The sequence below is a fragment of the Sinohyriopsis cumingii genome, unplaced genomic scaffold, assembly GCF_028554795.1.
Source record: "Sinohyriopsis cumingii isolate HCF-2022 unplaced genomic scaffold, ASM2855479v2 utg001176l, whole genome shotgun sequence".
Taxonomy (NCBI): domain Eukaryota; kingdom Metazoa; phylum Mollusca; class Bivalvia; order Unionida; family Unionidae; genus Sinohyriopsis; species Sinohyriopsis cumingii.
Genome location: NW_028315968.1, coordinates 2,035,012 through 2,156,907, shown reverse-complemented (window position 1 = coordinate 2,156,907; position 121,896 = coordinate 2,035,012). Strand labels below are relative to the sequence as shown.

General features: G+C 36.4%; 1 protein-coding gene across 1 annotated transcript; it reads right to left on the bottom strand.

Moving 5' to 3' along the window:
• Positions 1 to 7,555: 7,555 nt before the first annotated feature.
• LOC149772766 (solute carrier family 2, facilitated glucose transporter member 1-like) lies at positions 7,556 to 68,778 on the bottom strand. Its single transcript, XM_089947336.1, has 12 exons — positions 68,680 to 68,778; positions 58,767 to 58,865; positions 53,861 to 54,021; positions 45,821 to 45,945; positions 37,736 to 37,906; positions 33,801 to 33,908; positions 32,549 to 32,637; positions 22,188 to 22,286; positions 19,953 to 20,165; positions 11,987 to 12,062; positions 9,308 to 9,435; positions 7,556 to 8,430 (listed from the first exon to the last, which is right to left on the bottom strand). Exons 1-12 carry the CDS (start codon positions 68,698 to 68,700, stop codon positions 8,254 to 8,256), a joined length of 1,467 nt encoding a protein of 488 aa, XP_089803462.1. The 5' UTR covers positions 68,701 to 68,778; the 3' UTR covers positions 7,556 to 8,253.
• Positions 68,779 to 121,896: the final 53,118 nt, after the last annotated feature.

Here is a 121,896-nt window from a genome sequence, read left to right as displayed (position 1 = left end):
CATGAGATATATTTTAAGTTCAAAATTTAAAAAAGAAAGAATGCTTATAGAAATTTTTTTCTTATTTTGCCTTCGAGGACAATTATGGAGAAAATATTCAAAAGATGTACATTTAAACAAATTTTGTGGAACATTATGCGTACATTAAAAAGCTCCCTCTATGATAAAACTTACTCCCACCAAATTCTCACAATTTGCCATTAAAATTAATGAAAAGTCAGTGTCCACAATTACTGATAGCATTACCTCTCTTGATTAAGTCATGGTTTGCTGTTATGTGTAAGAGTGTTCTAGAACAACTAGAATAAATTATAGAAGTGTACAGACTGCATGGTCTTTTCAAGAACAAAATTATGGATCTCATGCAGCATACTTTTATTTTTTAAAATTAAAAATAGAAACATCACTATTGTTTTCCTTTTTAAAATTTCTAAATGAAGAAAGAAGTAGAAAATAGGGATCAATTATACTGTGAAGCATGGAAGTATTAGGAAGAGATATCAAATTAAATCCTCATATTAAATATAATTAAGTAATCACTAATCCTTCCAAATGTTGAAGAAAGCAGCTACACATCAATTAGGCAATCTCTATAGGAAAATGAGAGAACAAGCAAGTGAAAGAGAAAGAGAGAAAACCTTGAGAGAAAAAAACAACAGATGCCTTTTGACGAGTACATACATTTGAAGTTGCAAACATATATCTTCACTAAACCTTTCCATTATAGCTTTATGATTGAGAAATAAGAACTGCAAATATCCAACAGAACCTGGTTAGATATGCAAGGATATAGGGGTTACATTTAAAGAGGGATTGGTACCCAATGTACCATTTCAAAGATTTGCAATTGATTTTGAAGTGTTATGTCAATAATTCTGACTAAAATTAGGGATCTGAAATTTTGTCATGTTTAATATAAAAGTCAGACAATATACAGAGATCAAATTTGCGGATTTGAATCAACAGCATTTGCATGTTTCTTTCCAATTATTGTTATCATTTATTTTATTTTCTATTGATGAACATATTGACCACAGGTGCAGAATTATTATTTTCAATTTCTTTAAACTCCACAGGAACAAATTTCATGTCATAATCTATCAGAAATTGCCTACACCATAATCTCTGTCACCAAGTTCTTTGTTTTAGTGAATACTTTATGTCATACATAGCAAGGGCAGATAAAACCTGCACCAACTTTTGCAAGAGATGTACTTTAAAATGCAGTTGTTTGGAACCAAAGCAAGAGACATTAAATAATAACAATGAATACTGGGTTTTACGATATGGAAGGTTAAAAAATAAATTTCAAAGCATAAACATACAGTTTAACATGGTATCTAATTTACCATGAAAAGATAAAAAGTGATACATAATTCACCAGGAAAACAAACGGTACTAATACATAATTCACCATGAAATCATAAGGTACTAATACATAATTCACCATGAAATCATAAGGTACTAATATATAATTCACCATGCAAACAATAAAAACAACAACAATAACTAAATAAGACTAAAACATCATCAACAGCATAGATATAATTCATAGGACAGAAAAGAAAAGAATGAAAAAAGTCTGAATGAGTACATGTATTGATCATGATGTATTAGAAAGTGATGACAGAACAAATTCCTTGAAAGATAAGTGACTATGTGATAGGATTAACAGTTAATATTAAAGGTAATGGACTCAAAATTATCATTTTTATGTAAAAAGGGTAGACAAAAATTTCTTTATAAAGGAAACAAGAGTACCGTAAATGACACATTATATGCCTGCCACATGTTTTATTTACATCTCTATATATATCACTAATGTATCTCCACTGAAACCATATTTTTTTGTTCAGAGTGACTTGACCTTTGCCCTTTTGACCCTGAAACTAATAGGCCTCATCCTTACTCTAAGCACAAGCCACCTGCAATGTTTTGGGCCCATCTGTGATGCAGAACAATTGTCATTGTGCAGAAACCATTTTTATTCTTTCATTCAGTGACCTTTACGCACCTACCATGAACCCCCAAATCAAAGGCCTTCTTCCTTACCTGAAGTGAAAGCCATCCACCAGTTTGGTAACTGGAGATGATAAAAAACACGAGTTACTGTGCAGAAACCATTTTTCTTCTTTCATTCACAATGACATTGCCCGAAACCTTTGAAGCCAAAAATCAATTGGATTCTTCCTAACCCCAAGTGCAAAATGGAGAGCTCAAGTTATTGTAAAAACAGTTTTCTTTCTTTCAGTCACAGTGTCTTTGACCTTGAGCTTTTGAGTCCAAAATCAATAGCGTTCTTCCTTATACCAAGAGCAAGCCATCCACAAAGCTTGGTAACTGTAGATGGTGGACAACTAAAGATACTGGAGCCCTCAGGGTTGCTGAGTAGTCTAAAGTGCTTGCCTTTACCAATCACTGCCATCTTGACTCTGTCCATGTGGGTTCAAGTCTTAGGATCAACCTATATGGGTATGTAAGAATGCTTGCCAGTAGCTTCCCATGAGTTGGTGGATTTTACAAGGGTACTCCCATGTTCTTCCTCCATCAGTTATACTATCAGTCATGTGTAGCCTATCTTGCACTGTTAAACCCAAAACAACAACAACTAAACAGACATCAAACTGGTTGCAGATGGATCTACAACATCAAATTATAATATGCTGATGAAAAATTATCTATGAAAAGGGAATATCCCAATGCATTTATGAACAATGCCAATTACTGCATTCAACTGCAAACTGTACAGATTCAGATGTGCTGTCACATAATGTGCTGACAGATTTGGATCTAAGCAGTCTAAAAAGTAAATCAGGAGAACAAACAACAAAGACCCTAATCTGCCAGCACATTATGTGATGCCACATCTGCATCTACACTGTCGGCAGTTGAATTCAACTTATAAGTGAGATAACACAGTAAGCAAATCCAATAATGTCCAATGCCTGATCATGAATAAAAGCAATTATGTAAACCCAACTGATAAAAAGAAAAGAACCTTATTTAATTGCTCAGTTCTTGGAAGGTTGATGAATTTTTTTCAATAATTTTCATAAAGCTCATCCAAAACTAGCACTAAAAGTAAGTAAATAAACTTCTTTAATGATCCACTACAAACCAGAGTGTAATCAAAGACTGCATACCTCACCTCTACTTTCACTAGTCTCCTGTAGCCATTGCAAACATTTTCATGCAGAAAATACATTCTGTTTAGAGTGATCTTGGCTCCTTTTATAATGATTTTATTGCAATCTATCAAGTTTGCATTTAAGATTTTATTCATCTCAAAATTTGGAAATTGAACTTTTAATTGTCACTACATAGTCAGTATAGTGCTTGCAAGGTGTGAAACCACCTACCTACCCATATACTTACCTATCTACCCATATACTTACCTACCTACATACCTGCTGTGATAGGGCATAACAGACATCAAACAAAAACCCATTTCTAACATATAAAAGTAGATATAATAAGCTGATTAAAACGAAACAGATTAGTATTATTTTGCATCAAAGAAATTTCAATTACTAAAATCATCATTATCCACCCCAATAATCCAGATCTGACTAGGTGAAATATAAATGTTGAGTAACAGAGAGCAGTACACAATTCATGAATCAATAATTACCTGGACTAAGCACTACAAGTGAGGCCTCCAAGGAAAAGCATGCAGCATTAAGTCCAAACACCTAATTCTGATACTCATTCACATGTAAATACACAACTAACATGCTGAGGGTAACCTATCACAATGTATAGTCATTAAATATGGAAAGTACACATTGAAAAATATTTACTCCTACTTCCAACCAAACTGGTCAGAAAATGCCTTCTGAGTAGGTTAGGTTGCATATATGTCTAGCATAGATGAATCAATGTGATCATAAACTCTAATGCTTAAGCATGAATGTAGGTCACAGTGACATGGTTGCAAGAATGTAGTAATATCAGAAATGCATCTACTTAGCAAGTCTCATGACTGGAACACAAACAAAAACTGAAGTTTTAACACAAAGCCTGAAGAAAGTCAGTGGGCCTGAAATATAAATCACAGAAACCACTTTTGCCAACAAATACATAGAGCTATCAACATGCATCCAGTCACCAAGTTTCATGATTATAGGTAGGATAATATAGATAAAACATGCCTAAAACTTGTGTTGTCATGAGCTAAAAGCAAAACCTTTACCAAAGCCATTAAAAATGAAATATAGGTCACAATAAGCCACTTTTGTTGTAAGAGTGACAGAGATGCATATCATCATCAATTTTTTAATTCCAGAATGAACAATGCCTGAGAAATGAACATCAAACACAAACTTTTCAACCTAAGTCAGTAAAGCATACTTAATACTTAAGGATATTTAATTGCTATTGAAATGAGGGTGTGGTGCTCATCAAGATGCAACCTCAAGTTTTATGGTTCTACATACAATAGTATACACACAGCATGTCAAAGACCACTGTGGTCATGAACTAAATGCAAAAACTTAAACTAAACCAGTAAAATGAGAACTATAAGTCACAGTGACCTTTACGGTATGGATCTAGTACTAAGAGAGATGTTAAAAAAAATCACCAAATTTTTTTTATTTAAGCATGAACAGTAAAATCGTCAAACTGCAAATAATTAGTAACATGCGAAATATAGGTCAGTGACCTACCTTTAAGATGAGGGTGCAGCCTCTCTTCATATTTGATGTTTCCAGGTATAACATTTTTATACAGGAGATATAACACCATGTGGTTATGAGATAAATGTAAAAACATAACATAAGCCAGTAAAATGTAAAATGTTTGTCACAAAAAACTGTTGTTGTAAGTGTGAAGTACTAAAGCAATGCATACAATTACCTAGTTTGATAATTTTGGCATGAACAGTGTTGAAGATTCAATACTGGGCAGTGAAGCATGAAATATGGGTCACAGTGAACCTATTTTTGATATGAGAGTTTAGTATCAACATTCATCCCGTTACCAAATTTATGAATCATGGAATAACAATATTATGTTACAACAGAGTCAGTCAAACAAGAAATATAGGTCACTGTGACACTTTTGTGACAAAAGTGTAGTACTCATCTAGATGAACTCCCTCAAAAAGTTTCATGCATCTAGGCATGAATAGATAAAGCATCCGCCTCAGATGCGGGAGGTCGCAGGTTTAAACCCCAGCTGAGTCATGCCAAAGACTTATAAAAATGGTACTAACAGCTGCCTTACTAGGTGCTCAGCATTAAGAGGTTAGTGTTAGGAATGGTCGGCTTCATGTCAGGATAAAGTGACTGGGAAGGACATGATGCTACATGTCTGAGGCACGATGTCCCAGTGTTAGACATCACTATAAACTGCCACAATGCAGACACTGTATCAATATGACTGAAACATTGTTAAAGCTATGTTAAAAATCCAAACCACATATACACCAGACCTGCCAACCTTTACGTGTCTGTTTCAGTAAGGCAGCTGACCAGTTTTCAGTAAGGTGTAACAAAATATCAATAACGGCTAATGTAAAGCTGGAAAATGTAATTAAAAGTTTGACAAATCAACGATAAACATTATGTTCAACTGAAAAGTTTGTAAAGTACACACAGACTTTATTTACCACTAGTACCGTTGCATAATCTCTATGCAGCTCAATGGCTTGTTGCTATCTCTCTACTTGACATAATTCTTGGAATTTTTTTTCCATTTCACATGACGGCGGCAATCATATCTCCTGCCATAAGACATACTCAAAATGGCATGTGATGTCCAATAAACCTAATTGTGTCCTTTCCAGATTTTATGCACAAGAATCTGAATACTCCTTTTTATTCTGATGTGTTGATTATTAACACTTTTCTAGAAGCTTATTTTCCCTTTTGTCTTAAACATGCATTGCTTTCTGAACGCCATTTTTAAAAATTCTATAATCAACAGTTTGATCATGCAGATGCTTATCATGAACAAATAGGTGCAGATTAACGTTTCTTGAGTGCTGCTGTAAAGTCAGTCTGGTTACCTGACTAATTTCACTAATTCTAAAATGAAACCCAGATCCAAAAAAAATACGGATGAACCTATTATCCGGATTTTTCCATAGTTTTTGCTAGTATGCTGTAAGTTCGTATTTTAAGGGTATTTTTCCTAAGACTTACAGCAAAATCATAAGAGTTGGCAGGTCTGACACACACACACTTGACCAAAGCCATAAAATGTGAAATGTAGGTCACAGTACCCTTATTTTGTGAAAAAGGTATGGTATTAATAGAGTGCATTCATTCTTCTATTTTTATGATTCTTGCATGATCAGAACTTGAGGAATATGCTTGAAACACAAAATTTAACAAAAATTAGTACAGCATAATATATAGGTTATAGTGAACTACATTTGTGAGGATGCTGCAGTACTAATCATGATGCATCACTTCACCAAGTTTCAAAAATTTAGGTTTAAAAGTATACATATATAGGGTGCAAAAATCTTAGTGATCATGAGCTAAATGCAAAAGTTAACCTAATCCAGAAAATTTTGAAATGTAGGTCACAGTGACCTTCCTTTAAGGATAGGGTACCAAAAGAGACCTATAATCATTTAGTTAGCTGCTTTTATTATGAACAGAGCTTGTAAAATAACCTGCATGTACAAAATTTAACCAAAATCTGTGAAAGTAAAGCATGAAATTTGGGTCACAATGACCTAAATTTGCAAATACATCACCACACATAACAAGTTACATGAATCAAGGCATAACAGCCCCCTCATCCCTTTCCCATAGGGGCAGGTTCTACAAGGCCCAACCCAAACTGCTGCCTAGGACCTAGGAATAAAGAATTGTTGAAATTTGCTGAAGGTGTACTTAATTATCTTAATTTACCTGTGCATATGCAGACATTGATAATAGGGGTAATGCAAAAGCTTATATCAACTTTAAAGAAGTGACCTAAAAACTTAAATGTTTTTAAATATATTAAACAACTATGAAAGTTTCAACTTTAAAATGTAAGGTGTTATAATATTACAACTGTATGACTGTTCTTTTTATGCTATCATGACAAGATATTTCAAAACTATGAGAGACATCATATAACAGATGTTAATAAAACAACAATAATTATGATCAAATTCAATTTTCTTATCTTTTGATTCAGTCAGACAAGATTAACATTACTGAGTTATCATTTTTAACAGCAATATATATATTTGTACACATGTGGAGACTCAACATTTCCAAGAAACAAAGCCAAGATAAATGTATAGTTAATCAGTCATAGGAAAAACAAAAACAATCTTTTCAAAATCTATTTGGCACCAATATATACTTGCTTATAAGTAAAGTCCAACTAAAAATTGCACTAACTTAGCTCTGCCATTACATAATCCGTGCAGTCTGTTAGGAGTAATTAGTATAGCAAACAACACAGACCCTGATCTGCCTGTGCATCATGTGATGGCAGATCAGGGTCTATGATGTTTGCAGTTAAACTTGACTTATAAGTTAGATAAATGCAATAATAATAATAACAATAATAATATTCCATTATTTAAAAGGGAGTAACACAAAAAAAATTGAAGATGCATATTTTCTTAACTGGCTAATCATGGTCTGAAAGCCATCAACATGTTTAGTTTTACTTTCAATAATTCCTATTTTAGTTCTGCTTTCAATATTTACCATTTTACTGGGGCAGTACAAATCCACTGAAATCTTAATGTCATATGATAGTTTTAACTAGATTCTAGCAAGAATGTGACCAAAGGCAACTATTATAATCTACAAATAGCACACTGTGAATACAAAGGCAAACCATATATATGACAAATAACTGTGGCCCTAAAACTGAGCCTTGAGGTACAATGGTAGTAATAGGTAAGAACTCAGATGTTGTGGTCTGACTATAAACTTGCTGATACCCAATACTAAGATAAGATTCAAACCACTGAATTAAAAATGTGATAAGGAAGCAAGAACTGCTGTAACATGAACATTGAGATGGAAAAAAGAATGCTGCATGAATCAATCCAGTCAAATTGGGTTATTAGGAAGTTAAAGCCCTTGAGACAGAACAGTCAAGAATGTTTTCTAAGGTGGACAGAAGTTAGAGCAATATGATTTTTACAGGATGCTTTTCAACAGTCTCCAAAAAAAGCTAAAGATATTTTTAAAATATATGTCTGAGCTCTTTTATGACCAACACTTGATATGTGTGTGTATGTTCTATTTTGTTCTGAACTTTAAAGTGAGCCTAACAATTTAAATAAAGTTATCTATCACTTTTGTCTGCTAAGATTGGATGATATGCCACAGATGTGTTCTTGAATGATGCAGTGATTTCCTCTATAGTCATGCCTTTCGTCTCTGGAACCCTCAGTAATGTGTACAGCCAGAACATGGCCAGCAGCACCACGAATGGGATGAAGGAATACTGGCCTACTGTGCTCTGCATACATAAAAAACACAACAAAAAAAACAATTTAAATGGAGAACTGTTTGCAGTTTTTACTTAATTGTTATAATGGTAATCACTAATATTAACAAGGATTTGTTATAAAGCTGGCATCTGGCAGTTCAAACATTACAAGGATGTGTAATAAAGCTGGCATCTGGCAGTTCAAACATTACATGGATGTGTAATAAAGCTGGCATCTGGCAGTTCAAACATTACAAGGATTTGTTATAAAGCTGGCATCTGGCAGTTCAAACATTACAAGAATAGCCATCAATAGACTTTTGATGAGGTATAGGATATTACTACTGTTAAGTCATTTAATTTCTTAGGTACTGAATTTCACTGGTTCTGCAATAAAAAAAACCAAAAGGAAGATACAAAAAAATAACTCTTGTGTCAGTTTCCAATTAATGAATATTCCTTTAAAAGGGATTATCAGTTTTCACAGTTAAATTAGTCTTTAAATCTGTGGTTCTTAGCCAGCAAGAAGTCCACAAATCTTGGTAAAACACAAATGAAAATTCACTACAAGTCTCTGCCATGAAGAAGTGCCTTCCTTTTGCTTTGATTGAAAACTATTAGCAAAGGCGCAGTCATACTGCAGAAAAAAAGCATAAATTTTGATTGGTTATATGTAGGTGAATGTAACAAAATATATCCCTAGTCTGAATGTGTATATGCAATGCTGTTAACCGCTATCTGATGTACACGTTTGGCAAAGGGAGGTAACTCCTATTAATGTTTTGCAATCAGTGGTCATACAATTTGTCTGCATTTGCAATAACCAAGACAGTTAACCCTTCCACAAATGACAAGTGTTTGCATTATGGCATCTTTGAAATGACATTAACTTTGAATAAATTATTACCTGCAGAATAGGGAAAACCAATCCTACAATGAAGTTGGCAAACCAGTTTACAAGAACTGCAATGCTGACAGCTGCTGACCTGGGACCCTGTGCAAACAACTCTGCCACAAAGAACCAGGGAATCGAACCTATAAATAATGAATGATGTTCAAAATAATTTTACTGTATACTGGTATCTTTTCATCTCAATTGGAAATTCTCTTTCAGAGATGCTACTCAGATTATACTTGGGGGGGGGGGATCACTCAAGTAAGAAGAAAAATTGGGGGGGGGATCACTATTGTTCATTATTTACCCAGTCTCAAATATTTTTCTCTTTTTCTTCCTGTTCCATTCTCTACTAAAGTCAAAGTCCTCACAAGATTCCCCCTTCGAGTTGTACAAGCATATGAACAGTGTGCTGAGAACCCTGTTTCACAGTCTGCTTTCTGAAGGGGTATATGCATATCTAGTTAAGCCAGCTTAAACATGCTGGGAAACTGTTTATTTATGGTTGCTTTGTAGAATTTTCCACAGTTGTAAGGCATTGTCTCATGGATATCTCGACTCCAAAATGCACATGATCTTGGTACACAGCAGGCCATAAGAGCTGGCACCCAACAATTCAAATTCCATTTTCCAGTGTAAAAGTGTTATTTTCCCCACAATTTCTGTAAATATTAAACAACATACACCGATCTTGGTGCTGTGTTGTGACCAATGTAATGTAAAAGTCAAGATATCTCAAACTTTGCAGCACATTTTGGTTTCTTTGCCGATACATCAAACCCAACATATGTTTATTAATTATTGTCTTTCATTTGGCATGAAATTGTTGATCTTGTACTTTCTTAATTCTGCCAATAAATGTGCACATCTGTATTAGCTTGATGTTGAAGACAATCACTAGTTTTTAAGCCCAGCCACTGACCATAATCTCACCCTCCTGAAATGGACCAAAATTTGTGCATCTACAAATGAGGAAAGGGTTTCAATGGCAGAACCCAGAACACAATTTATCTGTTATAAACATTTAGCTGGACTTACAAGCATCTTTTTGTAAAAACCTATATCAGCATACTTTATAATGGACTCAGGTATTTTGATAAAATAAGTATCCTTACTGTTAAATTTTTGCTATGATTCTTATTTATTCAGTTTATCTATACAGTTAAGTAAATTTTATACAGTGCAGAATGTATTTTTTATGCATGATTTTGAACAAATTTGTGGGAGTTATTGCATCACTGCTCTCCAAATGTGCAAATTTGTACAATTTTCCACCATTTGCATAAAAGAGCACCTGGCAGCATGACTGAAGTTACAGAAAGGAATTTACAGCAGTAACAAATAAGAATATTATTCAAATTTTCCCTTTTCTTCAGGGAAATTTTTGGCATAGTTTGAAGCCATTACAATCACTGTAAAATAGAGGCCGGCATGACAAAATTCTTAATACAAGGAAGCCATTAAAATCAATGTACAATAGAGGCCTGCATGACAAAATTCTGAATACTCGGAAGCCATTAAAATCAATGTACAAGAGGCTTAAATGAACAATTTCTTAAACAGCTGAAAGTTCCTGTTTTACTCAACCAAAATTTACACCATATTTGATACACTACATGCTTATGCCTTAACAAGTGCAAACACACCTGATATTCTGGTCAAAACCTACATACAATAGGATCATGTGTCTTTCTTGCCCCTATCATGCCTAATGGACAGACAGCAGCTGATGATATCGCATAATGTGCTGGCCGGATGTATGTTGTTTGTTCCTAACAAACTGCATAGACCCACAACTGCTGGTGCATTATGCAAGAGCAGATCTGGGGCTGTGCAGTTTACTGTTGGATCCAACTTACACATGGCTGCATGCATACACTGCCAACAGAACACACTGAATTTTTCAGAAACCACCAAATGTGCATGCCTTGTGTTTTGCCCACTTATGGGTTGATTCATAAGTTAATTCTGTCTACAAAATAATCCAACTGCAAACAAGCAAGACCCTGATCAGTTTTGACCTAAGGCACTGGCAGCTCATGGTCTTTATTGTTTACTGTACTAATTACTCATTTACAAACTGCACAGACCCAGATCTGCAAGCACATTGTGCAATGGTATATCAGGGTCAAGGCATTTTTGAAGTTGGATTCAGCTTATCTGTGAGTATACACAGTATTTCAAACCTAAAAATAATTTATAGAGACCATAAGAGTTGTTTTTCAAGGATTTTTCTTTAAGTTTTCAAGGCTTTTTCAATGAGTTTTCATGTAGTATATTCTTCTTAATGATAAATAAATTTCCCCCATGTGTTACTTTACCACTGCATAAATTGGTACTGATGCAGAAGAAAAAGCATGAAACTAATTAGATTGCCATTGCAGCAATTGATGCTATTTCATCTGGTAACAACCAAAGTCACTGAGTCACTTGATCCACCCAATTTTACTCAGCTGTAACATTTTATAGTCTCCTAGTCAAATTCAAGGAGTTTCTGCAAAAATCTAAAGAGTTTTTCAAAAAATTCAATTATTTTGCAAAACTATAAAAACTACAAAACAATAAAGCTTTTTAAAGATTCATGGAGCTTTCATGGCAACCCCTAAATTTTAAGGATTTTCAATGTTGCATGAATCAAGCTAAAGAGAGTCATGAATAATAAATAGAAAGGAAAGAATACAATAAATTTACCTGGTCCAGCAGCAAAAAATATGACGTAAACTATGACAGCTATAACACAGATGTACTTGAGCCAGGATATATGATTCTGAAAAGAATATATGACAATTTATGTTATAAATACAAAGAAGAAACAAAACCTTCATTCTGTCAATCTTTTTAATACATGATTGATAAAATAAGAGTCTGTTTTTTTATTAATAGATTAGACTAAATTGTTATTAGCCAAAACTTGATCTGTTCAAAGCAGCTACCATTTCTTGGTCCACATCAGTTATCCTAATTTATTACTGTATGCTTTTGCTTGTATATATCAATTATCTAACTTAAGTGAAAACTGATGTTTCTTTCATTCTCAACAACTAAAATATGACTGAAAATCATTAATGGGGCTATTTATCAGGTCTATTTTCATCACATTCATCAATGTATCTAGTCATGTCTGTCAGTTTACCTTTCTTTGTACTGTTCTCTCTATCTACATATCAATTACCTGTGTATAAAGACTCTGTCTTTAAAGATTACTCTCAGACTGGCCCAAGACTGTCTGGAAAGAATACTTTCAGACTGGTTCTTGACTGTCCATAAAGATTACTTACTGACTGGTCCCATGACTATCTATAATGCATTGAAAGACAACCCCTTCTGCCAAAAAATGATGGTCTCTCATAACAGATCATAACACTATATAATCCATAAATCTGTGCATTTAGACTAAGGTCTCCCAAGACAGGTGGTCTCACATAACAGTGGTCTTTCAAGACAGGTTTTTCTATATATATATATATATATATATATATATATATATATATATATATATATATATATATATATATATATACACACACACACACACACACACACACACACACACACACACACACACACACACACACACATCGTGGGACAAAATAAAAAGTATACATATTTTTACCTAGTTGGCAATATTATTTTCATCGATTACATTCAGATGCATACAGGGTAATAATCACCGTTAGTGATAAATTCAAAATGTTTCGCTGCAGCAAACAGATTGTCCAGTCAGGATATTTCAAGGGTTATGATGGTGTACCATATATACTAGCTCACAAGTCATGTCCAACTGCAAACTGCATCATGTGCGGGTGGACCTGAGCCTCTGCAGTCTGCATGGAGTAATCAGTAAAGCAAATAACACAGACCCTGTTCTGCTGGCACACTATGGAATTGCAGATCAGGCTCTATGTTGTCTGAAGTTGGACTTCATTTACATGCATGTAAATGCTGCAGTAAGTAATAACAGTAATAACAGTGGTGACTGTAGTACAGTGGAACCCTGCTATAACGTGCCCCAATTTAATGCGAATTCGGATATAACGCGGTCATGGTGTGGCTCCCGAAATTTCGTATATTCGCACATGAAAGAAAAAAAATTTCTTCAAAGTACATGAAATAGTGTATAAATAAAATAGTATCATTATGGAGAGGAGATCGCGTATGGATTCCAATTTAATATGATTGTAGCGTGGTTCCTGAAATAGGGTGTAAAACATTTATTAACATTTTGGGGGAAGAGTTTGCATATAAATTTTAATATAATACGATCATGGCATAACTTCTGAAATTTAACAATATCACCAGGTTCTTAAAGTGTTATGCCAAAAATAAACATTATCGGAAATGTTACTTATTACTGATCCAGTAAAGAAATGTTTGCTGGGCTTGGTGGTGTTATTAGACACAATCAGTTGACCAGTAAATAATGTCCACTTTATTAGCTGGAAATTGAAAGGGTATAAAATTGTACATGCGTTCAGCTTTAAAAAAAAATATATAAAAGTAACTTGTGACGTTTGCAGGCCTACTGCACTTAGTTCTCGGGTTTTACATGTGCATGGGGTTGGCTTATGAACTCATTATTAATTTCCTATTTTTTATAAAAATATTTTACCGTGATGGAAAAGCAAGTTCACAAACGCAATTTGTTCTCTGCACTTTGCACAAAAAAAATTGATTATCATTTTGGGGAAGAGATCGTGTATGAAATTGAATACAATACGATATATAATATGATTGTGGCATGGTTCCTGAAATTCTAAATACACGTATGTGTATTTTTCTCGTACCCGGAAAAATACTTTTTTTAAAGTAAGAGAAATAGTGTGTAAAACGTTTACTATCATTTTGTGGAAGAATTCGCTTATGAATTTGAATATAATACAATCGTGGCTTGGCTTCTGAAATGTAACAATTTCACCAGGTTTTTGAAGTCTTATGCCAAAATAAACATTATCGGAAATGTTACTTATTACTGGTCCATGAGTAAAGCCAGTAAGTCGTCTTTGTGATTGTCTTCAATTAATTCTGTATAGAATCATTGCTCAAACAATAGCCAACATGTGTTTCTTCTTTAACTGCTTATACAACCAATCAGCAGATAAAGCGGTGGTTGATAAAAGATTCTCTCAATTTCATAAACATCAATAAACAAATGCAACCAACATGTTTTCTGGGCTTGGCGGTGTTATTAGATGCAATTAGTTGACCAGTAAATAATTTCCACTTTATTAGCTTGAAATTGAAAGGGTATGAAATTGTACATGTGTTCAGCTTTACATTTTTCTTTAAAAAGTGACTCATGACCAATGCAGGCCTACTACACTTAGTTCTTGGGTTTTACATGGGTATGGTGTTTGTTTATGAACTCGTTATTAATTTCCAATTTTTTATAAAAATATTTTATCGTTATGGAACGCAAACCGGTCTCTGCACTTTGCGCTATGATTAGTAGTTTTCATACGTTTCTTTCGATAGTCACAAAATCTGAAGTAAAAGTTACATGTACGCTGAAAGCATGTGTTGATTTGTAATTATTCTGTTGTAGTCGTTCAAACGAATAGGCGTACAAGTGTTAATTATTGGAAATTTGCAACGAATAAATGTACACGGATACGCATATGAGAAAATTTTGGCAGTATGAAATTTGTACAGACACCGTTCATATATCCTGTAACGTAATGAACCGTACACGTGCTTCGTCTTTCTTAACCTAATTTTGCTGTTAATTTTTTCCATTGAATTCAGACACTTAATGATGTGTGACAAAATTATTGAATAGTTTAAATATGTATGCAATTTCTGCAATGGAATTACATACTTTACGGATTAATTTCAAGCCCCGATGGTACGATATCAGACGGCAAGTAAACGGTGTTGATACTATGTTTATGCAATATATTAGACGTTGAATTCAGATACAATGATTAGGGGGGAAAATATTGAATATTATAAATCTGTATGCAATTTTTCAGTAGAATTACATGCATTATAGATGAATGGAATGCCACGACGGCACAAAAGTAAACGGTGTTGATACCCTATTCATCATATACCGTAGACATGAATACATGTATATGTGCCAATGAGTTGTTCTCTCAAAAAAGTAAAATACTGCAAAACCCAGCATTAACGTGACCCTGATATTAACGCGATCCAATTTTGTGGACCCCAATTATCGCATTATAGCGGGGTTCCACTGTAACTGGTAACAAGATCTTTGGCAGGAGTAACTTATTACATTGTCAGCCATATCAGGATCAGTAGAACTGGTAACAGCTATTACTGCTGTTGTTATTATGGTACCGAATATACTGAGTCACAATAAAATAATTACTTTTATTCCAGTCCCAAAAGGTATGGGGAAACATTTTTCACCTAGGTCATATGTCCCAAGACTTAGGAAATGAAAGAAATTTGTGTTGAATTTATGCCCCCACTACTGCACGCTACAATAAAATAGATAAACAAAATGCTTATTTGATAAAAAAATGAAAGAAGATAACGTCGTATTGTTATCATCTACAGCCGTGTTTTTCATCATGAGCATTAAGAAATAAAATATATCCACGAACTCTGCATGTGTAGTGTGAACATAGAGAAACAAATTGTGTTTGGTTGTACTCAAAGGTCTGAATGACATCTGACTGAAAACTGGATCCAACAAAATCGCAAATGAGAGGAAACTATTCAAATGATTGCTTGAAAGCATCTGTCATTCCTGTATGACATGGTATTAGGTGGAAAACTGTCACAGAATTAGGCAAAGAAATAACTTGGTTTTGCCTTAGAACTATTTGACTATTTCTCATTGTACATGCGTACAATGTTATCTAGGGTGAATACATGTTTTTCCAGGTAAGCGACTGTATTAACATGTACCTAACCAGAAATTACTTGTGACGAAGGAACATTAATAACATGATATGCATGGGTATTTTACCCTGACTTTTTCTCACTCTCCTATGGATTTAAGTAAGATCGATTTCTAAACGACACTGGTCATTTTGGATCACGTCAAGGAGTGTATGCTCTCCATTGTTCTCAAGCCATAGGGGTAAGTGTTAAATTTACATTTTCATTTGATATGCGAAGCTTATTCAGTTTGTAATGTCTTATCGCAAAATAATTCATTTATTACAACACAGATTTGAACTTTGAATTACAAGTCACTATTAGAGGTTAGAGTATTATCATATATCTAGAGATTGTACAGAAACTATTATTATGACCAATTTGGTTTTATTGTAGGTGATTGTGTCTGTCGCTGTGATTGTGACTGTCACTGTAATTATGACTGTGAATATGACTAGAGCTGTCTGAAGCTGTCAGAACTATCTAAAGTTGTTTAGAGTTATCTGGAGTTTCCAGAGTATTTAAGACTGCGTGCTGTTGATACGTATGTATGCATGTCTATGCCACAGACGTAGATGTAGCAAACTAAAAAGGGTGCTGTATGCTGTCTGTACATGTGTATACGTATGACTGTACATGTGGTGGATCCATAAAGGGTGCAAGCAGCCGATAAGAGTGTGGGCCAACCCAAGGAATCGTGCGACTGTACAAGGGGTCTAGAAGCATACATTTGGTTCAATTGTTGTTCCAATTGCATTTTTATGTTCATAAGATTATTTTGATTCTTAGTTGTGTTCATAAGATTATTTTGAATCTTAGTTGTGTTCATAAGATTATTTTGCTTCTAGGTTGTGTTCATAAGATTATTTTGAATCTTAATAGAGTTCATATTCGAGATTATGTCAATCTCTCTTGTAGTGTAAAATACTGTTTGAAGCGTATCTGCAGTCCATGGGGTTTCTTGGATCTGTACTTAAGATTGATTTACTATTTATGGTTTATTTTCAATGTGTGAATGTTGTGTAGAGTGATTTGAGTCAGTCGTATGTTGACAGCGTGAGAGAATCATTGTATTTTTACATCATATATTTTTCTTTATTAATTCATTAATTAAATTTCCATCCTTCTCACATTGTGTTTGCCTTATTCATTTAGTCCAAAAACCCACTTGGTTGCTATTCTGCGACTATGGTGTCAGAAGTGGAAAGAGAAAAAGATACGCATGATACTTCCCAATACCCCACACTACGGCCAAACATTCTTGCTCAATAATGGAATAGTTTTTCTCCTCGACTAAGCTACGGATAACTTATTGTTATCTTGCTCTTGCAGTAAAACTGCTCCCAACCCAGTTTCAGAGGCATCTGTTCTTAAAATAAAGGGCTTGCTAACATCTGGCAATTTTAATATAAGTGCACTGATTAGTTTCTCTTTCAGCACGCAAATAGCTCTATCTTGTGGCAGTCCCCACTCAACTTTATTGGGTTGCCCCTTCTTTGTCAGATCAGATAGTGGGCTAGCAATGGCTGCAAAGTTTGGTATAAACTTTCTATAAAACCCTACTAGACCTAGAAATGAACGAACTTGCGTTTTGTTACCCATCTTAGGTGCGTTCCTAATCACTTAGGTGCATTCCTAATCGCTTCCACTTGCTTGGGGTGAGGTTTCAACTGACCCGAACCACTGACCCTATGACCAAAACAATCTAAATCTGTATAGCCAATACTGCATTTAGTAGGTCTCACTGTGAGGTTCACTATGCGAAGTCTATCGAAGAGTTCCCCCAAAAAGGACATGTGCTCACTCCAAGTATTCGTGTACACAAATATGTCATCTACAAAGCTATCAATGCTTGCTAAACCTCTTAGCAACTTGTGCATCAAACGACAACAGGTGGCACTGGAACCTACTAACCCGAATGGCATTACCTTGAATTGATATAATCCTTTGTGGGTCACAAATGCCGTCAATGTACGGGACTCTTGAACAATGGGAACCTGCCAATATCCCTTGGACAGACCTAATCTGGAAATCCATCGGTTGCCTGACAACTTCACAAATAGACCCTCCATATCTGGCATTGGTTCTGCATCGAACACCATGATTTTATTTAACTGTCGAAAGTTCATACAGAATCGGTTCGTCCCATCTTTTTTTCTGACTAGGACTACGGGAGAAGAATATGGCAAGTTGGAGGGTTCCATCACCCCCAGATCTAACATTTTACTCACCTCTTCGTCCACAGCTTCTCGTGCGTTGTATGGTACCGGATAACCTTTGATTCTAATGGGGTCAGATGTATTCAGTTTAATGTTGAGATCTACCAAGGTTGTACAACCTGGTCTGTAGTTGAATACATCCGAGTATTTAACCAAAAGCACATTAATTTGTTGACGCTGGTCTTTGGTCAACTCTGCACTCACATCGACTTGATCTACCCCTTCCCTTGCAACACCCAAGGGACACTCAAGGGAAACCTTGTGTTCTGATTCTCCCATGTCGTTGTCGATGACTGCCGTACAAACGACATTCAAGACCCATTTTTCTACATTGTCGCTCTGTCTCTTGATGTACAACTTAAGCATGTTAGCATGGAATATCTTTAAATTACCGTCTATGTCAATTTTATAGTCCATGTCATTCTTGACCTCTTTAACTTCGTAGGGACCTTTCCACTGGACTAGTAACTTATTTGTGCTAGTAGGAAGAAGCAATAGAACCTGATCTCCTACAAGAAATTTCCTATTTTGTGCTCTGCAGTTATAGTACTTGGCATATCTGCGTCCCGATTTCATTAATTAATTAATTCTAGTGTAACTTGATCTCATTGAACGATGGACTATCAATAAGATGGGGATTAAAAGTGTGAGAATCAGCATGACTGGTGCAGGTTTTTTTTCTTTCTGACTTTAGTCCTTGCAGTTTTTACTTCAGGAGATGTGTTGCCTCCAATGGTCGTTTTTCACAGCATGAGAAATTTAAAAAAATATTCATGCAACAAAAGAATGGATTGTACATGTGAAGGAGAATGGTTGGGTTTATGAGATGAGTGGATTAAAGAGGTTTACTTCAAATACACAGTTTTGTATTTATTTAAATAAAATTTCAGTTGGAGTGTATTTTCCGACATGTCATTTACGAATGATTTAAAAGGTGTCCCACAACTTATGACTCAAACAAAACAATGTGCCCCAGAGTGAAAAAAAAAATCACTTTAAGAATTAATTTATGCTGTCCCAACATATATAGTGTCCCAACATATACAGTAAATATGGTAGTTTTGTTTTTGGTAGTGATATTGTCAAGGGTGGGGCTGAGACTAATGACAGCAGCTTTCTTGGTAACAGCAGAGTGCTGGCTGCCTTTCATGACACTGTATGTGCCCTAAAGCCTCTTCTGAGGGTACCATCTCTTTGAGATACAGCATTGTTATGCACTTCACTCATACAGTCAAGATAATATTGCAGAACAACTGAAATACAGATGTGATGCCCTGCTGATACCCAAAATACACATGTAGAATACTACAATATGCAAAACACACATGTAGAATATTACAATATGCAATCAAAAACCAAAACAACCCCACCTCTGGAGATTTAAAACAGGGCATCTCCAAAGATGGACTGGGTGCATCCCAAATAGAGCAGGGTATCATGATGAAAGGAAATATTGTAGTACCTTCCTAAAAGTAAGAATGGTAGTAACAGAAGTAGAAGCAGTAGTGTTGTTTAGTTGGTGATGTGTTAGTATAAGTCAGTAGACACACTAGCAATAATCGCAGCAGAGGTAGCAGTGATTACATTACCTGGAAGATCAACCCAATAACTAGGATATAGCCAGCAATAAACATTCCACCCAGTCCAATCAGATGTAGAGATCTTCGTCCTGCTCTGTCCATAATTAGGGCAGAGACAAACGTCATGAGCACATTCACACCCCCCGTTATCACCGTAGCATCCTTGGCAAGAATCCCTGATAAACCAGCACTCTCAAATATACTGGTAGAATAATATATCACCTAGATTGAAAAAAAGTGAAGATATTTATACAAACTAATTTAAGAATCTCAACAAATGTAGGTTTCAAAAACACACGTCTTGTATGCAATTGACAATAAGCAAAATCTTAGAAAGGCCATAAGTCTATTAACATTTTTGTCATTAGTTTTTAAGAAATGAAATCAACAAATAATTCCAACTTTATTCAATAATTATTTTTCTCACCACAGCATTAAAATGCTGGGACTGGTATAGAGTATATCTGTAGCAAAAAAACCCATAACTTTCTCGTGATATTCCAATTATTATTATTATATTGTGAAGAAAAATTGAGAAATGGAAGAATTTGTTTATTCTTGGATACAATGGTTAGAACCAGTCAAGATCATTGTGCAATGAATTCAAGAGAACTTTATCTTGGATCTAATCTTTTCAAAATATGGTGCATATATAACAATTTTACATATCTATATTATTTATATTTTTACATGTTTAAATTATTTAAATTTTTACATATCCATATTATTCAAATTTTGACATATCTATATTAAAATTTTGACATATCTGTAATATTCAAATTTTGACATATCTATATTCAATTTTTTACATATATATATTATTAAAATTTTGAAATATCTGTATTATTCAAATTTTTACATATCTATATTATTCTAATTTTTACATGTCTATATTATTCAAACATTGCAGAATAAATAGTGCTAATATTATTGTCTTGTGACCTAAATATTTTAATCACTTTGCATAAGTTGCCTCTAGCAATTATACTGTTTTATAGTTGTCATGTTGTATTTTAATGAAACAGTATAGGTTGACTTCAGTTTTGGCATTGGTTGGAAACAAGTTTGTTCAAGCTGATGCAAAAGTGCAAATACTTAATTTTAGTTATTTTTTTTCTCATTCAATTATTAAATGAAAATAAAAACAACTATGAACCTGTGCAGCTTAACTGTGCATTATACACCTACCAGAATTATAAACAGCATTACTATACCTTTTCAGTTAAAACCCCATTTCATTCAGTAAATCCATAATCTTTTGAATCCAAAATCAATATGTGCCTTTATTGCTCTAAAATGCAAGACATCCACAAAATATGGACAAGGTAAAAAGAATACAACTCAAGTTATTTTGCAAAAACCATTTTTCTTCTTTCAGTCCTTGACCTTTGACCTATTGACACCCTACACAGACACATCAAAGGTACCTTTATTGTCTCAGATGCAGTCTATTCACATCACATGATCATAGTTTGTGGTCTGGAACTTGAATAATTTTGTGGAAAACTTTTTACTTCATGGAGTCCCTCTGATGTTAACCTTTGGCCTGTTAATCCCCAATTTAACTGGCATCTTACTTGTCACAAATGCAGACCATTAATAATGTTTAGTTAAGGTATTACATATAAAATTGTTTTTCCCTGTTTGCCGTTTCTTGCAACCTTCATCGATAACCATTTTGACCCCAACATGAATAGGTGATTCCTTATCTCAAATGCAAGTCATCCACAAACTTTTTGTTCAAAGAAAGTAAATAATAATTATATATCACATGGAAACCATTTTTCTTCTTAGTGACTGTGACCTTGACTTCTTCCAAGAAACCAAAATCAATTGGTGTATTTCTTTTTTTCATATGCAAGCCATTTATAATGCTTGGTTAAAGTATCTGGTATACAAATCAACCTAACAGAAACAGCTTTCCTTCTCCCAGTCCATGTTGCCTGGACTTTTGACCTTTTTGCAAGCTACCTACAAAGTTTTTTAACAGCAGATGATGGAAGGCTCCAATCATTCGGTAATTGCAGATAATGGAAGACTCCAAATATTTGGTAATAGCAGATGGTCAAAGAATCAAATATTTGGTAATAACAGATGATTGAAGACTCACATTATTGTGGAAGAAACAAAAATGGGAACCGATGTACAGACAATATCACAGCATGATTTGTTCTGCCCAAATGGGTGTGAGTGGGTTATATAAAAACAGTGATGCTTAAATAGTCCCCATTATACAATACTTACAGCATTAATTCCAGAAAACTGTTGAGAAAGCTGCATCACGATACTGATGATCAGAGGGGTCCTTAGTAATGGACTCTTTAGTAAATCTCCAAAGGTAAACTGCAAAATGAAATTAGTACATACTACAGATAGGTATATAGTAATGGTTAATTAGTACATACTACAGATAGGTACATAGCAATGGTTAATTAGTACATACTACAAATAGGCATATAGTAATGGTTAATTAGTACATACATACTACAGATAGGTACATAGTAATGGTTAATTAGTACATACTACATATAGGTATATAGTAATGGTTAATTAGTACATACTACAGATAGGTGCATAGTAATGGTTAAATAGTACATACTACAAATAGGCATATAGTAATGGTTAATTAGTACATACATACTACATATAGGTATATAGTAATGGTTAATTAGTACATACTACAGATAGGTATATAGTAATGGTTAATTAGTACATACTACAGATAGGTACATAGCAATGGTTAATTAGTACATACTACAAATAGGCATATAGTAATGGTTAATTAGTACATACATACTACAGATAGGTACATAGTAATGGTTAATTAGTACATACTACAGATAGGTATATAGTAATGGTTAATTAGTACATACTACAGATAGGTATATAGTAATGGTTAATTAGTACATACTACAGATAGGTACATAGCAATGGTTAATTAGTACATACTACAAATAGGTGTGGTCTAAGGTTGACATTGCCCAGGGTGGGAGTGGGAGACAAGCGCCCCAATCCTCCAAAATGCCCCATACGGCCTGCGTCTCTTACTACCTCTGTCAACTAAAATCCAGCTCCTGGCCTTCGCGAGTGGCTTAGATTTGAAGCCCGGCAGACCATGTTTTCTACTAACAGGAGAAGGGGTGAAGGCGGCCCACTGGCGCCTTAAAACCAGTTGCTTCGGGTAGATGGGACTCGTAAACCTTGGATGGTAGCTCATCTAGGAGAAGGAAAACTCCGATTCCAAACCTCTGCTGCCTTGTGGCTATACCCACTCATGGGAAAGGCTAAGGGAGTAAACCCCGACAGTAAATCCGGAGATGGAGTCCCTAAGGCGGTATGACATTGACTTCAACGTCATTCCGGCAACTCCTGTGACGCCGTTGGTGCCAAGATGTATCGGCATTCGTCGTTCCCTTGGGCACACCAGCTGCGTGGAGAGGGGGGATCTGCTGCATGGGCAACAGCTGATTCTCCATACCACCCTGCCCAGGCTTCATAGCTCCACTGGAGAGGACACTCCAGCGTCGTCGTACGGTGTCGGCACAACACGAGAAGTAGCAGTTTACCGGTTCTAAGTCAAAGCTCGATTGGCGTAGAGCTTGGCGCCAGGGGTTACTTCTGACGGTGGGAGAGATCATCAGGTCTCACTGGACAGCTACCGCCCGCCTCAAGCTGGGCAGCCCCCAGTCAGTAAGGTGCTGCCCGCCATGGCCTGCCTGCTTCACTGGGTGCGTGGAGCTTAGAGAACCATCTCGACAAGTGGGCCACAAAACTCTGCACCAGGAAAGACTAAAAGAAGAAATAAAAAGACTCCAACTCTTCGTTTTGCAACCTGGAACATCAGGACCATGTGTCCTGGATTGACCACTGACCTACGGCAGATCGACGATGCACGGAAGACTGCCGTCATTGACAGAGAACTCTCCCGACTGAACATCGACATTGCCTGCCTCCAGGAGACCCGACTGGCTGACAGCGGCACCATCAGGGAAGCCAATTACACATTCTTTTGGCAGGGGAAGCCCTTGGATGAACCTAGGCAGCATGGTGTAGGCTTTGCCGTCAAGAACACGCTAATCGCCTTCATTGAACCTCCATCATCAGGTACTGAGAGAATCCTTGCCCTCCGGCTGTCAACATCCTTAGGCCCGGTCAACATCTTCAGTGTGTACACCCCAACCCTCTACTCCACCTACGAGGAGAAAGACAAGTTTTATGAGGCTCTGGATCAGGCAATATCCAGTATCCCCAACAATGAAAGCCTTTACTTACTAGGAGACTTCAATGCTAGAGTGGGAGCTGACCATGAGGCCTGGTCCACCTGTCTCGGCTTTTACGGAAGGGGCAAGATCAACGAGAATGGTCAGCGACTGCTGGAGATGTGCTGCTCTCACAGCCTATGTGTGACAAACACTTTCTTCAAATGCAAGGAGATCCACCAGGTGTCGTGGAGACACCCACGTTCACGCCACTGGCACCAGCTAGACCTCGTCATCACCAGGCGTGCAGAACTGGCCAGTGTCCTCCTTACCCACATCTACCACAGTGCCGATTGTGACACGGACCATTCCCTCGTGGCCAGCAAGGTGCAAATATTACCCAAGAAGCTGCACCACGCCAAGAAGAAGGGTCACCCATGTATCAACACCTACTGTGCAAGCAACCCCGAGAAAACACAGCAGTTCATCAGCAAACTGAAGGAAGCCCTCACCAAAGTGACACCTGATGACACCATTGATTCCAAGTGGTCCCATATCCGTGACTCTGTGTACAATTCAGCCATCACAGCTTACGGGAAGAGGGAGCGAAAGAATGTCGACTGGTATGAGGCAAACTGGGAGGAGATGGAGCCCGTGACTGAGGCAAAGAGGAAAGCCCTTCTGGCATACAAGGCTGCACCTAGCCCCAGAACACTACAAGCCCTCAGGATTGCAAGGAATAACGCCCAGAAGACCGCCCGCCGCTGTGCCAACACCTACTGGCTGAACCTTTGCAACAGTATACAGACAGCTGCTGACACCGGGGATACAAGAGGAATATATGAGGGTTTCAAAAAAGCGACAGGCCCCCCCAGCTACAAGACCGCCCCCCTCAAGTCCAAGACGGGCGAAGTCATCACAGACCAGGGGAAACAACTGCAGCGATGGGTTGAGCACTATCTTGAGCTATATGCAACCCAAAACAATGTCACTGGAACTGCCCTGGACGCCATTCCAGACCTGCCTGTCATGGAGGAGCTAGACACACAGCCCACCCTGGAAGAGCTAGGAAAAGCCATCGATTGCCTTGCCTGTGGGAAGGCTCCTGGAAGCGACGGCATTCTGCCTGAAGTCCTCAAGAGCGGAAAACCAGCACTGCTCCAGCCCCTACACACTCTCCTCTGCCTTTGCTGGGAACAGGGATACATCCCACAGGACATGCGTGATGCCAACATCGTCACTTTGTACAAAAACAAAGGAGACCGTAGCGACTGCAACAACTATCGGGGCATCTCCCTCCTCAGCATCGTCGGAAAGGCCTTCGCCCGTGTTGCCTTGGCACGCTTGCAGATCCTAGCCTCCTGCGTCTACCCAGAATCCCAGTGTGGATTTCGAGCCGGCAGGTCAACTGTAGACATGATCTTCTCACTACGTCAGCTGCAGGAGAAGTGTCGCGAGCAGCGGATGCCCCTCTACATTGCCTTCATAGACCTGACAAAGGCGTTTGACATGGTTAGTCGGAGTGGACTCTTCAGACTCCTGCAGAAGATCGGCTGCCCCCCACGTCTGCTTGCTGTCTTTATGTCGTTCCACGAGAACATGCACAGCACAGTGTGCTTCAATGGCGCAACATCTGAAGCATTCCCAGTCGTTAGCGGAGTCAAACAAGGCTGTGTCCTTGCACCGACGCTCTTTGCCATCTTCTTCTCCATGCTTCTCCAGTACGCATTCAAGGACTGCAGCGAGGGAGTGTACATCCATACCAGGGCTGACGGCAAGCTGTTCAACATCGCCCGTCTCCGTGCTAAGACTAAAGTCACAGAGGTACTCATCCGTGAATTGCTCTTTGCCGACGATGCAGCCTTGACATCACACACGGAAGATGGACTTCAGCAGCTGGTATGCTGCCTCTCCCATGCATGTAAGGAATTTGGACTGACCATCAGTTTGAAGAAAACAAATGTCATGGCACAGGACACAGACTCCCCTCCCTCTGTCTCCATCGATGGGTACAATTTGGAAGTTGTCGAGAACTTCACATACCTCGGGTCTAACATCTCCAGCTCACTCTCCATTGATTCTGAGGTGGGCGGCAGGATTGCCAAGGCAGCAGCAGTGATGGCCAGACTTAACCAGAGGGTCTGGAACAACCCCAACCTCACAGAGAAGACCAAACTGCGTGTCTACCAAGCGTGCGTGCTCAGCTCACTTCTCTACAGCAGCGAAACATGGACCACCTATGCAAGACACGAGAGGAAACTCAACAGCTTCCACCTGAGATGTCTGCGGCGCATTCTGCACATCCAGTGGCAGGACAAAGTACCCAACACAGAGGTTCTAGAACGCGCCAACATAAACAGCATGTTCTCCATACTCAGCGAGAGGCGCCTTCGCTGGCTCGGCCATGTCAAGAGAATGGACCCAGGTCGCATTCCCAAGGACCTGTTATATGGGGAGTTAGCAGAAGGTGCACGACCAACTGGACGACCACATCTGCGCTACAAAGATGGTTGCAAGAAGGATATGAAGACAGCAAACATCAACGTCAACGACTGGGAGAGCTGTGCAAACAACCGTTCCAGCTGGCGTCTAGCTGTCAGGCAGGGAGTTCAAAACGCAGAGGAAAAGAGAAGAATAAAGCAAGCTGAAAAGAGAGCTAAAAAGAAGGATAAGCAAAAATGTACTTTGGAGCTATGCCATCGTCTCTCGTAGATGGACGGATGCCAAGATAAGATAACTACAAATAGGCATATAGTAATGGTTAATTAGTACATACTACAGATAGGTTTATAGTAATGGTCAATCAAGCAGATTATCTTAAGACAGCTCTTAATAGTGTTATTGCTGATTCTAAACAAAACAAGATTCTTGTTTTCAAAAATTATGGTTGAGAAACAGCAATGTGGAAATAGAGTTGTTCTATTAGCAAAACACTGATGCTGTGAGTTCACTGCAAGTAATAGTGAAATTTCTGCTCATCTTTATAAACCAACCCTTGAGTGCCAATTCGGGAATTTTGAACTTTAGAACTTGTTTCTACATAACTCTGAAACAAGATGGCCGGATTAGCTTAACCGGCTTGAAGCAGCTGTTCCGTTTTTTAGTGCCGTTTTCATGATATTTGTGCTTGTTGCCTGTTTTCATCTTTGTTATTGTGTTCATTATGTATTGGCTGTTAAATTCGTATGTGTTTCTTCATCTCCTTGTTCTGGAAACGAGAATAATTAGACTTTTTCTCAGCTGTCTTGCTCCACTGTTTTTTAACAAACCGCCATCACATGATACTCACCAGTGAACCTGTTTATGCTATGATGGACCCTCATTAATTGCTTTAAGTGTTCACTCCTTGGCTCTCCACACTACATTCTGCTCTAGACTAAACAAACCGGGACTACACTCAACATTACCTAAATGTAAACAGAAGCGAAAAAAGAAATGTTGTTTCAAAGCCGGCTGGCGTAGAACAGGAAGAATTCCAGTTATCTCCCTTATTTCAGCACAACCATTAAAAAAAATTTGACATTTAATTTAGATAACCTAATTCAAATCCCAATTAATTTGTCAACCTTTGTGTCAACTATCCAAGAAATACCTCTGCGCATGACATATTTTTTGTGACAGAAACATGGCTAAAAACATCAGGAGATGAGCCCAAGTGTGCGGATCTAACACCCACTGCTTACTCCATCAAGTCATTCCCCCGTAATTCTCGCGGAGGTGGAATTGCTGTCATCACAAAGAATTCCATGATAAAACATCTTAACTATACCACAACATTCAATTTCGACCACACATCGTTTGAACTAATCCAAACCACACTCACACTAGAGCAAAAGTCAGTCCATTTTTTCTGCCTATACCGCCCTCCTCCTAGTAGAAAAAACAAGCTGGCTGACTCTCTCTTTTTGGAGCAGTTTCCGAATCTCCTGGACGATGAAAATTCAATAGGTGGCAACCTGATTATTGTTGGAGATTTCAACTTTCACTCTGACTGTCCCGGACACTCAAATACATCAAAACTCATAGATTCTATTAATGTTTTCAACCTCAAAGAGTCAGTTAACCAACCCACCCATAAACATGGTCACATTTTAGACTGGATTCTTCATAGACCTGATGATAACATTCTATGGTCCTCCCTGTTATCCCATGACCTTGCATCAGATCACCTCTGCATTATATGCCATCTTGATGTATCAGTCCCTAACCCTCCACCTTTATCTGCTACTAAGAGAAACCTCTGTATGATAAATAGAACCAAACTAATGCACGACATCCAAGCTAACCTAACAACTTGCTTACCTCCTACCGCAGAACAACTCGATAACTGTCTGCGTTCATTACTTGACAAACATGCTCCAGCTACCAAGTGCAGAAGATCAATTCAAAAGTGTTCTCCATGGTATAGCAGTGTTAGGGACCAGCTTCGCACTGCTAAAAGAGACCACCGTAAAGCTGAGAGGCCCTGGCTTTCTACCAAACTCACTATTCATAAGCAAATCTATGAAGTCGCTAAGAAGAATGTCACAGATATAGTCCATGCAGCGAAATCAGCCCACTACACTACTAAGATGATGGAAAGTTCCAACTGCAAAGAGCACTTCGAGATTACTAACAAGCTAATGTCAAGGAACAAATCAACACCACTTCCAACTACCTTCTCTCCAGTCGACCTTCCGGACATGTTTGTAAATTTCTTCCGTGACAAAGTACAAACCATTAAAGATGAGCTTGACACCACAATTTCAATTGACTCGCTGTCACCATACAGTTGGGATACAGAATTTGAGCGGCAACCATTAGCAGTATTTGAACCTGTCTCTATGGATTTCGTACATACAATCGTGATGAAGAGTGCACCAAAGTCATGTTAACTTGATCAAATTCCAACATCACTGCTGCTTGAGTGCTTAGATCCAGTTTTGCCTTCAATAACTGATGTTATTAATACCTCTCTCTCATCTGGAGAATTCCCATCATTTTTCAAAACTGCCATTGTAAAGCCTCTGCTGAAGAAACCAACACTAGACCATAACGAGTTAAAGAACTACCGCCCAGTTTCTTATCTCCCATTCATTTCAAAAATCTTAGAAAAGGTTGTTCTATCCCAGCTTGTATCTCATCTAAATTCAAATAGTCTTTTCAGCAATGTACAATCTGCATATCGCCCTTGCCACAGTACTGAAACTACTCTTCTAAACGTTGTTAATGACGTTCTCTCTGCATTGGATAGCGGAAAGATTACAGTCCTCACCCTCCTTGATTTGTCTGCAGCATTTGACACAATAGACCATGATATATTACTTCACCGTCTCCAGCATGTACCGGTATTTGGCATTCATGATACAGCCTTACTGTGGTTCAAGTCCTACTTGGTCAACAGGACACAAATTGTACCTGCAAATGGAATACACTCCAGTCCAGTTGATCTATGTTGTGGTGTTCCACAGGGGTCTGTTCTTGGACCAGTTCTCTTCATTCTGTACACTCAGTCACTCTCAAGTGTCATGGATCATCATCCAGTGTCTCACCAATTGTACGCTGATGACACCCAAATATACAAATCTAGCCACCCAACTGAAGTTGATGCTACCATCCAAGGTGTAGAGAGGTGCATTTCTGATGTGAAATCATGGATGACATGTAACAAGCTGCAGATTAATGATGATAAAATTGAGGCCATTCTGATCACAACAAAAAGACTTTCTCATTCACATCCTTTACCTCAAACAATAACTATCAGCAACGCCAACATTAAATTCACACAATCAGTACGAAACCTAGGTGTTACTCTGGACAGTAGTCTCACATTGCACCAACATGTCATGAACATATGCAAGGCTGCATATCTTCAGCTGAGACGCATCAGCTCAATTCGCAAATATCTTTCAGTTGATGCCACTAAAACACTTGTGTGTTCATTAGTACTTTCAAGACTGGACTATTGTAACTCAATTCTGTCTGGTTCATCTCAATATCTACTCCAGAAACTTCAAAACACAGCTGCTCGGATCATACTTAGAGTACCACGATCAGAGCACACCTCCCCGCTGCTCTGTACCCTACACTGGCTATCCATTCGATCCAGAATCAAACACAAAATTTGTTCTCTGTGCTACATTTCACTGCCGGACTCTAGTCCAACATACCTATCTGACCTCACCCATGTGTAAACACCAGCAAGATACTTACGATCCTCTTCTGACAATCGTATATTCATTATTCCCTCTATGAAAACAAAGTCATATGGACAGCGTTCTTTTGCATACCAGGGCCCAGCAACGTGGAATGAATTGCCCACTGAACTTAGACACAAAAACACAGTGATCACATTCAAGAGGGCTCTCAAAACTCACTTATTTCGACTGCAAGAACAAACTTAAAGACCTAATAATGTTTCCTACCTGAAATATTCTCAGCATGTTTTTTTATTTTTTTTAATGTTTTTCTAATTTCATGTTGTTTGTTTCTGTAATAATATTATTATGTTTCTTATCTTATATGTGTTGTCTAATGTTGTAAAGCGCTTAGAGCTTCTAAAGATTAGGCGCTATAGAAAGTCCTCATTATTATTATTATTATTATTATTATTACAACTCTCCGTGAACCAAGCATGTCTTTCACTTGGTTAAATTGCTGTCATTGATTATATCTGTGAATAAACCACTGGTTAATGTTAAATATCTTAATTAAGTTACTTACATAATAATAATTATTTAACAGTGCTTCATTGATTACACGAAATGAAGAGACTTGACATATGACCATGGGCATAGGCTGTTACAAGCCTATCAACTTTTATTGTTGTATCTATTTACTTGAATTAATAGAACAAATGTACTTATCGTAAAAATAAAAAGGGGGCCCTGAGTGGCCATGTGGTCTAAAGCGCTGCCCGTTATGGATCACTGCCATCTCACCTCTGTCTGCGTAGGTTCGAGTCTCGGATTCAGCCAATGTGGGTATGTGAGAAAGCTTGCCAGTAGCTTCTCGAGGGTCGGTGGTTCTTTCCGGGGATATCCTGGGTTCTTCCTCCATTATTAATACTGGCCGCCATGTATAGCCTATCTTGTGCTGAAAAATTGCATTTAAACCCTACAACAACAACAACAAACTTATCGTAAAAATAAAAAGCAGGTCTACTTTCAACTGAAAGAAACAATTCAACAAACACGTCTGCAAATCAGATATCAAAACAATGTTGACACATATAATAATTTCTCACAGAAATGCTCACAGGCATTCCTCAGTTGATTTACACTCGTAACATTTGAACACAAGTGAGCACATTGCATTTATCAAGACTTCACCTGCACATTCATGGCTAGCACATTTTCTTTCATCCACTTATCCAGGAGAAGTGGTTTCAGAAAATTCACTTGTCCCATCTACCTTTCACTCATCCCAAAATTTAAATCGCTTTTCAAGATATGATGATATGAATGCATAGAAAGAACAACAAAAAATAATGTACAACAATTGTTTCTTAAAAGAATTTAATGTTTCAGAAACATTTACATTTTGTTACATCAGATATTTTCAGCTTTAAATTGTTCAGGAATCGTATATGAATTATACATCAGTGCTTCCATCAGCAATAATAGGTAGGAATTAACTGCAATTCAGACATTGTCAGGGATTTTCTGCCCAAGCTGACTAGTGTCATGCATATACCATGCTGCATGGGCTTTGTGAGGTTCAGAACTGTCAAGAGATTTGGCTGGTGCAATCCTGAATCTGTCAGTAAGTGCAAAACATATTTCCTTCCGAATCAATGAATTCAAGCCAGAGATAATTTCAACTCAATGCAGCTAAAAATTTCTCTATCATAGTGGGGTCATATTTGATATTTTTTGCTGTCAGAGTCAAGCTTTTATCTCCGTAGACAAAGAATTACTTTCCTTTACTTTTATTTTAAACATGAGGAGGACTCTAATTTCGCCTGAAAACAAAATATTGAGGGCACAGCTTAAGTAAATTCAGATGGAAAGGGGCTATTTGTTTATAAACAGACATTTCATGTCTGCATACTTTATTTACTTGCTAATAAGTTGAGTCAAACTCCAGAATACACAGGCTTAGATCTGCCATTCCATGAGGTGTCAGTAGATCTGGGTCTATTTAGTTTGTGTGAAGTAATTAGAAGAACATACAATGCAGACCCTAATCTGCTGATGCAATATGTGAAAGTAGATCTGGGTCTATTTAGTCTGCAGATGGATGTTACTTATAAGTAAGTATATACTGTCCATAGCCTTGATGCTTGGAGCCTATCAACACATGTCCAATGACAATTTATATAATTTGTAATTTGTAATTATATTTCTCTTAAGCCAGGTATCTGAAATATCTGACACAATATCTTCACTATTTTTATGATATAAAATTTGACTGACAGCAACCTACCTTTTTTATTCGACTCTGAGCTTCTTTCTCTGAAATCATCTCCTCAATTTCATCACTGACATCAACGGTCTTTCTCAACCACTGCAAAGCTAAATTATAGACCTTGTAGTATTAGCCAAGAAACAATTGTAATAACGTATGTCTTCTGATTTTAAAGACATTCCAACAGCTTCTTAAATCTCTTTGGGAATAAGGATGCAATGTAAGCAAGTCTTTACTTTGTGAATTGTTTGTCTAGATGTACATACGCTAGTATTACTGTATGATCATCTCTACGTGGATCAAGTCTCAGATTCAGCCTATGTGGGTATGTGAGAAAGCTTGCCAGTAGCTTCTTGTGGGTCAGTGGTTCTTTCCGAGGGTTTTCCCGGGTTCTTCCTCCACCATTAATACTGGCCACCCTGTATAGCCTATCATGGTGCTGAAAAATGGCGTTAAACCCTACAACAACAACAACAACCTGAGATAAATATTGAAAATATGGAGGAACCGGAATACACGCATGATCACAAGTTTTGCATGCATCACAATATTCCATGATTTGTCATGATGTGTCACAGATTCTTAAGACTGGGCTAAAGAACTATTATACAATATGTGTTTAATATAAATAAACAATGTATGCAATATGTTGGAACAATGTGTTCAATATGTTGGAACAATGTGTGTAATATATTGGATCAATGTGTGTAATATATTGGTGGTTGTTGTTGTTGTTGTTGTGGGGTTTAACGCCATTTTTCAGCACACGATAGGCCATATATGGCGGCCAGTATTAATGGTGGAGGAAGAACCCGGGAAAACCCCGGAAAGAACCACCGACCCACGAGAAGCTACTGGCATGCTTTCTCACATATCTACATTGGCTGAATCTGAGACTCGAACCGGCGCAGACAGAGGTGAGATGGCAGTGATCCGTAACAGCGAACGCTTTAGACCACTCGGCCACTCTGGGCCCCTGTAATATATTGGAACAATGTGTGGAATATGTTAGAACAATGTGTGGAATATGTTGGAACAATGTGTTCAAAACCTTGGAAAAAAGTGTGCAATATGTTGGAAAATATCTTTAACCCACATGTTGTCTAAAATATACAACAATGCGGTTGAGTGACCATGCAATTCTAGCTATCGAGACTGCTATTCATTAAAATTATATTTGCAACAATGTAGAAAAGGTAGGTGGAATTGGATATTTATCATTATAGTTTTACACAGATGAGGATGAAATAAATAACTGTTTTATCTATACCTTTATCTGCCTCATCTTCCAGGTCTTTAGTTATTAGCAGATATCTGGGACTCTCTGGACAAAAGCTCAGAGTACATAGTTGAAATACTACTGGTATCACAGAAAAACCTGCAAGACAACAACTTCAATTACACAGCTGAAATATCACTAGTATAACAGAAAAACCTGAAATATATGTCATAAGTATATAGTAAAATGGGGACAATTAAGTGAAAAAAGAAACTCGCATAGAGGGATCTTTAAGTGTTTTGGTAGCAAAGAACAGCATGCATGCAGGCATGTTTAAATGCCAAAGAAAGACAAAGTCTCAGCTATAAACTTCACTCATCTGGTCCTTTCTTTAAATATTAAGTAATTAGCCTGAAAATTTAGGTCTGATTCAGTCCACTTGCTATATTTGCAATCATTACTCATCCATCTTTATGTAATATACAGTTAAATCTCTGGACAGGAGTAAATGTGAAGACTTTAGAAATAAATGGATCAGAATACCTTTCAGTAATATGCATATATAAAAAGTAATACAATGCAGCCTTCATTAGTTTAAAAAGGTTCATTCGAATGTAGCATCTTGGCCCTTTTTTTTTCAGAGTTATGGCTGTGCACAAAAACGATAACAATGAGTTATCAATGCCAATTCCAGATGGCATCATAAGAACTATGTCTTACTTTTATTTTTCTGTAAAAGGTGAGCCAAACATTAGGAATTAAAAACAATCATCAAACGAAAGTTTTAATCAATGCATGCATCTTCGAAACAAGATTTCAAAGCAAGGCATAGTAATGGTAGGCAATTTTCCTTGCATAATTGTAGCTCAGATTTACCAGCATTCAGTTTCTACCCAATGATGAAAATGAGTCTACTGTCAAACAAAGGACATGACATTTGTACAACAGTACAATGATGGTCAATATGCAAACATTCTGATATGACCATAATATATATACATTAAAAGCTGTAAGAGTTATAGTCACAAAATTCCATCATACACTGATTAAGGTGAAAGTAAAAAACACACAAAAAACCAGGGCTTGCAATTAGTTGTTCTCTGCTACCCCAAGGCTAGTAAATTTTCTTTTCAAGGCTAGTAAATTTTCTTTCCAAGGCTAGTAAATTTCCTTTCCAAGCCTAGTAAATTTCCTTTCCAAGGCTAGTAAATTTCCTTTCCAAGGTTAGTAAATTTCCTTTCCAAGGCTAGTAAATTTTCTTTCCAAGGCTAGTAAATTTCCTTTCCAAGGCTAGTAAATTTTCTTTCCAAGGCTAGTAAATTTTCTTTCCAAGCCTAGTAAATTTCCTTTCCAAGCCTAGTAAATTTCCTTTCCAAGGCTAGTAAATTTCCTTTCCAAGGCTAGTAAATTTTCTTTCCAAGGCTAGTAAATTTTCTTTCCAAGACTAGTAAATTTTCTTTCCAAGGCTAGTAAATTTTCTTTCCAAGACTAGTAAATTTCCTTTCCAAGGCTAGTAAATTTCCTTTAGGCAGTTTTCATAATTTCAATAGTCAGATGAAGGAACAATGAAGATTAAGAAGGACTAATAAATTTCTCAATTTACTAGTCCTTCTGATTACATAGAAATTTATCTTAAGTTCATCATGTGAATAACTAAGAAAATCTAGAGGCACAACATCTAACAAGTTTCACAGTCATCCTAAAATCTCCAAGACAAAATGTGTTTACTTGATCTAATTTTACAATGAATTACAATGAATTTATTTCCAGGATTAAAAGACAATAATGTTCAACAGTTCTAACAAAAACTACAGGAGCAAAGTGATTTGTTAATTCTTGCATTTTCAGGTGATAACCATTACTTTCATGGCCATCCATCAAAAACTGTCATGCTGATCAGCTTGCCATACACTGCATTAAGCTATAGGGCAAAATGGATGCTACAGGAAAAAAGGGATTTGTTGAAATAATTACATATTTATGTGATGACAGATACTTGCTATCTTGCATGGCTATCCATCACAAATGGAAGGAAAAGTTGTGCTAACAAAATTATTGTCATACTAATTTGAATTTTTGTAAATGTAAGAAACATTTTTTTCTACTCAGCTAGAATTGAAATGAAATTTTAAATTCAATTTTGTTTTATGGTTTTTCTCCAAGGTGTTATACATTTTTGAGGTTAAAGTCACAAAGCAGTTACAAGATTATCTTGAGCTCTTTAGTAACCCAACCATAATCTATCAATGTTTTTAATCCTCTCAAAATTACTTCTGTTCACACAGTAAAAGTCTCATCAACAAATATCAAACAATAAAACAAGATGCCCCTGCTGACAAGATCAAAAGGTAAAATTAGCAACTATATTTAACATCATTAATTTGCATAATTTATATGTACGTACACTTTCTCGACCATTAGGCTAACCTAATGAAAAACAATATGCAAAAAGGTATTTTTAATTTGCAATGTCAGGGTAGAGGCTTTCATCATTGATTCAAAGTTTTATTTTTTTAAATTAGGTTTCGGGGGGGGGGGGGGGCGCTTTTTAAGTCTCTAAATGAAAATGTTAGGTTTTTAGGTCCAATTCTAACATTGTTTCCAGTAAAATGTTTTTTCAATAATACTTATACAATCAAAATACCTTAGAACCACTACTACCTCACAAAGCCAGCCATCCCAGAACAAAACTTCTTTGCTAAAAGGCTAAAGGTTATATGCCCACCAAAGTGGCAGAGTGATCTCCCTTTGAAACTAGGATTGGTGCCAAATCCAGGGACTTCTGCTACTACTGGAGTGGAAGGCATGTTCACTATATGGATGTAACTGCAAGGGGGCTAAGAGGGTGTATTTGCATCACGAGCATTATTAAAGAAACAGTTTACTAGAGAAAAGTGGTTTCTTCTTCAAATACATTGTCGGATCAAGAAAGTCCCGTTAAACAAAAATCACAGTAAGCACATTGTTGTTCCTTTAAAATTTCTTGTGTCCAAAGGAGTGCACATATGAACAAATAATGAGTCCCAGCCATTTTTTGTGCATGCTGGATGCGGTATGCAGGGGTAGATTAATCACTGGGTACTAATAGCAGTACTAAAGTATGGGTACTAATAACAGTACTAATGTATGGGTACTAATAACTACAAAAGTATGGGTACTAATATCAGTACATGTACTAAAGTATGGGTACTTATATCAGTACTAAAGTATGGGTACTAATATCAGCTCTAAAGTATGGGTTCTAATATCAGTACATGTACTAAAGTATGGGTACTAATAACAGCACAAAAGTATGGGTACTAATAACAGTACTAATGTATGGGTACTAATAACAGTACAAAAGTAGGGGTAATAATATCAGTACAAAAGTATGGGTACTAATATCAGACCAGCACCATTTGTAATTCCTACAGGAATGGTGATAAATAAACAATACACTTAAATTTGGGTCAGAAAATCTCTCTGTGCATTAAATTTAGATATTTTACTTATTTCAGGAAGTAGAATATAAAATCCGTTGCAATAGCAACATAGACAATTGATAAAAAATTAAGTATACAAGAATACAAGACTGAAGTCATACAGGTTGGAGAAACATTAGGGTCCCTATGCATTTTTCCCCGTTTTAAGAAAACAGATCATGTGAACATGGTGTATCATTTTAATCAATACCTTTTGATTCCGTCTTGCTTAATCCAAAAGGGGTATACAGTATATTAATTCCAGTACTTTTCTATGAACAGAATATATTAATCCTTAGAATGAAGATGTACATTGTTAACTCTAATGATGGAGGGGGGGGGGAGGTACCCATGAAATGAATTTGTCAAAAAGTTGTAGATGGGCTTGTTATCAGAGAAAGGTTATTTCTATAGTAAATATGTTTTAAAAACAACACGTAGAGGTGGGTGTGAAATAGGGGTATATGCTGTATCACAAAGAATGGAATTATTATTGGTTAAATATGGTACAGGTGAATGACCTACCCACATCAAATTGCCACAAACTAGGTGATCCCAGCACTGCATCCAATCCCAAAACTTGTGATGTCAATACTCCAAAGCAGACGGCAAGCTGATTAAATGTTCCACACATTCCCCGGAGAGAGACGGGTGCAATTTCTGAGAGATACAGGGGGGCGATTCCAGTGCCAATCCCTACAACATCAAAAATACAATTGCAGTAAGTATTCAGAGATTATGTGTGGGATGAATTCATGACCTGTTAATATGAAGAAACTTTTTTAAATGAGTTGAAAATTTTAGTTCAAGTTGGAGGTTTATTCAACAAGCAATTAATATGTACTACTTAAGGCCCCTTTATTTATACTACTATTTATATTATTGGATATGCAATCCCAAGTGCTATTTTCTTAACATATTGCATATTATTATTTGTAGCTTCAAACAATTAAAATGTTTAACTTACAATAAATATATCACCGTGTAACAATTTATTTTGTTCCTGGGCAGTAAGTGTTATTTTCTAATTGCTTATGCCTCAAAAGTATAGAAAATGTCTATTATTCCCCAAAGATTTGCTTTTGTGACCAAGACAGTGATATTTTTAAATTTACTTATTTTTCAGAACATTCCAGATAGATTCAGTGCTGAGTAAACTTGGAGTAACTTCAAGAACTTTTCAATAATATAAATAGTAGTATAAATAAAAGGGGCCTTAAGCCCATCAGTTTTCAGTTTAGTACAAGCTGCCTAAGTGGATACATATCTGCATTTTTCTGAGATGGCATCAAGAGGCTGCAAGCATCCGGCAGATGCATTTTGCTATGTCTGTGGCCAATTTATCAAGGCATATTTTGGCATGCCGGTTGGGGATCAAGACAAACCCTGGACACCTCATTACACATACGAGCACTGCAAAAAAACTCTGGTTGGTAAGATGGACAATTGTTGCTCGGATTTTTTTGTTATAAAATTTGTTAAACATTTTAATGTTATTGAAAAACGTATACATGTATCATTGTGAGAATCACTTACACATTTGTCATGGGTGATATACATGTAGTTTTGTAGGATGGCGAAAAGAGAGCCATGAAGTTCACTATCCCAAGAATCTGTCAGGAACCTACTGACCAATCAAGCAGCTGCTACTTCTACATGGTGGACCCTTCCAAACATCGGACTGGCAAGAATGCACCTGCTATCAAATATGTGGACCTTCCTTCATCCATCGCCCAGGTGCCATACTGTCCTGGGCTCCCTGTACCCACTTACCTAGACTGAGTAGCAGTCTTTAGAAGAGAGCAGCAAGTCAGAGAGCAAGGAAGACATTGTAGATCCAGATGACAATTTCAGAGGTGGAGCTGAAGAAAGAAACCCATACTACCCCAACCAAAAAGACCTCAATGACTTGATTAGAGATCTTGGTCTCACCAAGTTCAATGCCAAGCTTCTGAAGTCTAGGCTCAAGCAGTGGAACTTGTTGGATGTGTGCAAGCTGCAGATCAGAGGAAGCATCACGAACCTTTTTCCAGTTTCTTCACCCTCAAGATGGGTTCTGCTTCTGCCATGATGTGACCAGTCTGTTGGAGGCAATCAGAATCCCCTGTAACCAGCATGAGTGGTGCCTCTTCACTGACAGCTCAACCAGGAGCCTCAAAGCTGTGCTGCTCCATAATGGGAAAGAGTACCCGTCTCTTCCCCTGGCTCACTCTGTGCACCTCAAAGATGATTACAACACCATCAAAACCTTGCTGAATGCCTTGAAGTATGATGAGTATGGCTGGGAGGTCATTGGAGACTTCAAAATGGTGGCATTCCTGATGGGTTTCCAAGGTAGTTTTACCAAGTTTCCCTGCTATCTTTGCCTTTGGGACAGCAGGGACACCAAGGTGCACTACCACAGGTGGGACTGGCCACAGGAGACCGAGGAGAGGAACAACAACATCAAATGGGAGCTACTGGTGGACCCCTGGAAGTTGCTGATGCCACCACTGCACATCAAACTGGGCCTTATGAAACAATTTGTCAGAGATCCAGATAAGGAGTCAGCAGCTTTCAAGTACCTTCAAGACTTTTTCCCAAAGCTGTCTCAGGCAATGGTCAAAGCCAGTGTCTTTGTCGAACCACACATAAAGAAGATACTGGAGTACAATGAATTCTCAAAGAAGCTCATTAATAAGGTGAAAGTGGCTTAAAGCAGGTTTGTTGGTCAGTGGTTTGGGGCTTCATGGGCAATCACAAGGCCAAAATCTATGTGGAGCTGGTTGAGACTCTGGTGAAGTACTATGGTATAATCGTAAATCTCGAAAAACTACTCACTTCTAAATCTTTTGTGGTCATTACTTTACTATAAATACATGTTAATTTTGATTCATATGTTGTTTGTTTTCTGACTTGATGTGAATGAACAGACCCAAATTTGCTCCTTTTCTCATTGGAAATAGGTAAATTTCAAAATATCAATGTCCTGGTCACAAAAGCAAAGTTTGGGGGGAATAATAGCCATTTTCTATACTTTTTAAGCATGAGCAATTATAAAATAACACTTACTACCCAGGAACAAAAATTGTGTTACATAGTATATTACTCAACTGTAAGTGCCTGTTTTCTAATCGAACAGACACAGCTCATGAAAATGGCCGACTACAATAAATAAGGAATATCTACTATGGGACGTGGTAAAGGAAATAAGTGATTTGCATCTACTATCCAACTGTTGCTAAAATAATGCTTTAAATTACAAAAGTGCAAGGACAAGATATACTTTAGCGTATACAAGAACCGATTCCACTTCGTGAGTAAAGCTCACAATGGAAGTCCTTGACCTATAAGACTTATATACATCTGCAAACAAATTCCTAATGTGTGTGTGTGTGTGTGTGTGATTTGGATTTTGAACATAGCTTTAACAATTTTACAGTCATATCGCTATGATGACTGCAGTGTGGCACTTAATAGTGATGTCTAGCACTAGGCATGATACCACAGACATTTTTAGAGTACATTTCTTTCTTCAAATTATTTATCTGATCATCATATATTATAAGTATATCCACTACCATGCAAATTAAAAGTTTATCCACTACCATGCAGGTTCGAGTCTCGGATTCGGCCAATGTGTGTATGTGAGAAAGCTTGCCAGTAGCTTCTCGTGGGTCGGTGGTTCTTTCCAGGGTTTTCCCGGGTTCTTCCTCCACTATTAATACTGGCTGCCATGTATAACCTATTGTGTGCTGAAAAATGGTGTTAAACGCCACAACAACAACTACCATGCAAATTAAGAGTATATCCACTACCATGCAAATTAAGAGTATATCCACTACCTTGCAAATAAAGAGTATATCTACTACCATGCAAATAAGGAGTATATCCACTACCTTGCAAATTAAAGAGTATATCCACTACCTTGCAAATTAAGAGTATATCTACTACCATGCAAATTAAAGAGTATATCCACTACATTGCAAATTAAGAGTATATCTACTACCATGCAAATTAAGAGTATATCCACTACCATGCTAATTAAGAGTATATCCACTACCTTGCAAATTAAAGAGTATATCTACTACCATGCAAATTAAGAGTATATCCACTACCATGCAAATTAAGAGTATATCTACTACCATGCAAATTAAGAGTATATCTACTACCATGCAAATTAAGAGTATATCATCCACTACCATGCAAATTAAGAGTATATCTACTACCATGCAAATTAAGAGTATATCCACTACCATGCAAATTAAGAGTATATCCACTACCATGCAAATTAAGAGTATATCCACTACCATGCAAATTAAGAGTATATCTACTACCATGCAAATTAAGAGTATATCTACTACCATGCAAATTAAGAGTATATCATCCACTACCATGCAAATTAAGAGTATATCCACTACCATGCAAATTATGAGTATATCCACTACCATGCAAATTATGAGTATATCCACTACCATGCAAATTAAGAATATATCCACTACCTTGCAAATTAAGAGTATATCCACTACCTTGCAAATTACTATGCATATCCAACACAGCCCAGCTGAGTAAGTCAATGACCTGCTGCTTCGGGTTTGAATTAGCAAAACAAGTGCTAAATGGTCATTTGTTTGGCTATGTGAAAGACTGACCAGAAGGGTCAACAACCCCTGAATAGAGGGATCTATGACAAATCCTATGGATCATCACTTCTTCTGGAGCAGATGTGTATTCTCTTCTTTGGCTGTAACTGCAGGGAGGATTTGGTAGGGTGCAGGTGACATGCACTACATGCCAATTCTATTTATGTGTTATCATTTTAATGCTATTTAACTTTAAATCTGCACTACTGTGATCATTTTTACGCCATCACTAGTGGCCTGTGCTGTGACTCATTGTGATCATTTTTACGCCATCACTAGTGGCCTGTGCTGTGACTCACTGTGATCATTTTTACGCCATCACTAGTGGCCTGTGCTGTGACTCATTGTGATCATTTTTACGCCATCACTAGTGGCTTCTGCTGTGACTCACTGTGATCATTTTTACGCCATCACTAGTGGCTTCTGCTGTGACTCACTGTGATCATTTTTAAGCCATCACTGGTGGCTTGTGCTGTGACTCATTGTGATCATTTTTAAGCCATCATTGGTGGCTTGTGCTGTGACTCACTGTGATCATTATTGAGCCATCACTGGTGGCTTGTGCTGTGACCCACTGTGATCATTTTTACGACATCACTGGTGACTTGTGCTATGACTCACTGTGATCATTTTTAAGCCATCACTAGTCGCTTGTGCTGTGACTCACAAGTATGGGCATCTCATCACACTCTGATAGAGCACTGTTACGTTTAATTTATGCAAATTTTGATTTATGCCAAAACCTCAGGAACACATCAGTGGTGTATATTGAGCATCACCTGTATTATGATGACTTAAGATCTACTGAAGACACATATTTTACTAAAAAAATTGTACTCTTCTTCATAAATTTTACCTGATCATAACATGTTAGCAGAATAGGTTAAAGGAGTTACATCCCCTTACCATGGAGTTGGCTAAGTCACTGGTATCCTAACATATATGAAGCTGGGATGGTCCTGGCTTTTAAAAGTTGTCGCCAAAACAATTGCCAACCTCAATATTTTGTCGCCAATTTAAAAAAAAATGCAGTGAATATTTTTCCAAGTCTATTAATGTAATAGGCAATGAAAACTGAAAAAAGTTGGGATAGTTCTTACTTTATTGACAACAGGCAATACAGCTATAATATTACAAAATAAATCATTTCATGACTGTTTTGCACTATTAAAATGGTACAGAATGTCACATGATGATCCGTTGTGATTGTAGTAAGCTCAAAAGAAAGTGTTCCTCATGGCCCTGATAATGGCATTTTTACTTTACTAATAGCAGCAATCTTCACTACTTCCATGGTCTTTGCATCCCGAATCACTGTTAGTGCATAGGTATGACTGTTGTCATCTGAAAAAAAAATGCATTATCAAATGTAAAATATCTACTTTCCTGACATCTACAGTGTCTTGCTCATTTTTTAAATAAAAACATCAGGTATTAAGCAAATCTATATTATATATATTATTTTCCATATAATCGTTTTGTAAGGAACTTTCGTTAATGACATTTTAATACTAAAACACTATGATCGTACTTTGCAATGTATGATAAATGACGTATAATGCGACCATCAATTTCATGCATTCAATAATTAAATACCCCCCCTTTTTATGGCTAGCTTTACAAAGTAAATCTCTGTCAACCAGGAGTTCAGAAATTTATTTTTGTCACATTTAACATGCTTTGCTTATAGTGAATTGCTTCCTAAATCCCAATAATGACCACTGAATGCTGTGTAATTTTTCTGGACAAGCAAACTAGGATCTCCATTCTCATCGATGAAACTTACAAGAGTCAACATCTGGCATCAACATACCATAAACATAAGCATTAATTACCACCATTAAATTAAAAGGAGTGAAGAAACATATCACAGAGTATATGTGCCCCCCCACCACCAATTCGGAAAAAATTTGTTACTTAGTCAACATGCATATACTAGTTAACAATAAAGAAATAAGGTGGGATATAAAATGGGGAAATAATTATCACATGTATGGTAGCTTGAGACAACATTTTTGAACTGTGAACATAAATTCACACCCATTTTAGGCATTATTAGTTATAACAAAAAAGGGCAATTAATTGCTGGTGCTTTCACTCACTGTAGAACAGACGGTTTTTTGAAGTATGTCAAAGAGGCTCAAGTCTGACCTTAAGCTATTGTATAGAATATGAAATGGGGGCACGGGGTGGGGGGGGGAAATAATGCACGTCACATGGAGAAACAGCTTGTCCTTTTTGAGAATTTCATGTGTATTGGTCCCGTAAAAACAAAGATTATTTAGTGAAACGATGCTTAAATATGCCACAAAAAATTTCAGATGGTAGGTCCCAATCTGCGTGTTTTCAGATTCAATCTCCCGACTTGGCTTTTGAAAAGATTTATTTTTTGTATGACATGCTAGAATAACTGTACGGTATTAACTGAATTTATTCAAAGACTATTTGAATTCATTGGAAAAATTAATTAATTCTTTCTGTACATTGGTACATTTGAAACTTCAACACAGAAGGGGCATTTTTCATTGGAACATATTCAGATTTCTTGGAACTATTGGAACTGATAGGACGTTTAGGAAATATGCTGTAAGTTAATTTAATTCTTTCACTCCTGTAGTTTGAGAAATAAATTATTTTCAATCATGCAAAACTTTTAGTTTAAGTCCCTGCAGTCGTAACATGTGATTGATGGCAAAAGTAAAAGATCAATGAGCAAAATTAACATATATAACTTACCCTGCCTGGATACCTGTTTGGTGACACACTCCTTCTTCAAAATATATCACAGCCAGTTGTAACTGAATCGATGACTTGTGCCTTGATACATATCTCACAAAACATTTGCTTTAACTTTGTATCGTATTTCAGCCACGGACGCTCAAGTTTACAGCTGTTGAGAAATTTTCTGGAACTTTTGACTCGTTCATCATGATGTGGTGTTGCACTTGAAGCATTACTACCATCACTACATGTAGATGATGTTGGACTGTCAGGTATAACATCAGGTTCAGTGGCTGTGTTGTCTGATCAATTTGCACTAAATCCAAATACTGTTGATTTTATTGACTTACTCATCGGATGAGATGATGAACATGCAATGTCTAACTTACGTTTACCCAAGATTATGTTACACTGTTGACAGTATATAATTCTGATCGAGATTTTTTCCATTTGCTTTGTATTTATACACAGCAATTGGTACTTCGAAGGTAATCAGTTTTCTCTGAAGTTTCAGCAAAACTATTTTATTGGTATATTTATTTAAAAAAACAGAAGGATTAGCCATTGTTCAATTAATTGTAGCTGTTTCTGTTCGCGTCTTCAGAGGATGGTTGATTGTAGGTATAGTCCAGTAGCATGAGTGAGTGTATCACAGCATACAGTACTCAGGCCAGATGTCAACATAAGTGGATTATGATGTAACAATGCACTGTAAAGATGGGTTTCTCACTACAAACAAAGGATTTGTTTATGTAACAGATAGATTCCAGTGCATTGTGTATCCAAGTTTGTGGCTTCCTTTTGTGGTCCCTCTAAATTTCTCCACACCAAATCCATGATTGTATGTACAAATTAAACAGCCAAAAAGGCTGTTGCCCAAAAAATCACCAGATGGTATATTTTGTCACCAACAAGGGAAAAAAAATTGCAATATGTGACATCAGCGAAGCCCAGGATGATCCCTGATGAAGTAACTTAAAGTTTTCTTTGAGTTGTGAGATATGTTCTGTTTTTAAAATGGAACTACACTGAATCTTAATTACCATATATATGCTCACTTATAAGTCAAGTCCAACTTCAAACTGCACAGATCCAGATCTGTAGCATAATGTACTGGGTCTGTACAATATGTTAAGAGAAATCATTAGAATAAGCAACATAGACCCTGGTTTGAAGGCACATTATGGTATGGCAGACAAGGATCTCTGTTCTTTGCAGTTTGACTCAACTTATAAGCGAGTTTATATGGCAATATATGGTGCATTACCTGCACTGAGTCCAATGATGAACCTCCCTAAAATCAGCATTTCATAGGACTTGGCATACTTGGAAGAAAACATGATTAAGGCTCCAACTGTAGTTAGGAGGTTATTTCTCAGCAGTGCCCCTCGTCTGAAAGAAATCAAAGGAGGTAAAATAATTTTTATACAAAGACAAAACTCAAGTGGTATTTATTTTTGTAAAAAGCAAATTGCCTTCTCACATGTATAGATGGTTTACTGACAACAGAATAATATCAATAGATAACAATATTTTAAAAAGCACATAATCTTAAAGAAACATTAATGTAAATTAAAATGATTAATATTAAGCATCTCAAAAGAAAGAATTTTATATACAGTTGTAATGAAAGTAAATCCTTTAGTAAAATATGTTTCTCCCAGAATTCCCGATCACATCAACATTAGGAATATAAGCCCTACTACCTCCAGAAGCCAACCCTCCCAAAGACAAAAATACATCTTTCAGTCTCTAATATATAAAGGGCAATAACTCTTACTCACTACCTCCCCTTGCCAGCTATACCGGTTAAGCTCAGTGTAAATGGATGCTTGCATTGCGGAGAGACTAGGAGGGTATTAAAGTAATGTGATCAGGTAAGTATTGTAGGAGAAACATAATTTACTAAAAAATTTGCTTTCTCATTCAAATACATTCTCCGACAACATTAGGGGAATAAATAGGTAATAGGTAGATGGAATGTTGAGCATTAAATGTATACCCCAGGTAACCTCTGAGGTGAGAATATTGGAATCCCATACCCCAGGTAACCTCTGAGGGAAGAATATTGGATTCCCATACCCCAGGTAACGTCTGAAGGGGGAGAATACTGGATTCCCGGTTAACCCACTCTCCTAATTTTCAGCAGCATAACTGGTGGCAATGTGGATTATGTCTGGAAAGAAGAAATAATGAGATCTTCTTACCACATAACATTTTCAAGCAAATCCACCAAAAACTGCACGTGGAATTCATCCAGAGGTTGTGCTGATGTCAAATGAATCTGTGTGACTGAGACTGGGTCTACCAAATTCTGGATGTATCATTGTGGAGTCAAATCTTGAAGATTAAAAACTCAAGAAGGTTGATTGTGCATGCAGACCACCTCAACAAATTCTTTGATATAATTTTTACAGTCAAAGGCAATACTTGTACATATTGCTTTTATTTCAAGAGCAGAGGTCTTCATCAAGTGACTCTGTTCTAGTGATAAGTCAGAGTGCACTGTATGTATTGTCCACTTCAGCCATGATGAGAGGCTGGAGGGTTTAACTGGGAGATAGAGGCATCTTCGAGACCCACAAATTGGCTCAGTTCGCTTAAGGTAAAGTCTGAGTGCATATACTGGGTCCTGTCTGAATGCCTCCTGGGATGTGTCAATACAGCAGAGAGGACAAGTGATGATTTGTTTGATTGCCCACTGATGGCAACCTATTACTGGCAATGAAACCTGGATGGGCCATCAGCCATCTGATTGAAACTGTACTTAGGATGGGTCAACATGTAATTAAAGGACTCAGAATGCTGAAGCTAACACTATCAGGAAACAGGTTTTGTGTGGAAGGAACTTCAAAGAAGTCCCGGCTAAAGGCTTAAACTTTGTTGTTTAAATTCAGTCAAGTCAGAACCCTGTAAAGATTCCACTTAGGGAACAAGGTGAGTAATTTAGACCTATGTAAGTCAAATTTGGAAAACTAATCAGAGAGATCTTTCTTATTATTACCAATATCCTCCCTGACATGATGATGGAATGTGTCCAATATCATAGAATGGTATGACATTATTTGTTCGATATCATAGAATGGTATGACGGAATGTGTCAGATATCAAAGAATGGTATGACAGAATTTGTCCGATATCATAGAATGGTATAATGAAATGTGTCTGATATCATAGAATGGCATGACGGAATGTGTCCAATATCATAGAATGGTATGAGAGAATGTGTCCGATATAGAATGGCATGACAGAATTTGTCTGATATCATAGAATGACCTGACGGAATGTGTCTGATATCACAGAATGGCATGACGGAATGTGTCTGATAACATACTATGGCATGACTAAATATGCCCAATATCACAGAATGGTATGACGGAATGTGTCTGATATCATAGAATGGCATGATGAAATGTGTCCAATATCACATAATGGTATGACAGAATGTGTCCAATATCATAGAATGGCATGACAGAATGTGTCTGATATCATAGAATGGTATGACAGAACGTGTCTAATATCACAGAATGGTATGACAGAATGTGTCTGATATCATATAATGGTATGACGGAATGTGTCTAATATCATAGAATGGTATGACAGAATGTGTCTGATAACAGAATGGTATGACAGAATGCGTTTGATATCATAAAATGGTATGGCGGAATGTGTCATATATCATAGAATGATAGCTTTAATAGTAAACAGAGCCAACTTTTCTCCTTAAACAGCCCAAGGAAAAAGTTAGCTACTTGTGTGAAAGGTGCTGAAAGGGACAATATTTCTGACTTTGTGCCAATCCCTGAAAATGCATCACTTCCATTCATAGGCCTTTAAAATGGAGGGCTGTCTAGCCTGTGCAATTCATTTCATGACTGAAGGGTTGAATTGTTTTACCCAAAGGCTGTTCTGACACGAGTCAAACGTGAAGGAGAAAGAATTCTGGGCAAGGATGGAACATGTGGGTCTAAGGCTGTTTGAGATGATTTGGCTTGGCCAGAATCTTCCTGGATAGATCTATCACTAGATCGGGAAGATTGCTGATCCAGGGTTTGTCCTAGCAGAGAGGAGCAATGTGAATCACTGTGCATTTATTTCTGTATAACTTTTGGAACTAAGATCGTTGAGGGATAGGCAAAGGCCCACATACCCTCCCAAATGAGAGAACGAGCACTGATGGACCAAGCCTTGGGATTTGGTACTGGGGAAACAAAGGGGCAGTTTGTGATTCTACCTGTTTGCAAAAAGATCAATCATTGGATGCCCCATAGCTGGAAAATCTAATGCAAGACTGACGGGTGGAGGACCAATTTTGTATGAAGAATATGTCCTCTCCTTGACAAAGAAATGGCCAAGAAATCAAGTCTGCTGGGAACTTGTCTGATCTGGATGTCAATATTGTATTCTGCACACCAACAGCGAAATTCTCAGACCATAATGCAGAGTTTAGGTGATTTGGTAACACCCTATTTGAAGAGATACATCACTACCACTGAGTAGTCTGCCATAATGAGTACAAAATTGTTATGAAGATGGTTGCTCTAAAACTGAAAGGCTTTGAAGATGGCATTCATCTCCATGAGATTGACATGGAGACCTACATCCACCGGACTCCATTGGTCCATGGCAGTGTTGAAGTCCAGGAACAGATGGGCTCCCCACCCCAGGAACTTATGCATGTATATGCTGTCACATCAGGTGGTGGCTGTTTGAGTGGTATTCCTGACTCTGCAAGATCACTGATTCAGACCACCTGAGGGTGGGGAGGACATACCCAGTTCCAGTGGGTGAAAACTTCCACACCCAGAGATTGATGAACTGTTTGATGCATAAAGATCGAACTTACAATATGTCTTTGGAGAATGTCATCCAAATATGCTGCAGTGGAAGTAGATTATGTTGTACAGAATAGAAAGAAGATGGATTTGATTAGTTTTGTAAAGGTTCAATGATATGTTTAAGCTGAAAGGGAGAGCATGAAACGAATAACAAGTTCTTCAGTAAATGACCAGTAGGAATTTCTGTCACAGCGAATGGATGGGAATGTGAAAATATGTACATGTCAGATTAAGAATGATCACAAATTCGTATGAATGGATGAAAAGGCAGACTGATCTTGCTGTCTCCATCTTAATTTTTGGTGTACGGATAAAATGATTTAAATGACTGTGATCAATGATTGGTCTGAGTTTGCTTTGGCCTTTCTAACCAGAAAAAGCCCTGAAGATTGTGGATTCTGAACAAACTCCACCATTTGCTTCTTGATAAATGTCCTGATCTCTTGTTGTAAGGTGAACTCTTTACCAAGTCAGATGGCACTTCTAACAGGAATGGAGAGGACAAAAGAGGAGGGGGTAGCAAAATGAGATATGAAGTCCCTCTGATACAAATTGGATCACCCACTCATCTTGTAGGAAGAGATCAATCCAATGTTGTTTGAAAAACAAGAGTCTGGTACTTCCCAGATAGTTGTCTGTGAGAGTGGAGGCTTGGGGGTAGAGAAATTTGGTTTCCTATCTCCACAATGACTGCCTCTGTGACTTACCAACAGATTGTCTCCATGTGTAGGTTGCGATTGTGGTTGTTTTTCTGGGTTGAGAAGTGAAAGATCCTGTATCCACTCATCCCCTGTCATCACATTTCTAAGGGAGAGTGGGTGATGATCTATAACGTGATTGTTGTGTAGAAAGATGGAGGGGCAGTTCCTGGGTTGCCTGTCTCTGTACTTCCTCTATCTTGAGACCAAAGACTGAAGGGAGTGGTTCACAGTGACAGTGCATGATGAGGCCTGAGAGAGGTAAAGCATTAGCATGCACCCCATTGCACATTATCCAAATTGGTGGAAGCCTTCACCATTCACCATAAATCAGCAAGAAATTGGCAGTGATAAAATGAAATAAATTTCTTCTATAGCTGCTTTAAAGCTATACTCAGTCCTCTCCATGGTGGGATCTGAGTGTGAGCTTGCATTAGGTTTATCCCTACTCTCAGTGTGTGGGTAATCCTGGTTGTAATCAAGATCTACATCCGTATAATGCATACCCTGTGGGTAAGCCATAAGTAAATAGCCATATCTGAAGGATGTAGTTGTCGGACCAGTATGGACAGCCTGTCTAAATAAAAATCTGTTGGATACTGGAGTTGGTCGTATGGCTGGTAGTGTAGATGGTGGCATTACCAGAGAAGAGGTAAAACTATATGAATGGATGGATATAGGATCCTTGATCAATTCAACATTCCATGGTTTTACTTGATGAGGAAGGTATGCTACAGCATGGAAACGATATGGTCACTGAACGATATGGATCGTGGGCAGATGGCTGGACGGTGCAGTTGGTAACTGGTATGGCATCAAACTGAGGTATGGCTAGGCAGTATGCTCATTGATAAACAATATGCACCTGGTCTTACATGCCCGAAGGCCATGATCAGAGTTGTGCCATGCTCAGAGTTATGCCATGCTCAGAGTTATGCCCACTAGGCTGCATAGAATTGGGTGGAAATTCTTCCCCCATTGCATTGAAATCCTTGGCTAGGAGAGATGATGCCAGGATGGGAAAGAGTTGGCCCAAACTAATCAGCTCTGTTGTTGCCTGTTGTACCAAATGATGCACTTGTAACTACAGTGACGGTGAAGAAGTTGCAGCTCCTTCCAATCCTCCTGAAGTAACAGTAGCAGCAGGTAACGTTCAACATTTCTTCCTTAATTTTGGGGATGTCATCAAACTGGTCACAGACTCTGTATTAGGACACTCAATACAACAATACTTTCAGACTTTGATTTTCTCCATCGCTCCTTGTTCCTTGAACGTTTCCTTAGTACTGTCAACCATGTACTATCAGACCAATCAACACACATGATATATGTAGCTGTACACTTGGCACAGGGGATGCATGGATCATGTGAATCCTCAATGTCCTTGAATTTTTGCCATTTTGTACACTTCATCATCATTGTTATGTTCTGAAAAGGCAAGGAATTAAGGAAAAGAAAAAAAATAATAATAGTAATAGTTAACAACATTAACAATGTCAGAGACACCTGCTATGCTAGGGTTGTTAAATAAATAGCATGCTCAAACATACATCTTTCTATTACAATATAGCCATGAGAACCATGCGTTCAGAGAATGTAGAGACTAAGTCCACACATGTGAAGAAATTTCACATAAATATGGTTGAAATTTAAGAAATGAAGTAATCAGTCTGAAAAAAAATGTAATCTTAATATATGGCTGAATATAGCATGAATCCAACTGGTTTTGGGGAAGTGAAGTAAACAATGTCTGTTCAGTTCACAGTGAAAGCATTAAACTGGTACCTGCTGTGTGACAAGGGGAGGTAATGAGCAAGAGTTATTACCCTTTGTCTGTTTATCTTGGAAAGAAAGATGAATTTTCATCATTGGGAGGGCTGGATTCAGGAGGTAGTAGGGTTTATATTCCTAAAATTAATGTGATAGGGGAATGTATTTGAAAAAGAAACTATACTGCTCGCAGAAAGACCACTACAAATAATTTTTATTTCAAGATCACTTCATTATAAAACTGCCAAAACAGATGTCAAAATATCATGTGGATTTGTATAAGCAGAGAAAACAAGCTGACTTGCATGTGGGTCATTACAGTGTCATGATAATTTCATTTAACCAATTAACCCATGGAGCGGAAATTATTCAGCAATATTATATGAGGTTTATTCATCAACAGACCTGCGCCTATTTATATACAGCTATAGCAATGTGAATGGACATCATCACAACCCATGTTGGTATGTAGCAAGGGTGAATAAGTGTTGTGAGGGTGTCAAAGTGATGACACTGAAATGCCAGACTCTACTGAAGAAAGAAAGAACAGAAAAATTAAAGTTGGAGTAAACTTCCATTTTAAGAGAACACTCCCCAACTTGGTTAAAGGTAGAAAGCTTCCAAAATGTTTGTATGTGGATTCTGAGGCCTCTCTGTCTGATTTGGTGCCAACTACTGTATCAAGGGGAGATTACTCTAACTGCCACCGAAGTGGGCAGATAACCTTTAGCTCTTTACCTAAAAAGTTCTAACCTGGGAGGGCTGCATCTGCGAGGTAGTAGTAGTTCTCCTGAGGTATTGTGTGAAGGTATTATGATCTGATAACATATTTGAAAAAGACATTCAAATTTGCAGCTGTGGTAGCTATATTGGTCGTAAGATCTGCATCAAGTAAACAAAATATGAGAACCCCATGTCAACATGACCATCCATTCAAAAGGAGTACTGATAATAAAATTTCATAATTTTCAAAAGAATAGCAGCCATATTGAAAGCTGATTGGTACCATTTTAAGTTAAAACAAACAAAATATCAAAAAATTTCTACTGGACTGCAACATTAATGTATCTTTCCACTAAAGAAGAGTTGCAATAACAAGATTCTATTGACAGTAGCTAAATTGGATGTCGGAACGTCAGAATTTCCATTTAATGTAAAACTCAATATTGAAAGAAGTCATTTGGTGAAAACCTCCGATATGACCATACATATAGGAAAAGTAGCAATTCAATTTTCAAAATAGGCATTGTGGTAACTGTATTGATCAGCACCATGTTCACTTCGGACCAACCAAACATAATATGAAATCTTTTGATAAAAACACCACATCAGTATGACTTTCCATTCTGAAGAAAAAGTGATGAAAAGATTTTCAAGATGGCTGCTGTGGTGGTCATATTGGCACCATTTTATTCAGGACCAAACATACCTCATAAGGACTCTTCTGATGCGGCTTACTAGTTGATGTGACTTTCCAGTCAAAAGGAGACATGATGATAAGGTTTTCAAGAATGGCTTCTGTGGTGGCCCTAATGGAAATCAGATCAACCTCATTTTCATTTGGAGTACCAACTAGACACTATAACGAGTCTTTTATTAAAAACACATGCTGATATCATTTTCCGTTCAGGAGAAGTAGAGACAAACAAGATTTTCAAGATGGCCAATATGGTGACCATATTAGATGTCTGAGCATTTTCATTCAGGACCAACTAGACACTGGGATGAATGTGTGTGTAAAGTTTCATAGCAAGTTTCTAACTAGTTCTGAAGAAGTAGCTTAACAAATATTTGTGAATGGACGGAAGGATATCAGACAACAGGCTAACACATTCTGATTTAGGACTGGAATAGCACAATATTTAAAAAGACAAAAAAAGGTGTGAAAAAAGCATGAGCAAAGTTTGGAACTCTCAAAACTGTGGTGGGAGTCATAAAAAAATGCCCTGACACATAAAGTTATGGGACTCCCAATTCAATGATTATGTTCATCAAACTAACCTTCCAAATCTGTTTGCCCAATAGCCAGCACTGACACCTCCAAACATGCCTCCAACTGCAAAAATTGACACTGTGATTGCCCACAAAACTGTCAAAGTGCTGTCTGGCATACTGGCACCAGTTCTATTCTGACAGGTCTCATTATAAAAAGATTTGATTACCTATGAAAAGGAAAGGTAAAACAAAAGCTTGAGGGTAATCACAATTACAAAAATTACCTCTATGAAGCATGTAAATCGCTCCAGTAAGACATCAATCACCATGCAGAAAAATAAATTCATAGTAAAGTTATCTTGTTAGAAGTTTTGGCTAATTTACTAAAGTTTCCTTTTGCAGTTTGTTATTTTTCAAGCAAACTTTCAATCAATCAGCATTACATAGCCACTACTGAGCTTACCTGCCATTAAACCACATATATAAATACACACTTTGTCAGGCAATAAAATACACCAACCAATATTTAAAAAAAAACATTTGTTATATCATGCCAAAGCAGAGGTACGATAAAGAATTAAGAATTAAAGAATACCCATGATGATGTTTTTCCTTCCTTTTTTAAAACCCCCAAAATAATTTAATTAAAATCTGCTTCATTGTCCTCCCACAGAAGCCACATTATACGGTGTGAAAGTTAAAAGCTTTGAGTAATCTTGAGAGACAGCTATTATTAGAAGCATATTTCATGCATGATTAATTACCTTGATTAGCCACAACAGCTGAGGCCTCATATGAAAAGTATGCAGTCCAGTCTAATTCCTATATTCAACCATATACACAATACAAAATTATTTCTCTTTCTCCAGTCACTATGGCCAAGTGGTCTAAAGCGCTCTTCATTACGGATCACTGCCATCTCACCTCTGTCTGCGGCGGTTCGAGTCTAAGATTCAGCCAATGTGGGCATGTGAGAAAGCTTGCCAGTAGCTTCTCGTGGGTCAGTGGTTCTTTCCAGGGTTTTCCGGGTTCTTCTTCCACCATTAATACTGGCTGCCATGTATAGCCTATCGTGTGCTGAAAAATGGCATTAAACCCCACAACAACAACAACCAGTCACTATGACTTTGACTTTTGACCTTTGGCCTATGAAATTCATAAGATTCTTCCTTATACCATAAAGAAATCTTCTACAAAGCTAGGCAACTGTAGATGATGAGAAACTTAAGCTATATTGAAAAAACCACCACGTGGCAAAAAAAAGTAAAATTCTGATACAAAAATAAAGTTCTGGCAAGAAAGATTTACAAACTTTTGATTGGAATATTTCAAAATAAAAATTCTGAATCTGTCAACAGAATTTTGAGCCACCAGGCTGCCCTTTTTAATACAGCATGTTTACAACATTTAGTGTCTTCAGGCTGGCAAATATTGATCAAAATCAAAATAAATAAGTCTCCATTTATACAAGTCAGTTAGTGATCTTTTCACAGTGATGTGATTTCTGGACACATTAGCTTTATCTTTTAGAAATTAAAGCTCCCTACGAATGACAATGAAGGAACAATGAGAATTTAATAAACTAGTCTGTATGTTCCATCTGAATGATTATTTGCCTTTTTTTAAAAATACAAATGATACTGAAAACTTATGTGAATTTATCTTGACATATGCTCACATCTTTAATTTTAAGATCCTATTCTAGCTTTAAAAACCATGTGGGTCCTAATATTAAATCATCTTTTCTATAAACAGCACACATTATATTTTGCAGGTCTAACTCTTAAGGCAATTAACATGAAGTACCAATCAACAGATTTATTTTTGATTAATTTTTTGCACGTGTTACTTACTATATGACTTCAACATAATTAACAATATTTATATAAATATTATAAATATTTAAATGAAAATTAAATATCTTCGAAATAGAAGCAGCATGGTGTAATTTTTATAATTTCTATTTATAATTTTATTTGTATTCTTCTTTTGCTTGAACACTAAACAAAATGGCATGAGGATGGTATGAAATCAAATCCTGTCTTGCTTGTATCAAGGCATTTTTATGCATAGTATGGGACATATTATAAATGGGGCATATAGCAAATTTAATAAATCCATGGGTATCATTTTGCAGCACTATTCTGATGAGATTGCGCTGACTTTATTACCACAGTGTCATTGACTGTGTCTGTGCTCAATGTCAGTCTCCACATAAATAATACCACAAGTTTCCAATTTGATAGTGTTTGGCAAGTTACCAGTCACTTGGATATCATACATAATGAATTGCTAAACTGTTGTTGTTGTTGTTGTTATAGGGTTTAACGCCATTTTTCAGCACATGATAGGCTATACATGGCGGCCAGTATTAATGGTGGAGGAAGAACCCGGGAAAATCCTGGGGAAAAACCACCGACCCACGAGAAGCTACTGGCAAGCTTTCTCACATATGCTAAACTTTTGTAGTTTCACCAATATGGTGAAAAGAAACAATGCTCACATAGGAGCATTCAAGTTAAAAGTTATGATCAATCATGTGAATTTAAAATTTCTGATCATTTAGAAATTCTCGAGTCCTCACTGTCTGGGTCTTTGTTTTTATTTGTACATGGCTACTTCCTTAAATTTATAATTAGTTTTATTATTCTCCCTTTTTCCTAACTAAAAAAATATATTTATTTTGCATCTATGAAAAATTACATGAAATATAGTAGGTAACCAATGTCAAGACCATTAGATTTCAAATTATTTTTTTTATTTACTATTTATCATAACTTAAAAAAATAATTTTTTGAATGTGTGAACAATTACATGAAATGCAGTAAGTAGCCAATATCATCACCATTTGAAAATATTTATAAAATTATAATCAAAAGATGATACTTTCAGATCCTGGCTCAGAAAAGATGCCATTAAAGTTACACACATCCATCTCACTTGCACCATCATCTGAACCATATCGATTAAAGCCATGTAATTAGTATTAGAAATTTGATATTTTCCATGAAAAGCATAAAATAAATATTATTGAAAAGAGTAACAAAGTTGAAAATCATTATTATTCAAAGACTTATATCTCTCTCTCTTTCTCTCTGTGTCATGAGTGTGTTGCCATCTCTGATATAAGATTTTTTAAATATTTATTGTTTGACGAAGAAAAAGGAAACTCTTCTCACCATTGATTATAGTTGGCTCCCTGAATTTTCATCATGATCTGTGATGTTGGATTATGAGATACATTTAACTCAAATATCAGTGATGTTGGAACATGAGATACACATGTTTATCTCAAATATCTGTGATGTTGGATTATGAGATACATTTATCTCAAATATATGTCATGTTGGATTAAAAGATACATTTATCTCAAATATCCGTCTTCACTGCTTACTGTAGTGTGAATTTCATTTTGTACAATTCACAATAAACACTTCCTCATTTGATATCCAGATTGTTTTATGTAGGTTTTTGCAAAATTTTAATGAAAATAATCAGCTATACATTGTCTGTCCTGCACACAAAGTATTGTCATCACTCTCTCCCACATGTTGTGAATTAAATATATGGAGTTCCTGTTCGAATCCATTTAAATATATTATCTTACAATAATAGTTAAGAACATCTTCATTAACAATGGCACTTTAATATGCCCATGAAGAGAACCATATTGAACTCTAAAAAATCATACATCACATTTTTCCATAGCTGCTGCATATGGGACTTCCTTATCCAATACCTGCCATTGTTTATATAGGTTTTATTAGAAAAAAATGCATCTATTATGACTTTATAACAATAGATTTGCATGTTTTCATGAGCAGTGCTATAATTCATTGTACTATATTATTATTTGATGGATAGCCGATAGTGAAATTATTAGTTCTGGATATTCTGTTTCCATGATGTTTAGACTACACAAACCTAATCATTTAGTCCCCAATCTTTCATTCCTAATTTTTGCTGTTTATTCTCTCCTTGATTCTCATTTCATTTCATGTTCTTCCAACTGTCATTAAATGAAAATATTAACAAATTGTACTTTCATTTTAAGTGTAGCTGATAGCGAAATCATTAGTACTGTATTCTTTGTTGGTAAGACTGTATCTACTCAATCATTTATCCCCTGATTTTCCATTCTTTTTTCTTCCCTCCTTCTTTCTTATGGTTAAATTTGTCCCCTTTCAATCATGGTTAAATAAAAATAGTGAAAATCAGTTTAAGTAACTGCTCTTCCTCTTCCTCCCCCATCTCTCTCTCTCTCTCTCTCTCTCTCTCTCTCTCTCTCTCTCTCTCTCTCATATGATTAATACATACATTTCCAAAGATACTTTTATTACAATTAGCAGCACTTTCAATAGACTCCAATCAATAGACTTCAATCAGGTTTGCTTTCAAGTTTTCCTGTGATGAGCAAATATCAATTTTGTCAACTTTACATGCAAAGATTTTATCAAGTTTTTTTGAAATATATTAAAATTTTAATAATCAAAAATGTATTAAAAAATTGTTACTTTTGATATCATAATTAAATTGCTTATGGAGCTCGAACAATGAGACAATTTAATTACCATTTAATATAATTTATCAAGTAAAGTGCAATCACGGAATGACTTGTCTTACAAAACAAAAACTTCCTAGTTGTGGCAGCATATAATATAAACCAAAGGATTCAGCTATACTTGCTACTTGCATCTATTTTGCAATGTATTTTTTAGCACATGGAGATTTGTAACAGGTGACCATGTCCATTCTCAGCAACATAGCTTTATGAGAATGCATGCTGTATGAGATAATTCATCCTGACCCACGATTTTCCTTTCCACCCCAATGCTAATTCATTGTAAAATAAACAACTGTACATGCAATACTGTATGTCCAATCATCATTTTGTGATTTTTTTTATTCCTTTTTTTAAAAGTGCTCATGTCTCATTTTTAGAGTTTTAAACAGCTCTGATGAACCAATTTACCTTTGCTGGTGCATTCACAACCCCAGTGTTGTAACCAAACTGAAACGATGATCCAAGGATACAGGCAAGAATGGCCAGGGCAAGGTTTGCAGTAAAGTCCTGAAATATAAGGATTAATTTTATCATTAGATTTGATAAACAGAATCGGATTCAGGTAAAACCTTAATTAGAGGGTATTTCAATGTAAAACAGACCTACTCATAAAGGACAGCCTTCAGGTGATCACTTGTAAAATACTGGAATAATTAACTTTTAAACAATTTTTATTTTTATATAGTTTTTCATTTCACTAATTAAAAATCACTTAAATATTTATGCATTTTCTTGTCACATTCTTTAATGAATATCTATCCCAAAGTAATTACAAAGAAAAAGTATGGGAAAAAAGTATCCCCTCAATGATAATCAGTAAAATAACAGTTGAGTCATTAACAAATTTTTTCATATTTGCAAAGGTTGAAGATCAGAGACTCCTCTTATCAAATACAAATGGAAAAATGATATGCAGGTGTGTGATTATTGTATGTACAAGACAATTATCAAAATGCATATAGATCAGGCTTTATAAGTTGGTGATTACTTTATATACAAAACAATTATTGAGATCACATTCATTTTCTGCAACCAAAAGCCCCTGTAGCCAATTAATGGTACTTGTAGGTAGTAAACTGAAAAAGATTTTCCAAAAGTTTTTAATGCTTTTAATTGATTTTATAATTGTTATTGCTATTAGTAAAATTAAATAACCACTTTTCTATGAAATACTTAATAAGGGACAAAATTAAATAACCACTTTTCTATGCAATACTTAATAAGGGATAAAATTAAATAACCACTTTTCTATGCAATACTTAATAAGGGACAAAATTAAATAACCACTTTTCTATGCAATACTTAATAAGGGACAAAATTAAATAACCACTTTTCTATGCAATACTTAATAAGGGACAAAATTAAATAACCACTTTTCTATGCAATACTTAATAAGGGATAAAATTAAATAACCACTTTTCTATGCAATACTTAATAAGGGACAAAATTAAATAACCACTTTTCTATGCAATACTTAATAAGGGACAAAATTAAATAACCACTTTTCTATGCAATACTTAATAAGGGACAAAATTAAATAACCACTTTTCTATGCAATACTTAATAAGGGACAAAATTAAATAACCACTTTTATATGCAATACTTAATAGGGGATGAAATTAAATAACCACTTTTCTATGCAATACTTAATAAGGGATAAAATTAAATAACCACTTTTCTATGCAATACTTAATAAGGGACAAAATTAAATAACCACTTTTCTATGCAATACTTAATAAGGGACAAAATTAAATAACCACTTTTCTATGCAATACTTAATAGGGGATGAAATTAAATAACCACTTTTCTATGCAATACTTAATAAGGGATAAAATTAAATAACCACTTTTCTATGCAATACTTAATAAGGGATAAAATTAAATAACCACTTTTCTATGCAATACTTAATAAGGGACAAAATTAAATAACCACTTTTCTATGCAATACTTAATAAGGGATAAAATTAAATAACCACTTTTATATGCAATACTTAATAGGGGATAAAATTAAATAACCACTTTTCTATGCAATACTTAATAAGGGATAAAATTAAATAACCACTTTTCTATGCAATACTTAATAGGGGATAAAATTAAATAACCACTTTTCTATGCAATACTTAATAAGGGATAAAATTAAATAACCACTTTTCTATGCAATACTTAATAAGGGATAAAATTAAATAACCACTTTTCTATGCAATACTTAATAAGGGACAAAATTAAATAACCACTTTTCTATGCAATACTTAATAAGGGACAAAATTAAATAACCACTTTTATATGCAATACTTAATAGGGGATAAAATTAAATAACCACTTTTCTATGCAATACTTAATAAGGGATAAAATTAAATAACCACTTTTCTATGCAATACTTAATAAGGGATAAAATTAAATAACCACTTTTCTATGCAATACTTAATAAGGGATAAAATTAAATAACCACTTTTCTATGCAATACTTAATAAGGGATAAAATTAAATAACCACTTTTCTATGCAATACTTAATAAGGGACAAAATTAAATAACCACTTTTCTATGCAATACTTAATAAGGGACAAAATTAAATAACCACTTTTCTATGCAATACTTAATAGGGGATAAAATTAAATAACCACTTTTCTATGCCATACTTAATAAGGGATAAAATTAAATAACCACTTTTCTATGCAATACTTAATAAGGGATAAAATTAAATAACCACTTTTCTATGCAATACTTAATAAGGGATAAAATTAAATAACCACTTTTCTATGCAATACTTAATAAGGGATAAAATTAAAAAACCAGTTTATGTTTACATCCCATCTTTCAAAAAAGTCACAGTCCTAAGATACATCAAGGTAAGAAGTGATGCCATCATGATGACATCACAATCCTAAGATACACCAAGGTAAGAAATGATGCCATCATGATGACATCACAATCCTAAGATACACCAAGGTAAGAAATGATGCCATCATGATGACATCACAATCCTAAGATACACCAAGGTAAGAAGTGATGCCATCATGATGACATCACAATCCTAAGATACACCAAGGTAAGAAGTGATGCCATCATGATGACATCACAATCCTAAGATACACCAAGGTAAGAAGTGATGCCATCATAATGACATCATAATATAAATAATGATCATGACATTTCAAGTTGACACTGATTTTACTAAAAGCAGACTACATTAAGCATTAACATACTTCTGAGATGTACATTGTTGTTGTTGGTTTGAAACCATCTTTTTCAGTATATGACTGGCTATCATGGTGGCCATTATACCTAGTTGACGACAAACCTGGGAAAACCATAGGAAAAGCCAATGACCTACTTATTGTACAACTTTCTCATACACCCACACTGGCTAAGCATGCGACACAAACCCACATAGGAGAGACATAAGTGATCTATAAAGGCAAGAGTCTTAGACCATGCAGCCCCCTGTGAGCTATATGCATATAAACATATGTACATTATGTTATTTGTGTCAAAGTCCTTTTAAATGCAAAATGTGCAGTTATGAACTTGACCTACTTAATTCCCAAAGACTAAAAATGGTCATAATACAGTGATCCCTCACTATAATGACACTCTTATACGGAGGTTATCATTATGAAACCCATTCTACTAAATCAGATTCAATTTTATCACTTCATACATTTTTTATCACTTAAATTTAGTGCTAGACTATACACTCACAAGTCGAGTCAAACAGCCAACTATAAAGATCCTGACCTGCAATAGCATAAAGTGGCTACATGTTGTTTGTTTTATTGATTATTCCTAACAAACTGCATAGACCCATATCTACCTGAGCATTATGCAATGGCAGATCTGGGTCTGTACAGTTTGCAGTTAACATGACAAAAAAGTGGCTGAAGGTGGATTTGACCAGTGAGCAAAAGGTTGTACATGCCTGTCCTAAGAGCCTTCCATCCACAAAGTGTGGTCCAGATCTGTCAGGTAGAACTAGAATTATTGTGCACAAGCCATTATTATTCTTTACTTCAGTGACCTTGACCTTTGAACATTCTGCTCAAATTCAATTACTAATCCATGTGCAAGCCATTCAAAAGGTCTGGAACCATATTGTTTGACAACTTAAGTTATTGTAAAGAAATTAAATTGGAAACAGATGGATGTACAGATGTACAAACATCAAAAAATAAAAGCTTATGATATTCATATAGAAACATGGAAAATAGACAAGAAGAATGAATGGAATGAACTGAACTGAATAGATTAAATTGTATAGCTAAAATGAAATATGGATGCCCTCATGGGATTCAGATATTTTGTTGTTTAAAATGGAGAGAGAGAGAGAGAGAGAGAGAGAGAGAGAGAGATTATTTCACTTACGAACATCTTATAACAAGAGTTATACAATAAGCTTTTGCCCTTGACTTGAAACCACTGTGTGTTTAAAATAAATTGGGTACCATTGTGGGACTTAAGTGTTTAGTCATTTACCACTTGTCATGCCATTGTAACAATGAAGGGATATCAGGCAGGATGTGCATATTTAAAATCTAAGCCACAAAAATCATGGAGGAAAACTCAGATTAAAATAATTTTATTTTTCTCAGAAATTAAGCTTTTGGTAATAGGCAGATGCATTACATTCCTTCAATTGAGTGTTACTGGAAAAAATCTTTTTTTCTCACTGCATATAAAATTGCTTCATAATATTGATTTGAATCAGTTAATAGATAAATCAGGCCATTCATGGACTTCAAAAATCAATTATCACATAACTTTCTAGATTAGTGTCATTTTGATTGCTGTACCATCCAATGGGTGCAGATCTCAATATCCTCTACCTTAATTAATAGTGTTTAAAAAATTTCAGTTAGTTTTCAGTTACATTTTGTTACCTTTTTTTCACAACTCTGGTCATGAAAAATACTCATTTTCAGTAAACAGGAATAGCTGTTAAAACTGATATTTGATATAAACGATATTTTGTAGTTTATCATATTCAAGTTCATCAGTACATGAATAAATAAATCAAGATATTGGAGGTTGAGCAACAAACAGATATACTGGTATCAAACTGTCTTCTAGTTCTTGGTATCTGTACACTTTAAAACAATGATCTTAACAAATTTACTCACATGTATCAGGAAATTTCAAAATGTTTATCATACAATGGATACTTGCATATGAAATGCAAAGATAACATAGATCTGGAATTTAATATATATCACTCTGTAGCTGGAATAAATAGTAGATCGAGACAAATTTAGTGGTTCTGTTAAATCTTCACTTTTCCTTTAAACACTGACCGGAAACAACTGAATATATACTAGCCATTGGACTACTGAAATTATTACAGTAAAACCTGTCTTGAAAGACCACTTATGTGAAAAACCTGTCTTGAGAGACCTTGTTCTCAATGCACAGATTTATTTATTATATAGTGTTATATCCTGTTATTAGAGATGGCATATCTTGAGAGACCATAATATTTTGGCAGAAGGGGTCATCTTTCAACTGTAAAATTATTGGTCTGACAGGACATACTAGCTCTCAGAGATAATATCAATTGAAGGTGCAAGTGTTTGTGGCTGGATTAATACATATAAACTTAAAATTGGACACATGGCTCGAAATTAATGATAGTCTGCTAGCCTGAAGCTAATAAAGTCAATATTCACTTTTTGAAAATAGATTTAAGAGAAGTTCCAAATGTACAGCACCTATGCAGTCCCTAAAACAGTTGGCCTCCTGACTGGAAAGGAAAGTGACTTGGAATTTTAGCTTGTACTGCATCAATTTTATCCATCCTGCTTTTTGTTGTTGTTGTAGGGTTTAACGCCATTTTTCAGCACATGATAGGCTATACATGGCAGCCAGTATTAATGGTGGAGGAAGAACTTGGGAAAACCCTGGAAAGAACCACCGACCCACAAGAAGCTACTGGCAAGCTTTCTCACATACCCATATTGGCTGAATCCGAGACTTGAACCCAAGCAGACAGAGGTGAGATGGCAGTGATCCGTAACGGAGAGCGCTTTAGACCACTCGGCCACTCGGGGCCCCTATCCATCCTGCACACTGCCCATGGTAGTGTATCAGCCTAAAATGGCACCAATTCAACTGAAACTGCAGCTTGAAAAAGTGACCCCTCATAAATGCAAGTGAATCAGTGGAATTTCCAAATCATGATAGGCATTTGAAAATGTTAGATGTTTAGGTAATAAGTTAACTCTGTCACACAAGAGTACATTTAAAAACAAAACTTGTAGACATAGCATCTAAAGAAATCCTTCAAGTCTTTCTTGTAGGCCCAGCATACAAGAAGACCCAGTACACAACAAATAAATATAGGTAGCACCCTGCAAAAGCTGATTTGTCTTTTTAATTATTGTGTCAATCAGGTGTGAAACTTAACTGTCATGGCAGCGGTGTGACATGTTGCTGTTAATTTTACTTCACACAGTACATGCCCCTTCAGCAAAGCTTTTGAACTTTAAAGAAGCAGCTTCCAAAAACCGATTGTCTGTGACTAGGTGGAAGCTACACATTATACCAAATTGACATTAAAATTAAATAAATATGGAATCTGCTCTCATTCAGTCAGTTGTAGGTCACTGTTGTGTTAAATGATGGACCATGTCTCTAAGTCATCACCAAAGTCAATAATTGCTACCAACAGTACATGAACCAAATATGACGAAGAATAGACATTAGAAATAAACTGTCTTAAGAGAAAAAATGATCACAAGAAGGTACTGCAAGTCAGAACTGGATATGAGACATAAACATATTATCCAAAACTGGATTTTTGGATGGAATGTAGCTACTTTAGGTAGAATAATAAATTCAGCATTGCAGGCCATAAACTCCACAAAGTGATCATTGCCATAAAAAATCATTGATGCGGTGGGCACCTACATGCTCACTAATTCTTTTCCATTGACCCATGGCCACTTTATAGCCTGAGCAAAGCCAAGAACCATGATTTGCTGTGTGTTGTATAAACCTTAACCTTGATGACAATGACACCATTGCTTATGAATCACTGCTTGTATACATGGCAAGGCAAAAAGCCAAGGTCCAGCATGGTAAAGTCACCTTGAGTCAGCTGGGTTTCAATTTCATTATCCTGCACAATATGCCCTGATGGGGTCACTCTCTAAATAGATGTCAATGAGAGCTTGTTATTCTTATATGTTTTAGTTACTTAACATACATGTCATAAGAAATTGAAAATGTACTTACTTTCATCTTCACCCTTACTCTGACAAAGATGTCCATGGAGTCAGCTGATCTTATCGACAAACATAACGTGGACCATTTTATTGTTGAAATTAAAATAACATGCAAACTTCATCGTTGAAAAGTACATCTTTTTGCCCTTTGCATGTTAATACAAATTATGAGACCAATAGTTTTTACATGACAGGGATACTGCCATGATGTCAGATCTGAAGGCAGAATTGCAGAGGTTATGAACTAATAATAAATAACCAGTTAAATTTTATTTTATTGTTTAAATGCTGTAACTCACTAATTGCTTCCTAAGATTCTGCATTTTAAAAATTCATTCAACCCATCAATATTGTGCACACAATACATTTATTATCATTTTGTCTTTCAATGTCATGCAAATCAACTAGACAGCATGAATAAAGCAATCAGACTAATCTGTGCAACAGTGTCAATATGGGCTACCAGCTTTGTCAGATATCCATAAAAATGTGACCCCTAGTTCTGAGGCAGAACACTTGTCATGTTGTCACTTTTGTAAGTAGCAAGAGGTGCATTGTGCCGATTACCAATATCAGGACAAATGTCTCATACTGTATTGCTGCCTGGACTGCAGTTGTCCGATGGTGGCACAGAGGAGCTCTACCCAACATCATAGCTATAATAAGTATCAGACTTCACGCCTTGTACTGTAGGACAATCTGGACCTTAAGAACAAAGGCAGGGTACATTCCCAAGTGACAGAATGTAACTTAAGTAGACAAAGTTTAAATGTAAATATTCATTTCTCTTTTATAAAGTTGCTTTAAATAGTATATTCACGTCATCATTCTTAAAAGAGAAAATGCAAGACTGACTTTGACACGAACTATTAGATGGAAATGACAGACTTTGATAGTACATATAAACTTAAGGATTGATAGATGAAATGAAACAGAGCAGTTATATATTTGACTTAAAGAATGTAGTACATATAAATACAAAATAAAGGTGCTTATATTTACACTATAGTGTGATCGCAGCGCAGAACTTGCAAAAAATAAAGCACTGAGCCGAACATAACCTCTATTTCTCAATTTTTCAGTCTTGCCCACAGCTACCTTCCAACCTGAAACAATATAACCAAAGTAAGACACGCGTCCGCAACCCTCTGTATTTCCAACGCTGCTAGTGTGTCCTTTTTTCATTTCCTAATGTCCATCTTGCATCAGCCATAATCAAAATTGGATAATTTTTTAAACATCTCAGCAGATCTCATTCAATTCATGACATATTGGACAAAATTCAACACATGTCCGTTTTCAATTATTTAACAAACTATGTACTGCTCTGGTGGCCTAAGTGGTTAGACTGTCAACCTCAGTTGTGGGAGATCATGGGTTTGAACCTCAGCCAAGTCATATCAAAGACTTATAAAAATGGCACCAGCATCTGCCTTGTTTGGCACTCATCATGGTTAGTATTAGGACTGGTCAACCTAGTGTCAGGATAATGTGACTGGGTGGGACATGATGCTACGTGTCTGCAGCATGATGCCCTAGTGTTAGATATCACTATAAACTGCAAAACTGCAGACATCATTGCAACAGGACTCATATTGTTAAAGCTTCATTAAATATCCGAAACACACATTCACCTTAACCATTTCTTCGCTTTATATTGTCTGCATCTGTTCATTGTTGAATTTTATGAACTTGTTCTGAACTTACTTTTTGGTAAATGGCAAAATACAAGACAATCCATACGCTAATGGCAACTTCCAGTACAGTACTATCTGAAATCGGCCAAAAAGTGTCAAAATAGCTCAAATATGTAATGAAATAAATTAAGTCTCATGACGGTTTGAAAACTTTCATATTCTTAATTACAACTGGCATAGGTTGTCCATTAGGAAATGAAAATAGGACACACTATCAGTGTTAGAAATACTGTGGGATGGAGATTTGTGTCTTCCATTGTGTTATATTGTTACAGGTTGGAACACCCACCCACCCACTCTCTATCTGTTGACCAAGCCCTTCAGATATGTAAAGCCCTATTTGGCCTATATCTCAAGGGTCAAACATGTTAACACACACATCATGACACCACTTAAGTAGTAGGTCATTGACCTGTCCCTATCATAAATATCATAGTCAAAGTTTTACATTGTAATGTAACTGACTAATGTCTAGAATTTGCAAGTGTTTACCAGGGTTCCTGGGGCCCCGAGTGGCAGAGTGGTCTAAAGCGCTTTCCGTTACAGATCACTGCCATCTCACCTCTGTCTGCATAGGTTCGAGTCTTGGATTTGACCAATGTGGGTATGTGAGAAAGCTTGCCAGCAGCTTCTCGAGGGTTGGTGGTTCTTTCCGGGTTCTTCCTCCACCATTAATACTGGCCACCATATATAGCCTATCGTGTGCTGAAAAATGTGTTAAACCATACAACAACAACAACAACAACAACAACCAGGGTTCCTGCAATCTTTAAAAAATGTAATTCCATTACTTTTCTAAAACTTCTCCAAGACCTTTTTACCAATTTCAAGAGTAAAACTACATTAATGTACGACGTCTAATACTTACCAAACACATAAATTTAACACAAAACATATTTTACAGCTGACTCTGGGCATACTTCATCCTATCCGATAAGCCATTCTCTTTTGAGTGCCGTGAGTACAAGTCAGGTAGGTTCGTAAAACTTTTGCATCGAAAATGCGACTAGATAATGCATAATAACCAAATTCCATGACTTTTCCAAAACTCTGAATGACTTGTGAAAATTCCAAAACTTTTTATGGCCCTTGCAATGCTTTTCTGTAATTTACAAACGTTTCTAGGATTTTCATGACTGCTGGAACCCTGGTTTACTGATGTTTCTTTACAAATTGACGAATAAATACGGTACAAAAATCTATTTAAAAAATGGTCATACTATCCTATCACTATGGCACCGCATTTAAGTCAAAATCGAATCTGAATTTATATACAGCAGTCGTAAACTTTTAACCAATGCAAAAGCCTCAAAACCAGGACCGTGTCATTCGTACCTAAGAATGTCCTGCTTAAAATGCCCACTGTACGAAGAAATCATTCCTACTTATATATAAAACTTAGACAATGTACCCTTTTCTTCTCTGTCTTCATTATAACATCCACGTGATCTACTTCGCAATTAACTGAAAATTTTTTGTCTAATAAAGCTTCAGATTCACTGGTCTCCTCCATTTTGAACAAAAAGAGTCACATGATGTTTCAATTGGACCGGCACAGCTACCAGACAAAAATATACAGTCAAGAGTATGGGCAGCCGTCGCCGCCAAAATTACATTAATTAAATGATCTAGTATGAAATCAAATGATTTAACCTAGCAAATGAAATGATCAATCCAGATTCCAAATGATGTGTTGTCACATGAAATGATTTAACGAACAAAACCGAATGATGCATTTAGATTTCAAATGACGTGGTATTAAATGAAATGATGTAGAGTGAAATGAAATTATTTAACCCATCAAACGGAATGATGAATTCAGATTCCAAATGATGTTGTGTGATATGAAATGATGTAGCATGAAATGAAATGATTGAACCCCAAAAACGAAATAATGAATTCAGATTTCAAATGATATGGCGTTAAATGAAATGATCTGGCATTAAATAAAATGATTTAAAGAACAAAACGGAATGATGATATATGCTTCCAAATGACGTGCTATTAAATAAAATGATGTAGTCTAAAATGAAATGATTTAACTCAACAAATGAAATCATGAATTTAAATTCCAAATGATCTGGTATTAAATAAAATGATTTAAAGAACAAAACGGATTGATGAAATCTGCTTCCAAATGACATATTATTAAATGAAATTACGTAGTATGAAATGAAATGATTTAACTCAACAAATGAAATGATGAATTCAGATTCCAATTGATGTGGTATTAAATTAAATGATTTAAAGAACAAAACGTATTGATGAAATCTGCTTCCAAATGACGTAGTATTAAATGAAATTATGTAGTCTAGAATTAAATGATTTAACCCCAAAAATGAAATGATGTATTCAGATTCCAAATGATCTGGCATTAGTTGAAATGGTCTGAAGAACAGATTGGAATGATCAGCTCATATTCCAAATGATGTGGTATTAAATGAAATGTATGGAATGTAAACGGTCTGATCAAAGTGTAAATCAGCTAGCGTAAATCCAAACAAACACAGGGGGGCGCTGTTAGGCAGACTTACAATCGACAGGCGTATTTACAAAATTCGGCTGAGAATTTTGCAGACGACATTTAACAGCTAAGGTTAGTGTTTCTTCTCATTTGATATAAACAAGAACAATGTTTTCCAACCAGGATAAAGTGACTATCCACATTAATGAATGTCTGTGTATTTTATTTTAAAATCTGCCTTGTACTGCACGAATTTTCAATGCTTTATCTCAGCTAGATCTATCAGCTAAGGAGATTAAATCTTCATCGTATTTGATCAATGGTAATTACCAGGTTTAATGACTTAACGTAGCATACGCACTAAACCAACAATTTGTTGTCCGCAACTTTTTGTATGTCTTATGTTACCGGCCATACGTACATAGACATTATTCGTCCATGTTCTGTAGGTAAGAAATCTTCTTTTTCCTCCATTTAATCTAGTTTGCATTAACATATTACTGTTGTGTTTTTTTTTTCCATTTAGTTTTCCTTTTATTAGAAATCATGATTCGCGACTCTTAGTGCATTTGAAACACCACACTCCTTTCCAAATGTATTGAAAATGGGGGGGGGGGGCTTAGTCATACATTTTGAAAGACTAATACGTGAACAATAAACAGTTGCCTTCTTGGAGTGTTTATGGCGAAGAAGAAGCACAGATCATGCTTGAATAAACCCGAAATTTAGCTAATGATGTATGAAAATAACAACGAAAGGCGATGGATTCTATCAAATTTTTAAAAATAACATAAAACAGCATCACCGATTTGTAAGTGATACCCTTAGGGTAATACATCAACGTTAATAAATCGTCATATGTGTGTTCTAGTATAGATCAAAACTTTCGTTGCTTTCTCCCCGAAAAGGGATTGAAATTTTCCATCAGGCGGACGTGATGGAAAAAATGTTTGTTAAAGTGGATATTGTCATCAGTCTGTCGTCATGTCCATATTGAGATCGTCTAGGGGAAGAGATGTCATTTTTGTTTATTTATTGTCATTAGTTCTCAAATGGACGGTTGCAGAATTCTTTCATTAAATCTCATTGGCGTGCCACTTCTGAGTGGCTTGTTCACTGTAGAGTCCTGCTTCCGTTTACTATTATGTCACAAATTGTTTTATTTCTTTATTTCTATATTTTACCATTTAAATACTAAGGTATTTACATATGTAGCTAAACTATGGGCTGCTGTTCCACAAACACAGCTTGATATGTGTATTAGATGTGGGAATGTTTATACAGACTTGATACTTCATTGTTGTATTAGTTGTCCTTATATGTCGAACTTTCGAAATTCTTTCTGGGATTTCCTTACTGATAAATTTCCCCTGAGCCTGCACATTACGTTATTTAATGCAGAAGATGAGCTGCAACTACAATATCTTTTAGGTAAAAGGTTACCATCAGGAGTAATCGACAAAGAAAACTCCAAGCTATTCGTCCTGTATGCAGCATACTTTGTCATGCAGTGTGCAGCTATCTTCTGTAAATAAGGTACTGAAACTTGCAACTTATGAGTTGATGAACACTTTGTTGATTGATATTGTGTAAGAATTTGTATTCCAATATAGAATTTTTTTTTTTTTTCTTTTTTTTTTTTTTTTTTTTTTTAATATTTATTGATTGTATTCAGATGATTTATTCTTATATCATGTAATCTTCCATGGAAGGAAATAAAGATGATGATGATGATGATCTCTAGAAATCGGCCCCACATATTTTAAAAAATATATCCAGTGATGGAATGGATCCATAGATAGAAATTCTCCAAGAGGCGATTAAATCAAACTTCTCGAAGTACAGTATATGTAGGTAAAAACTATTGATGCAATCGATAGCCATTAAACGTGTTTTTTATATATATATTCGATACCCATAAATTGCCCCCCCCCCCCTGATTCCTCTCACTTCGTCAAGATTTATTTTGTAATTTCGACTAATTCCCAGACATGAAAACTCTAGAAGGGTCAATGTAAAACTCTTTATAAGGGTGTTCAAGGGTCCATGTGTATATACCAATTCAATCAGACATCTGCTTCGCAAAGCTTTACTAAAATCGGCTAAAGGACTGTAACGCTTCAACATTGCGGGTATCCATAACGACCTTCCTATTAATCCCTTTGTTCTCGATTAATACTGTCAATATATCTTGTATATCTTGTAGGAGTCAAACATATCCATATGTACAATCATTCAAAAGACAAATCGATCACGAGGTCATTTAGGCGAGAACCGCAGGATCCAGATAAGGAAAGAAGAGGCAATCTCCATATATGTCATCGTTATAACGACCGTGTATTGAGCTCCGGATTTATCGAAATCGGCTCGAAAATTCTCTTAAAAGGTTTCTAGTGTTACAATGGACCCCTACCTATATAGTAAATGAGAGCACGTTCCTGACGTCACAGCGAACAAACGTATTTTTTTTAGCTCTGATATTATTGCAAATTTTATTGAAGTTCCTTCGCAAATGGATACAGTCTTGTTATCGAATATTACACCATGTTGCCGAGAGAGAATTGTGTAAGCTTTTTGTGACGATTGTTTCAATATCCTTTAAATATATTCAGAATTACACAGAATGACAAACTGTCATATGTAAACTAACGTTGTTTATTTTAGTGACGTCATTCCCATAACGTCAAGCTTGAAAACTATCTCTCAATTTGCTTGATTTGTTTACTGTGTAAAACCGGCTTCGTGTATAATTTTAAAAGTTCTACTGAGTGCGGCCACCACCATCACCGATTAAAATAGAATAAAGGAACAGGAAAACAAGAGCAAAGAAATAATACCAAGAAGAGGATTGATTTTGCTTGACTTGTTTACTGTTTAAAACAGACGTTATTCCTGCTTTCAAAACATTGCGCTGAGAAAACACACAGACTAATTGAAGATGGCGGACTGTTCAGATGGACGTTGCAGTGCTTATGTGCAAATCATGGATAATTCTGTTTATGAGACTCGCTCCAGGAAGAAATATACTGAACTGGAAACAGAAAATGAAGGTGATTGTACTGTACATGGGAATTGTGGTTTAAATGCTTTTTATGACGCAGATTTGGTGAGTGATGAGCCTGACAATGCAAACAAGGCAGATCTATGCTCGCAACCTCAGTACACGAGTACACAGAATGTTGATAATACATGTTTTGACAGAGATGCCCAAGATTCGAGTCACCGTTGTAACAGCCCAACATATCAAGATGTCATATCTCAGGTTCCCAATCAGGACTATATTAGAAGACTTGATCAGGAACTAGATAATCTACCCAGAGACATGTATATTGAGAAATTGCTAGAGGTTTCACATGACAGTGAAGATATTGTAACCTGGTACAGGTCAGTTTTATTTAGTAGAGCACGAGGTTTTCATGGCTGTCCATCTGGATATTTGGTTGTTAGAAAAAACAGAAATGGTGTAAGTAGTTTAATAAAATATGCAAGGGATTGTTATTCTTTAGCTATATTTATAAAAGGGGATCCTTGCGAGATCGATTCTATTTTTAGCAAGAAGAAATCAAACCCTAATGTACAAGCTGAACATTGTGAACATGACGATGAACATAGCTCAGGGCAAGCAGAACAAGTGATTAATTCAGCAAGACTCTCGCTAGCGGAAATCAAGAGTGATTGCGGTCATCTACAACAAACTGTCGTTTCGCTCAGAGAAGAGATTATATCTCTGAAGGCAACCCAAATCACATTGGTGAATATGAATGACCTTAATGCATTCCGTGCTGATGTAAACAATAAGGTACAGGCACAATCTCAAACAATAGAACTGCTCCGTAATGAGATTACGTCACTGAAAACTACTCAAAGCGTGTTGATGAAAGAAAATGAAACTCTCCACACCATCACCGAGCAACTTAGAGTTAAGCTGATGAAATCTTTGAGTAAACCCATGTCTTATGCGGATGTCGTTCGCACGAATAGTCCAGCTGTAAGTAACCTATCATGTAGTCCCAATGGATGTGGTGATAGCTCTCCATCAGTTGCTGCTCAGAACAAGATTCATGTGTCTAACTGTTCATCTTCCGTCTTGATCGACTCTAACAAAACTGGTTGCGATACACACTGCCGCCTATCAAGTGAATCTCAGAACAGAACTGCAGTGTCCAACTGTTTGTCTCCCGTGTTGGTTGAGGCTGACGACTCTACACCAGGTACAACGGCAGTAGTGAAAGGGGTCACCCTACGGACAATGGGAATTAGCATTACAGGGACCCCTGGGTCACTCTACGGACAATGGAAATTTAACATGGCGAAAAATCGTGGGTCACTCTACGGACAAGGGGAATTTAACATGGCAATAAATCGTGGGTCACTCTACGGACAAGGGGAATTTAACATGGGGAATAGAGTTTGGGCTTGTTTAGGGACAAGGGGAATGGAACATGGGATTTTTTTTTTTTTAAAATTTTAAAAAAAGGGTAGGCAATGGAAAGGCTATTTCTTTTCGAGAAATATGGCTGGCCCTGAAAAGGGCCTTTGGGTTTTCTTCTTCTTCTAATTTCTTCTTTTTCTCCACCAAGTTCTTATTTTATCTCCTACACTCTTCTTCCCTTTCTTTTTTTCTTCTCCTCCTCTTCTTTCTTCCTCTTCTCATTTTCTTCTTCTTTTTCAATTTTTTCGTTCCATTTTGTGACGATCGTGGATAAATACCTATGTATCTATAATCAGCTGAAATTCCTATGAAATCCCACTATCTATTTATAGCTCCAACTTGTGGGTTTTTCCTTTGGAAAATCCCACTATCTTTTTATAGCCTCAGCTTGAGTGACGTTCCTGTTTATGAATTCTAGTATATATGTATAGCTACAAAATGTGGAAATCCCCAAGTCGATATTTATAGTCTCGAAATTTCCAGCGTCAGTGACGTCACTGTACTGAACACTAGGGATAAATATCAACAGTGTTGCAAGTGGCTGACCTGAATACGCGCTACTGTAGGTAGGTAGGTAGAGTGTATCTGATAGGGATAAAGTGAGTTTTATACGGACAAACAGAGACCAATAGACACACACAACGTACGCGCGCAGACACACACACACACACACACACACACACACACACACACACAAACACACACACACACAACGTACGCGCGCCGACATACTCACACACACACACACACACACATACTCACACACACACACACACACAGAAACACACAACGTACGCGTGCAGACATACTCACACACACACATAAACACACACACTATAAAATAGATAAAATTAGTAACTACTTACAATATCAACTTCTGTGACGATCGTGGATAAATACCTATGTATCTATAATCAGCTGAAATTCCTATGAAATCCCACTATCTATTTATAGCTCCAACTTGTGGGTTTTTCCTTTGGAAAATCCCACTGTCTTTTTATAGCCTCAGCTTGAGTGACGTTCCTGTTTATGAATTCTAGTATATATGTATAGCTACAAAATGTGGAAATCCCCAAGTCGATATTTATAGTCTCGAAATTTCCAGCGTCAGTGACGTCACTGTACTGAACACTAGGGATAAATATCAACAGTGTTGCAAGTGGCTGACCTGAATACGCGCTACTGTAGGTAGGTAGGTAGAGTGTATCTGATAGGGATAAAGTGAGTTTTATACGGACAAACAGAGACCAATAGACACACACAACGTACGCGCGCACACACACACACACAAACACACAAACACACACACAACGTACGCGCGCCGACATACTCACACACACACACACACACACACATGCTCACACACACACACACACACAGAAACACACAACGCACGCGCGCAGACATACTCACACACACACACATAAACACACACACTATAAAATAGATAAAATTAGTAACTACTTACAATATCAACTTCTGTGACGATCGTGGATAAATACCTATGTATCTATAATCAGCTGAAATTCCTATGAAATCCCACTATCTATTTATAGCTCCAACTTGTGGGTTTTTCCTTTGGAAAATCCCACTGTCTTTTTATAGCCTCAGCTTGAGTGACGTTCCTGTTTATGAATTCTAGTATATATGTATAGCTACAAAATGTGGAAATCCCCAAGTCGATATTTATAGTCTCGAAATTTCCAGCGTCAGTGACGTCACTGTACTGAACACTAGGGATAAATATCAACAGTGTTGCAAGTGGCTGACCTGAATACGCGCTACTGTAGGTAGGTAGGTAGAGTGTATCTGATAGGGATAAAGTGAGTTTTATACGGACAAACAGAGACCAATAGACACACACAACGTACGCGCGCACACACACAGACACACACACAAACACACAAACACACACACAACGTACGCGCGCCGACATACTCACACACACACACACACACATACTCACACACACACACACACACACACAGAAACACACAACGTACGCGTGCAGACATACTCACACACACACACATAAACACACACACTATAAAATAGATAAAATTAGTAACTACTTACAATATCAACTTCTGTGACGATCGTGGATAAATACCTATGTATCTATAATCAGCTGAAATTCCTATGAAATCCCACTATCTATTTATAGCTCCAACTTGTGGGTTTTTCCTTTGGAAAATCCCACTGTCTTTTTATAGCCTCAGCTTGAGTGACGTTCCTGTTTATGAATTCTAGTATATATGTATAGCTACAAAATGTGGAAATCCCCAAGTCGATATTTATAGTCTCGAAATTTCCAGCGTCAGTGACGTCACTGTACTGAACACTAGGGATAAATATCAACAGTGTTGCAAGTGGCTGACCTGAATGCACGCTACTGCAGGTAGGTAGGTAGAGTGTATCTGATAGGGATAAAGTGAGTTTTATACGGACAAACAGAGACCAATACACACAACCACACAACGTACGCGCGCAGACATACGCACACACACACACACGCACACACACACATACACACATACACATACAGAGGGAAGAGGAAAAAACAAACCCCAAATATACTATCAACACAGAAGGGAGATGATACAAACCCCAAATAAACTATCCACACAAACGTACGCGAACGCATACAAACCCCAAATATACTATCAACACAGAAGGGAGATGATACAAACCCCAAATAAACTATCCACACAAACGTACGCGAACGCATACAAACTCCAAATATACTATCAACACAGAGTGAAGAAGTAAAAGTTTTTTGAAAGCACCTAAGCCCTCACCTGCAATGACCAACTCTGCCAAACACCTACACCCCACCCACCCCCACTCCCAACACTACAAAACCCATTTAACCCGTTATTTTATGGCATCAGTGTGTGATTTAGGAAACATCAAGACACAAAATAATGGAGGAATAGACTGACTATTGTTTACCGACTTGCATGCCTAAAGAGCGTGCGTGAAGGAAAACATCCTTCCATTTCAATTCTAACTAAAACATGATCCAGAGGGATAGAGATAGGTGAAAGGGCACAATTTCATAAAGTGTGAGTAGAAAACAAAACACGCCATCCTTATTATACAATGTCAAGACCAAGAGACACTTACGTGTTCTTTCTGGTCTATTCTCTTTTAGAAGGTAGTATGAAATTTCACATCAGGGCCAACGCATCGGCTCACATTGTCAATTTTTCCATTTCCATGTCTTTACTGGCACAAGTTCTTCATCATCTTCAATTTCTTCTTCTTCTGAATCCCTCTTCTCTGTTTCGTCTTGTTTTTGTTTATTCTCTTTTCTCGTAGGGCACTCTGAATTCCAGTGTCCTTTCTCCTGACAACGATATTAGGTATCTTGACTTTTGTCTCTCTTTCTTAGACGAAGCAGGTATTCTGGAGACAAATACCCATTTACCTTTGCAGATATAGCAAACTTCATTAGCACTTACACACTTTCGTATGACTCTTATCAAATCAACGACCAAAAGAGTAAGTTTTGTTGCCACTTTCGCATGTGAATTATGTTTTCGTATGACTTTTAGCAAATATTTGACCAGCAGGTCGATCTGTGCTGACTCTTCCATCTTTGATCGTTTGAGAGCGAAATGAATACTCTGACGCTAAGACACTCTCCTTATATACAGAGACCTGCTGCGTATGAAACCTAGTCAAATGTAATTTTGCAATAAGATGAAACGATTTCATTGAGGAAGTAAAAGGCAATGATGTACCGTATCGCCTCACACAAAACCTGAAGTGTTAGTTCAAATCCGTGTCAGCGATTTCGAAGACGACATAACTGGGCTTTAATCAATGCTCTCCATTTCTGCCACAAAACCACGAGTCCTGATTCACGCCAAAAGAAATTTCGTTCGGTCCATAAAAAATAGTATCACATCCGAGAAACGCAAAAACGAACTTCCAGAAAACTGAGAACGACGGCTTACACCTACAACGTGAAATGTATGAGTTCAAGTAGTGCGTAAAACTTAGTCAAATTAAATTTTTATAGTCAAGACGAAACGATCTCTTTTCGAAGAAGAAAGCAGACACCAAGCGACAATGGCGATCCGTGTCACACAACACTTTTCAAAATGTATATGATCAGAGGTTTGTTCTAGCGATCTGCACGGTTAAATTAAATGTTGATGTATTTTGCAATAAGACGGACAATGGTCGCCCATGGAACCATTGTTCGTGCATTAGTTTAAATTTTTAAAATATTTTTTTTATATAAATCGCCTATAGGATAGACCCAATAAAGCATGGCCATTCTCGTCACTGTGTGAATAGCTGCTCAAGTCAATTCGAAGTGAACGCGGTAAGAAAATAAGTATAGCCAATGAAATGGCTTACAACGGGTGATGCATTGTTTTGTTCTAGGACTGTGTGGCATAATAATCCCTATGTTCTTGCGTTGTTACCATTACAGTGCAGACAGACTGAAATGTGAACTTACAAGCCCTCTTTGTGTGTGTGTGTGTTGTACCATTTCTTCTTACCACATCAAAAGACTGAGCGTCACAGTATTGGTTCGCGTTTTCAAGCTGACCATTTTTTTAAAATCTCACTTAAACATTTTAACATAAACACTCACACTCACATCGGTAGAGTCAGAACAGACGTGTTACAGTACTGAGGGGCATGTTATCTTTTTTTTTCAAACTAATAAATTTGGGGTTTGTATGAAGTAAAGAACCGAAAGTACAGTGAAACTCAAGGATGATGACCCAATCTGTCTGTCTATTGATGCGTGTATTTACTTAAGAAGAAATATGACCTCTAAAACACAAAGAGATACGGCAAGCATGATTAGAATGAACATAACGATGTTTTCCTTCACGTCCGTGTAATTTAGAGTTTCAATCCTCTTTGAAAACAAACTTGGTCTCCTTTTGTAGGGCTTGAAATAATAAAAAACCTGAAAAAATCTTAAGCACTTTGCTATAGATAATTTCATCAACAGACTAAACAACATAAATGCCGTTACAACACTAGAAAGCCTTAAATCTTCTATCAAAAAGAAATGTATCAAAAAATTAAAGATTAACGATAACTAACCAATGAAACCGAATTTAACAAAGGCAGTGACATGTGAAGAAATGTCTCTCACTTTGGAAAGGTAGGCGAATGTACTCTGTCATGCACCATCAACTTGAAAAAAAATTATAAACAGAGAGAAACCTGAATTCAAAATTCAGTTGTTTTTTTTCTTCAAAATTGTTTCGTTTCTTTTTTCTTTTTTTGGAACAAATCTAAGCACTAATATAGAGTGGAAAAGGGAAAATGCACATACAAGCTTTGATATTTCTGAAAAAATGAGGGGATATTCCTAACGTTCATAACCACCTATGGACTTGGACTTGTCTGTGACTTATCCACAAAACAAGATGTACATATTTCTGGTCAAGCTGCAAGTGTGTGCGTGTTTTTGAAAATGGTAAAAATGGGATATACAATTTTCTCGTGATACTTATAAAGTGAAGAGTCTGTGCAAGTGTCAAAAGCCAAAGTCATATAAGTTTTGTATTCTGTACGGCTTGTAAAGATTTCCACTTTAGAAAATGTGAAGTATCACAAGTTATTATCACAAACAGAAGTGGAACATAGGGGCTTGCAAGAAAGAAAATAACCCAGACAGTTGGTGTCATCAAGAGTGCTAGAGACGGTACCCGAACTTGCTTGCTTGCTTACTTGAATTAAAGTGATTTTCGCCCTAATGGAGCATATATCACTGGTTTAATAACGCACCGCGTGATTTTTAATTACTCCTAGGGAAGGAAAGAGAGCCTCATCTCCCAGGCTTTTATGTACTCACAGACTACTTTTAAATTTAGCCACTCAGGTGTAGGACTAACTAGTCCTTAACAACCTGACTGAAAGGCTTTAAACATGAGTGGGAATAGTCTCACCACACACTCATATTTCTGTCCGAGCGTGGTAAAGGAGGAAAAAGGTGCTCAAAAAGACAGCCATGGGTGTTAAGTACTCAACAAAACGCTAGCCCGTACTTATTTCAAATCAAGTCCCGTTTTTGCTAATGGACAGTAAAAAGTACCAATAATGTGTTAACCACTTGTGCAATTAGTTCAAATCTAACGAGTCTGTTAAATTTCCTACTTCCTAACATATCTATCTAATATTAGTACTTAGTGTACATAAAAATAGCCATACTGATCTTATTTAAATTATTATGTCTAAGAGACATATACCAGTTTGGTCACTGTTAGGTTTAAAAAGTTAAATTTGTTGCGGTGTTCCAATGGGTCAAGTTTGTTTCGAGAATAGTTTAGTCAAGGAGGGATACCAAGCCAAATATGGTTCCCTATTTAATAAAAAGCAATCTTTTGGAGCCCTAAAAAAGTTTGTTTTTTTCTATTAGAAGGTAACACGTCTCTCTTTTGCTTTCACGTTCTTTCCTGCACTCCTAGTCTCATGATTCTTGATATCAGGAAATGCGTAGCCATGATGGGCGGCAATGTAAGCAGCGGCTTCTACCAGTTGACTGAGGGGGTATCCAGTGTAGGTTTGTCTGTAGAATTGGGGAAGAACTCTGACCCTAATCCCCATTGAGAAGGTCTTGGTTTAAAGGTGTCTAGAGATTTGTAGGCAACGTATTGTATGGCTCTAATAAACTGCCCTGATTTGTTGACGTCATACAATGCTTGATCTAGTCCCATTTCGGTGTACTTCTCAACGAGGGTCAGCGTCCCCCTCTTCCTCCTCAACCGCCTCAATTTCCTCTTCTGGTTCTGATACTAATTCTTTAGTTGAGGTAGATAGTTTTAAATCCGCTGCTATGGCGTCTGTCGCTGTTATTGTTGTTGTGGTTGTTCTTTCAGCTGAGATTGCCTGTAGTATCGGAGTGAGAAAAGAACGTTGTTGTTGTTGTAGGGTTTAACGCCATTTTTCAGCACGCGATAGGCTATACATGGCGGCCAGCATTAATGGTGGAGGAAGAACCCGGGAAAAACCCGGAAAGAACCACCGACCCACGAGAAGCTACTGGCAAGTTTTCTCACATACCCACATTAGCCGAATCCGAGACTCGAACCCACGCAGACAAAGGTGAGATGACAGTGATCCGTAACGGAGAGCGCTTTAGACCACTCGGCCACTCTGGGCCCCAGAAAAGAACGTAGTGCCTCCGATAATTACATTTTCGTTTGCCATACCGTTTGTCTAACATAATTGGCCCTTTGTTTTGCCACCACTCTTTCCGGGTCAGGTTGTTTGTTAGGTATAGTCGGCTGTTGACTAGATGTTATTTGTGTTCTCGAGGTGGGTGGAGTGCTAACTGGCTAGGTCTGCATTTCTTGCTCCCGCTACTGTTGCGTATATTTCTTCCCTCCACACCGAGTTCTGGGCCTAATTCTTTTAATTTCGTTGTACCCGAACTTACATTATCCATATTATCACCAACAAAAAAAACAAAAACGCACAAACCTAAAAGAAACACTCACTCACTTTTTTACAGAACATTACTATTTTTAAAATTTTGATAAGCGACGGAAACGAAGGACTTAGAGTCGCACTTTCTAACCAAGATAAAGAAATCATGTGCTGATAGACTCACTTCTGTATTTTTTCTTCTAACTGACTAACATATCATAGGCAATGGAATGTTATTTCTTTTCGAGAGTATGGGGTAGCCCTGAAATTTTTTTTTTGGAACTTGAAGCTATGGCGATCGCTTAGGTTATAAGATGGCGGCCTCCTCTGATGAGAGGCTTTCTCATAGGATAAGGTCTGCTTCTTCGGAAAAGAGAAGAAGAACTCTTTGGTGTCGATACAACTGTTGACAAAGCCTCTGTTAGGTTCATGCTGCTGCTGTTGCTGCTCTCTCTGCTGTTTATGAAGTCTGTACTTCTCCATCCATTCTTCTTTCTCCTTCTTGAATTCCTCCTTGAAGAGTTCTTCTTTCAGGTCTTCAGTGACTTTTAGCATTCTCACATTTTCTATCTCTTCTGGCTTCGGTATCAGTCTGTGTCTGACCCTATGTAAATTCACGTAGGCTTCGTTTAGCTTAGCTAGTTTGGAGCACATCTTCGTAGGAGGATGAGTTAACAATGGATGGGCAGACTGGAAACTTCCCCGGTTCTTAAAGTCAAAGCGCGGACGTGAAGGAAAACATTACTACACGGTTTTCTAGCCGGAACGTTCAAATAGTGTTATGGGAGGGATAGAGAGAAGTCAAAGAGCATGAATCAAGATTCCTATAGCCAGAAAAACCACAAAGGCATTTTTTTCTTCAAAACACAACATTTTTTATTCATACTAACAAACAACTCTAACATTTTTTAACAATAATCCAACACTATAACATCAAACATTTTTTTCAAATACCAAACATTTTTTTTCAATTCACACTCTACTTTAAACAGGGCTGACAACGTTGTGAATGAAATTGTGATTTCCACTGTCGGAAGTCATTAGGCCATTGATGGACACTACGTTTTCTAGTTAGAGACAAAAGATAAGCATACTGGTCACAAAACCATCGATGTACTTTCACATCGTTTCTAGAATAATGACGAGCATCAAAATGAGTCACTAAATGTTCTAAAGAATAGCCCAGGCTGCAATCATGCAGAAAAAACACACACAGTACTGTTCACACACCAAGGAATATGTGCCTTGTTATTTCACATTATTGAATCGTGTGGTCTATGCATTTCTTCTCATAAAGTCAATGATATCGTCTTCCAAAGGGGGCAGTCCATAGGAATCAAAGTATTCCACACATCCTTCTTGAGGAAAGTAGACGGCTACCCAGTGGGTTCCTGGGAGATGACTGTCGTCCGTGTTGATCACATAAGCTTGATGGTTTTGAGGTGTGCAATGAGGGAGTTCATCTTTAGCACAGACGACAGGATTCCAAGAAGCAGTGTACAAACTGTGGTTCAAAAGGTAATAAAGTTCTCAGGTATCCATTTTTTGTTTTTTTTCTCTTCTTCTCAGGTAATGATAAGTGGTCAATTCGATCCTGACTTTTTGTTTGAAAATGTCTGACGAATAAACGGTTATTCGTTCTGTTTCCTCACTCTGATTCAGGAGAGCTTCGATGCGATGGATCTCTTGTGTGGTTAATGGTGGACAAGAATGTTCACGCAAGTCTTTATACCACTGGTGCAACACGTCTTTGTTCGAGATGAGACTCCAAGCTTCGTCCAGATACTCGTCCAATTTTTCTTCTTGACTTAACATCAGGCATTTATCGTGTTGAATTTGACTGGGATGATCGTTTTGACATCCATAACAATTTTTCTTGATCAATTCCTTAATTTTTTTCTGTCAAGACTATAGCATAACAGGAAACTAAATGTGGTTCTTGTTCTGGCCATCTAGACTTCATCATGATGACTTCTTCGTCTTTGTCTTGGGATTCTCCTTCCTCAGGGATCTTCACATTCCATGTCCAAAGAATCCCTACTATACAAACATTGATAAAAATCCTCCATGACTTCTAATAGTCTAGAATGACTTCTCTCAAACTGTTGGTTTATATCGTATTGTCCAATTCAGCATACAGGATGACGTTCACCGTATTATCTGCGCGTAGATTTTCTGCAAACTGAAATTCCACACGCATCTGGCCGGATTTTATAGGGTGGAAATGTCCCTCCTCGCTGTCTTGACTTACAATTCGTTAGAGAACCGTTTTCGAAAATGGAGTTTCACTGTAACTTTCCCTTTGGAGAATGGAATATTTTGTCCCAGATCTCCTTTTATAGCAATGTTGACAGTGTCTAAATACGACTTACTGACGGGCAAATAGTGAGGATGTACAAATTCACGGTGTACGTGATAGGTGTTTGCACCTTCCTGGTCATTGTTTGTGGTACTATCCACTTTGAAAGGAATGACACGCAGTAACGGAACAGAGGTGTGTCCCACCACGTTGTACTCCACCACATCGGAATACACAAAGATCAAATTAAGTCCTTGGTTCAGTTCTACCGGGTTTCCAAAAGCTCTGTAAAAATCCATATTACTTTTGATCTTGGGGCTCATATTGTTTGCGACCATTTCTGCATGTCCGCCCAAAATTTCAAACAAACTACCATTGAACCTGAGGGACAATGTGTCCGTATCTTGAAATTTGATCACGAGACGATGAGCCACTTTATTGTACTCAATCTTCACACTTTTTTTGGCTCTGTTCAGTGCTTTGCCAAAGGCTAAGTTGAACCTGTCCGCAATAGTGTCCACCAAATGTTCACCACTAAAATAATAACCTGAAGGAATTTTCAAGGTGTAGATAATGAAGGCTGGATTGCTGGCTGGTCTTGTGTCCCCTAAAAACCCTATTTTGTTGATTTCTTCCTCCAATTGGGCATTCAGGATTTCCACCTCGAAAGTGTCTTGCTTTTCGGTGATGTTTTTGATTTGTGTTGGGTGAATGATTTCCACTAAAGCCACTTCCCAATGGGCTTCGTGATCTAACTGGATGGTCTGAGGTAATTTGACCGTGTAACAGCATAACGTGTTCTTGGGAAACACCTCCATGGAACTGTCACTGGGTAAGGTTAAGTAAAATTGGTTCTTATTGCTCATAATTCCAGAGTTTTGTGGCTCTCCGAGGCGATACTGGAAGTTAGAGGAGTGTCTCCGCCCAAAATGGGGTTGTTGTTGGAGTGGTGACTGGCACTGACACTGGACACAAGGTTCCCGTGGTTCCCGTTCGAGGAGAATTTCAGGGAGGGATTAGGAAGCAGGTAACCGATGTAACTGCTCAATACAATGGTCCACAAGTGTTTGTCTCCTTGTTGCAAACTCAAATTGGCAATGGCTGCACCGATGACACAATACACCACGAAGGTTTGGCAGAAAAAGACGATTTGCGTTTCAAGCACACGTTTTCCATACCACACCCACAAGGGTTGTGTTTGTAAATCTTGCAGAGAAGAATTGGGTGAAGGAGTGATCGCAGTAGCTGAATCTGTGTGAAAGGGCATGATGGTCACTTCTTTTTATAGTGCGAAGCGTCGATGCAAGAATGAAAACTGGGTGGATATCCTTTCCAACGTACTTTGACTTCTTTGACACGTCGTTTGCCCACTTTACGGTTTCTGCGTTTGACAATGCCTTTGATGTCGTACACGTCGTCTTTTTTGGTGACACGACTTGATTTGAAATAAGTACGGGCTAGCGTTTTGTTGAGTACTTAACACCCATGGCTGTCTTTTTGAGCACCTTTTTCCTCCTTTACCACGCTCGGACAGAAATATGAGTGTGTGGTGAGACTATTCCCACTCATGTTTAAAGCCTTTCAGTCAGGTTGTTAAGGACTAGTTAGTCCTACACCTGAGTGGCTAAATTTAAAAGTAGTCTGTGAGTACATAAAAGCCTGGGAGATGAGGCTCTCTTTCCTTCCCTAGGAGTAATTAAAAATCACGCGGTGCGTTATTAAACCAGTGATATATGCTCCATTAGGGCGAAAATCACTTTAATTCAAGTAAGCAAGCAAGCAAGTTCGGGTACCGTCTCTAGCACTCTTGATGACACCAACTGTCTGGGTTATTTTCTTTCTTGCAAGCCCCTATGTTCCACTTCTGTTTGTGATAATAACTTGTGATACTTCACATTTTCTAAAGTGGAAATCTTTACAAGCCGTACAAAATACAAAACTTATATGACTTTGGCTTTTGACACTTGCACAGACTCTTCACTTTATAAGTATCACGAGAAAATTGTATATCCCATTTTTACCATTTTCAAAAACACGCACACACTTGCAGCTTGACCAGAAATATGTACATCTTGTTTTGTGGATAAGTCACAGACAAGTCCAAGTCCATAGGTGGTTATGAACGTTAGGAATATCCCCTCATTTTTTCAGAAATATCAAAGCTTGTATGTGCATTTTCCCTTTTCCACTCTATATTAGTGCTTAGATTTGTTCCAAAAAAAGAAAAAAGAAACGAAACAATTTTGAAGAAAAAAAACAACTGAATTTTGAATTCAGGTTTCTCTCTGTTTATAATTTTTTTTCAAGTTGATGGTGCATGACAGAGTACATTCGCCTACCTTTCCAAAGTGAGAGACATTTCTTCACATGTCACTGCCTTTGTTAAATTCGGTTTCATTGGTTAGTTATCGTTAATCTTTAATTTTTTGATACATTTCTTTTTGATAGAAGATTTAAGGCTTTCTAGTGTTGTAACGGCATTTATGTTGTTTAGTCTGTTGATGAAATTATCTATAGCAAAGTGCTTAAGATTTTTTCAGGTTTTTTATTATTTCAAGCCCTACAAAAGGAGACCAAGTTTGTTTTCAAAGAGGATTGAAACTCTAAATTACACGGACGTGAAGGAAAACATCGTTATGTTCATTCTAATCATGCTTGCCGTATCTCTTTGTGTTTTAGAGGTCATATTTCTTCTTAAGTAAATACACGCATCAATAGACAGACAGATTGGGTCATCATCCTTGAGTTTCACTGTACTTTCGGTTCTTTACTTCATACAAACCCCAAATTTATTAGTTTGAAAAAAAAAGATAACATGCCCCTCAGTACTGTAACACGTCTGTTCTGACTCTACCGATGTGAGTGTGAGTGTTTATGTTAAAATGTTTAAGTGAGATTTTAAAAAAATGGTCAGCTTGAAAACGCGAACCAATACTGTGACGCTCAGTCTTTTGATGTGGTAAGAAGAAATGGTACAACACACACACACACAAAGAGGGCTTGTAAGTTCACATTTCAGTCTGTCTGCACTGTAATGGTAACAACGCAAGAACATAGGGATTATTATGCCACACAGTCCTAGAACAAAACAATGCATCACCCGTTGTAAGCCATTTCATTGGCTATACTTATTTTCTTACCGCGTTCACTTCGAATTGACTTGAGCAGCTATTCACACAGTGACGAGAATGGCCATGCTTTATTGGGTCTATCCTATAGGCGATTTATATAAAAAAAATATTTTAAAAATTTAAACTAATGCACGAACAATGGTTCCATGGGCGACCATTGTCCGTCTTATTGCAAAATACATCAACATTTAATTTAACCGTGCAGATCGCTAGAACAAACCTCTGATCATATACATTTTGAAAAGTGTTGTGTGACACGGATCGCCATTGTCGCTTGGTGTCTGCTTTCTTCTTCGAAAAGAGATCGTTTCGTCTTGACTATAAAAATTTAATTTGACTAAGTTTTACGCACTACTTGAACTCATACATTTCACGTTGTAGGTGTAAGCCGTCGTTCTCAGTTTTCTGGAAGTTCGTTTTTGCGTTTCTCGGATGTGATACTATTTTTTATGGACCGAACGAAATTTCTTTTGGCGTGAATCAGGACTCGTGGTTTTGTGGCAGAAATGGAGAGCATTGATTAAAGCCCAGTTATGTCGTCTTCGAAATCGCTGACACGGATTTGAACTAACACTTCAGGTTTTGTGTGAGGCGATACGGTACATCATTGCCTTTTACTTCCTCAATGAAATCGTTTCATCTTATTGCAAAATTACATTTGACTAGGTTTCATACGCAGCAGGTCTCTGTATATAAGGAGAGTGTCTTAGCGTCAGAGTATTCATTTCGCTCTCAAACGATCAAAGATGGAAGAGTCAGCACAGATCGACCTGCTGGTCAAATATTTGCTAAAAGTCATACGAAAACATAATTCACATGCGAAAGTGGCAACAAAACTTACTCTTTTGGTCGTTGATTTGATAAGAGTCATACGAAAGTGTGTAAGTGCTAATGAAGTTTGCTATATCTGCAAAGGTAAATGGGTATTTGTCTCCAGAATACCTGCTTCGTCTAAGAAAGAGAGACAAAAGTCAAGATACCTAATATCGTTGTCAGGAGAAAGGACACTGGAATTCAGAGTGCCCTACGAGAAAAGAGAATAAACAAAAACAAGACGAAACAGAGAAGAGGGATTCAGAAGAAGAAGAAATTGAAGATGATGAAGAACTTGTGCCAGTAAAGACATGGAAATGGAAAAATTGACAATGTGAGCCGATGCGTTGGCCCTGATGTGAAATTTCATACTACCTTCTAAAAGAGAATAGACCAGAAAGAACACGTAAGTGTCTCTTGGTCTTGACATTGTATAATAAGGATGGCGTGTTTTGTTTTCTACTCACACTTTATGAAATTGTGCCCTTTCACCTATCTCTATCCCTCTGGATCATGTTTTAGTTAGAATTGAAATGGAAGGATGTTTTCCTTCACGCACGCTCTTTAGGCATGCAAGTCGGTAAACAATAGTCAGTCTATTCCTCCATTATTTTGTGTCTTGATGTTTCCTAAATCACACACTGATGCCATAAAATAACGGGTTAAATGGGTTTTGTAGTGTTGGGAGTGGGGGTGGGTGGGGTGTAGGTGTTTGGCAGAGTTGGTCATTGCAGGTGAGGGCTTAGGTGCTTTCAAAAAACTTTTACTTCTTCACTCTGTGTTGATAGTATATTTGGAGTTTGTATGCGTTCGCGTACGTTTGTGTGGATAGTTTATTTGGGGTTTGTATCATCTCCCTTCTGTGTTGATAGTATATTTGGGGTTTGTATGCGTTCGCGTACGTTTGTGTGGATAGTTTATTTGGGGTTTGTATCATCTCCCTTCTGTGTTGATAGTATATTTGGGGTTTGTTTTTTCCTCTTCCCTCTGTATGTGTATGTGTGTATGTGTGTGTGTGCGTGTGTGTGTGTGTGCGTATGTCTGCGCGCGTACGTTGTGTGGTTGTGTGTATTGGTCTCTGTTTGTCCGTATAAAACTCACTTTATCCCTATCAGATACACTCTACCTACCTACCTGCAGTAGCGTGCATTCAGGTCAGCCACTTGCAACACTGTTGATATTTATCCCTAGTGTTCAGTACAGTGACGTCACTGACGCTGGAAATTTCGAGACTATAAATATCGACTTGGGGATTTCCACATTTTGTAGCTATACATATATACTAGAATTCATAAACAGGAACGTCACTCAAGCTGAGGCTATAAAAAGACAGTGGGATTTTCCAAAGGAAAAACCCACAAGTTGGAGCTATAAATAGATAGTGGGATTTCATAGGAATTTCAGCTGATTATAGATACATAGGTATTTATCCACGATCGTCACAGAAGTTGATATTGTAAGTAGTTACTAATTTTATCTATTTTATAGTGTGTGTGTTTATGTGTGTGTGTGTGAGTATGTCTGCACGCGTACGTTGTGTGTTTCTGTGTGTGTGTGTGTGAGTATGTGTGTGTGTGTGTGTGTGTGAGTATGTCGGCGCGCGTACGTTGTGTGTGTGTTTGTGTGTTTGTGTGTGTGTCTGTGTGTGTGCGCGCGTACGTTGTGTGTGTCTATTGGTCTCTGTTTGTCCGTATAAAACTCACTTTATCCCTATCAGATACACTCTACCTACCTACCTACAGTAGCGCGTATTCAGGTCAGCCACTTGCAACACTGTTGATATTTATCCCTAGTGTTCAGTACAGTGACGTCACTGACGCTGGAAATTTCGAGACTATAAATATCGACTTGGGGATTTCCACATTTTGTAGCTATACATATATACTAGAATTCATAAACAGGAACGTCACTCAAGCTGAGGCTATAAAAAGACAGTGGGATTTTCCAAAGGAAAAACCCACAAGTTGGAGCTATAAATAGATAGTGGGATTTCATAGGAATTTCAGCTGATTATAGATACATAGGTATTTATCCACGATCGTCACAGAAGTTGATATTGTAAGTAGTTACTAATTTTATCTATTTTATAGTGTGTGTGTTTATGTGTGTGTGTGTGAGTATGTCTGCGCGCGTGCGTTGTGTGTTTCTGTGTGTGTGTGTGTGTGTGAGCATGTGTGTGTGTGTGTGTGTGAGTATGTCGGCGCGCGTACGTTGTGTGTGTGTTTGTGTGTTTGTGTGTGTGTGTGTGCGCGCGTACGTTGTGTGTGTCTATTGGTCTCTGTTTGTCCGTATAAAACTCACTTTATCCCTATCAGATACACTCTACCTACCTACCTACAGTAGCGCGTATTCAGGTCAGCCACTTGCAACACTGTTGATATTTATCCCTAGTGTTCAGTACAGTGACGTCACTGACGCTGGAAATTTCGAGACTATAAATATCGACTTGGGGATTTCCACATTTTGTAGCTATACATATATACTAGAATTCATAAACAGGAACGTCACTCAAGCTGAGGCTATAAAAAGACAGTGGGATTTTCCAAAGGAAAAACCCACAAGTTGGAGCTATAAATAGATAGTGGGATTTCATAGGAATTTCAGCTGATTATAGATACATAGGTATTTATCCACGATCGTCACAGAAGTTGATATTGTAAGTAGTTACTAATTTTATCTATTTTATAGTGTGTGTGTTTATGTGTGTGTGTGAGTATGTCTGCACGCGTACGTTGTGTGTTTCTGTGTGTGTGTGTGTGTGTGTGAGTATGTGTGTGTGTGTGTGTGTGTGAGTATGTCGGCGCGCGTACGTTGTGTGTGTGTGTGTTTGTGTGTGTGTGTGTGTGTGTGTGTGTGTGTGTGTGTGTGTGTGTGTCTGCGCGCGTACGTTGTGTGTGTCTATTGGTCTCTGTTTGTCCGTATAAAACTCACTTTATCCCTATCAGATACACTCTACCTACCTACCTACAGTAGCGCGTATTCAGGTCAGCCACTTGCAACACTGTTGATATTTATCCCTAGTGTTCAGTACAGTGACGTCACTGACGCTGGAAATTTCGAGACTATAAATATCGACTTGGGGATTTCCACATTTTGTAGCTATACATATATACTAGAATTCATAAACAGGAACGTCACTCAAGCTGAGGCTATAAAAAGATAGTGGGATTTTCCAAAGGAAAAACCCACAAGTTGGAGCTATAAATAGATAGTGGGATTTCATAGGAATTTCAGCTGATTATAGATACATAGGTATTTATCCACGATCGTCACAAAATGGAACGAAAAAATTGAAAAAGAAGAAGAAAATGAGAAGAGGAAGAAAGAAGAGGAGGAGAAGAAAAAAAGAAAGGGAAGAAGAGTGTAGGAGATAAAATAAGAACTTGGTGGAGAAAAAGAAGAAATTAGAAGAAGAAGAAAACCCAAAGGCCCTTTTCAGGGCCAGCCATATTTCTCGAAAAGAAATAGCCTTTCCATTGCCTACCCTTTTTTTAAAATTTTAAAAAAAAAAAATCCCATGTTCCATTCCCCTTGTCCCTAAACAAGCCCAAACTCTATTCCCCATGTTAAATTCCCCTTGTCCGTAGAGTGACCCACGATTTATTGCCATGTTAAATTCCCCTTGTCCGTAGAGTGACCCACGATTTTTCGCCATGTTAAATTTCCATTGTCCGTAGAGTGACCCAGGGGTCCCTGTAATGCTAATTCCCATTGTCCGTAGGGTGACCCCTTTCACTACTAACGGCAGTGGAGTCACGAACCGGTGTAACGGCCCAAACAACTATGGAAAAGAGTGGGGTCAGTGCTCTGCAAACTCTGGTTTCAAAAAGTTCGGATATAATTTCACAGACTTTCGTTAGAAGACATATCGCCCCCTTCGATGGAAATATCCCACAGATTTATAAAGCCAGTGTTCATCCTGATGTGACAAATGTTGTACGCACACCCATTCAGAATCAAAATAAACTGTTAACTTCGACTTCTACCAGGATAGAGAACGCTAGGCATCCGATTACTAGCAACAGTAATGTGAAAGGTATAGACTTGAAAACCCCTCCTAGCAAGATACCTACCGTTATTGGGGGTCAGGTAGAAAGACCTAGATCATTTGGTAAATCAGGTTTAGAAATAGGTTCAGAGAGTATTGTTGGACATGAGGATGTTGATGACAAAAATGAGAATGTTGTATTTGAAGGTATAGTTAGACGTAGAACAAGGCGCTTTTATGTGGGTGGCATTGGCGTCAAATCTACTGCTGAAGGCCTCGGTAAATTCTTGAAAGAATACGATATAGATCCGTTATCCATAAAGTTTATCCACAGTAGACGTAATTGTCTATCGGCCAAGCTGACTGTATATAATTCAGACTGCGACACTGTTGAAAATGATGTAACATGGCCAAAAGGTGTTTATGTAAGAAGGTGGTATGGGAATCAATCTTGGCGAGACAGGTTTAGCAATCGCGATCAGGAGGCAAATGAAGGTGCAGGATGCGATATTCTGTGACTAGGGTGACAGTTAATTGTTCATAAATTTGCCATTATGTTCTGTCGTAAGTTAATGTGTTTTGTCATCTTTGTCATTTTAGTCCTGCTTTCACGATGCATAAGTATTAATATGCCTATATTGCAAGTTAATATGAATCTTAATATACTGACCTGGAATGTTAGAGGAATTATGTCCTCTGCTCTTAGCTTTAGTGCAATGCTGGATAAATATAATGTCGACGTAGCTTGCGTAACTGAACATAAACTATTACAGCACATACTTCCATTTTGCGATACTATTCGTTCTGATTATAAATGCACTGCTAAGGCAGAGGATATTTCCTCTAATTGTATGTTAATAAAATGTGGTAAAGGAGGAGTTGCAATCTTCTGCAAAACTTCTCTCATGAGATATGCTAACTTTATAGATGAAGTTAATAGTGACAGAGTTGTTGGCATAGAATTCAAATTTCCTGATATGCAAAATGTATATATTTTTTGTGTATATATGCCGACCCTATTATATGGCATAGATTGTTACAAAGCGCAAATTGAGTTGATTCAAAATCTCTATGATCAGTACTCACAGCTGGGGGACGTGTATTTTACTGGTGATTTCAATGCAGTAGCTGAACCAGCCACTTTCAGAGATTACAAAGATAGAGTATTTCATGAGTTCTTGCGATATAATAATCTAGTGAGTGCTGGACATTTAATAATATGCACTGGTTCCCGCTATACGTTCACCCCAGCAAGAACGATGATTGATCATTTTGTACTGTCGGATCAATGCATAGGTAGATTACGAAGTGTGCACATTGTTTCAGATCACGAAGAGCACGCGATATCTGACCACCTCCCTATCCTTACTTCCCTTCGTACAGTGACCTGTGGGAGAGACTTCAGACAGTCTATGAAGAGAAACAACATAGCCTGGAATAAATTAAACGCTGATATCTTGAAAAACTATCAATCTGAGCTGGACCTTCGCCTGAAAACTTTAGATATAGATACTATTTCGGACAATGTTGATAGCTTTTACCAGCACATTGTTAATGCAATACAGCAGTCAAGCGACATCGCGCTTCCAAAGTCTAAATTCAATTATCATGCCAAACCATATTGGTCAAATGAACTCAAAGAAGCACATAAAATTCAAAGACATGCTAGGTATACTTGGATAAATGAGGGAAGACCGAGGGGTAGTCAATTTAATTCTTACAGAGAATATAAAGATAAGAAGAGAGACTTTAGAAACGTTCAAAAACTGGCTGTGGAAAAATATATGGGGGAGGTGTATGAAGAAATTGAAAAAGCACATGAATGCGATGTAAGACACTTTTGGAAAATGATCAACATTAAGAGAGGGAACAATACAAATTTTTGTCAGGAACTATCAACTGATGGAGTTTGTGTCCGTGATGATGATTCCATCGCAAATGGCTTTGCTAGATACTATGAGGACATTCACACGCCGAATTTAAACCATAGTTTTGACGGAAACTTTTATGAATTTATAGAGAGAGAATTAAATCGGGGTCTACAGGACGAAGTAAGCCATATCGAGGCCTTACAGACCAGTATCAGTTTAAATGAAGTAAGAGAAATCATTAAAGGTCTAAAGAAATCAAAAGCATCGGGCCATGATCAAATTTGCAATGAACATTTGATCTATGGCAGCGACTACCTCATCGAGTGTATGACAATTTTATTTACTCGGATGACTGATCAATCTTACATACCTGTAGATTGCAAAAAAGGGTTAGTAATACCACTGTACAAAGGTAACAGAAAATCAAAGAACTCCCTCGAAAGTTACAGGCCTGTTACTTTACTGCCTGTTATCTACAAAACCTTTGAGAAAATTATTCATGAACGTTTGGTAACTTGGCTCAAAGATACTAATTCTAGTATACCCAGTTCACAACAACATGGTTACCAAAAAGGTTTAGGCTGCACAACAGCGAGTTTTGTGCTGTTGCAATCAGTACAATATAATGTAAACATGGGTTCACGGGTTTTTGCTGCTTTTCTTGATACAAAAAAGGCATTTGATACCGTGTGGCACGAAGGACTGCTTTTTAAATTATTCACGTTGGGAATTACGGGTAAATCCCTTTTGATATTTTTTAACATGTATACAAATTTACAGAGTAAAGTTCTTGTAAATGGGCAATCTTCAGATTGGTTCTCAATTGGCCAAGGAGTGAGACAAGGGGGTGTTTTGTCAACCTTGATGTACACAATATTTATAAATGACTTGCTGCTACAGTTAGAAAATAGTGGATTTGGAGCAAAGATTGGATCCTTAGCTGTGGGAAATCCAACCCTAGCTGATGATATTTCACTTTTGGCTATATATCCTAGCAATCTACAAAAGCTGTTAGATATAGCATACGACTACAGTAATAAGTGGCGATTCGAGCTTAGTGTTACAAAGTCATACATTATCATTTTCGGACCCCAATACAAGAATTTTATCAATATGAAATGGTATCTTGGCCCGTCATGTTTGCCGGTCACCGATTCGGCAACACACCTGGGTCACCGGATTAACTCAAAGCTGACGTCGCATGACGCAATACTCGATGCATGCAAGAAAGGGAAAAAATCTTTTCACGGTCTGTTTGGTATTGGCATTAAACCGAATGGTTTAAATCCTTTGGTTGCTGCAAATGTAATTAAAAAGGTAATTTTCCCTTCAATGTTTTATGGAAGTGAATTATGGTGTAACATTTCAAAAAGTGACCTCGCTTTATTGGATAAAACTCTGAGGTATTTTGCCAAACATTTACAAGGTTTTCCAATACATACAAGATCAGACATTGCCCTGGGAATGCTAGGATGGACATCAGCGCAGTCCGAAATTGATAGAAGAAAATTGATGTTTTTACACAGATTGTGTTTGATGCCTAACAATGTACATACTAAACGTGTGTTTAACGTTGCGTTATTTCACTTCATTCTGAGCGGATGCATGTCAAGCTGCGGGTTAATTTCAAATTTATATTATACCTCAAAGAAGTTTGACTTGCTCGGGTATCTAACTGATTATTTACATTATTCTGAAATTCCAGATAAACATAATTGGAAAGAAATTGTAAGGTCAAAAATTGTTGGTCTTGAAAATAGCCTCTGGAGAGTTCGTATGTCTAATCAAGCAGATTTTGATAGATTCTCTTCGATACACGAATACTTACGACCTGCCTCAGTGTGGCAGTGGGCTAAAACTAGACAACACACTAAGGTATTTACATATGTAGCTAAACTATGGGCTGCTGTTCCACAAACACAGCTTGACATGTGTATTAGATGTGGGAATGTTTATACAGACTTGATACTTCATTGTTGTGTTAGTTGTCCTTATATGTCGAACTTTCGAAATTCTTTCTGGGATTTCCTTACTGATAAATTTCCCCTGAGCCTGCACATTACGTTATTTAATGCAGAAGATGAGCTGCAACTACAATATCTTTTAGGTAAAAGGTTACCATCAGGAGTAATCGACAAAGAAAACTCCAAGCTATTCGTCCTGTATGCAGCATACTTTGTCATGCAGTGTGCAGCTATCTTCTGTAAATAAGGTACTGAAACTTGCAACTTATGAGTTGACGAACACTTTGTTGATCGATATTGTGTAAGAATTTGTATTCCAATATAGAATAATTTTTTTTTTTTTTTTTTTTTATATTTATTGATTGTATTCAGATGATTTATTCTTATATCATGTAATCTTCCATGGAAGGAAATAAAGATGATGATGATGATGATGACTCTTAGTGCATTTGAAACACCACACTCCTTTCCAAATGTATTGAAAATGGGGGGGGGGGGGGGGCTTAGTCATACATTTTGAAAGACTAATACGTGAACAATAAACAGTTGCCTTCTTGGAGTGTTTATGGCGAAGAAGAAGCACAGATCATGCTTGAATAAACCCGAAATTTAGCTAATGATGTATGAAAATAACAACGAAAGGCGATGGATTCTATCAAATTTTTAAAAATAACATAAAACAGCATCACCGATTTGTAAGTGATACCCTTAGGGTAATACATCAACGTTAATAAATCGTCATATGTGTGTTCTAGTATAGATCAAAACTTTCGTTGCTTTCTCCCCGAAAAGGGATTGAAATTTTCCATCAGGCGGACGTGATGGAAAAAATGTTTGTTAAAGTGGATATTGTCATCAGTCTGTCGTCATGTCCATATTGAGATCGTCTAGGGGAAGAGATGTCATTTTTGTTTATTTATTGTCATTAGTTCTCAAATGGACGGTTGCAGAATTCTTTCATTAAATCTCATTGGCGTGCCACTTCTGAGTGGCTTGTTCACTGTAGAGTCCTGCTTCCGTTTACTATTATGTCACAAATTGTTTTATTTCTTTATTTCTATATTTTACCATTTTTTTTTCTATTGTATTACAGTTGCAAGACTCTCACTTTCGGGGAGTCCTGCTCCTGATTTTCCATTTTTCAAAATATTTTGTTCGGTATGTAGTTATATATGAGCCAAAGTGACCACGATGACATTGTTATTAATTACATCAACTCATGTGGGTTCTATTTAGATAGCAAGCTTCGGTTGCTTTTGCCCTGGGATGGGATTGAAATTTTTCCGTCACGCGGACGTGATGGAAAATATGCAGATCAAAAGAGTCTCTGGTGTAATTTTACTAGGCACCTAAGATGGCTTTTCGGAGACAATATGATTTTTTGGTTTGTTTCTTTGTAGGCATGATAAGGAAAAAAAATTGGCTAAGTTTCATTAGCTCTTGTTTTGCCCTGTGTTTAATAATTATTTTGTATTTTTTTGGCTCTATTTCCTGGTCATTTACTGCTAATTCTCCCCTATGGTATTTACTATGAATCACTCGTATGTGTCCTTATGTTAGTTCCTTCTGTGTTAACCGTTTCTCATTACGTTGCAGGTTTATGTGGGCACGCTTCTCGGTCTTGTTTGGTAACGTAATCACCGCCTACTGTCTTCTGTCATCAGCTGGCGGGATTTCGGTCCAGTTTCTCCCGCACTTTGTTTTAGAGGAACGGTAAATCTCTCTGTCCGAAATTAATTTCTAATAGTCTGGTTTAACGAGTCTATTTCGGCTACATTTGTTTCAAATGCCGAAGTCGGGTCTTTGTCTGTTGGTTGGGGGTGGGGGTGCGAGGTATGTCGGTGTCATTATAGCAAGCTCATCATAAGTGGCTTTTCCGGAGGTTAGTTTCTCAAAGTTAGTTTGTTTTTCTGATGGAGTTTTTGCTAGCCGCTTATAGGCTTTCCAGAGTATATAATTCAGTAATCCAAAGCTGTTATCTTCTATTTTATATAGCATTATAAATGAAGTCTATCACTTCTCTGTACAAAATTTTGTTTGTTATTTTATGGGTATAAGGAAGATTTTTTGGGCTCAAAATTGCCCAATTTGCTTATACTTTTAGTTTTTATATTTGTCTTTGTTTATTTAAGGATCTGTAGTATAAAATTATGTTTTTTGCTATGTGGTCCCTTGCACATGGGACAAGGAGGGATGTTTGAGATAAGGTGTCTCTTGTGGGCATTTTCACCTGTCCACCCTACATCATGTAGATATTGGTAAATGTTCGTTTGTTTGCTTATCTCTTTTATTTTTTTCTAATGATTTTCATACTATGTTCAAGTCAATCTCTAAATTTAGTGTTTCCACCTTGTTTGGCTTTACTTTTGTATTGTGTTTTATCATATTTTCCAATTCATTCTTATTAAACATGGTCCAATATTCTTTGCTTGTTTTGTAATTTTGCATTGTTTGTGTTATTCTTTACGCTATTTTGGGGTGCAATTGCAATTTTGTCATGCTATTATTCCTATAAATTTCAGGCTTACTGGATAGAAGAAAGCCGAACCAGTAAAGGTTGTGCCCTGCCAGTGATATTCTGGATTTTCCTGACATTTATTCAATCTGGAAATATAATTTACTACTTATTTAACTCAAGTCCATGAGATTGAGTCCTTCCTTTTTCCTATCTTTTTATAATGTATATTTTGGTAATTTTGGATCCCATTCCGTATAAATTTTATTATTAACGATTCAAATGTATTTAGATATATAAATTCAAAGTCCGATACGTCAAATTCGTACCAAATCGAGTTGTATAAATACAATTTCGCAATTTGTATTTTTCCAAATAAATTTATTTGCCTATAATTCCATATTATAGCATGTTTCTCTAATTTTTTCCTAATTTGTAGAAAATTTAGCATTTTACTGACTTTCTCTAGATTTATTCCTAGTCCTTTAACTTTATTTCTTATGAGTTCTGTAGGGAGCGCTTGATAATTCTCCTTTCATTTGCCTATAAGTAGTATTTCGGTTTTAATTCGGTTTATCTTTGAACCCGAGGCTAATCCAAAAAGGTTGTACTGCTGCATTAAATACTTATACCATTGCTTTGAAGTTATAAAGTTGGAGCAATCGTCCTCATGTTGGAAGGTTTTACACTCCTCCCTCATGTTAGTTACTCTTACTCCTCGGATTCTTTTATGATTTTGGATTGCATTATGTAGTACCTCTATCCCTGTTTCGTACATTCACATAGATAGTGGAAAACCCCTGTCTTACAGAACCGTTTACTGAGAACGGATTGGTTTTTGCACCATTGGTCTGTACCAGTGATTTTATATTCTTATAAAGCGTTTTGATCCAGTTTTGGAATACATTTCCAAAGCCAAATTTATGCAATATCTGCAAAATATAACTCATTTCTACCCTATCAATCACCTCCTCCTGATCAATGATGATTAAAGCGCCATCAATATTAGATGTTTCCATATAATTTGGTATTGTCTTTATTGAAAGTATATTATTCTGTATATTTCTGCCTTCTTCACCATACGTTTGGTTTGGATCTTTTATGTACCCTTATTATTGGTTTAACTCTATTTGCTAAATATTTACTGAGTATTTTGCAATCAATATTAAGTAACGAGACTGGTCTCCAATATTTTAGGTCTGAAGTCTAGCCTTTGTTTGTGAAGATGAGTGTAATAACTCCTGTTTTCATACTTTCTATCATTTCTTGATTTTTTTAATAAATGGTATTGTTGAGAATTTTCGTTATTGGAATTAAACATTTTTTGAACTTTTGATAAAACTCGGGCGTTATCCAATCTAACCCCGGACCTTTATTCCTAGTTAATTGGTAAATCGCTTTATCTATTTCTAATTCTGTTATGCTTCTTCTTCTTCTTCTTCGAATAATAATAATAATAATAATAATAATAATAATGCTATTATATTATTATTATTATTATTAGTCGTGGTAGCTCCTAACTTTACTATATGTATTTTTGCTGTACTATATGTACACATTATTTTGCTCTACTGTATGTACATCTTATTGTGCTGTACTATATGTACAACTTGTTGTGCTGTACTATATGTACACTTTGTTGTGCTGTACTATATGTACATCTTGTTGTGCTGTACTCTATGTACACCTTTTTGTGCTGTACTATATGTACACCTTGTTGTACTGTACTATATGTACATCTTGTTGTGCTGTACTATATATACACCTTATTGTGCTGTACTGTGTGTACACTTTATTGTGCTGTACTGTGTGTACACCTTATTGTGCTGTACTGTATGTACAACTTATTGTGCTGTACTGTATGTACACCTTATTGTGCTGTACTATATGTACACCTTATTGTGCTGTACTGTATCTACACCTTATTGTGCATTACTGTATGTACACCTTATTGTGCTGTACTATATCTACACCTTATTGTGCTGTATTGTATCTACGCCTCATTGTGCTGTACTATATATACACCTTATTGTGCTGCGCTGTATCTACACCTTATTGTGAATTACTGTATGTACAACTTATTGTGCTGTACTGTATGTACACCTTATTGTGCTGTACTGTATATACACCTTATTGTGCTGTAACGTATCTACACCTTATTGTGCTGTACTGTGTGTACACCTTATTGTGCTGTACTATATCTACACCTTATTGTGCTGTACTATATCTACACCTTATTGTGCTGTACTATATGTACATCTTATTATGCTGCACTGTATCTACTCGTTATTGTGTTGCACTGTATCTACACCTTATTGTGCTGTACTGTATCTACACGTTATTGTGCTGTACTGTGTGTACACCTTATTGTGCTGTACTATATCTACACCTTATCGCGCTGTACTATACATCTTATTATGCTGCACTGTATCTACACGTTATTGTGTTATACTGTATGTACACCTTATTGTGCTGTACTGTATCTACACCTTATTGTGCTGTACTGTATCTACACCTTATTGTGCTGTACTGTGTGTACACCTTATTGTGCTGTACTATATCTACACCTTATCGTGCTGTACTATACATCTTATTATGCTGCACTGTATCTACACGTTATTGTGTTGTACTGTATGTACACCTTATTGTGCTGTACTGTATCTACACGTTATTGTGCTGCACCATATATAGGAATACTAATCATATTCGAGTTTGTATTAACATACTTACGAAAGCAAAACATATTTAATTTTACTTTGAATAGTCCAGCAGGTAAGTGTGGACATCTGCGCTTCGCCAGCACAAAATGTTATTTGAAATTTTTTACTGAAACTTCATCTGATGTTGTGAGTGAGGGCAACGTTCCCTCTGAGATAATGCTGTTTGGGTAGATTAAGTGTGTTGAGGCAATTTGGATAGTAATTCTTTTCCAATTTAGCTTTGTATTATATTATGTTTCTTTCTTCTTTTTTCTAGCTGGTCAAATTGAGAGTGTAAGGTAAATTGTGATAGTAGTTCCTTTCCAAGTCATAGCTAGGTGGTTTTTGATGGCTGTTGGATTGCTGTTAATTACTTGGGGGGGGGGGGAGGGGGACGAGACAGATGCCCCCCCCCCCCAGTTTCAAAAAACTGAAAAGGTATTTTATGTTTTTGTGTTTCCCCCTCAGATATGTAGTATGTTTTATTTTAAAATAGAATTTTATATAAAAAATTTAGTCTTAGAATTTTTGATGGAGTATTTATGTTTCCTTAATGTTATCTAAATGGTTGTTCGTCCAAGCCTGGTTTCTTTTCACCTTGTTCGAAGTTCCTTCTCTTGTATTTTTTTGTGACCTTTGCTCGAGGTCGCCTAGGTCTCAGTATCTGCTATATGTAATGATGCTATATTGTGTGTATGCTATTTTATATATATGTTTGAGACCGCAATTTTAGATTCAGTGTTATTTTTCCCAGTTGTATTTCTTTTCTACTAATTTGGCTTTAGGATCCGATGTATTCTATTATGTTATATTCGATTAAATAGTTTTGGTTTTTGAATTTTGACGATGGAACGGTGTACTATATTTTTTTTCCATTTTTTCCCCCTTGTTTTTTGTTGGGAATTTTTTTCTAATTTAATGTGTCGTTCCTCGCGGTAGCTCCAGTAGTATCAATCAATAGGTAGGTTACGCTCGATGCAAGGTCCACACTTCTTTATTTTCATTGTGTTTCTCCTGAGTCGAGTTAGGCCTCCTTTTATTAATATATCTAAATATTTTATTAGAAAGAATCCAAAATTGTTTATTTTCCACATGTGGGTTGGTCAAACCATACAGTACGGGAGCTGTATGGTTTTAAGATAGATAAAGAGTAAGTAAAATTTTAAACTTTGAATTAGCCCCTGTTTGTATTTTATGTCTGAGTTTGGTCTGTTTATGTTCTACATGGAGAATTTTTTTCAAAACTCTTTCATGGGCCTGTCCACTTCGCGTAGCGCCATGTGACTTAGCCCCATGAAATCATAGTCTTTACTTTCCCCATGTAGGTTCCCTGTATCTTTGTATATTGTGTCATTAAGTTTTCTAAGTTAGGTAAGAATTATATATATATATATATATATATATATATATATATATATATATATATATATATATATAGATAGATAGATAGATAGAAATAAAAAAAGAATAAAGAAAAAAGAAAGGAAAAAAAATCCAAAAAAGATAGAAAGAAAATCACTTTTTTCCCTTATACTTCTCTTTATCTCTTTATCACAATTATTTGCCCACAGGCCATCATGGTGTCTACTATGCTGTCTGTAATTTTGTATAAAGTTTTTTATTGAAGTCTCCATCCATATATAATATATTTGCCTTTTGATATCTCCCCCCCCCCCCCCCACTTTGTTTATTTCTTCTATCAATTTCAATTTACATGTTTTCCTGCTCTTGCACTGTATCATTGTGTATAGTTTACTAAAAGGGGCTTTTTTAGACAGTGGACATTTTTGCGATACTCTGACCATGTCGCGTCTCACTGCTACCTCTCCTATCAACCATGCATTGTGCATGCATTTGAAGCAGAGGCTTTGTATTTTTAGGGAGCATAATTTGGTCCAGTGCCCCCATGCTCTTTTCCAGTTAATCTCTATGTTCTCCTGTTCTACTTTACTTTTAGTTTTTCTTTTGTTATTTCCTCTCAAATGTATCTATATGTTAGTTTTCCTCCTGGTCCCATAAACTTTTTATATCCCTATATTTGGTTAGTATTTCTTTGATATGTCTAAATTTTATTGGTATTTCTAGTTTTTTTTACAAGTTTATTATTTTTATAAATGTCCCCCCCTGTTTCTCATTGTGAACCCAAACCAGTAGACGTATATTCCCTCCCATGGTGATGTTGGTATTGCTTTAATCTTTTTAAATATATTTATAATATTTGCAGTCTTTATCCAAATGGGGTTGGAGAGTGCTAGTTCCCCCTCTCTTGTGCTCTTTAGAAAGTTTCCCTCTTGACGTAGTGGGTCTTAAAATCCCATATGTAATTAATAATCTCCTTATCTAGTTTTTCTAAATATTTATTTTCTATGTCAATAGACTTGGTAATAAAATTTATATTCGCGTACATGTACGTTTTGGCCACTTGGGCCCGTTCCATTAGACATAATGGCGTAAGTGCCCATGTGTTCACATTCGTTTCTAATTTCTGTTTCATATTTTTATAGTTTTCTTGTTCTTCTCTTATCCCAAAATAAATGCACAGTGCATTCACTCTTTCTTTAATTAGGCGTGGTGGTAATACTGAGTGATTTCCTCTCTAGCTCCCTATTTTCAGTATTTCAGTCTTTTCATGATTTATTTATGACCCAGAGGCCTTACCAAATTGTTCTAATTCCTTCTATAGGTGTTTAAAGGAATTTTGTCTATAATAACGTTCGTACAATCGTCTGCATGCTGTAGCATTTTTATTTCGTATTTTACATTTTTAACTGTAATACTTTCAATCTTCCTATTAAGTCTTATTCTTATACTTAGAATTTCAATTGCTGTTACCTATAATAGCATAGATAGCATTTCACATAGGCTGGAGTTATGTTTTCAACAATCTCGTGATTTAAAAGTGATATTTTGAAAATAACATACGAAAGTGATTAAATATGTTGAATTGGAAATAACACCGTAATATTTAGCATTTCTCACAATTATTCACTCGTTGGTCCAGGAAAAACGGTTTATCCACATGTAATAGCTTCACTACTTGCGATGAATGTGTGATTTTATAGCTATTGAAACATTTATCACTTCCAGTACATTGCCTCTTCAAATCAACACAATTCCATTGCCTGAAATGACAAATGAACGCAATCGACTCTAAAGAAAGTTTTGCCATTCTTGATAATGGGGTACTTTTGAATTCCATTTCACTATGATGATATGTTACCAAAAAAATGTATTCTGGCTCAACATGATTGGTGTCGATAGTAAACTTTATCATGGAAGAATTGAGAAAGTGTAAAGAGCGCATGTCAAATAGGATGGAAGCAGAGAACATTATAAGGACTCAGGTACGTGGAATTGAGATTTTAAAGGAGGACTCCCTGCAGGATGTATCAGTGCCTGTCGAAGTGTTTGAGCTACTTGGACAAGCTCGTTGTATCCTTGACAAAACCGATATCAATTCTATGCCAGTCAGCAAAGACCACCGGTACAGGGCCTCGCAAGTCTATACTGGGTACAGGGGCAGACCTCTTTATGACATAAAAAGGAACAACTACAATTTTTCATCGGTAATTTCTTAACTCAAGTGACACACTAACATGCTGTATATTATATTTACATGTTCCATTCTTATCCCTTAACACACAAGCAGTGTTTACTGCTTCCAACTTCTTTATTTTTCTGATGTTCATGCACAATATTTGATAATGCTTCCGTATGCAAGCAAATCATAGAGGTGTCATTTTTAAGCGTTGATAGTTTCCAATATTGTAAGACATGACATTCTTTCTTGAGTATCATTATCTGTCCGTCTGGCTAAATGATTTCGTTATCCTGAATATTATAAAGTATTGGGATTTAAGCTGTTTATGCAACAACACTTAGGAAATGATAAATGGTAAACATCAGTTAGATAATGCCACTGATTATATTATTCGCACACCACCCGGTTTGTTTGTACCCCGTTACAAATTTTACAATAAAAAAGTATCAAGGACATAAAGATGCACGAAATTAAGTAATTTCATTCACTGATTTATAATTTCTAACTTACAGTTGATAATAGTTCCCTAACACTGCGGACCTATTGGCATTTCAAATCAAACGGACGCTCTCGATCTAAACAAGTGACAGATTGCTCACTGACCTTTTCTGGTTTATAGAACAGTCCATTTCATTAAAAATGTCTATGTTTAATATTTCGTGACCAAACTGAGCAAATGAAAAGGACAACTCTTGTATACACATGCTAGAGACATGTAACACCAAAAATTTCCGGAATTAATGAAATTATCAAAGACGGTGAACTACATTACCCCTGTTGCTTTAAAACATAGACTTGCCTATGCAAATATGGCGACTATGTTACTTACAAAACTCCCGTTTGATTCGAAACGCCAACAAAATGACAGTGCATGGCACTCTTTGGTGACAATCAGGTTAGAAATTATGAATTAAATGACTAAGTTTTGCGATTTTGTTTATATCCTTGATGCATTTTCGTTTTAACATCGGTGTGTGTATGTATGTGTGTGTTGGCAGGTTTGCAAATAAATGGGAGCATGTACGAATATTTTAGTCCTTAAAGAACCATGTATTGAAATTTAATATATAGTACTGTCAGACTTCACATGCTATTCTACAATCGATACTTTTACCACCGTACATTATAAGAGAAACTGTGTTTTCTTTGGTTTGTTTGCATGATTCTTTATTCCACATTATATATATATATATATATATATATATATATATATATATATATATATATATATATATATATATATATATATATATATAGTCATGTAGTGCATTTTTTCATAATAATTGAATTATTTCATAAAGCAAAACTTTCCTCAAGTAGAAAGTATAAAAAGATAGGATATTATTAGAAACATATATCCTATGCGTCTCAAAATAACCATTGCTTTTATTTTCGTTTTAATTAAATAACATTTTTATTACCAAATGCTGTAAAACATTATTTTTAAAAAAAAATCTGTCTGACAGTTTATATTCATATGGTGTTTGCATCACTTTATAAAACGTCACACGTGATTGGCCAATCTCAGCGTGCTTTGAGCTCATGTCTTTTTATTGACGTCATCTGTTTTCATGCATCAGAATTACACGCGCTGTTTGAACATTATTAATTTCTTTTCCTGTTTGAAACTTCATTAGTTGGGTATTTGGAATAGAAGTTAAGTGGCTAAGACTTCATCGTGTAAGAATAACTATACTATATACCTTATGATGTTTGCACACGTTTGCCCAAGAACTCAGATGATTTTGAACCATCGTGATCGCGCTTCGGCTCAAAACGTCTTCCTGGTGCAAATTTTGTATTATCATACACATATAATTAAAATGTGTCTATAGTGACTGTTAATGATTGTTATACGCTGAAATTTTGTGTTTTAGACATTACTAACCGATCTATATTCTCTCTATTACATCCACATAACATAAACCTTTATATGGAAAATCTTTCTCGTGCTTTGGAAAATTATTTGTAATCACGTCTGTATTAATTTTTCTCCAGAAAATTAGTTTACATCAGGAGATATGGCAAGTTTGCTTGGGGTAAGCAGGGGAACTGTAGAGCGGAGACTAGCAAACTTCCGCTTGACTCATGGGATACGATTCAGTGATATAAGTGACAATGAGCTCATATCGATGGTGCATTCAATAATCAACAACTTTCCTCGTTCAGGTAAGAGTTCTTTTTCTTCAACTAAATGACTTCTTTGTGTACAGTAAAATAGTTGTTATTTATGTTCATTGATGTGTATATTGTTATATCAGTTTTGAAATTTTAATTGGGGATGGGGCTTTGCTTTTCCGCAACTGTTTTTAAAGATCAATTAACGACTCTAACTTTGTAGTGACTCCTGGTCATTTTTCCATACAGCGACTTTGCCCAACATAGCCCAAGCGCCGACTAAAAGATATTTCGGCATGGGGCTCAAACTGTAGATAATAACTGACGTGTGTTAAAAACTCGCATTTTTATTTGCAACAAGAAAGGTATTTAAACAGATGAAAACATGATCAGTGCTTTCATAAACTGTGCCGATATCGTTAAACTGCCGGTGATTGTCGTAGACTAACAAGTGCAGTTCGATTTGCATGTAAAACGAAATCTTTGTGGGAAAGCTTAAAGGCATTTGAAAGGATTGGTCCGAAGTTAATCAGATTCAACAAACAAGCGATCTTGCATACATTTATCCTATCAAATTTCAAATTCAGTCCAGTGGCCTGCTACTTCTGCAGCGACCTGAACACTACTAAGCTTGAAAAATACAACAACAAAAGCGTGCTTATAGGTGTGAGTATGATTATTTACACAAGCATTTATCATTAACTCTTAAGGCAAAACTGACAACCCTGAAAGTGTGCAACTTAGGTCATGAATTTAGAGACTTCAAATTCTGAATAAGTGTGCGCTTCCCAATGTTTGGATAATTTTATATGTTATAAGAATATAATAAATATTTGTTTATAAATACAATTTTAGATAGTGAATTATGTTAATTGCCCCAACAATGAAAACCCCATTGTATGGCAAACAAATAGCTTATGTATGCAACTGTCATTCTGTGGAATGAGCAACCGAATCACCCAAGAGACCAATCACATTTTAATTCATTTAGATCCTTAATCTTATCCTGGAATGGTACAGACTGTAAATGTTATATCTGCAAATAAATAAATAATGTTTTTTTTATGAATTCAATGCTTGTAGTCATGTTTTAAATACTTGTTTCTTTAGGTTTAAAGACAATCGAATGCCATCTCATTTCACAAGGTATCCATGTACAAAGAGAGAGAATAAGGAGAGCAGTTAGAACTGTAGATCCGGTTGGACAACAATTGAGGCAGCGAAGAGTTTATTCAGTTCCGTCCCCTCTTGCCCTGTGGCATATGGATGGCAATCACAAACTGATACGGTAGTGTTCTACTCAGTTATATTACATGTGCTAACAATAAAGTTGTGTGTAATCTCTAATTCTCAGTATCCAAAGTTTTGTTAATTTAATTTCCTAGGCTCCGAAATCCTAAAATTAAAAGACACATAATTTTACTCCAAATTTTCTATATCTTAGCATCTCCAAGATAAAACCTTTCAATTCTGAACACATTTTATTGGAAGGAAAAAAGTTACAGCATAAAAAATTCAATCAGTTCTCTTAAATAGTTCGGACGTATAACATGAAAATTCGGCAAAGACATCATAACATCAGATCCATCAATGGCAGTTAGTTACTTGTTAATGTAAGTATTATTAACGATATTCATTCAGTACATGTTAATCTTGGATGTTAATGATGATTAGAAAAGGGTAAATTTGGTGCTTATTTTCCCGATTTTTACAAGTCTATCATGTTGGAAATGACATATAGTAGTGGGTCAAGTTGATGAAATAACGCATATACAAATAATCTCTCAGACATGTTTTGCTCCTCATGTGATCTTGTCGTGTTATATGATATTCATATTAATTGCTTAATGTGCCCAGATGATTTGATAATATATGCATCTAAATGTAATGGCTTGCAAAATGCCGACGTAGACGGTGTCTAACTCTTTAACACTAACACAATTTGAGGTAATATTTCATGCAGTTGGTAAACTTATCAATAATTAGCAATTAAAATAAAATTAATTGTACTGAGGTTAGCAGAACATAATAATTGTTTAATGCTCTGGTAAGCTTGAATATTTTTGTCGAAGTAAAAAGTAGCCATCGCAGACAAATGCGAAGGTAGGGGGCTAAATTTATAAACTCTATTCTTCAACCTATTACAACTTATGAAATTTGACATAATCCACTCTGGTTGATGTAAAGAGGTTAAATGACATGAATGTTTATGACTAACTATTTATTAGGATTTTGACATTTTGTTTTGGACATTAAAACTTTTAGTAGCATCGAGTTAGGGGAGTATTTCCATCTCATATGCAATGTTGAACACATAATACCGGGTACATCTATCGGAACACCCAAAGGACTCCCTTGTCCTTCAAATGTGCACATGAAAACACAAAACAGTGACACGACTATATAGCGCAAGATTCTAACAAGCTTAATCAGATATTTAGGATCTGAACATGTTTGTGAGATAAATATTAATAATCTTGGAACAGAAACAGCTTCAAACATTGGTACAGTTGAAACTCGCGGTTTTCTTACAGCTATTATTCCAAGAGATGCTAAATATTACTCCATTTGTGTAAACAAAGCAGAGGCCGAAAACCATTTTGCCTGCATTGGTTATAAATATAAAGACAAGGGAGAAATATTATTTCATATTTTTGAGGAAACTGGGTTTGATATTCATATGGACATCAATAAGTTATTTGGTCATTTAGTATTCATGTTTAATTAAGATATGACACCAATAACTATGAATCTTACAAATATCTGAGCAATACAATGTTTAATAAGAATGAATCAAGAATGTGTTGACATTCAATTGCTTAGCAAACTTTATAGGAACACTTGGAGATTTTCTTCAGTTATAATGCATTTCTTAGCTACTTTCAAATATCTTAATAACGGGAGTTTACATTTAACACTTATGTATGTGGAGTGCAAGGTATGATGGACGACATTCGAGAGTGAGAGATCAAGCAATGTGTCAGTGATCTACTTTATATTAGATAATAATACGCGCGGTGTTATCATTGTTATCATTGTTATATCCATCTCTTGCAGGAAAGCAATACATTTTCTTGTCTCATATAACGTGGAAAGTGATATACATATATTCTGCAGATGGCGTTTTGTAATACACGGATGCATGGATGGTTTCACAAGACTTATTGTCTACCTAGCTTGCAACTGTGATAATAGAGCTTCAACAGTTTTAAACCATTTCACTGAAGCCGTTTCCAAATGGGGCCTTCCTTCCTTCCCGAGTGAGAGGGGACATGGGTGTGGAAAACCGTGAAGTTGCTCAGTACATGCTCTCACACCCTCGTCGGGGCCTTAATAGGGGAAGTTTTCTAACTGGAAAAAGTGTCCATAATTCGAGGATAGAGAGGCTATGGCGTGATGTGTATAATGCTGTGCTTTCTTTATTTTATGAGCTTTTCGTATCATTGGAAGTCAAAGGCTTTTTTTTATCCAGATTCGGAGAAACATGTCTTCTGCTTGCATTATGTGTACAGAAATGTGATAAACGACAGACTATTCCAGTTTATGAATTCATGGAACAATCATAAATTGAGAACTGAGAACAACAAGACTACCTGCCAGCTATTTATACTTGGACTGCAGGGTATATTTAACGAATACTTCGAAGAATTAGATCAGGTGAGAAGCTTGTCTCGTTTTAAGCAATGTGGCCTATTGGTAAAGAAAGAAACCAGAAAGACTGAAGAGATTTGAAACTGAGCACTATCCAATCTGCACGTTCCTTAAAATACCTACCATTATTTTATCAATGTCTCTCTGTGTGTGTGTGTGTGTGTGTGTGTGTGTGTGCTTCTAATTAGCAGTGTATGTGATTACCAAAGTCATAACAAATGACTATAACTTCATAGTGTGCTACTTCGTTAAGTGGAAAGTACCTGTATTTTCGAAATATATTCTATCAAGCTCATAAAACATATCAAATTTACAATCAGCGAAACATTACAATAACAATATAAAGCAAAATTCCCTGCATGTCAATATAAATAGCATTTAAAGGACATCTGATTGTAACATTTCTGCTTTATATAACTTAACAGACAGTATTCGACACAAGTTTTAGAATTTCAGAAAACTGTTTGTCCAATATCGAGGAACAATTTCTTTTAGCACGAAAAACTTTCATGAGTTTACCATGCAGAGACCAAATTACAAATTTGTTTATTGCCGGTTCTGCAAGACAGTATATGCTATTCTCTTAGCCTAACATTCGTTGGTGATATTTGGAAGTTAGAACTGAGCCACCGTAGCTCATTCTCTTAAACGAATTCATTTCTTAAGAGCCAAACTTAATTGTGTCTTTGAATCATTTTTTTTTAACTATAAAAAATGAATGAATACATTGCAGACAAAATTATTATTAGTATTATTTTCTTCATTTAGAACGCTCTACCAGAGTATGGAATGGATCCAGATGCACCGTTACCTGAGCCAAGTGATGAAGACAATATCGACGTGCCATCAATATAGCTACTTAATGAAGAACAGTTGCATTCTTTCAATGCCAAAATGAGTGGAATTCACGTAGCTGACCTTTCTGACATTGAACCATATTTGCATGCTTTAGATTCTGTTGATGAGGTTTTGGAAGTTTGAAGTCGATAATTCATGTACTCTACTACATTTCCGATGATTATATGGGGCGATTTTACTTTCTGCAATTGCTCAAAGCAGTATCTTGTTATCAGTGACAACTTTCTTTCATTCCTCCATTTGTAATTAAATTCATCTTAACTCCCTATTTGTAAGATTACAAATGTATTAATAACATAATCTTTGTTCCTTATTAAATAGACTGTGATCCAATACAGCTCTATGTTTAAAATAATAAATGAATAACTTGCGCAAGACTTCGTCAACTGAAATCTGAGTATCAAATCTACTCCTAATAGGTATGTCCGACTGTACTAAAATCTAATTAATAGTGTTGATAGTTTTTGTATTATAAAAATCCAATAAGCGGTAATAGAACGTGCGTTTGATTGAATTCAACTGAAATCTCCGCAGAGTACGCATCTTACCTGTATTTATTCGTATTTATACAAATTCTGTCAGTATTATCAAGCATTTTTCTGTGTAATTCAGGGATAGCACTTTCCGTTCTGTTTGGTGTATATTTGTAATCCTCCATGATTGATTATATGTACCCTGATATTTGTCTAAGTTAATTTCAATCAATGAAAATGTCACTTACGCCGAGTGGAGACAGCACTTAAAAAAAATAAATACAAATTAAATAATTTATTTATCAACTGAAAGTTGTGTTCTAGTTCTATCTTTTAGTTTCTTTTAAGTGTAATCATCATAAATGCAATGTGTCCTCTTGTAACTAAACGCAAAATGCGTCAATCTTTCTTAACAGCTATGTCCGCGCGCGTTTCTCCGAGAACCTAATTAAGTGCCGACCGTGTGTTGATAACTGACTTGTGGAAGTATTTGTTGTATTGTTGCACTGAACGAAAAGCTGGACTCCTTTGTATTATCACGTTAATTATGTCTTTTGAATCAAATAAAGGAGGTGGAATAAAAGAAAAGTTAAAAGGCACAAAAATCTTATAAACTTAAAATCTAGTGATCCTGGTCGTATGTCGTGTGAACTCGCTTCATTTGAATAATCGAACATTGTTATAAATGGTATCGTGTACTCTTTCATAACTGTTATCAAAGATAGCAATGCAGCCAAGCGAAATGAATACTTCTTAAAATAAAGAGCTTGTTTTCACAGATACGGACCATTGTGGGCAAGCGAGTTTCAGAGAATTTTTGAACTGGCACTTAGAGATATCCTCAAGGATGATAAGAAGTTTCATTAATACTTCCAATGAAATCACGACATCAATATTGTATTAACTGAACAATACAAAAAATGAGTTTCGACATAGAAGATCGTTTCATGAAATAAATGTCGCGTTTTTTGTTTTTGTTTTTTAAAAAAGGATTCTTGTTTGGGGGTATATCAACATTAAATCCAGTTCCCTGCTCTGTGGACTCCCGATTTGGCAGGATACTATTAAACACCACTATGGGAATTAGACTCATCAATAAAATAAAAAACATTGACGTGTTACACAGATTTTTCGCGCACATGTGATGGTTGTTGAAACCAGTTGGAACGATCTTTTACAACTTCATTAGAAAAAGCAATTTATTAAAAATTGTTATCGACGTGATTGAAAATGAGGATTCGGTCAGTAAACAGCCCAATTCTCTAACGCCTCCCCTCCCTCGGTTTTCTCGATGTCAAAGCGAATTTTCAATTTTTGGAGGTACCTCGGTAACTAGCGCCCTCGCTTATAATGCGGTCTATGCTTGTGGACACTGTGTGTACGAGTTATCGAGGGAGAGGTATATATATATATATATATATATATATATATATATATATATATATATATATATATATATATATATATTGCTATGCCCGTCTCACATTAAATAATACCTATATTGTTACGTATATATTGTTTTTTCCTTTTTGGTGCATTACTTAAGATTGCAATGAAGGTACCTTAATATGTGTTGACTCATTTCAAAATCAATATCATAAAGAACCTCTTTACAAGTTTGGGGGTAATTTCACATTTGATGATTAAGCCTGATGAGTTCTGTCGCAGTGAGAGGTATCGTGAAACATGTGAAATGGGAGATATAGATCTATATCGAATAGGAAATTAATGCAACGTAGAGCCTTAAAGTGTATACAAGGTATATGAGTTGAACAATGAATTCATTCCGATTTTTCTTTTTTCTATGTTCTTATTTAATGTTATTCTGCAGATATATTTAATGTTTTGTTTAGATATAATTTGAGAGTTGGATTACTCATCAAAATTACAAAGAGCTCATTGACTTTTCAATAAAATATTCTGTGATTATTGTTATTATTGTGAATTCATTCAAAAGAGTTCTAGACAATGCCATTGTTATACATTAATAATGTTAGTACATCAGCACATTCAGGATATGGAATTCATATGAAACACCCTATTCTTTTGGACTTCGAGTATAATGCTTAGTATTTGTAACGTTTCCCTCTTAGTAAGAGGGGTGGTTAATTGGATTTGGCTGGAGTTATCTAAAGGATGACCTCCCTCGATATTATAACCCGGCGGGAGTGAAAGAAGAATATAATTTTGACAGAGAACTGAGCGAGAATACCTGGAAGAAATAAAACAATACTAGCCCCCTTTGACAAGAAAATAACACATTTAATTAGAACAAATTAATAACGCCAATTCCAATTCAAGTTAGATTATATCAATATAATTCAACAGGCGCGTCCAATTTGTATTTATTTCATCATCATAATAAAAGGTGAAAAGAGCGCAATGTCCACGACTGATTTGCATCATCACCTTCCTATCTTGACCGTATATCCACGTCTCCTAGTTCATCCTCGCTAATCTGTGTGCTTTGGCCATTCATGGACTTACTGGTCCTTTTATTCTGACTTCGTCATTCTTTTTCTCAGACTTCTGTCTTCAGACTGTCCAGTCTCTATCCCATAAAGATGTTCCTTAAAGGACAAAATTACCCCTAAATTTCTGTATACCCCACTCTCTAGACGTACATAAAATTCCCTCACGTTACTCAGAGCATGTTGGCTATCCACACACTGTGTAAATTTAGTATGGTTGGACAGTGACCTTGCTTCCAGTGGCAGGTCTTAAATTACCACGCGAGCGTCTATTGAATATTGCCTAATTCTTTTACATATGCAACTACATGTTCGATTGATATTGCATGAAATTCACAAATTGTAACTCGCAGCAATCCTTAACCTACAAGATTATTCAAACATTACAAAATCAGATATAATTAGGTAAGTATTGTCCTAACAAAGGAAGTTATTGCAAATAATCCTTTGAAATCCTACATATATGAACATTTGGATCGTATGCAATCAATTCTACCAATGAACTAATAACTGTAAAATTGAAAGGTAAATTGCATAACAATTCTAGCATAAACACTTTCCATGAAAATGAGTAAAAATTAAATCGCATAACATCTCTAGCATCAACACTTTCCATGAAATTGAATAACATAAATTGCACAAAAACTCTAGCATCAACACATTTCCATAAAATTGAATAAACGATACATATATGGAAACCTAATCATAGAAAACACATTTGTATAAAACAAGCAATCAAATAATAGAATATTACGTGAAATTAAACTTGCTTACCTTGTTGATGTTCTCTTTCAGAACATACGCTTCCGAGCATTAAAACCTGTCTTTCTTTTACAAGACGGTCCCCTGGTCCTTTTCTTGTTTAACAAGGAGAGCAATATTGTCTTTAGGCCTCCTCCGAAGTCTAGACTCCTCTTTCAGGAAATTTCAGACTTATGAATTTTGACTAAGGTCGTCACTTTAAAGTCTGATTGCTTCTAAAGTGTACGCCTTAATTTATTCTGCCCAATCGTAGGCAGCGGTCCCTAATTTTTCCCAAAGAAATAATTCCTTTCATCAGGTTTAGACAGGTCGGAATCTGTGAACGACGGTGCGTAACTATTTCCCTTTGAAAATGATAAGTGGACATAGGTTCCTACCAAGCGGTTAGGGTTGGTAGCTCAAATGTTTACTTTGTAAGGGCCGTGTTAAGATAGCCAGGTGAATTTCACTTAGTTGGAATGCTGCCCCTTTGAAGTTTACACGGACATGGGCGAAGATGAACGAAGAAAGGTCGAAGTGATCCCTCATAAACACTTTTCTGGCTTAAACGCGATAAAATGTTAATGACCAACACATTCAACTTTAAAGTTCACTGCAATTCAAACTTCGACACTTCACAGTGTTATTTTCGATTTCATTCATAATACGATAAATTCCTCTTAAAGTTTCATTTCATAACTTATAGAACTAAATTATTTGTAAATTATACAAAACTTGACGGTGTTGCTACATTAGGCTCATTACTTTCAGACCACAGTATCGTAACAATGTTTTATTTTGAAATTTTACAATAGTCTTATATGTATCTCATTTCCGCTGTTTACACTTTCTTGAGACGGTACCTTATCGAAACCTGCTTTGGACGGCATTCAGTATGTATAATTGTGTGAACATTGGTCAAAACAAAACTCTACGAAATACTATTGATAAATATATGTAAGCAACGAAATATCTGTTATATTTCTTTAATAACATTAATAAATTTGATTTGACATGATGTTCTTATTTCTTAGTCAGCCAAATTTTAGATTTTCATATTTTCATTTGCCAGGATTTCATATAAGTAGGCAATATAGTATTCGATTGTACCATGATAATCAGTGGCGTAACTACCTTAGTAGCAGGTACAGCCGTGCTGTGGGGCCCGGAAGTGTTTTGGGTACGGACCAACCAGAAAAAAATCATTTAAAGTGACAGTAAGGGGGGAGGGGAGATGGCGGTGCAAAAAGTTGTATGTGTGGTCCGTGGTGAGATAGCTACGCCACTGATGATAATGCAACAATATTATTCATTTACCAAATAATATTGATAAGAAAATCTTATTTCTAGGTGTGCATGAAATTGTGATGCATTGTGAAAGTCTTATTTTATGAAGTTTGTGCTATCCTAATGAATTAAAATCTTTATCGCTTTATATAGATGACATTGATAATATGCAAATAATAGACTAAACTGCACACATCCACATACACACACACCACAAATATATATATATATATATATATATATATATATATATATATATATATATATATATATATATATATATATATATATATATATATATATATATATATATATATATATATTGGCTAACGCCCAGTGATATATTATCAAGTCATAGTTATCATCTCTGTGAAGTTTATGATAAAACAATATTCAATGCTAGTAAAATCAAACAAATAAATTGCTTTTTTCCATTCCCTATCTCCAAGCAGATTTTGACTGAGGTGAAAAATGTCAGATTACATTTTTCCGAAGTATTCGTTCAGGAATGCATAGTCAAAAAAGGAAAATAATGCGGCATCATCTGGTAAATGTCCCAAAGGTAAATAAAGGGCATTCATGCAAGTAGAACTTCTAGGAAGCACACTTCCATCGTCAAACAATTAAATCTTTAGCATGCTTAAACTGGTATCTCTGCAGATGCCGTCACAAACTGTAATATTTTCTCCAGTGTAACTTTGGCTTTCTCCGTTCCTCTTCTACCACCTATAAAAAGCAATAGAATTATATATATATATATATATATATATATATATATATATATATATATATATATATATATATATATATATATATATATATATATATATATATATATATATATTCAAATATATGATCTTAAACCAAGTGACAGAAAAACGCCAAAACAGCAAGTTTTGTAAACAACTAATTTACTTCCCTAGAATACGAAATGAAAATTTAAAAAAGAAAACTTGCAGTATAGTGAAATGGATGCCAAATAGTCATACATGTTTTATCACAAGGCCAAAGATGTAGACTAATCGGAGTGAATTCCAGTTTTGAATGTGCTGATGTACCAATAGCCGCTCGCTGATACTGAATGCCGTTCACAGTGCGGTGAATACAAAAATAAGGGATGGTGGTTGCGTGCTGAAGAGTGATTCTTCTAGCATTCTGTTCAGGAGTAGGTTTCATACAATAAACATAACAGCAAGTTTGTTATTTAATAAAATTAAAATGTTGTTTTCATGTGTTAATGCCGAATATATTTCATGTGAAACAAAAAGCAATATATTTTATATTTGAACATGTGAAGCTCGCTGAAATGGAAATGTCACGTTTTTTATACTACACAATGAGATATAACCGGTATTAACATAGACCAGGATATATATATATATATATATATATATATATATATATATATATATATATATATATATATATATATATATATATATATATATATATATATATATCTGTGTTTGTGTGTATGTTTATCGTTTATGTCGGATGCGGGAGGTCGTGGGTTCGATCCCCGGTCGAGTCATACCAAAGGCTTACAAAAACGGTACTAACAGCTGCCTCGCTTGGCGCTCAGCATTAAGAGGTTAGTGTTAGGACTGGTCGGCCCGGTGTCAGGATAATGTGACTGGGTGGGACATCATACTACATGTCTGCGGCATGATGCCCCAGTGCTAGACATCACTATAAACTGCCACATTGCAGACATCGTAGCGATATGACTGAAAAATTGTTAAAGCTACGTTAAAAATCCAAATCACATAACATCACATCGTTTATGCAAACCTAGCTAGCTGCCACAAAGAAGGACTGAACATATTGTTTTACAATAAGTCGTAGAAATGTGAATGTAAAAGAAGAAAATGTCCACCTCTCTTTAGAGGCTATATAAACCTTTCGCATCGAACGTCTCTCAAAATGTGTATATATTGGAGTCCTAGTAATCATGCTAATTTAACACAACATAGGTACAATGGACTGAACACAGATACAATTTAGATAGTATGGAGTAATTCAGGAGTAAACATGTAATATCATTATATTAATAATAATCTTTTAAGAAACTAGTTCAATTATAACCATGGCACAAACGAAAAACATTTACGACATATTTCATTTTGATAAATGTATATCTATAATCTATGAAATCAGAACTACCTCTTTCTTGTTATCTTTACAGATGTTATATATTTACCTGAAACTTCTTTAAGGTATGCTATGAATTTTTTATATGTACCATCCTCCTTCAATCTTCTATTAGATCCGATATCTGAGAAACTGGTTTTAGGACATGGATGAATTTTCTCTGTGTCAGAGTTGACCTTGCAGAAGGCCTGAAGAGATATTTAATACACGGCTTTCGGCGCATTAACTGAAAAGTAACATTTCAATACATAAAAGAGTTGTAATTGACCCAAACTGTTTCATTAGCAAGGTTGCAATAACAAAATGGACTTTGTACCATAACTTCTATTTGCACATAAGACTTTATTATCAGTTTGATTCTTATCTAGTTATGCGCATCTTCAGTTTGCTTCTCAAGAATTGCAAAATATGATGGGTACTAAATTTAGAAAGCTTGATGAGATTAGCTGATATTCACATAATCTAATACATGATCAACTTATGCTTTTAAAATAACCTTAACAATGTTTACAATCCTTGTTTAATAAACAAGCTATATTGTATATTGTGGTCCCAAAATAACTGCCAAGATTTTTAGTGTATAATAATAACAGGTTACAAGAGATTTATAGGTCCGGGTTACAGCTGCAGGTTTGGGAAAGTTTAGATACTCATTTGTGCTTACATCAACAAAACCAAGCCGATTTAAGCCATCTCTAAATTGTGCCTGGACTGGTGTTAAGTTTTGGGACAGGAGCGTTTCCAATTCTTCTTTTGTTAGGAAACATGGTTGAGGCCCGTTCTGCATCAATGACAAACCTAAAAATATTGTTAACAAGAATAGAATGGGTACTTTAGAAAGTACCAAATATGACGCGCGTGTGATATTAAATGAAAGAGCAGCAGGGGGGGGGGGGGCGAATCCGACATTTTGTCCAATCGTTATTTTGCTTAATTAATACTTTCTGCACTCAGCGGATCCGGTGTCGTCAGCGCCCGGTAAAAAAAAAACGACGACGGTCCATCCTACACGACGGTGACGTCATTTGGTTCTGCGAGCCGATCCCAGCGTCGTCAGCGTCCGGTAAACACAGCGACGACCGCGTCGATGTCATTTCCCCCCCTGCTGCTAAGTGGTTATTTACAATGATCTCACAAATAGAGTAACCACTAACTCTTCATCTTGTAAATCAATTAGATTATTTGACTGATCAGTAAGTCTGAAATTAATTCTTGTTAACAATTTATTATGGCATCTCATATAGACTGGATTAATTGGACTTTCAACTATTAAAAACCCTGGAGGGGCCGTTGGTGCAAATGAATAAAGGATGTATCTCTGTTGAGCTTGATTTGATTGTTTGGTATCTATTTGATAACTTCCTTCAATTGCATCACATACTAAATTGAGCGCTATCACAGACGTGATATTTACGTTATGCGGAGCAATATGTCTGCCGCCTCCATCTGGGTCATTGTTGTATTTAAGGAGCGTTAAATCCTGTTTAGACCCGGCGAGAAAATCACCGATAGACTTTTCTAGTTCGCGCGTGTTGTATTCGGAAAACTTAAAATTCGGTAAATTGGCTTCTGTGATATTGTAACCGGTTAGAAACTTTTGTTTGTTATCATCGTTGTTATTAATTATCGTCTGAATGATTCGTTCGTGGATATATTCCATGTCCGATACAAGTTGATTTAACACTTCAACGTGCTTTTGTGAGTTTGTCCGCCGTAGTTGTTCCAGCTGTATCCGAAAATTACGATTGATCTCAGCGAAGTAACCAATGATGTCAGATAACGTGAACGCTATGGTAACAGTTGATTCATCTGTTTTCTTAACGATAAAATCCCATTGTATAGTTTTTTTTATCTGTGAATATAAATCTTTCGGCCAATCTTTCTTTTCTTATTTCAGATAAATCATTTCGGTATGATAGATAAATTTCATTGTATGATGGCACACTTGTGTCAGGTTCAACGCGTCGTTGAGGTTTCTTTTCAGGCCATCCTAGTACGGTTCTTATTGAACTGTTATAAATGTCTACGACGTACCCCTCCGTGGATATCTCAATGGACGATGACAACGTCGGCTCATGAACTTTTATAGCTATTTTTGATTCCTTACCGGTGATTGATGTTATTCTACGCTGGATTTCAGCATCAATTTGTTCAATTTGGTAGGACCCAGTTGGTATCGAAACCTCTTTCCAGTCTGGTGTTCCATCGGGTTTATTACTGTTTGCGAACATCAGCGAGTTATTTGGTTTCTGATCATTAAACGCTACTGATCTGATATTAGGCCAGCTATGATACACCCGTAATTTCACTAGCGCTATTTCCTTTACAGGAATCGGCGAAGGAAAGTTTACACTGAATTCAGGGTTTGTTGACGTTATCGATATCATGCTTGTTTGTATCGGAGTTGTGTTCTCCGCGATCCGTTGAAGCAGTTCGAGTGACATTATTGTTATTACTAAAGTTATTTTCAATTTCTAATTTCAACATCGCGGAGTTATACAACTGGGTCATCGCGAAAAATTCAACATCGGATATAAACGAATTATCTATCGACAGCGAGATCAATTCGGATAATTTCGAGTACGCGTCAAATACTATTTGGAGGCGAACTGTATACTCGCTGAGTTTTTTCTGAGCACACGATGATAGTTTTTTTGTAATTGCGATTGCAACCCCCGCGATTGTTGTTGTCGCGGAAATAGCAATCGGAGCTATCATTGTAACCGACGACAAAATAACACCCGCGCCGGCCATGATCCCGGATATCGAGTACACAGCGACGTCAATCGCGGTTATTTTTCGATGGTATTTTTTTATTTTTACATGATATTGTTCCGAGCGCGCCTTTAAATCGGCGGCGTATTCTCGCACAGTGTCGTATCTGTAACGTGACGGCGAATCCATTTATTAAATACATCACTGTTAAATTAATCGACGTTAGGTATAACACCGGTTGCAAATTGTGATTTTCGCGTTCGTGGTGTCGCTGTATCGTAGCCGTATACCACCGCCGTGAAATTAATAATCGACGGAGAAACCGTCAAAATTTGGTGGAATAGCAGATACATATTCTAGTATCCAAGGTACTTTTGTTCTAACTATTTCGTCGGATGTAGATATGTGAACCGCAGAATATTTTCTGGCATCGTTTATATATGTTATTGTGTTAATACCAGTTCGGTCGGGTATCGTGACAAGCAACTTAAATGGAATACGATGTAATGTTGTAAATCGATAACAACCCTGTACACCTTTATGGTCAAACGTCACCATATTGCGGTCACCACCCTTGACCCAATCGAGGACCCCACTAGCTATCGTGTACACGATGTTATTAACATGTATCATTTTTTATTTTGTCGAGTTTTTCATTCACGGACGCGTTATCCACGTTAATGTCGATTAATTTCGTTTTGATTTCTTCAAAAAACTTATCAGCGACGCCGCGGGCGGATTTTTGTTCGTCAGTGAATGTTTTAATTTCAGCGAGAGTCTTGTCGGCCGCAGGCGGGCTTCCAAAAAACTTTTTCGCGATATTGCTGGTGGGTTTATATTCGTTGACAAACGCTTGGACGCTAACGAGCGTACTAAAGTATGTTTGAAGAGGGCTATTGGGGGATTTTTGCTCGTCAATGAACGCTTTAATCTCATCGAGGGTCGTGACAACCTTGGGTGGTTTTCCAAAAAACTTATCCGCGGCGTCGTTAGTGGGTTTTTGATCGTCAAGGGATTTTTGTACCACCTCGAGCTGACTTGCTTGTGTGTTAAATTTATTATAGAAGTTATTTAATGAGCTCGACATGGATATAAGATT

Coding starts and splice junctions, on each gene's coding strand:
- LOC149772766 (XM_089947336.1), bottom strand. CDS start 68,700: ATGAAGACAGAGAAGAAAAGG. Junction 54,022..58,766: donor TTGTGAATGCACCAGCAAAG/GTAAATTGGTTC, acceptor TCCTTTTCATAG/GTAATCAAATCTTTTTATAA. Junction 22,287..32,548: donor CTCAGAGTCGAATAAAAAAG/GTAGGTTGCTGT, acceptor TTCATTTTGCAG/TTTACCTTTGGAGATTTACT.